The sequence below is a fragment of the Mus caroli genome, unplaced genomic scaffold, assembly GCF_978045245.1.
Source record: "Mus caroli unplaced genomic scaffold, Mus_caroli_1 scaffold_2, whole genome shotgun sequence".
Taxonomy (NCBI): Eukaryota; Metazoa; Chordata; class Mammalia; order Rodentia; family Muridae; genus Mus; species Mus caroli.
Window position 1 is genome coordinate 25,796,694 of NW_028227257.1, and position 114,950 is coordinate 25,911,643.

The following is a 114,950-nucleotide window of genomic DNA, read 5'->3' on the forward strand; positions in this document are numbered from 1 at the left end:
CCTTGCGGCAGCTCAGACTGACAAAGTGAGTCACTGTGTCATGGGAAGGACACCAGAGTCAGGGAAAAGCTGGTGGGCCTCAAACAGATGAAGCTCTGAAATAGCTAATGAGGAAGGTGATAATGCCCTTGGCAAGCCTTGGCTGCATGGGTTCTATGAAGGAAAAGATTGTACAGGGTTTGAAGCAAATAAGAGGTCCCTGGGTCCGCATGTGATGCTTTCTGCTACTAGGCCTCAATTACTGGTGCCTGTGCTTAGGAAGATGGTACAGTCCTGCTCTCTAACCTTCAGATCCTACCACAGCTTGTCTAGGAAGCCATACAGATACTTCCCAATGTCCTCAAACAGTAGCACAGGTCAGTGTGAGCACAGTGAGGAACACTGGGATGGATCTGTGACTGTTGGAGTTTGTGGATAAACACTCGGCTCTTTGCACACCAAGGCATTTCCATCCAGTTTCAAAAAGTATCCCAGTGAGAGACTGGCCCGGCTTTCACACAGTTCAGCTCATCAGTAGCAACAACAGCTTCTCCTTCTCCTTCTCCTTCTTCTTCTTTCCTCTTCCTCTTCTTCTTTCTCCTCCTCCTCCTTCTTCTCCTTCATCCTTCCTTCTTTCTTCTCCTTCTCCTTCTTCTTCTTTCCTCTTCCTCTTCCTCTTCTTCTTTCTCCTCCTCCTCCTTCTTCTCCTTCATCCTTCCTTCTTTCTCCTCCTTTTCCTTGTTCTTCCTCTTTCTTTTCCCTTCCTCCTCCCCATCTCCTTCTTTCATTGTCAAGGCTCAGAACTCAGAACTAACAATCATACAGTCCCCACGGGGATGGGCACGTATGTGTCTTTTTAAAGAGATCTGTAGACCAAGCATCCAAGTATCCAAGTAAAAGGCATACATCCTCATACCTACACCCCACATCGTGATAGCCAAGGCAAGCCTTAGGCCCAAAACTCCAGTACACACCAGAGAGAGGCGGGGGGGGGGGGGAAACACAGAGAGAGAGAACAGAGAGAGAGAGAGAGAGAGAGAGAGAACACACAGAGAGAGAGAGAGAGAGAGGCTTGTCACCTCACCAGCCATTCTGCAATGGTGCAGGAAGGTTCCCCCCCCCAACTCTGAGGACCTGTCCCCAAAAACACTGAGGCTCTGACAGTGGAAACGGCTCTAGATCCTGATAGTCAACGGGGCTTAGTTTCTCCAACAGTAACGCTCATTGATTAGCTGTTTGGTTTTATTTTATTTTTGGCACTTGGTAGATTCTAGAATCACAGAGTTGGTTCTGGCATGTGGAGGTTGCCAAATTCTGTGAACAGCCATGTGTTTTTGGAGAGTCCTTACCATGGGCCTCCTTTCTCTTAGATTAATTGAAAAGAGAGCACTACTTAGAATCAGAAGCCAGCAATGAAGACAACACCATCTCCAGGCACAGGGAGGCATCTTTGAAGGTTCTTAGGGCCCAATGGCCCAACCCCTTCCCTGGGCTCCAGGTCTTACCGATTAAAGTGCCCAAGTGAACATTGAGATCCTGGACCAGGCCATAGACATGCAAGCACAGCTGTGGCAAAAGAAAAGAAGCTGTGGTGAGGGTCATTTAGAGGTGTGGGTGAGGAACAGCAGGGCTGCAGGTCCTTGTCATCGCCCCTCAGAGGCCTCCCAGGCTGCAGGACCAAGCCTGGGGTCCCTTCCTTTTCCTCCTTGAAGTGACTGGCTTTCCACCCCTCTTAGGGTGCTGAGGAAGTGAGAGAAGCTGCCGACAGCTGGAGAGGAGCAGGCCAGGGTGCTCATAGCCTGTGAATACTGCCATTACCTCTGGGGTGGAAATGGCACACACTAGGTAGATATGACTTCTGCTGCTGCCCCTTATGGTTGGGCTGAGGGAGGCTAGGGAAGAAGAGTCTACTCTGGCAGTGGGGCTCAGGGCTCAGGAATCGTCTCTCACCAAGTTAGCTGCATGCGATGATCAGACCTACAATTTCAACCATGGCAACAGACTAGGCTCTGCAGTTCCCACTTCTAAATTCCTCTCACACATCAGTACTCTCACCCAGGGCTGGCCTGTCCATTACACATCCTGAGGGGAGGGAGCTGAGGTCACCGTCACATACTTGGATACATGCATGTACGAGCATGCACACGTGTACACTTACATGCATTGGAGCACATGCACACAGATGCACATCAAGATACAATGCCCACCGGGCAGTGGTGGTGCACGCCTTTAATCCCAGCACTTGGGAGGCAGAGGCAGGTGGATTTCTGAGTTCAAGGCCAGCCTGGTCTACAAAGTGAGTTCCAGGACAGCCAGGGCTATACAGAGAAACCCTGTCACAAAACAACAACAACAACAAAACAAAAAAAAACAAAAAAAAAAATACAATGCCCCTCCCCCAGGGCCTGAAGCCCCACCGCTCATGCCTTAGGCCTTCCAAGCTAAGCCATGTACCAGAAGCCCCTTACCTTGTTGTTTAGATCAGCTTTGATGTGCTCCTGCACCCGGTCGAGCAGTTCCTGGGAAGTACTGTGGAAGTGACACAGAAAGTGTCTGAGTTCCCTGGGCATGTATCTTGGCTGAACCATACAGACAACTGGGGCAGAAGTCTCTGTCCTCAGTCAGCAGTCCAGAGATGCCCATCTGAGATCATGCCATGCTCCAGGCAGTGTTAGAACAGTGGTTCCCTCTCCCACAGCAAAGGAGCATGAGTCTCAGAGAATGGAATCCTTCCTCTCAAGGGTTGGAAGCAGCCAAAACAGTGATAACTGAGGCCAGGCTCGGGGGAGACAGAAGACAGAGATTGGACCCTGAAAAAGCTCTTTGTGGCCATGTCCTCAGCCAGCTGGCTCCCGGGCTGCTCAGGTGGGTAGGAGTAGAGAACAGAGCTGGGGTCCCAGGTCTCCTTGTCGCTTTGGCTTCAGTGCCTGGGATGCTTTGAAGAGCACCTGCTTAGCATTGGACCTCAGTTTCCCCTCTAAACAAAGCACAGGTATATGCTGGTGTTTCTCAACAATGGCCCAGAGGAACCCGTGGCTCTTTTGGTTTGCTCTCAACCACAGCCTCTTCACTCTTAGAGGAAAAGCTATCTCTGTGTGTTTATATGACCTGGTTCCCTTCTGCAGCCAGGAGGGACTCAGCATGGGTGGGATTCTGTGCATTCGCTGCTCTCTGGGGAAAAGGTCAAGCTTTGTGGGACTGATGCAGCTCTTTCAGGGCTTCCCAGTGCTTGAACACCATAGAGTGGGAGACGCTAAGGAAAGAGCAGGAATGGTGGTGGGTGGGAAGAGGGATCCAAGCAATGGGATGGTGAGTCCATCTGCCTTGAATCACCTGTACTTTGAACCTCCACTTACTTCCTGTTGCATGGGACCCTAGCACACCCCTGGTCAGACAATGTGGAGCTCATGGAGATGACTTCTGTGAAGGTCCGAGAGTGGCATCCACAAAACAGCTGGAGGTGGGAGCTGCTGTTAGCCTAAGATGCTGACTTGATCAGCCACCTGCCACAGAGAGCTTGGCTGGTCCTACCCCACCTCCCAAGCCTGTACTTTCCACCTCTGCAGGGAGGTGTGGCCTGTAAGGGCCCCAACAGCCAGGCCGAGTGGTTTCATATCATCCCAAAGACAAGTGGAGACTGCCTAGTGTGCACTGGTAGCTGATACAGGGAAGTGACCAAGATGTAGGCATCAGGCAAGCCCCTGGTCCTCTCTGAGTTTCACTGGGCTAAATCATGAAACAGGTATGATGACAGAATCTCCTTGGTCCTTTGTTGTCATTGGATAAAGGGTTGAGTAAGAAACACAAGTAACAGCCGGGCGTGGTGGCGCACGCCTTTAATCCCAGCACTCGGGAGACAGAGGCAGGCGGATTTCTGAGTTCGAGGCCAGCCTGGTCTACAAAGTGAGTTCCAGGACAGCCAAGGCTACACAGAGAAACCCTGTCTCGAAAAAACCAAAAAAAAAAAAAAAAAAAAAAAAGAAAGAAAGAAAGAAAGAAAGAAACACAAGTAACAGTGCCACAGGCTTGGTACCAGGAATGCCTGAGACCCTGTGCTCCCACAAACCTACCTGTTACTGCTATCCAGCATGCCGGCTGGACTGAAGATGGAAGAGCAGGCAGGGACGCTGAGCACAAGGGTCCCAATAGAGTCCCGGGCCACATGTACATCAGCCAGCAAGTCTACAGGCAGCACCAGCTCCATGGGCTCTGGGACACTGCAGGAAGACAGACCTGAGCCCATCCCAGTGTATAGAGACTGCAGAGATCCTCCAGCCTGGGTCACCCCTCCAGAGCCCCCCACTCAGAGTCACAGCACAGACATGGGTATGACTCGGGCTTCCTGTGACTCCTGTGACAGGACTCTGGGCCAGACACTGACCAGGGTGAGCCTCAGCTCTTCCTTCTGTGAAATGGACAGGAAACTGGTGGTACCTGCTTCATAGCACTGTGCTAAACTCTCCAAAATCTCATTTTGTGAGAACACCAGCTCTGTGCCCAGCCACAGAGAGCACCCCTAACATATCTAAGCACTGGGAGGTACATGTTACAGTATCACGGGGTACTCATACCATCACAATGACACGGGGCACTCATACCATTACAGGGCCAGGGAGCATTCGTTACATCACAGCACTGAGGAGCACTCATCGTCAAAGCACTGAGGAGCAGCTTAACCTCACAGTGCTTGGGCAAAACAATAAAGACAAAGGATTCCTTGAAATGTCAATGCATGACATCGCATTAAATGCAGTTACACAGAAGCTGCCTGAAACAGAGAAATGATGCCACCCCTAACATAATTTGTGGAGCACCTCTTCTGTACTTGGCACTGTGGAAGAGGCCGAACACCATAATTAAAGCACCAAATCAATTCGGTGAAACCCTCACAGTCGCCTACAAGATTCATCTCAAGTCAGATAAAGAAACAGGAGACATCTCCACCAGCTGCACAGGACTAAGGCAGGACCAAGGTCTCCAGGGTTCTCTCCTGTCTCACTCCCCCAGAGGGTGACAAGGGCCATGAAGATACCGTTAGCCCCCTCCCCTTGCTCTTCCCTGGGAGAGACCCTGAAACTCCTGCCCCTTCCCCACCTCCCCGAAAAAGAGATTCACTCACCGAAAGACTTTGATGGTGAAATTGGCTGCGGCTGATAAACGTACCCCAAAACCAGCAATGAACTTCAAGTAGAAGAAGGGCACGTGGACATCCAGAATCTGAACCCTGTGGGGTTGGAACCCGAGGGACAAGGGAACTCCCATTAAGCACAGAACCAACTCCTGGGAGGCTCCCCTGAGCCAACCCCACATGCTGATGCTATAAAGAAGGGCTTCCTGATGAGCGGACCATTGCAAGAGGAAGGTGAAAAGCTCTCAAGCACAGGAGGCATGCGAGACGCCCAGCTGATACAAAGGCAGAGGGGCCTGGCCTCAGGCAGGACACAGGGAGATGATCAGATGTACTTCTATCAATTCTGACTATATCCCTGTAAGCATGAAATCCAGGAGAGAGATGCTGAGGTCCCTGCAACTCAGAAATTCCCAGAGTATTCTAGCCTTAGATTCTAGTATCACCTTTGGCCCTCACCAACAGAAAACACCCTCCCTTCCAAGCTTCTGGGAACTCCCAGTGAGTCCCAGAGACTTCCTTTTTGTGTAAGTGAAAGTCATTTTCTCCCTGCCCAGCAGTTGGAAGGGGTAGAGTTAAGATGATTCAGATATCAGAATATGGCCCCACTTTCAAACGCCTCATTTTAGCCTGGAGTGATATGGATCCAAGACCGTTTCACTACACAGCCCAACTCTAAGCCTACTGCATCTAGCCACAGCCTTCCTGGATAGTGAGGATCCTCGGGCAACTCCTTGGTGGTTGTGTCCCTATCCAGTGCATTATTAAGGCCCTGGCCATTAACATACTAAAACGGCACTCCAGCCCTATCTGAGGAGTCTCAAACCGCTGGTTCCAAGCTCCTGGTGTGTTGACCTATGCTCTGTTCTGGTGTCTTTGACTATAGATGACAAGTTGGACACAGTATGTCAGGCCCTTGATCCCCAAGTTTCAGGGACAGGAAGATTGCAAGTTAAAGGGTAGCCTCAGCTACATAGCAAGACCCTGTCGCAAACAAAACAGGAGGAAAAAAAGAGAAAATTGTAGTTGACGGGTAGGTGAATAGATAGATTTGTTGGTAATAAGATAGACAGATTGAGCCCTTGCAATAGCCAGTTTGTATCCCCATAAGGATAGGCACAGTGGCCATTGTGTTTGAGTTTGGGATGTCTCCACCCCTTTGGGTCTTTATGCATTAAGGGGTTGAGGATAGAGCTGGGATTGTCATTGTGTTTAAATTTGGGGACAAGCATTTGGGAGAAGAGGTTGATACTCAGATCAGTGGACCCCAGGGCCACAGTCTGAGCCCCTGGGAGAAGAAACTTAGGAACTAATCCAGGGTTACCAGGTGACCCCATTTGCCAAGTCTTCTTACACCTTCACACCTGATGACAGGCCCTTCTGAGCTGGAGAGGTTTACTCACCCGTAGACCCATGGGCTCATCTGATAGTCCAGACCACTGCCAGCTGAGGCTCTCCAGTAAAGCTCATTTAAGATCCCCCTCCGGGTGAGCCAACGCACCACTCGCTTGGCCAGCCAAACATTCCAGCCAGCAGCTGGAGCACTCTCTCTCTCTCTGGAGGATGGGAGCACTCACCTGGTAGACTGAAGCACCTCCCCACTTGGATCCATGAAATCAGAGATAGTGACCTGCAGGGCCCGCTGGAGAGGGGCTTTCCCAATGTCCGACACTGTGGGGTCAGGGCAGGGTGAGGTCAAGTTCCTGGATCCACCAAGCATGAAGATCCCACTACCTATCACCTATCCTGCCCTTCTGGTGGAGCATGCAGGTACCAGATGAGACAAGCTTGGAGTGGCCCACAGGGAGAAGGGCTGCACCAGGCTAGCCCATGCAATGTGCCCGATTCATCATGCCCTCCCTCCCACCCCTCCTCCACCCGTTCCTCCAATACAGTAAAATCCTCAGCCCTCTTGCAAGGCTTAATCTGAGTGATACAGAAGGAAGCATGAGACGAAGCCACGAGGCTAGAACTTGACTCAGACTCATTAGCGTAATGAAAACTCCTTTTCCCATCTGAGCCTCCGTTTCTCCAAGCAGAGAGGAGAAGGGTCATGGCCTCCATGCTCATGATGCGCACCCCAGCCTGGCTGAGCTGAGACTCACACCTGGGCTGTGGACTCCATTCACAGTGCTCCCTGGCACAGGGCCTAAACTCTGGGGCTTGCAGGGTAATGTGGGGAGGAATCCTTGGGAAACCACCCATCCAGGCTTAGAAGCGCTGCGGGCTGCATAGGTTTCTTGCCAGGTTTCCACCCATTGAGAACAAACACGGGCGGATGAGCCAGGGAGGCTTCGGGACAAAGGAGCCCTGCACAGAACAAGCAGAGGGCAGGGCAGATACCCCAAGAGGCCATCCTCAGATCCAGGTCCCAGGCATCCATTGCTGCCATGTGTGGATCATACTGTCATGGATCACTGATCACTTTCCTTGTCTGTCCATCTGCCCGGATGCAAGGTCCCAGAGAGCTGTGCCCTAGGACAAGCTGCTGGCTCTCGGCTTTGTGCTCTGGCCATTACAGTCCCTTCTCTGGTCTGGATGGAGTCCCTCACATTCTAATCAACTCGAGTCTGATCTTTGTGCAAGCATCTCCAGATCCCACTATGATGGAGCCCCGAAAGTTTCCTGAGAGGCAGCTGGTGGGAAATAAAGATTTCTGTGATGGGATATTTGGCCTTTGTGACTTTGTCCTTTCCTGTGGGCCTCAGTTTCCTCAATGTGCCTTTTCCCATGGGAGAGGGTAGGACTTGAAAGCACCTAGAAGAAAAGCCACAGGGGAGAGACCTGTGTCCCCCAACCCCCAAGGGGGTGGGTCCCGCTGAGATCCAACTTCAGAATGTCCCTAACTTACTGCCCTTGACATGCCTCTCCTCGGTCCATGTGTGAGCACAGATACCACACAAGCTCATGCGTGCACTTGAGGTACACACCACACCTATACATGCACATTCAGGCACACACCACAGGCACATAGCCTCCCCAGCACTCAAATCACATCCCCCTGACACTCCAAACTCACAAGAACTCACAGTTATAAAGTCAGCCACTCAAGTTAGCTGATCTAGGTCCAGGGACAGGCATATTTCTATAATACTAGCAATCAGGGAGGCTGGGGCAGGAGGAATGAGAGTTCAAGGCTAGCCTAAGGGAGACTGTCTCAGTTTTGCTTTGTTTTTTTAATGTTTAAAAATAAGTCTTGATTTTTTGAGGGGGTTGTTTTGTTTTGTTTTGTTGTTTTTAAGCATATGCCCACACAAGACACAAGCTCACAACTGTGTGTTAACATTTGCACTTTCATACTACTGATCACCACAGACTCCCTAATTAGCTACCGGGCAGCAGGACACAGTGACACTTACAAACCCAGGTTCTCCCTGGTACACCTGTAATACTAGCATCACAAGGGCTAGGATTCTGCTCAGTGTTGGAGCACTTTCCCAGCATGCACCAGGCTCTGGGTCCCATGCCAAGCGGCACAACAATTAAAAACGCACATTCCTCTGAGATGCTTGTATTCGTTCAGACCTGGCTCTCACCAGCACACGGGGTGGCAAGTTGGCAGGTCTCTTACCATAATCCAATGCTGCCTTGTTGAGTCGGACCACAATGACAGGCAAGGAGACAATGACTACAGTCTGAAGCAGCAGCAACAACAGCAGAAGCAGGCCTAGACTGCATGCCCTAGCCATGGCTGCCCCAGCTGCTGCACCAGGATCTGTGGGCCAGAGTAGAGACAAGTATCAGGGAGCTGGACCAGAATGTCCATCCCACCCTTGAGCATTAATGTCTCAGCCCAGCCTGTACCCAGGTTGAGTGATGGTCAGAGCCCTGCTCCAAACCCCAAACACATACAATTTGCATTTCTGTTTTGGGAATGACCTGCTTTGTAAGAAACTATGAGAGAGTCTAAAATTAGCCAAGACCTGCACCCGCCTTGAGAGGATGTAGCCTTTCCTGAATTGGCACAGCAGACAGAGATGGGGGTGGGGCAGGGCAGGTAGGGGAGCAAGACCCAAGCAGTATCAGAAGGTGAGGTCATGATGGGGTATGGAAGGCAGTTATCTGCAAGTGCAGAAACAACTCAGCCTTAGTCCCCTTCAGTCCAGTTATATAGAGTCAAATGTCCAGCCCATTCTGCCAAACTAGCCTCGTGTTCAGCTATCTATATCTTACCAGGGAGGACCCATGACAACTCCCATCTCTGTGTCAATCTAGCCAAATGAAGAATGGCCTGAGGGTGACCTAGCTCCCCTGAGACAAAACCAGCCTAATAATAACATGTGTACCCAGTTCTGGGAGAGAGGGTTCGCACCCCCATTGCAGGAATGCAATTAGGGCTAGCTGAAACCCGTCGATATGGCACTGGTCAGTGTTCCCTGCAAAGCCAGGGGCAGGTGGAGTCAGTAGCAAGGGAGTAGCAGGAGATAGCATCCCCTGGGACCAGAGGAAGAAGTAGCTCTGCAGCTCACTCCTACCTCAGAGGTTCTGAAGGCGGCGGATGCTCAGCCTCGAGACGGTCTGCTTGGAAGGCAAGGGCACAGCTGCTTTATGAGGCTCCCCCACTGCAGCCTGCGGACCATGAAGCGGGAGCCAGGGAGCGGCCAGTTTGCTTGTGGTTGCAAGTGTTTTCCCTGCAAACATCGCCTTGTCAAGTGTCTCCACTCCCCTGTGGGATGCATCTGCCACGTATGCAAGCACGGCTGCCAACTGCTGAGAGACCCTGGAACTGGGCTGTTTCCGCTCAAGTATCTGTAGCTCTCTGGAAGGAGAACTCTCTCCGGGAGATCTCTCTCACCATACCATCCAGGCCCAGGCAAGATCCAGGAGCAAGGGGTGCCCAAGGGCAGGGTGATAGCCTTGTGTCTCCAAGCTCTTCCAGAAACATAAGTAAGGGCAGGAGGCTATCTGAACCCTGATACTGGTCACACACTGAGCCTTCACTCAAAAGGGAACAGAAGACAGTGTGGCTGACCCAGTGTTCCCTGTCACACCCAAGGCTCTCCAAGCTCACATCTGTCACAGTAGGAGTAGACTGTCCTGTGTGAGAGAAAAGATGGCAAGGATGTGAGCATGGGGTTGCAAATGCACCATTACATATGCACACACATAAGTCATAGGATGCACCATTACATATGCACACACATAAGTCATAGGATGCACCATTATATATGCACACACATAAGGTCATAGGGACTGATATAAGAGAGAAATGGATGTCTGAGGGTATGTAGGTGGCATGGCACAGTGACATCTTGGTTAATAATGTCACTTCATTGGCACAGGCGTGAAGTGTTCTGTGGACAGGTATGTTGGGCTATTGAGTGAAAGGGACTGTGAGTCTAGGATGGCGATTTGAGGTGCCTGTGTGTATGTGAATTCAATGGACTGCTTTCTGGGGTAGAGAGATCACGCACATGAACACACGTGTGTACACATATGCACAAGAGACAATGGCCTGGCTGCAGGAGCTCCCTCTCTCTCAGTGATTCACCTCGGATGCAGACACAAGGATCTGGGGGTATGTTCTCCTACTCTAGAACCCCATATGACTCCTGATGACCACACCAGCCCAAATACCAGGCTTGGAGCCCAGACTAACCTGGAACTGGTACCAGAGAAGTCTGATACCTATGAAGCTAATGGGTTGCAGACACCATCAAGTGTTCCTGGAATAGCCCTGCCTCCGAGCCAGTGCCCCTGAGCCCAGTCTCAGAGGCAGAAATAATGAGGCATCCAAGGTTGCTAAACTCCACTCTCAGCATCGGTTTGCCCACCATCACCCAAGACCAGGGCCTTTTGCACACTCATCACACACAGTGAAGAGACGTACAAATATTGACCGATGCCACTCTCTCAGTGTTTGCTTTCAACATGAATACTTCCTGTTCTTCAACACTTCCGGCACAAGGGACACTTGGGTAACATCCAGGTGAAACAAAGGAAGAGACTTCACCAGGACCTTCTCCAGAACCTGCAGCCTCCTGGCAGCAACGGCAAGCCCGATGGGCCAAGCACTTCCTATATGCAAGGTACTCTGCCGACAGCCCCAAGAGGGGAGTCTTCTGCTCAACCCTGTGCCCTGAGCTGGAACATACTGAATGCTAAATAACGTTCAGTAGATGAACTATTTATTAGAAAGCCTTGTAAGAATTAATATCGGGATTTGAGTTTCCCCTTCACTGAGCCTTCTCGGGAGCTGCAATGGCAAATCACCACACACTTAGAAATTCAAAGACTCATCAGCTTTCCTTTTTTTTAAATAGAGGGCCTCATTATAGCACAGGCTAGCCTCCAATTTGCTATGTAGACAGGGATGACCTTGAACTTCGGATCATCCTGCCTCCACATCTAACACGCTCTGGGAGTACAGGTACATGGCCCATTTGTTGAGCACCAGGAAGTAGAGCCCAGGGCTTCATGGATGCTAAGCAAGCAGCCTATTAACTGAACTATGCAGTTCTGGAGGTCAGAAGTTTAAACAAGTCTTACTAGGAGAGAGAGGTGTTGGTGTTGGCAGAGCTGTTGTCCTATGCTAAGACTTCAGGAGAGGGGCCGTTTCTTGGTCTTCTGACTCCTGGCCCCTCCTTCATCCCCAACCAGCAGGTTTCTTATTCTGACTTGTCACCTATGAGGACCCTGGGAGAGTCCTTGGCCTGCTGGGTAATCTAGGTTATTCTCCCTATCTCAAGGTTCCATCTGCTAGCTCCAGCTTCCCTACACCATGCAACTTAACAGATCCCTCTGGTCAGGTTGTATCGAGCAAGCCACCATGGGAACCTGGGATGCCATATCCCATAGTCCTTAGCCATGGCCATCAGGGAGTAAAAGTGAATTATCAGCTTTACAATTGGAAAGGTCAGGCTGTCTTCAGGTAAGGATAAGTCAGGGTTAAGTGGGGTATTAGAATCTAACCAGACATTTCCATTTATGGTGCTTTCTTTTTAACCCTAGTAAAAAGGTGGGACTTTATTAAAACAACAGCATAAAGAATGTTTTTTTTCATGTAATGTGAATACCAGCCAGTGAGTTCAAGTCCAGGAAGCCTAAGGCAGCAGAGAGTCTTAGGAGCAAGGAGGGTGGCTTGATTGTTGGCACCTCCATTCTTGCCCAGCCTCTGGCTCTCCCTGGCTTACAGCTTCAACTTTCCCATCCTCCAAATGAAGAGTAAGTCACAACGGCATCCTCTGAGGGAGGGTTGGGGTGCTTTGAATATTCTTGACCCAGGGAATGGCACTATTAGGAGGTGTGCACTTGTTAAAGTAGGTGTGGCCTTGTTGGAGGAAGTGTGTCACTGTGGGGGTGGGCTTTAAGACCCTCCTCCTAGCCACAATGGGAGTCAGTCAGTCTTCTCCTGTCTGCCTTTGGATGAAGGTGCAGAACTCTCAGCTCCTCCAGCACCATGCCTGCCTGGATGCTGCCATGCTCCTGCCTTGATGTCAATGGACTGAACTTCTGGTCCTATAAGCCAGCCTTTACTAAATGTTGTCCTTATCAGAGTTTCCCTGGTCATGGTGTTTCTTCACAGCAATGGAACTCTAACTAAGACAAAGTTTCAGGAGACTTGGGATCCATCCAAGTGCTCTATGAGGTCACAGAGCTGACAATTCCATCTGACCCAGTAAATTCCATGTCACCTTCCAGGGAATACTCAATGGTGGTGGCGGCAGTGGCAGCCACTCCCTCCTCATTGACTCCCATAGACCTCCATCCTTGGTCCTTTATAAAAGGAAATCAATGCCCCGGACAAGGAACATCGGGGCCTTGTGTACCCTACCTGAAGACACAACTCACAGTGGCAGACCTAGGAGGTGAGGCCAGCTCCTGCCTTACCCCAGCCCATACAGAGTTCCTTGGGGAAAAGCCAACCTTGTCAACTGTCTTACAGAAGTAATTGCTGAGGACAGAGGCTCAAAGTAGCTTTCTCTAGGTTTCCTGGGCAATGATAGAGCACAAAGCAGTTATCATTTTAGCATGTATTTACTGTGTGTCTACTGTGTGCTGTAGCCTGTACAGTGAGCTGAGTGCAGTATTGCATCAGTCCCTCCTGCTCACTGTCCCACTGTACCTCAGGCTAGTGTTGGGAACAAGGAAACAGATATCTGTATCCTCCTTTTCAAGAGCCATCTAGTTGCAGGCATCAGGGATTCCCATTTGAAATGACACCGTTTTCCAAAAAACAGTCCATGGGAAAAGGAGGAACTTCTTTAAAACCTGAGCATTTTAGTTCATCCTTTTATATAGTTGTCTCACCCCTAGTGTTTAAGTTGGCCTATATGATTGTTTTATCGGGTGCAGTGTGGTAACGTGGTACCACACTGAGAGACATACATGTGAGATGGTGCGGTCAGGGTAAGGAGCAGATCTTTGTGTTGGGAAGTTACAAACTCCTCTATTCTAGTTATTTTGAGGTGCACTTATTACCCTGACATGCCACATAGGCCTCAGGAGTGCATGAATCTTATATTTGGGGAAGGTCAATACTATGTTAGCACAGCTGGGCATGATTTGAGACTGTTCTATCACTATGACAAAGCACCTGTGATAATCAGCTTACCAAGAGAAAAGGTTTGGAAGTTCTAGGCCATAATCAAGGACCTAGTGTTTGTTTGTTTGGCTGGTTGGTTGGGGTTTTTGTGACAATATGACATGGCAAAAGTATGGAGAGAAGAGCAATCACGTCATGATCCAAAGCAAAGAGAGAAAGGGGGAAAGACAGGAAACTCACAACCTCTTTCCAGGATATGCACCCAATGGCCTAAGGACTTCCCACTAGGCCTCACATCTTATAGTCCTACCTCCAGAAACCACCACCACTCTGGAAAACAATTCTTTAACCCATCTGGAGACATCTAGCATTCAAAATATAACAGCTAGATGTGTTGATTTCTTAGTAAAAACACACATAGAGAGTCAAATTAAAAAATGTTTAGTGATTGTTAACTTACAAAATGAAGAATGTTTCTTTCTCCCTAACCAAGTGGGGCCGAGAGAGTTCTCCAGTGTTTCCCCAATCCCAGGCTCCCACTATGCTGTGCTCTTCCTTCTTGTCAACAGGTTAACCTTAGGTGTAGTGTCATGAAGAACCATGACTGTCTGGGGAGGAGGGGAGTAGGAATGGCCGCCTATGGGCCTCATTTCAGCAAAATAAAAAAATCTTTTGAGGGCAGCCAAACCTTGTCTGTCCCTGGTTCTCAGTCTGAAATGTGGTGGCACCACGGATCGTGTATGATGTAAAATATGACTGTGAACCTTGTCATCCTCAGGGGCGTCCAAAGAAGCTATATCAGCAGAACGGCAGAGCCAGCCCCAGCGAACATGAGTGAGCAAGGACAGAGTCCTGGGACTTCACTGGGACCTGGTGTGAGAAGCTCAGGGTAGAGCAGCAAAGACCCATACACCAAGTCCGGGGACCCCAGGTCTCTGCAGGCCCATGTCCTGAGGCTGGCAGAGACTTTGTGATCTGTGTTCTCTGCAGATGACCCCCTCCTGTTGCCTCTCCGCATGAACACCCCAGGCCTCAGCCTAGTCCAGATCCTACTGGGATATATGTGTATGTATATATGGAGTAACTTGACTACCAGGGGACAGGGGACAGGCAGCAGCTTCAAACCAGGCTCTTCTAGAACGTAGGCTGCCCTGGATGGCAGTGTATTCAAGGAGCTACAGGCTTCCCCACCAAATCCAAGTCGGGCCTCCCTAGAGGAGAAAGTAAAAGGAGAGCTTGCTGCTATAAGAGGAACAGTCCCCAGGGCCTTCTCTACTTTGAATCCATTTCCCACCCATCCATCCATCCATCCATCCATCCACCCATCATCTGTCCATTACCCACCCACCCATCTACCCATCATCCGTCCATTACCCACCCACCCACCCATCCATCCATCTATCCATCCATCTTCTGTCTATCCACTCAACCAGAGACACTCATCACTTCCCCTGTATTTTCATCTGTTCCTATAGACAATCAACCCTCTGTTCACCCATCAGTCCCCTGATCTCCACTTTACTATCTACCAATCTTCCAAACTGCACACCTACCCTCTTCTCCATTCTCCTCTCTCCCATGCACACACCTATCATCTACCCTGAACCCCCACTTTCTAACTTACCTTAACCATGCTCCACACTCCAGAGATGAGCCCTACAAGGACACAGCCCTCTCCAGGCTCCCAGTGTCCAGGGATGACATTAACACACACCATCTTTTGTTCTACCTAGTATACCAGGCTTTATCATCTTCAAAAGAGGCATGAACTCATAGGCCATAAACTTCTGGTGGTTTACATGATCTGAGCCAGGGGCTATCCTGGGTTCAACCAACAAACCCAGATAGTCAAGGTATCCCCCAGGCCCAGGACAGACAATGAGTGCTCACCATGGGACCCGAATGAGAGTACACCTCCTTGCTGCCCTCCTGTCTCCCCTTCAGCCTGGCTCACCTACCTAGCCTGCTTCCTGAGGACTCAGACCCAGCATGTTTTCCTTAACACCTGCAGGTAAACAGGGGAGAGGGAAGGGTAGGGACAGTGACAGTGCCTTCATTAGTTGCTCTCTCCCTACTAGTCAGACCAGATGAGCCATCCTCAACCTGGCTTTTGCCACATTCCCCATCCCAGACTCCCTGTAGCTCTCTATTGCTCAACTCCCCAGCATGAACCTTGCTTGGCCTGCCATTCTCTTCCTATATATCTTCCTAGATGCCTTCCTTCTGTGGACCCACAGGGCCTGCAAGTCTCGGTCCCCAAACACCCCTACCGAGGTTCCCATGTGGTTCCTTCACCAATGTTCTTCCTGTCCAGAATGACTTCACCCCATATCCACTTGTCTCCCTGAGCTTGCTTTGTCTACATAATCTCTCTTCTGAGATGTTCATCTAATTTATCTAGTTAAACTTTACATTTTAAATATCTCTTTCATGGCTCCTCTGGGAGCCTTGCCTCCCTCCACAACCACCATGGGCTTCCAGCCAGGCTAAGATTGCAGGTTGAGGTGAGTGAGTCTGGAGGCCCTAGAAGGAGGGGGCATTAGAGCTGATCCCTGAAGGACAAGTTCAATAAAGGATGGGAACTGAAAGAGACAAAGCACAAATAGACAGAACAATGGAGCAAGGTCAGGGAACCTGCCAGATGTTTCCACTGGCCCTGACCATGGCCATTCTGCTTCTCAGATGCAAGTTGTTCTGCCAGAAAGTCATGGAAAAGATGGGCCTTCTGGTTCTCTGTGTTTTTGGTGAGTCTCCAAGGTCCCTGCTTAGGTGAAGGTGTCAGGCTTGGGCCCACCGTAGAAGAGGGGGTCCAGGGCTCTAGCACAGTCATGTCTCTGTCTCTCATGCTGCCAGTTACCCCACCTGTCTTGAGAGGGCTGCCCTGCAGCTTAAGAGAAATGAACATTTAGTTGCAGAGGCCAAGAAATGCTTTGAAAACTTTTTAAATTTAAGAACAACAAATATGTTTTAAGGGCTTTAAATAATAGATTCAAGCCAGCCTAGAGCTCATACAAGTGCAGATAAGACCCACCCTGACTTCTCTTTGCCCACTAGGCAACAAGGCTGAAATACAAGGTGGAAGGGGGTGTGTGTTATTTAGCTTGTGTGACACACATCTCACAAAGGACATCATTTGAGCACGATGCAGATATTACACTATTCCTATCTTGGAGTCAAGGACACTGAGCTATGCAGAGATTAAGTAACTTCTCCCAAAATTACACAAGCCTAACCTAGATGCCTCAATTCCTGACCCCAAGCTTTAACCTTTGACTTAAGTGAGTCATTCTTACTCTTGTGACCCACAGGCTTCTGGGTATTTTCCATGCACTTACCATCAAAAGTGGAAGTCTGGCAGGTGAGTGTGAGCCCCTTCAGGACCCATGGCTGACTGATCTACCTAAACCAATCAATATCCCCACTGCAGCTTCTCTTACTCTCACCAAATCTGGATGATGCTTCATTCTTGACTCATCCCAGATCCAAATAGCTACCTTTGCCACTCTAACCACCAGGAACCCCTCTCTCAAGGACTGCACATAGTCATCTGACCACCATCAAATGGCTTCCCTATCTGTCACTCAGCCCAGCAGTGGCCCATCTCATTTCTCTAGAGCCCCACCTAAAATAAGGCTATAAGGAACCACACTTCTCTCTCTACTCTCTCTGCTTTAGTGAGTCAGAGGGCTTTGTTTTCTGGTGAAAAAAAGGAAGAAAAGAGTCAGAGCTCCTGATGGAGAGAATCACGGAGACCTACAGAGAATGAGGGTCTGAGGGACTTGTCTCTTCTCTCTCCCTCTCCCTCTCCCTCTCCCTCTCCCTCTCCCTCTCCCTCTCCCTCTCCCTCTCCCTCTCCCTCTCCCTCTCCCTCTCCCTCTCCCTCTCCCTCTCCCTCTCCCTCTCCCTCTCCCTCTCCCTCTCCCTCTCCCTCTCCCTCTCCCTCTCTCTCTCTCCAAGAGAGATCACAACCTCCAGGCACTCCGAAGCAAAGGAGGTCACATTTGCCTCTCTCCTCTGTTATCTGTTACCATGAGCATCTTCCCAACTGTACTGGTAACTCCTAAAGAGAGCAGATGGAGCTGATTCATACAAGCAACAGTCATTTCAGGGAAATGGTACAGGGAACTGCCATTATCAGTGAAGGGTGGCTGGTTACCAGATGGGAGTGTGATAGAGGAAGAATGGATAGGGGGATGGATGGATGGATGGAAGAATAATGAGGGGTAAAGCTTCAAATTTGGGTAGCTGATGAGTGGATGGATGAGAGAGTAAAAATGAAGGTGGATGAATGGATGAATTTACCGCTATGATAAACCACAGAGATGAAGCTCTCGCCAGGCTCAGGTTAGACCACTTGACAAAGATCTCTCCTTTCTTCAATACTTCATTAGGATGACAGCATAAATGGTCCATTGCAGAGCCTGAGGTAAGAGAAAAGTACTTGGAACCATTTTCCTCTAAAAAGCTCAGCTATAGTTGGAATCTGGGATGTATCCTTAGCCAACAATATGAGCACAACATCCAGAACAGTCTGGACTTAAATCCTAACTCCTGTGAATTGTAGGTGACTGAAATTAAGCAAGTCACCACTTTTTCTGGACCTTTGACTCCTCATTTTTGAGATGAAGCATAGCTTTCATGTTGTTCTGGGTAAACAGAAATGTTTTAAAATGTGAAACATCTTAAATAGTTCCTGGCTCACAATCGGTGCTCAGTAAACGGTTTCTGCAAAGAAATATTAACTAACAATCTGTTACCTGGTGACAGCGTTCTTACTTAGACCAAAATTACTCATGAATATTTTGGAAGGATTGAGCTGGACTTACAAATATTCCAAGCAAAAAGAAGAAAATGAGTAATGTTTTAGGAATAAGAAGCTGAGGTTTGTGAGTGGTAGACCCAGGAGAGGGAAGGTTTTAAAGGTTGTTCAAAAAGGTACCAACATCATAAAACAGTCAGGTCTTGTTTTACCTCCTTAATAAGGATGTACCAGGAGAAGGTACGACATCACACTGGGGAAATCCAGGACCTACGAGGTAGCATGAACCAGCTCATTGCCAAACTCCAGAAGATGGAAGCCATATCTGATGAGGTGAGTTTCTGCCATTAGGCCCTTTACCACCCAATGTCTTTGTTGATAAACTGTTTTTTTAAAACCCAAGTTATCTGCTTCCTTGGTTTCATCCCTCATTTTGATGGAGTGTACCTTCCCCCCATGAATAACTTCATGCAAAAGAGTAAAAGAAGAGAGTTACATGTGTGTGTGTGTGTGTGTGTGTGTGTGAGAGAGAGAGAGAGAGCGCTTGTGTGTGTTTTTAAATATCCTTATTCTATCCTTTTACCTAATTGATAGTTTTGCTAGATATAGAACTTTAGAAAGGAAAATTTCTCCTGAAAATTCTAAAGGAAGACCATCATTATATTCTTTTATTGTTGCTATTGAAAATTGCACCATTCTTAACCTTCACCATTTGGGTCTAATCTGGTGTTTGTTTTTTTGGCCTTATTTTTACTCTAGAAACATCTATAAAATTTTTGTGTGTTCAGTATAATCTGCCTGGGGGGGTACTTTTATCGAATATATTCATTGGTATTTTTCAATAACTTCTTAAAAATCTTAGCTTTTATCTCTTAAAATATTTTTTCTGATCCATAAATTCTTTTCTCTCTTATATTATGATTGTATCTATGCTAGACTATTAGAGTAGCTTTCAAATGCTTCCCACAGGATTCATCTGTGGTTGTTTTCATTCTTTTTCTCTATGACCTGAATTTTGACAGTTTCTTCTTAACTTTCTTGAGACACATTTGTAATAGTATTCTGTAAATAAAATCAACCATTCATCTTATATATTGAATATGAATTCAAAATATATAGTATATAGAATTTTGAATATATAATATATATCATTTTAAATATATAATGTGTATTATATATTTATAATTCATATTCAATAGATTTTCATTTCATAGATTTAATTTTACCATCGACTCATCATTTGTCTGTTTTCTACCTTTTCCTTTATTTAAGATATTAATCATAGTTATTTTTAAAATCTTTGTCAGCTAACTTCAATATATGGATCATCTATGGTATTCTGTTTCTGTTTTTCTTTTTCTCATTTGTTATCTTGCTGCTTAATGTCTAGTAATTGTAAGTGTTTTCTCAACATGATATAAAGGAACTCTATTTACCTCACATAATTGCAATTATCAGTCAGGAAATCCCCTTTGCTTTGCAGGAGAGATGAGGTAAAAGAGCCACTTCTTTCTTGATAGTAAGCTGGTTTATAAAGACCTAGATTGAAATATTTTATAAGACTTATTTAAAGGCTTTTATCTTATTTGGATTCGTATCGATTCATCTTCAAAAACTTGCCAAATATCTTAGTGGAAAATCCTAACCATGCATTTGAGGGCTCTTAAGACTTCACTTTATCTTCTAGTCCCATGTGAATATAAAATCCCTGACCTGGGTGGTACCTTCCTTACCAGGGCATCTCTGTCTTCCTAGACTCCCTGCTGCTGCTCTTCAATCTTACAGCTTCATACATCAGCCTGGAGATTCTGACCCCATCATACTTTACCTAGACTCCAAAACCCTCCTTTAAAATCAGGGTAAAAACCTCTGCGATTCTATAACTCTTGCATTCTGTGTATTTACAAATCAACATGGATGGATGGTGTCAGGGTCTGCTGCTAGCTCAGGAAGAAGCCAGGCCTCCTTGGACCATGGCTATTGTGACCTCTGAATGCTTAAGTGGCTGGACATAAAAACCAATCCTGGTAAACACTTTTTTACACAATCCTTTGTGATTAGGGTATTCCAGAGACACTTTCCTCTAAAGGATAAATCTTTAAAATAAATTCACTCTTTCACACCCTTGTACCTGTTGTGGTGAGGTATTAAGACATCATTCCTATTGTCTTGATGGAAGGTACTGGATTTTTTTAAATGATGATAATCTAAGATCTAGGGCTACCCTTTCCCACAACTTTAAGTATGCTCTTTTTCTGGCCAAGTCAAATATTTCTACTCTGCTCTCTGTTCCCAAATCTTCCTGCAAGCCTAGCTAAAAAGCAGCCAGCAATGGTTATGCAATTGCTTAAATATTGCATTTTCTTGGATCTTTCTCCAAATAGATAAACTATCCCATCACAGTTAAACTCAGCCTTCCATAAAATGGGGGCAGGGGAGGGGGAAATAGACACAATCTTTACCAGAATGCAAAATGAATGCCCTTGGTCCAAATCCTGATAAGAGTCTTTGTCCTATTTGAAAGCTCAAGACTCTGGTCAGTTTCTTGTCTTCAATATTACTAAGTTCCACCTCTGCTATAAACCTTAAAGCATTCTAGGGTTCCTCTAGCCCATATTGCCAAACTCTTCCAAATCCCTCCCACAAACCAGTTCCAAAGGCTTAAGAACCATATGGTCAGGTTTAGCCACAACAACAACCTCATTCTTCTGGTACCAATTTTCTGTGTTTATTTTATTGTCATTGTAGACTGAATACATATTGTGACAACTTAAAAGGGAGGATTATTATTTTGGACTCAGGGTTTCAGGGGACTCTGCTTGCTTGGCCCAGGGTGCTTAGACAAAGCACCATGCCAGCTGGAGTCCATGGAGAGCCATGGCTGACAGAAAGCAAAGCAAAGCAGCAGCAGGAGAAGCCAGAGTGAAATATAGTGCCCAAGGACCCACCCCAGGGACTTACTTATTCCCGCTAGACCCAACTCCTACAGTTTCTAGAACTTCCAAAAAATAATGTCACCTGCTTAGGGACCATGTTTTCATCACATGAGCCTGTGGGGGACACTTCGTGTTCAAACTATCATCACCATCACTCAGAGTACCCCCAGATGGCCTGTCACCTAACCTGACTTCCTCACATGTTAACTTTATGAGAGAGACTCCAGAGATACAAGCAACGTTGTAAGCACTTAGGACTCAGTCACAAAGCACCTTTTCTGCCCTAGTCCAATTTGATGTGTGGAGGTTCTTTTATACACACACACACACACACACACACACACACACACACACACACTCACACACACACTTACGTCTGTGAAAAGATATCAGAGTCAGATTTTAAAATTAGAGCTTTGAACAGCAGACCCTATTGTAGCTGTTATGGAACCAAAACTGGCCTCCACTGCAGCTGTCTAAAAGGAACTGCTAGCCTTGGCTGACCAAGCGCTGGCTGTGCACAGTGCTTTCTTTGCAGTCTTCCTATACCCAGCCAGGAGAGTGTTCAGGGGCCCAGAACCCACAAGCTGCTGGCTCTGCCTCTCACAGCTGGGTGGGCTCTGAAGCTTTATTCTTATGTGCCAGGACTATTCTTACTTTGAAAATGGAGTGACAATTGCCCAGTCACTCTGGGAAGCCATAGAGGATGAGAGAGAACATGATGGACTGAGAACAGTTCTGCACATAGTAGGGCCTCATACCGTTCTCTAATCCCTTAAAAGAATTCCACAGTCATGGCTGCAGACAGGATTTTTGCCCCATCTTACAGACTTAGGAAATGTAAACTCAAAGGCACCACATTGCCCAAGACCCACAGCAGTAAAGGTCTACCTTCTTCCAGTCATCCTGCCTGTAACCTTGCTAAGCCTCCGGGACCTCTACAGGACATCTTGTAACATAAACTTGAAAGCTCACAACAGTCCCAAAGGACAGAGGTAACTTTGTGTCTCAGGGCTATCTCACAGTACTGCGACTGTGTCATCCTATTTGGGGCCATCTACAACTTCTGAAGGTGGCAGAGGTGTTCAGAAACCACCTGTCATTTATCAATGATGCATGGCCTGTGTTTTCTGCCTTCTCAGCAAAAAATGGCCCAGAAAATAATGAAGATGATTCAAGGTGATTACATTGAAAAGCCAGACTTTGCCCTGAAGTCCATAGGTATGTGACCTGTCTCCCCCATTGGCCCACCACAGACCTATCTCAGAAACTCTTCCTAAGACCCACACACTGCTGCTATTGTGAAGTGCAGCTTTGGAACTGACCACTGCTCCCATCTGGCTTCCTGATGCAGTTCCTCTTCTCTGATGGGGTCTGGGTGGGTGGAGGGGCAACAGGAATCCACGGCAGTCAGAAATCAGCTTCAGGAGGAACAGAGGAGGTGGCTAGGGAGGAGGAGACCCCATTCCCTGGGAGGCATTTGGGTTGAGACCTAATGAGGAAGGAAGGACGTTCAGGCCAGGAGGACGATGTGTAAGTTGCCCATGGGGTGGGGCTAAAAGCATCTTGGGATGCTTGAGAGTGGGAATGGAGCCCAACCAGGCAAAAACAGCTGACCCAGGCACCTCAGACCTCAATGAGATGTGAGATCAGAGGGAAGGGTGCCTCTGCAGAAACACCATTTTTCAAGCCAGCCCCCACCTGTGTACCCTGCACATACATGCAGCTGTTTCCAGCATATCACTCTGGTATTTGGGGAAAAAACAATGTGTTAGTTTCCTGACACACAGCCTGGATGAGCTGCTCTGACACTACTTACTACAATGTCCATTCCATTGCCCAGAGTGGCAACTGAGCTCCAAAGACAGCAGAGAGTCAGCCCAAGCAGGAGGGTGCCCTCAGAACTTGTCTCCCTCCATCAGAGGCTGAGACATCCCCCTCCATACAGGGGCCAGCATCGACTTTGAACACACGTCAGCCACGTATAACCACGACAAGGCTCGCTCCTACTGGAACTGGATCCGACTGTGGAACTACGCGCAGCCCCCGGATGTGATCCTTGAGGCAGGGGCAGGGCAAGGGCAAGGGACAGTAGGAGGTGGCCAGGAGAGGGCTAGGAACAGGAGCTGGCAGTGGAGGTGGGGTGGGATAGAAGCTAGCAGCAAGAGAGAGGGATGGGCCAAGGTCAAGGTGGAAAGCAGTGAACAGGATGAAAACTGACAGAGAGAATGGATAAGATTGGAGAACAAGAGCCATGGGGAGGGCTCTGGCAGGAGAAGGCCATAGTAACCCCAACTGCGGCCCTTTAGGGTCTGGAAACCCTCAGACAACCTTGGGGTGGGGTTTGATATACTTCCTTTACAAAGGAGGACACCATGCCAAGAAGCCAGATCACTTGAGCATGCAATACTTGGCAGAGCCAGCATTCAAACATTCACCCCTCTGCAATCCTCCCTTACAGATGGGGAAACTGAAGCCCAGAGAGGTTAACAAGACTGTCCATGCCCCCAAAGCAGCTACAAACCATTAAGATCCCTACAGCCACAGACCATCTGTCAATGGGTCCTATCCTCAAGGAACTCCTGGGTCCGTCTAGGACAGTGGCCTCCTGGGAGTGGGAAAGCCACCTATTGGGGTGAACAAGGACAAGCAAGGTCTACTGGGCAATGGGTTGGCACTGAGGTCCTGGGACTGGAAAAAGGAATCACAGAATATAAATATCACTGGCCAGGCAATAGAGGAGTCAAATCTGACTGCAAACGACTGGCTGCAGTCAGGTCTAAGGGAAAGAAAGCCTTTGCCAGGCTTCTGTGTCTGCAAGTGTGGCCAGCTGGCTCCAGCTTCTCATGCCAACAGCCCTACCTGACTTCCCCCAGGTTAGCATGCTTTCCCCCAGCTAATAGCTTTGTCCCAGACCCTGCAGAAGGCACTGCCCCCTGCCCTCCACCCAACTGCTAGCCTAGCATCGCAGCTCCAGATCAGGACAAGGCATACTGTGTCTTCAAGGAGCCCAACATCTACTGGACAGATAGCTTCCCTGTGTGCTGTGGAGCCATCCTCTTTCCATCCTGGGCTTCTATTTCTCATTTTATGGGTCAGGTCATGGTTGTTAGCAGCAAGCCAGTTGCAGGGCCAAGTTACCAAGTTACACTTAGAGCTCGGCGCAATCCAAGGCCAGCCACTCCCCTGCTCTGTGCCTCAGTTTCCTCCTCTGTAAATGGAAGGCACATCCAAGTCTAGGACTCAGGGTGACAGTGAAAGCAGGTAAAGAATGTTGGGAGTGAGGGATGAATGGCTGAGGGAAGGAATGTTGGGTGAGGAGGTACTGAGAAGGACAATGCTGGAGGCCCCACTCGGGACTTGCCCTGCCTGAGCTGCTGGAGCTAAGCTCTGTGAGAGTGGGCACCTCTGGGTGGTCAAGGAAACGTAGGAGGCAGGGAAAGAGGGGCCCCATCCACAGAGCACAACCTCCTCAAACCTGCCTCTTCTAGCCAAACGTGACACCTGGGAACTGCTGGGCCTTTGCCAGTGACCGTGGCCAGGTGACCATCCGTTTGGCCCAGAAAGTCTACCTGTCCAACATTACACTGCAGCACATTCCTAAGACAATCTCGTTGTCAGGAAGCCTGGACACCGCACCAAAGGACTTTGTCATCTATGTGAGCACACAATGGCAGGGAGGCTGGGATGAAAGGATCACCCTGGAAGGTGCTGGTCCAAACCTTGAGAGTACCTATCCATATAGCTGGGGTGATGCGGTTCAGTTAGGTTGGGAACGGCGAGATTGTGGCGCGTTCCAGCCTTCCGGGGACAACGTAGACAGCTATCTAGTTCAACTAAGGCTTTTCTGAGAAAGGAGAGACCACTGAGCTTCATTATGCTTCATTGTCCCAAAAAGTTATCAATAGCATGGGGTCCAGAGAAGGACTGAGAATCAGCCTGATCCTTACTGGCGATGTTAGATGTAGACCCCAGCTTCTGACTCCCAGGGCCATGTTCCTTCCTGTCCCAGACACTAGGCTGGCTGAGGAGCCCCTCCCCCATTCCAGGAGTTTGGATGTCTTAGCCTGCTGCATTTCACGGCTCCTGTTGTCTGATTCCACAGGGCTTGGAGAGCCTACCCAGGGAGGAAGTGTTCCTAGGGGCATTCCAGTTTCAGCCAGAAAACATCATCCAGACGTTTCAGCTCCAGGTACCTGGGGAAGCCATGGGGGAGCATCTGCTGAGTGTACCCCATGTGCAACTCCCCCAGTCCCCTACGACCCCAAGAGGCACACAGTCATCATAGGCCTACTTGAAAACTAAAGAGACATGGAGCAGCACCCAGTGCCCAGAGTAGCACCCAGGGAAAGCCCTCTGAGCCAAGCTAGTCTTCCCTGACATCCTGTCTCTCAAGGAGTCCTCTTTCTTCCCCCTCCCCCTCCCCCTCCCCCTCCCCCTCCCCCTCCCCCTCCCCCTCCTCCTCCTCCTCCTCCTCCTCCTCCTCCTCCTCCTCCTCCTCCTTCTTCTTCTTCTTCTTCTTCGTCTTGGATAGCAAGTGTGAACACTTAAGTACCCATCTGGTGGGGCTCCTGGCTCCAAACTTAAAAGCCTTTATCCTAGAAGCCCTGAGTCACACCTGATCTGGCTACAAGAAGGGAAACTGAAGCCTAGAGAGGAGGGAACTGGGGACAGACAGAAGCAGAACTGGATGAGCTGTCAACGGGACTTGTCCAAGTTTGGGGTCTAGCTAATGCTGGCCTGATCTCAACCTTGCCACAGATCTGAGCTCCAGGCCTTCTGTAATTTCCTAGGGGGTTAAAATATGCACTGGATTTTGGTTTGGGTTTTATAGAAGAATTGAGGAGTGAACCTAGGATCTCACATTGTTTGGCAAGTGCTCTGCCACTGAGCGATATCCTTAGCCCTCCTTTTTTCATTTTGAGACATAATTTTACGGTGTAGCTCAGGCTGGCCCCACCAGTAGCTGGGATTATGGGCCTGAGCCACCAGCCCGGCCATGCCTTTTTGCACTGGGCAGGGAGCTTGAGAATCACCATCTCCACCCACTCTGGGCACAGGAAATGGAAGGGACTAAGTTTCCAGAGAAGCCATGATTGCCAGGGGCTGAGGATCCATCCAGCCCCAAGAGCTTCTTTCATGTCCGCAGTAATCCTGGTGAACATCTATTAGCATCCCATCTTACAGAGGGGAAACTGAGGCCCAGAGGGGCACAGTGGCTTGCTGAGGGGCCCACAGGCAAGAAACTGCCACCGTCCCAAGGCTGAGGCATCTTCCCTACAACACTGTGTCTGTGCTTTCTGGCCTCAGCACCTTCCATCCCCACCCCAAATACTGAGTGGCTGTGTGGCCTTGGGGTGGTCTGTTCCCCTCTCTAGGACTCCATTCTCACACCTGTGAAATGGGAAAGTTCCCTCCCCCCCCCCCAAGGCCCCTCTGATGAGCAGAGCAGAGGCCTGTGGGGGAACTGCTACACTCTGGCTCTGTTCCAGAACCTGCCACCCAGGAGCTTTGCTGCAGTCAAGGTGAAGATCTCCAGCAACTGGGGGAACCCTCGCTTCACCTGCATGTACCGTGTGCGTGTGCACGGCTCTGTAACTCCTCCCAAAGACTCACACCTAGAGCCCCTATCCTAGAGTAAAGTGTATTATTCAGTCCGAGCCAAGTCTGAGTGTGCACGTACATGACTCCATGACCCTCCCAAAGACTCACACCTAGAACCCTTGTCCTAGAGTGTAGAGTGCACTCTTTGGTTCCAGTCAAGTCTGGGTGTCTTTGAGCCATGATGAAGTAGGGAAGTCTGGCTTGGGATCACCACCACGGGTCATTGATTGCCAGCCAGGCACACGGGCATCCTTCTAACAGCAGCCCTAACTGTCCCCTTTCTACATAGGAGGACAGTGACCGCTCAGAGTAATCAGGTGACTTATGGGAATTCAGTCAGCAAATGGTAGTCCCAGGAACAAACCCCCAAGCAATCTAGCTCCTGCCAGATGACATCTCTCTGGATTCAAACAGACCTCTGTCCCTACCTTACCTTCAGCAAGACCCCACCCTCCTAGGGCCTCAGTCTCCAGATCTGTACAATAGGGACAGGATGACAGCTATTTCAGCATATAAAGTGGCAAATGAGAGGTCCCAACCCTGCCCATCCTGTGATGTTTCAAGATCTTACAAACTGTCTGCCATGTGCTGCTGGGTAAGAGACATACCCACTCTGGACTTCATTTTTTCCAAGTCCAGATATACCTACCTGGTCCTCAAACTCCCTCTTTCACCTGTGTGTCCTCACCATAGCTGTTTAGTCTGCTCCTGTGCTAGCATTTACTTAAGAGCATACAGAAGCACTAGGAACAATACCCCACCGTTACTGTCTATTGTGACTCTGGCCATACAACCCCAGCCCACGTCATAACACAAGTGGATGCTGGGTGGTCGCTGAGGTGACCATCAACTTCTAGCTGCAGGCAGGCAGTAAAGACAAGCTCAGAGGGAAAGACTCAGAACAGGGTCCCAGGAAAATAGGAGTAGTGGCAACTGGAGCCTGCAGACAGACAAGGGCAGGGAGGTAAAGGCTGGCATGGGCCGAGCTGGACATTAGCATGGTAGAGAACTTGGAAGTGGGCTTGTATCAAGGGAAGGCACCTTGGGCAGCCCTGCCCTGCTGGAGATTCTGCTCCTGGGCCATGTGCCAAACCTCCAGACAACTTGGTTTCTCCAGCACCAGCCTCAGGGCTCTTGGGGTCTCCACAGTGGAAGGGACTTCTGGAAACAACTCTGACATCCCCCTGCCTTGCCCAGCAGTCAGCCCAGCAGCCAAAATTTGCAAAGCATTTTTCTGGCTCTTTTGCATTTCCCTGAAATAAGCTCCCATGTCTCCTGGGCTGGCCTTGAACTTGCTACACAGCCAACAATGACCTTAGACTTCTGATGCCGCTGGCTCTGTGTCTTGAGTGCTAAGATTACAGGCACTCCTGGTTTGTGTGGTGCTGGAGAAGGAACCCCGAACTTGGTGTGTGCTGGGCAGGCACTCTACGGGCTGAGCTACATCCTCAGCTTGGGTGCAGTGTCTGTGTATGACAAACACCTGGCTCTGTGTTAGTGTCACCTAATAATAGTGAGGCGCTCCAGCACCTTCTTGGTGGTCCCTCTGTGTCCTTCCCAGACAGACCAGGAACAGCTGGCCACACAGCTCATTGGATTTTCAACATCTTTTAACATGTCTTGTTTCATCTAAATTCTGCATTTTTCTTGGCAGGTTGAGTCCTGGCTGTCTTAGATGTTCAGGACTGTTGTCAGCAGGTCTTTACCCTCGGTGACACTTTCCAAAGAGTAATTCCTACTGATGGTCACCCCATTCACTTGTCCCCACCTTGGTTTCCACCCTCCTGGGGTTCAAGTTCAATCCCTGAGACGCTCTAAGTGGACACTCACATGACCCACAAACAAGCATCATCCACCATGTATGTGTTCATAACCCACCGATGAGGCACTTTCCAAGGTCAGTCAGCAAGCTGTGCTGTAGGTGACAGTCACCTGGGACCTGCCAGGGCCTGAGTTGCTTGAGGACACCTCCACAACTCCTCACAGTTACAGAAGATTCCAGGGAGTGGGGGAGCTGGCATTATGGAGCTGTGCAAAGAGAAGACAATAGCTTTGCCTGTTCCACCCTGGGGGGCAGCACATTGACTCCTCCCCAGATAGGAGGACACAGGCCACAGCCAGCAGACACTGCACTCAGCCCTGCCCAGGTGGCCAAGCTTGCTGACCCTTCCCTCCAGCACATTCCCTATCATCTGCCAAAGCCAATGGTCCAGGAGTGGAAGGTACAGGCCACGGTGCAGCTGGTGGGCCCAGCAAGGCACACGGGGTAGGCCTTTTGGGGGAAGCCTCTATCGGAGAAACAAGTGACCCCTAAGCCTCCCCCTGCCATCATTAGATCCTCACCTCTCAACCCACAAGCCTGATTCAGACATGTGTGGGCCATGAGCCAGGGCAGCAGTCAGGTGTCCCAAGACACTGAGACAGACCCGGAGGTATAGGACGCCAAGTCACCCCCAAGGCCCCCAGAGTGGCGCCTCTGATAAACCCAGATCAAGTCTCAGGGATTAAACTAATCCCCTTAATCTCTGGGGCCAAGCCAGTGTGAATGGAGCAGACTGAGACACACAGACTCCCAGACAGACAGGAGGTCCCTGGCTCCACCCTCCCCCCCCCCCCCCCCCGTACTCCCTCACTGAGTCACCTTGAAGGTCACCCTCTAACTTTCAGTTTCCCTGTCTGGACCAGGAGATGATAGCTTTCTCCCCTTCCTGGTGCTGAGAACGGAGGCCCTGGGTGTGGTGTGAAAGAACTCTGGTGGCTGAGGTGGTGAATGGGCAGCTTAGTAGGACTTGGGAGGTGGAGGCAGGAGGATTGAGAAGTTTAAGGTCATCCTCAGCTACACAGTCAGCTCAAGGTCAGCCTGGGCTGTATGAGACCCTGTCCAAATTTGGTGAGTGAGCTGCCTTGAGCACAGTCAAGAGATGCCATGTCTTTGCTCTTCCAAATGAAGTCTGCATCTGAGCCTGCACACACCGATGATAGCAGGAAGTCCCCTCCCCACCACTTCTCCAGTCTCTGTCCCCTCCATGTCAGCTTTGGACAGAGACCCTGAGACTACCGGTTACCTGTCCATCATTCTAAGACCAACAGTGGATGGTCCCCACCATTTTCTTTCTCAACATTAGGTCCCAGGGCTTGCAGAAAACTCAAAACCCCAAGCTCTTCCAGCGACTGTGGTCACATGAAACAGCTTCTGCTCCCAGCAACCTGTCTAATCTGCTGTCCCAGGCCTGGACAGTGTGGGTCTAGGGTTTCAGGGTCTCTGGTTCTAAGGGGGAATGACTATGACCAAGAGAGATGAGCCTTCTGACCCTGGGGCTTTCCCTAGGTAAGGCCAAAGGAACCCCTAGCCCAAGTGTCCTAGGATAGCTGGCCTAGACAGGGAGGCAGGCAGGAATGGTACCACCTAAGAAAGGACACTGTGATGGTGCCACTGTGGAGGGCCAGGGTCCCTATCCCGTGAATGTGTGTGCCTAGGTGGACAGGCTGCTTGGGAGGATAGGGGTCTGTGGATTTTCTTTCCTGGTTCTGAGGTAGCCACCTCTCCTTTGGAGGGGTTCTGAGCTGAAGACTGGAGAGGAGTACCAGCCATTCCTTATTTAATCATCTGAATTACCAGGAGGGGCTCTCTCATTTTCTAGATGAAACTCAGAGAAGTCAAAACACCAGCCCAGTGTTAGCCAGTCTGTATGGAGAGCTGGGAGGACACTTAGTGAGTTTAACAGCAGAGATGAGATGGGTTCAGGGAGCTGCCTGGCCTGGGAGGTCAAGCCTGCTCCCAGGTTCTGTGTGTGAACCCTTAGCTAGGTCCCTTTTCCTCTGTAAGCCTCTGCTCTCCCCTGTAGAATAAAGGAGAGTCAAGCCACCCTCAGATGTCCACAACAGGGCAACCATATCCCCACTAGATACCATAGGCTAACAAATAAAAAAGCCTATGGTAAAGACTGGCCTGACAAGACACGCCCACTGTTGCAACCGTGGCGTCAATGTCACGAGAGTAACCAACCACCTTCTGGTTGAATTTAAGGTCCACTCCTCATATAGGTTGAAACCCATATGAGGTCAAGAATCTGTGGCTGGATAAGACACAAGCCCAGGGGAGAATGGACTGATAAGATTCTGCTAAATGGACCTCACATTAAACCAATGACTTTTTATATACATCTCTCGGCTCTCATTAGAGAAACTTCTTTTTGTGGTGGATGGTGATTAACACAGACTCTCAACTAATAATCAGCACTCAGGAACAAACACACCATAGAGTGCTTGGGCCTCAGTGGGACGTCTGCGACACACTACCGCTTCCACAATGAGACAGTTGCTTTGTTGGTTTGTTTTTCTTTTTTCTTTTCTTTGCAGGGGAGGTTGAAAGTCAATATAAAGTATTTAAAATATATATATATATATATATATATATATATATATATATATATATATGAAGGAGGCCGGGCATGGTGGCTGGCGCATGCCTTCAGTCCCAGCACTCAGGAGGCAGAGGCAGGAATATTTCTGAGTTGAGGCCAGCCTGGTCTACAGGGTGAGTTCCAGGACAGCCAGGGCTACGCAGAGAAACCCTGTCGTGAAAAAAACAAAACAAAACAAAACAAAAAACAAAAACAAAAAACTATGAAGGAGCCAACTGACACTGGAAGAACTGGCAGCTAAGACAGATGTGGCACCATGCCCCCAACCCCAGCAACTCAGGAGTTGAAGCCAGAAAACAGCAGGTTTAGTGCTCTGCTAGGTTATTTAGGGAGAGCCTGTCTTATTAACAAAATGTAAACATGGCAAAACAGAGACTAGTTTATTAAAATAAATTTCAAGGCCAGACTTGTTTTCACATATAGAAGCAATGGAAGCCTCCTTGACTCTTTTCCCCATAATTTCACTAAAGACTAAGTGTCGCACACCTCAGTACCAGTGGACCACCCCAGAGGGCCTGTTTGACTTCTCAGCACCCTAGCCTCTCAATCCACATTGTGTTGTGGGGTGAAATACAGATGTCCTCTGAGCTTGTCTCCTAATTCGTAAAAATGATGTTGGGGATGTAGCTCAGTGTGGAAAGCTCAGACAAGTCCCTGATGAGAACAGCTGCCACCAGGTGGCACTAGAGGCCAGAAACTCAAGGCTGACAAACTCCTCCAGGGTGACCACAAGCTTACAACCACAAATTAAGAATAAAAGAATAAGAATAAGAACAAAAGAAAGAATAAGAAATAATAAGAATAAGAATAAGAATAAGAATAAGAAAGAATAAGAATAAGAATAGAATAAGAATAAGAATAAGAATAAGAATAAGAATAAGAATAAGAATAAGAATAAGAATAGAGAGAATAAAAGAAACTCCTGGAATGCCCCTAAGGGTGCGGGGAGGGCAATGTAGCTGCCTATTCTTGCTTGGCAGAAAGCATCCTAACAACAAAAAGGTCCAGATGATTTGGCTGAGCCAGGAGGTGTAGAGCCATCGATAGACGCCAGAGAGCTATTGGCAGGCAACCCTGAGAGCCGTGCACCCCCAGATCAGTTGTCCTCATGAGCCCAGCTCTGGTGCCTGCCTCATCTCTGGTCTGATGATTTTACTGACATGTTTTCCAGGAAGGATGTGGCTCCCTCATCTGGCCATGTGGAGGAACTGTAACGTTCTTGGCTGGTTGAGCACACAGTGCTATCTGAGTTTTGGTCTGATGTGACTGTGTCCTGAAGTCATGTGCTTGTTATCTGTTAGAGTGTCATCACAACAGCCCATAACTGTTGGGTATTTGCCTCTCCACAGCCCTAGCCCCACCGAGAGTCAAGATAGGACATAGACTTTAAGTTTTGCTTTTAAGGTTCAGGGGTTCCGTGGTTAACAGCTCTGCTTCTCCAGAGGATCCCAGAGTCCAAGCACCCACATAGCTACTAACTCCTGTTCCAGAGGACCCAGTGCCCTCTTGTGGCCTCTTCAGGCACTGCAGACACACATGGTTTGGAGACATACATGCAAGCAAACTGTCCATACAGATAAAATTTTGAAGAAAAAATTTTTCCAGACAAGGTTTCTCTGTGGTGTGGTCCTGGATGTCTTGGAACTCTGTTGACTAGGCTGGCCTCAGAGATCTGTCTCTGCCTCCTGTGTTCTGTAACTAAAGACAGGCACTAAAGACTGGCAAAGAATTTTTTTTAATAGGTTCTGCAGTCAGTCTTCTTCCTGAGTTCAAATCCCAGCCTTACCTCGAACCACCTTGGGCAAAAGACTCGGCCTCTCTGTGCCTTGGTCTCGTCATCTGGTAGACTGAGATAATATCAGACCCCATGTCTAAGAATTGTTGCACAAGAAGCACTCGGTGCCTGTCATTATTGTCACCACAGCTAAGACCATTGCTTATTCCTACCTGTGTGAGGGTAGGGTGGGAAGAGGCTCAGCGTTCCCTGGGCCTATGGCTCAGAGCCACACCCTGACCTGGCCCAGGAGACGCCTACCCTGAAAAAGTGATCCTGGATTCCCAGCCAAGCCTAGGCTTGAATGAGAGTAAAGACAGAGGCTAGCATCTCCACAGAGGAGCCAGGAGCAGCCAAGACCCAGAGACTCTGGTCAGAGCCATCCACCCCTGAGTCTAGCCATGCTTACCTTTCAATATCTCTGCTGGGGACAGATGGATACTGGAGCTCAAGGAACAGTAGTCATGAGCCTCTGTGATCCTCAGGAGAGACCTGATCTGGACCCTCAAAGGAGGTCTTATTCACCTCCTGTGATGGTTCTAAAAGCCAACTTGCCACAATTTAGAATCACCTGATTAGGGAGTCTCACTTGAGGAATTTTCTACACCCTGTGGGGAATTGTTTTATCATATCCTGAATGTGGGTGGCACCTTCCCTTAGCAGCCCAGACTTAAAAAAAAAAAAAAAAAGTGTCTTACTATTCTATTGCTGTGTAGACACCATGACCAAAGCAACTCTTATATGAGAAAGCATTTAATTGGAGACTTAATTACAGCTTTAGAGTATTAGTCCATGATCATCATGGTGGTGGAGAACAGAAAGTGTGTGACGCTGGAGCAGTAGCCGAGAGCTTTACATCCTGATCTGCAGGCAGCAGGCAGAGATCAAGACACAGAATGGGCCTGGCCAGGGCCTTTGAAACCTCAAAGCCCACCCCTGGTAACACACTTTCTCCAAGAAGGCCACACCTCCAAATCCTTCCCAAACAGTTCCACTAACTAGGCACCAAGCACTCAAACAGGAGAGAATGGCCTCTAAAGGCCATTCTCATTCAAACCATCACATGAGGGAAAGGGAAGACTATTCACTTGATTTACTTGGCCTTTCCTCTGGCTAAGGAGTTAATTTACCCCACTGCTCCACTGCTGACCCCTCCGCTGATATTAGAAGCAGCTTTTCTGGTCAGCTTCCAATGTGGGCTAAGGACCAGTGGCTCTTCAAGAACACTTCCAGAGCTTTGGTGATAGAATTGGACCTACTGAGACACTTAACCTCATCGACTGAACAACCATTGGGCTCTTGGTCTTTCAGGCTTGAGACTATTGACTATTCTATTGTGTAAGCTGATTTAATAACACTGTGTGTGTGTGTGTGTGTGTGTGTGTCTGTGTGTCTGTGTGTGTCTGTGTGTGTCTGTGTGTGTCTGTGTGTGTGTACATGTGTGCATGGCTTGGTCCACACAGTCTACTTCACCTTTGCGGCTTGCTTAGTCTTAAGCCTGGTTATTGGTCTGGTGGTAATGATGGGTGGGGCCTGAAGGAGACAAGCATTCACTTGCCTGGAGTCTACTTCAGGGAAAGTCATTACCTGCTCTACAAACACATAGGATAATTCCTCAGGCAAGTGCAGAGAGCTGCAACGCTGCAGGAGGTAGGAATGGGGAGTTGGAAATGCATCCTCTGTGAAGAGTGGGGAGATTATTTCATTCAGCAAGGTGAGTACAACTCCAACCTCCTCAGAGTCCTCCCACACATCCCCCAGTCCCAAACTACAGGATCCCATTCTTTTTCAATCAGTTTAACTGCAGACATCCTTTGATGCTGGTAACTTGCATTGTAAGTCAGCCAAAATGTGCGTGTCTAATGAAGGTTCGGGTTTGGTTTTCAGAAACTTGAGATCTTTAACTGCTACACACTTAGAAGCATTTAGATTACTTATGACCATTTGGGGTTGGTCAGTTTTATCACCGAACTTACCTCTTTTTGCTTACTTTGTCCAGAGATGTGGAAGGGAGCCGGTCAGTGACCTGGTGGCAAGTTGACTACACTGGACCATTTCTGTCATGGAAGGGGCATGGAGTAGACTATTTCTGGAATAGACTCCTGTTCTGGTTTTGGGTTTGCTTTTTCTACACATGATGTTTCCACCATGAGGAACAAAAAAAAACATTCCAGTGAAGTGAAGGCTAAGACTTCCTCCTTGGACACTTTGGGCTCAGAATGCCCTCAAGTCAATGGTGTTAGGCAGTGCCATTGATCCAGACTGATGGAGTGGAATTGGACTAAGGATCTAAGAAATAAAATTAAGGTCACTGAAAAACAAGAACAACCCAATTCAGGACGGATGATAAACAGCCTAGACCCTTTAAGGGATGAAGATTTGAGTAAACTCTCCAGCTAAAAAGCCAAGACCTACTGAGGTGCTTACTGGGAGTGGAAGAAATATAGGAGGCATAAATACCAGCTAAGGTCACATGACCAGCTACAGAAATGAGGACTGTAACTGACATGAATGTTTCTGTCCTATTTGTAGAGAATACGTTTATGCATATATTAAGTAGATGATTGTGTTTTCTTCTGTTTATTATGTGATGTTGATCGAGACATCAGTGGTTGTGTTGTAAAATTATATAATCATATTTAACTTGTGGGACACTAAAAGACTGTGCACTTCTCAAGGGATTTAAAAGCCAAGTTCTCTGGCTCCTAGAACACTATATTCTAAGCTCCAGTTGCTGGCCATTGGAGCAGCAATATTTGGTCTTTTCCCTGCTGGAATTCCTTTTGCTTTGGTATGTTTCTTCATTTGCTTCGACTTTCTTTTTCTCTTCTGGAATAAAGAATGTAATTTACTTGGTAATATGATATGTTGAAAAGATGTAATTTGTCCTTTATACATCCACAGGAGCTTATAGTCAAGAGATTTGGGGACATCTGGGGACCTTTTAAAGTTAGCTGTATTTGGGGCTGGAGCGATTCCTCAGCAGGAGGAGCGCTCACCCAGGCTCAAATCCCAGCGCCCACCTGGAGGTTCACAGCCATCTCTAACTCTGGTCCTGGGGGATCTGACTTCCATGGGCACCGCCTACATGTGGCACATGGGAGAAATACATGCAGGCAAAACATCCATAGATATATAATAATAACTTGTTTAAGTTAGACCACATTTTACATTATAAGATAAACATGAGACTTTGGGGTCGAGGCGTGGAAATCTATGATTTTCAAGATGATGTGTTTCTGTGTCAAGTTAACAAGGGATGGGCTCTGAAGGTTTGTTTTAAATGTCAACTTGTCAAATGTAGAAGGGGCCCACTGTCTCCATTAGATTACCCTATGGGTACCCTCTGTGAGGAACTGTCCGGATTGCCTTAACTGATGTGGGGAGATCCACCCCAGAGGTGAGTGACACCTTTCCACAGCTTCCCAGACGAAGGAGAAGAGAGAGAAACAGTTCGCTCTACCCTCTCACACTGAGCTAAGTTCCCGTTTGTTGCTACTTGCTCCTTTGCTAATAGAACCGGCTTTTTTCCAGGCTTCCAGCTTGGGTTGAGAGCCAGTGGCTCTCCAGGAACCCTCCAGATCCTTCGAGATAGATCATGACTGGGGAGCAGTGGGGTTCTTGGGCTCTCTGATATAAGTCAGCCATTGCTGGACAACTCTGCCTGCTGAAGCGCCCATCCTCGAGGACCAAGCAACTAACAAAAGCTACCAGGTTCTCAGCTCCCTTGAGTGTGAGTGAGCTGCTGTTGGATTATTTCAACAAACTGACCTTTCCAAAGGAGTCACATGTCAGATATCCTACATAGCCAATATTTAAATTGGTTCATAACAGCATTGAAATTACAGTTATGAAGGGCCCTGAACCTTGTTTTAAGGATCTGTTAGCATAGACTTGTAAATGGCCCCTACTCTGGACTTGAAGTGTAAGCTGGTCTCCCTCAGAACACTGCCACCCCCAGGCACTGAGGCTGCTCAGAAGCCCCCAGGACCACTTGGTATGCTAGCCATGAGTGGAGTTTCAAACTTCTGTCTCAGCAACCCACTCTCACAACACCTGACCCAGGATCCAGTACATTCTACCCATAAGAGATGCACATGAAAGGCTGGACAATGGCTTGGTGGTAAAACACTTGCCATGCAAGCAAGGGGGCCAGGGTTCAGATTCCCAGCACCCACAGATCAGTGGACTCTGGGATCAGTGAGCAACCTCGTCTCTATATAAAGGAAGGAAAACACCTCACATCAACCTTGGGCCTGCATGTGCTCATGCACACATGAACAAGCACTGGCACACATATGTGTGCCTACATACATGAGAACACACACACACATATATACAACACAAACACATATAAAAAGTTAAGAAATGTACATAAAGGGACCCTCTGTGAGGAGCTTGGGGACCTAGGCCCTCCAGCCTTGTAGCTTGTGGAGACCCAGCCCAAACCCCGAGGCCTAAGAGGTTCTGGTTTCTTTGACCCTTCTTTCCTGTGCTACAGCTGAGCCTCAAGCCCACTGCCTCTCTGGTTGGCTCCAAAGAAGGCCTCAGCTCTGCTAGTCTTGATGCCTGGGGTTGCTGGGAGGTGGCCTGGTGCCACATCCCTGGCAAGGATGGCCTCTGATGACTCTGCTCTGCCCAGAGCCACATGCCATGTTCCCCAAAGAGCCCCTGTTCAAGCTGGCGGGACCTCAGGTGGGACCTTCACAGCCTTTGAATGGAATCTCCTGTGTCTAGGATTACACAGAGTGGGCCTTCTGAAAGGGACGGACCAGGCAGAGCTTGAGACCGGTGCTTCTGGCCAAAAAGGATGCTTCAAGTCCAGAGTAGGAGCCATCTGCTTACATGCTCAGATATCCTTGATATGCGGCACAGAGCAGCTTCCAAACTAGAGCTGGAGCTGATGGCCAAGGAAGACAGACATCAGGGACAAAGGACAAGCAGACACTCAGCACAGAATGGCTTCTGTGAAGCTGAATCAGGCTGCTGAACTATTGGGCATTCAACCATATGATCTACCTGTCATGCCACACAGAACCCTAGAAGGGTGGGCATGCTGCATGGTGGTCAAAGCACCCAGGAATCCGGAGGTACAGGCCCCTCTCTGTCTGCTTAAGGTCTTTCCAGGCATTGTGACCTGTCCTACGGCATAGCAGAGACCTATGAGGGTGAGAGACAGAGCCCAGCCAGGTCGCCTGTAGGACTCTAACGCAGGAGAATATTTATTTCCTTTCCTTCTCCAGAACTGTGCAGAGCCACAAGACAGCTGGAGTTATCCAGAGAGAAGCAGTATCGGGGGGGAAGGGACTGCATCCTCCCAGCCTGCCAGAGAGCAAGCCAGGGACGTGCAAGACCCTATAGGTCCCCTGCTACAGAACAGAGAGAATAATGAACACCTCAACACATGAGGTGGGAGCTCCACCTCACAGGGGACATGAGGGTGGCTCCCCCGGGTTTCGGGTGCTGCAAGAAGGAGATAACATCTGGCCTTGGGGTCTCTGACCTCTTCGGGGCAGGCCCAGGATATGCGGTGGCGTAGAAGAACCAGAATGGGCTGGAGAGGCTGAGGAAGGCCTTAGGAAGGAGGTGGAGGAAAGGGGCTTCAGGGAGGTAGACCAGTTGGAGGGTGATTGTCCCACGGAAACCATGGAGAGGGAGGAGTGTGAGCCAGCCACCATGTCTGTGGGGATCTGACCCCGGAAAGCCTCCATGTCACTCCGCATATCACTGGCCACCCAGCGGATGTGCCGGCCTTCTTGGTCCAGGATCTTGTGCATCATGAAGTCGGGCTGTTGGATCGGCTTAAGGTCAGTGAAGGACAGGCATTGGTAGACCTGAGGAGAGATCTGGGAGCAGAACGGGAGGTGAGCGCTTGTAGGAGCTGGCAGGACTGGAGACCAAGAATTGGCTTGCAGCAAGGGTCTTCTCATACAGAGTGACTCCAGTGCTATGGCTGCACTAAAGACCCCAGCTGTGGGCCCCCGCACAGCCCGCAGCAGGTCCACCTCCCCACTCTCTCCTCCTTACACTTTTCTGTGAGATGGTTCTGGCACCAGAACTTGTCTGAACTTTCATGAAAGGCTATGAGTTAGACTTCAAGTGGGGCCTGATGCAGAGCTCCCTGAACCTGCCTTAGGTCTCTCATTAGCACTCCCCAAGCTGGGCTTTAAGGAACCTCCAGAACCCTCTCATACAAACCTATACAATAGGCACGTAGTCTTTGGCATCATGAGACCTCCCATGATGCCCCAAGTCACATAGGTAGAAGAGGCCAGGCAGGGTCTTTGCAGGCAAGTGGTGGAGTTTGACTGGCTTTTTAAGGTCTCCGATTTCCCCTTCTCCACCTAAGAGAGCCACTCCTGTGTATCCCCACCTGTGCACGTGGTATATCCATACACCTCACATCTACACTTTATCCTCTACACTCATGGGTATGGGGGCAGTTAATCTGTTAGTGAGTAGCCAAAGACTATAATGGTGACTAGGGGCTACAGACAGAAAAGGCCAGAGGAGAACCACCTCTCCATAAGTCCAGTGGCCTGTGTCCTCAAAGACAAGATCTCTGCTGACAGAAAACATCCCAGCCTGACCAGTTTATACCAGAAACAGAAGACAAAGACAGAATGGGGTCTGCTGGTCTCCGATGGCCCAGACATCTCAGAAGCAAAACCTCGCTTCCTCACCTGCTGTCTCATCCAGTTAAACTGAGCTCTGGAGGTAAGGAGTTTGGGGCTCCGAACACGCACCTTGGGCTTGTATGCTGCCCCCACAATTTTGCTTGCCTGCAGGAGTCACAAGGTAAGAAGAATGGCCTGAAGCCAGGTCCTCCTCCCTCCCCAGACTGTCCCCACCTGCTTGTCCTTGATCCATCGAGTCCAGCTCTCCTCGATGTCTTCAACAGAAGGCGCTTTGGTCCATGGGGATGTGAGGGACATCTGCTGCAGCTTGGACCATGCCTCAGTTTCTTTCTCAGCTCTCCCACGCAAAAAGGCCAACAGCACTGCCTGCTCTCGCCGCTGGTACACCAGGGCTTCAGCCAATTCCTTGCTGTGAAAAGCTTCCTTTACAACATACGCCTCCCTTTTCACTACCTTCTGCCCGCCCCACCCCCACCCCCACCCCCACCCCCCACTCCTGCAGAGGGCCTTCCCTTTCTGGGTCTGGCCCTCTCCAACCTTTCCTGCCCCGCCCCACAACCCCCCCCCCAAGCCCCAGGACTGAGCAAGTGCTGTGTAACATGAGCAAGGCCCAGATGGACTGGCCCAAGATTTTCTGTGTTTTCTACCATTTGAGTTCAACTAGAGACCTGGCAGGATATTTAAACACCCTCAACGCAGAGAAGCTCTGCCTCACCTTGTTCTCTAATCTCCTACAACATGTCTGCCCCTCCCAAGAGAAGCACACCTTGATGAAACCACAGGAGCCATAAAGATGCCATGGGTACCTGGAAAACCCCTACTCACATATCAAAATCAACTCCGCAATATCACCTAGGAAGGCTTCCTCATTTAATCCAGTCAGGTGGACAACCTCTAGACAACCGCTTTTCCCAAATCTCAGACGAACCTCAGCTATGAATTTACATACCCATCTCCCCTTGTGGCTTCTCTAAGGCTAGGCCTATGTGTGATGGTATCAGATGTAACCAAAGGCCTTGTCATGAGAGGCACTGAGCCACAACTCCACCCATAAATAAATGAAAGACAGAGGGAAAACATAACTGAGGCAGGGTCCCTCTGTTGTAGCTCTGGCTGTCTTGGAACTCTGTAGACCAAGCTGGCCCTGAACTCACAGAGATCAGCCTGCCTCTGCCTCCTGACTGCTGGAATTAAAGTCGTGCAAAACGATGGCCAGGAATTAAAAAAAAAAAAAAAAAAAAAGTGGATGCCCTGAAATCATCTGAAATTTGAATAAGAATGTAGTGGGTGGTGGGAAGGAGACCAGAGGAGAAGCAATATCTGGAGGAACACTCTCTCCCCTGTACATCACACAGATGTGTGCTCAGGACCTTGGTAGGCCTGGGTGGCCCCCTGCCATGTGGTAATGACCTCTGCTGGTGCCATTCTGCAGGGCTCCCCTCTGGGCTGCTCTTCCTTGTTGGCTCCGCCCCACAGTTACCTGGCAACAGCCAAGTGTGCCTGACTCACTATAAAAGGGGCTGCTTGCCCCTTCTCACTCTCTTGCTCTCTTTTCTCTCTTCTCTTCTCTTCTCTTCTCTTCTCTTCTCTTCTCTTCTCTTCTCTCCCCTCCCCTCCCCTCCCCTCCCCTCCCCTCCCCTCCCCTCCCCTCCCCTCCCCTCCTCTTCTTCTCTTCTCTTCTCTTCTCTTCTCTTCTCTACTCCTCTCTCTTCTCTTCTCCTCTCTCTTCTCTTCTCCCCTCCCCTCCCCTCCCCTCCCCTCCCCTCTCCTCCCCTCCCCTCCCCTCCCCTCCCCTCCCCTCCCCCCCTCCCCTCCCCTCCCCTCCTCTCTCCTCCCCTCCCCTCCCCTCCTCTCTCCTCCCCTCCCCTCCCCTCCCCTCCTCTCCTCTCCTCTCCTCTCCTCTCCTCTCCTCTCCTCTCCTCTCTTCTCTTGCTCTTGCTCCCTTATCCTCTTCCCCCTCTCCCCATTCCCCTCCCCACTCTCTCTCCACAGGGTCATTGCTGCCCCACCCCCACCCCTCCTTTCTCTGTCTCTACTCCCTCGACTCCTCTCCCCATGCCCTAAATAAGTTCTATTCTATACTATACTGTGTGGCTGGTACCTCAGGGGGAAGGGATGCCTCAGCATGGGCCTGCAGAGGCACACCCCCTTTCCCCACACCATACCTCACCACCACCAAACATATTCCTGGCCTTTCCTTTCTGTTATAAAACACAACATTCCTGACTGCTTGGTTTGGGCACTGAGATGGCTGAATGGGGCCACACGTTGCCTTCGGATCCTAAGCTTCTCATGCCATGCCAGGCCGGGACCAGGGAGCCCCAGGCTGGCTCCAGGAACTCACTCCATCTCTAGGAAGGAGTGCTTCAGGGTGGCACCGGTTGTAGCAGGCTTCTTCTCCAAACTTGCCCCCAGCTCCAGTTCATCCGTCATCCCAGCCTCTTGCAGTCTCTTCCAAAGATTCAGGCCAAATGTTCCTGTCATGAGACCAGACCCTGTTCAGAACCAGAGCTCTGAACCCCACTGCCCTGCCCCTCCACCCCACCCACTCAGCTGAACGCTGAGTGCCTACCTCATGCCTGGTATCATACTGGCAACACCAAATCTCTAGACTCGCCAGGCTCCAGTCCTAGGAAATACCTGGAGCTCAGGCCTAGAGAGTCCCGGGCCACGTGTAGGCTGACATGGGAAGAACCCCAGTGACCCTCACTCGGTCAGATTCCCAACAGCTTATGTGAGAAATGACAAGGGCATAAAATGGCTGGGACCTGTCTAGGTGAGATCTGGGGTAGAGCAGGAGAGAGAGAAGTCAGACATTTTCCTGACATGGATGACCTGAACTCAGTCCCCAAACTGATGTGATAAAGAAAGAACTAACTTATGTGAGTTCTGATCACCACGTGTGTGCAGTGGCACGGGCGTGTTATGCCGTGTGTGTGTGTGTGTGAATCCACCCCTCCCTAACACACACACACAATAAATAAATAAATAAATAAATAAATAAATAAATAAATAAAGCAGGCCATTCTCCTGCTATGGAATTGTGAAGTTAAGAAACAGAAAAGATACAGGTTGTAAAATCCCATTTTGGAGATATTACCAAAGAACTATACAGCAAATATTGTTAGCATTTTGTCTAGGCTCTACCCCACAGTTACCTGGCAGCAGCCAAGTGTGCCTGACTCACCATAAAAGGGGCTGCTCGCCCCCTCTGCTCTCTCTTGCCTTCTTGCTCCCACTCTGTCCTCTCACCCCTTCCCCCCTCTCTCCATTCCCCTTTCCCTTTCTCTCTCTACATGCTCATGGCCGGACTCTACTTTTCTTTTCTCTCTCTCTCTCTCTCTCTCTCTCTCTCTCTCTCTCTCTCTCTCTCTCTCTTTCCCCGCCCCCCCACCTTTCTCTTTCTACTACCCTCTCAACTCTCCTCCCCATGCCCTGAATAAACTCTATTCTATACTATACTATCCTGTGGCTGTTCCCTCAGGGGGAAGGGATGCCTCAGCACGGGCCAGCGGGGCACCCCCTTACCCCACATCTGACTACACCTCCACCAAACATATTCCTTCTCTTTTTATAAAACACAACAAATATAAAAGCAACTAGAAATGACAGAGAAGTCTGCAGGAAACACTGGTCTGGGCATCACTCTCTTCTCCGGGAGTTCCTGGTCTGTGCCTAAGCTTCCATAGCCAAGCTTGGCCTGGATGCCAGGATGCAGCTGTGGGACCAGCTGAGCTCTTGCCAGCCCCACAGCTCTCCATCCAATATGTGCAAAACCCTGTGAGGAGAGCAGTGAGCACTCAGGGTTGTAGACCTGGGCTGGACTGAGATCAAGAGAGAGAGAGAGAGAGTCTCCTACGAAGCAGCCCAGCCAAGTCTGCTTTGAGATACCCAAAGATAAGGTAAAGATAAGGTAAGCCAGATCTGCCTAAGTCCACTCTCCAGCCCCTCCAGCTCAGACGCAGCCAGAGGAGGTGAGAAGGGAACAATGCCACCTTCCGGCTTCACAGATCAATTACAGGACATCCAGGAAAACCTCATCACAACATCCAGGAAAACCTTGTCGTTGTCATGTTGCATTTTTTAAATGTTTATTGGTAAACTGTCGTTTGTTTTGAGCTCACTGCGAAGCCAGCTCTGGAAGCAGGGTGACCCACTTCCAGTTGTGTAACAGTTCCCCCCAGTTGTAACTCAGACGTATTTATCTCAAAAGATCCTCCAAGCCCCTCTGTCCTGAGTCACACTGGTCCCCTAACTCTGCAGGGAGAACAGGAAAACAGCAAAACAGTCCAAGAAAGCCACATAGCCAGCATTGCTCCGACACCAGAGCCAGAGACGGTGGTGCTACATAAAGAAAACTTCTGGCTGGGATTCCTGGGGAACAGAAACGCCAAACTCCTCCACCTGCTCAGCGATGCCGTCATCAACCAGGGCAGTGCTCGCTGCTTACACAGGAGGACCAATTCCTGGTTCAATTCCCAGAACCAGGATTGAAAGCTGTGTGACTAAATCCTCCCCGCATGGGGGTAGGTGTGGGGCTGAAGCAGGCAGATCCCGAGGATCTGCCAGCCAGCCGCTCTACCCAAGTTGATAAGCACCAGACCAATGAGAGGGTCTGGTTCAAAAGATCTCTGTCCTCATGTGCACGGGCTCACATGAACACACTCATGAACACAAGCAATGCACAGGAACACATCTTAGCAAGCCATGAAAACAACAGGGAGAATCTTCAAACATTGGTCTTAGTAATGACTCCTTGGCCAGAACTCCAAAAGCACCAACAACAAAGTCAAAAGCAGATTAGCAGAGCTCTGTAAAAGCAGGATTACGTGGAACTAAAAGCTTCTCTTGGCAACTATGAAGTGGGAAAAGACGCCCTACGTCTAACACGGGATCACCCCTAAAATATGTAATTCCTGCAGCCTAATAGCAGAAAAAACTGACTGTAAGCTAGGTGAAGGACTTGAATGGACATTTATCCAAATGAGATATGCAAATGGACAGCAGGCTGCAGAAAGATGCTCAGCACCTCTACGTAGGGAGCCGGAATACACCTCACACTCATCAGCATGGCTGTTATCAGAAAGACAGGAACCAGGCAGCAGAGACCAGGCAGAGAGCCCAGAGCCCTTATAAGAATGTAAACCAGGGTAACTACTCTAAAACCACTGTGACATTCCTCAACATTCTTTTCCTACCCAAAAACAAAAACAAACAAAAAAACAAAAAACAAAAACAAAAAAACCTGAAAGCATGTAGTTGACCCATTTGGAAGGCAGAGGCAAGAGAATTGCAAATTTGGGGCCAATGTGGCCTACTATTGCCAGTGGCCAAAACATGTAAACAACCAAAAGATGAATTCAGGCAATACACCTGTAATGGAATATTCTTCAGTCTTAGAAGAGAAGAGAATTCTGTGACTATGACAACAGGGATGAACTCTGAAAACACAAGTCTCAGCGAAATGAGCAAGACACAGGGCAAACTTCAGAATCTCATGTCTAAAATAAACTCATAGAAACTGACCAGGCATTGAGGAGAAGAGAGACACTACAAGATGGCAGAGTCAGGGCTGAGCAAGTGTAGCTAACGTAGTAGATTGTTGGGATGAATTTCACAGCTTGAACGTTTAGAGAAAGAAAACAGGGAAAAGTTTATCACATGATCCTGAATGTACAAAGCCCAGAAACAATCTGTGAATTTAGAAGACAGGCCAGGAATAGTGGTGTCCACCTGGGACCCAGTATGGAAAGAACAAAAGGACTGACATAGTTCAAGGTCAGCCTGGGCTATCATAGTGAAATGCTATCATTAAAAACAACAACAACAACAACAACACAAGTCAGGGTCCAGAAAGATGGCTCAGCTGGTAAAGTACTTGCTACAGAAGCCTGAAGACTGGAGTCAGATCCCCACCATGAAAACTAAAAGTCAATACCGCAGGGCACACTGTGCCCCATGCTGGGGTGTGCAAACAGGCAAATCCCTGACACTCACTGTCCAGCCCCTCCTAGTCAATCAGTGAGCTCCAGGGTCAGTGAGAGAGACCCTGTCTCAAGAATAAGGTGGACGGCAAGTGGAGACCCCAACCTTGATCTTGGGCCCATACCCAGGCACATGTACCCACACATGTGCACACACCTATATACACCTGCACATACGCTGCCACACATACACATGTACAGAAAAAGAAAAAGAGTGCCAGGGCATGGCAAGGTGGCCCAGTGAGTGAAGATACTTGCCACCAAACCTGCCAATTTGAGCTTCACTCCAGGGACACACACAGTGGAGGGAGAGAACCACCTCCCACAGTTGTCCTCTGACCTCTGCATGCATTCCACAGCATGTGCGTCCCCTAATAAATAAATAAGTGTAAAAAAAACACATTTTAATTGGGTTGGTAGTATTTCCTACAGAAAAGCTGGTGGCAGCCAAGATAGTGGTGGCTGTACAGATAGATATAGGTATGCTCTGGAAATTCAAACGGGGATGCTTTCAGCTTGTAAGTGTATATATATACATACACACACACACTCACAATATATATATGTAATATATATGGTGATATATATATATTATCATAACTGTGCTTATTTTCTTTGTTTTGGGGATTGGTTTTGAGGGGTTGTTTGTATGGTTGGTTGGTTGGTTGAGTCAGGGTCTCTCTGTCTAGCCCCAGATGTCCTAAAACTGACTCTGTAGACCAGGTCAGCCTCCGAGTCAGAGACCAGCCTGCATCTGCCTCCCAAGTGCTGGGATTAAAGGTGTGCTCCACCACCTGGCTTATGGCTTATTTCTTAAGAGAAAAGAGCAGACTCTACCAGATATACAATTTCCTAAAGCTCACCAGCACAAGCCAAGCCGGGTGGATGCATAAATGTATGCGAAGATGATTGGTGGCTACTTGGATACAACCGGACAGATTGGCATCTTGCAAGATTCTCTGAGCAGCTGGGAGACCCTTCTCCCCACAGGGCATCAGGGTAATAATGTTAGGTGTGTTCTGTCAGGGACAGAGACAGAAAAGGCCATGCTTCAGCAGCACCCATACCTATGGCATCACCAGAGAGTCTCCAAGCCTTGACATCCCGGTCCTGGCCCGCACTGACAACCAGCTGGAAGGAGTTCACATACAGGATGTCTGTCACGCTGTCCAGGTGGCTGTTCCAGGTAATCAGAAGTGGTGGGGGAACCAGAGAAAAGGTCTGTCCTTCCACAACCTGTAGGGGGCAGTAAGGAGTGACTTACATCACTCTCCCTCGCAAACTCCTCAGCATGGAGGTTCTCAGCCTGTGGGTCGAGGCGCCTTTGGAGGTCACCTATCAGATATCCTGTATATCAGATACTTGCATTGTGGTTCAGAACAGTAGTAAAATCACATTCATGAAGTAGCAATGAAATGATGTTGTGGTTGGGGATCACCGCAACATGAAGAACTGTATCAAAGGGTTGCAGCATTGGGAAGCTTGAGAACCAGTACCTTAGCAGGTACCTAGGACCCAGAGCAGCAGAGTCCAAAGAAGGGCAACCGGACACCAACCAATGAAGCAGCTCTGGACACTTCACATTAGCCTGCCAGCGCTGATGTGTGAGCTGAGAGCCTGTGCATTTATTGACCATCTCGCTGGAACCTCACAACCTTATAGGCCATAGAGCATGTCCACCACTTTACTGAGAAGGAAGAATCAGAGATATTCAGAAATCAACCTGAAGTCACAGAGCTAAAAAGTAATGGACCAGGATGTGAGCCCGCATGTCTTCTAATTCTCTTCACCCAAGCATTGAAAGAACAGACTGCATGGGGTGTCTGGGGACACAGCTGACATCACACTGGGAAAGGTGTTACACTGTGAGAGAAAAGGACTCTATGTAACTGAGAAGTGATCAGGACCGTGTGAGAGAGAGAGAGAGAGAGTGTGTGTGTGTGTGTGTGTGTGTGCAGGTATGCATGTATGTGGTGTACATATGTACTGGCATGTTTGCCTGTGTTTGGCCCATATGTATGCAAGTGCACATGTGTGTAGATGGCACAGGTGGAGGCCTGAAGTGGACCTCTGGTGTCCTTGATCTCTCACGATCTCTTGCTGAACCCGGAGTTTGCCAATCTCAGCTGGTCTAGCTAACAAGCTCACCCCAGGGACCCCCAGTCTCTGGCCCATGCAGTGCCTGTCCATCTGTCAGATGGGTTCAAGGGGTTCAAAATCCAGTCCTCAAATTTGTGCAGTAAGTATTGTATCCATTGAGCCATCTCCACAACCCCAACCGTTTCAAGATAAAACAAGACCAAGGAATGGACATTTCTTCAGCTATAAACAGGAATGGTAAGCCAGACTAATGCAAACTATGACCCAACAACAGAAGACGGCAGAGAACTCAGAAACCATCCTAAGCATATGCAAAACCCTGGAATATAAGCGTGGTTCAAAAACAGGGCCCGGACAAAGAAGGGCTGTCGAGAGAAAACTGACCACTGTCCCATCTAAAACTAAAATCAATTGGTTTTTCGGTTTTTAGTTCTCATGAAGCCTCCACTGGCATCAAACCTGTCTCATGGGAGACTCTCGGGAGAGTTTGCCGAACTGTTGTTTGTATTGTTGCTACCCAGGAAAATTCACCTGCAAAGACACTTGTGCCTAGCGTTCCCTCAGTGAAGCGTTCGTTCCTATCTCCACCCCTTACCTGCTTTATTCACATAGCCCGAGTCTCCAGATTTTCTATCTCTTATTGAGTTGGCATACCTTGAGGGGTTCGTGTCTTCCTTAGATTTTATTCATTTTCTTTTTTTACAGTAAAAAAAAAAAAAATTATACCCAGTTGGTGTTGGCACACACCTTTCATCCCACCACTCAGGAGGCAGAGGTGGGCAGATCTCTGAGTTTGAGGCCAGCCTGGACTAAAGAGTGAGCTTCAGGATTGCCAGGGCTACACAGAGAAACCCTGTCTCAAAAAAAGACAAAAACAAAAACAAACAAAAAAATATAAACTGTTTTTAATGTCAATAATAAGCAACAACTCAAATAAACATATGTGATTCCATGTGGTGGCACTAGAAAGTAAACTGTCATCTGACTAGAAAATCTGACTGTGATTTGCTGTCCCTGAGATGGGAGCATGGTATGCCACACATAGTCTATAGCTCACTAACAAAATAAAGGCTAAAGCCATCCGAGACTATAGTACACCTAGGAAAATCTCTTGAGAAAGCCCAGTGCCCTTCCAATGATAAGAACTCTCACCAGCTTAGGCGTGAGGAAGGCTCACTCAGCAGGGCAGCACCAGCAAACCCTCAGCTAATGTGAGACTCAGCACCATAAAAGCTCTTCCTCTCAGATCAGGCGTAAGGCAGGGATGCCGCTCCCATTCCTACTCCACAGGGTCCTAACCTGAGCAAGCAGGAAAGGGGGAGAAAGACAAGGTACTCGAATAAAAAGAAAAGGTAAGCCAGGCAGTGGTGACACACACCTTTAATCCCAGCACTTGGGAGGCAGAGGCAGGTAGATTTCTGAGTTTGAGGCCAGCCTTGTCTACAGAGTGAGTTCCAGGACAGCCAGGGCTACACAGAGAAACCCTGTCTCAAAATAAAATAAAATAAAATAAAATAAAATAAAATAAAATAAAATAAAATAAAATAAAATAAAATAAATGGGTAAATGCACTGTCAGCTGATTCGATGGTCTGATCCACAGAAACCCTAAAAACACCACTCAAAAATGGAGATGGTAAAGAAATTTGGTAAAGATACAGAACACAAAAACCAAAGCCAGTCTAAGCACTCTGTCGCAGCAAACAGAGCAGAGCCAGATGTGGTGGTGGCAGCCTCCTATCCCAGCCCTCACAAACGGAAGCAGGAGGACCAGGAGTTCAAAGGCCAGCTTTGACTGCATTGCAAGTTCAAGAACGCCCTGGGTTATGTGAGACCCTGTCTCAAAAACAGTAAAGAAGGAAAGAAGGAAGACAGAGGGGAGGAGGGAGGAGAAAATCAACATGCAAAAGTCAGTAATATGATATGGGTACATACAGCTCAGTATTGCAATACTTGCCTAGCATATAAAAAGCCCTGCATTCAACTCAGACAGACAGACACTCAGACACAGGAAGAGCAAGTGTTGGTGAAATGCAGAGAAAAGTGAATGTTCACAGTCTGCGTAGACATTAAATCTGCACACCCACTATGAGCATAATACAAAGATTTCTCAATGAGACTGCCACACCATCCAGCGGCCGTATTCCTGCAACACAGCCAGTGGAACTGAAATCAGACTGCAGAACGTCTCTTCTTCCCTGCTGACCATAATGTTACAATAGCAAGATATGGAGCCAGACAAACTACACACTAACAGACTGATGGATAAGGAATGAAAGTGTGTATATACATGGATATATATGTGTATATACTCCTACTCATTCTTCCAAAAAGAAGAAAAGAGAAGAGGGGAGGGGAGGGGAGGGGAGGGGAGGGGAGGGGAGGGGAGGGGAGGGGAGGGGAGGGGAGGGGAGGGGAGGGGAGGGGAGGGGAGGGGAGGGGAGGACAGGGGAGGACAGGGGAGGACAGGAGAGGACAGGAGAGGACAGGAGAGGACAGGAGAGGACAGGAGAGGACAGGAGAGGACAGGAGAGGACAGGAGAGGACAGGAGAGGACAGGAGAGGACAGGAGAGGACAGGAGAGGACAGGAGAGGACAGGAGAGGAGCTGTCATTTGTCATAAAAGGTAAATTCCATATAACCTCATGTATCTATTAGAATGGCAGGGGTATTAGTAAAAGGATTCTATGTGTGTGGACTCTTTAAGAATGTATATATGTATGCATGTATATGTATACTGCCACCTATACACATAAATACACTAATGCATGCCATGAAGACAGAAGGAGGATTTGGGGGTAAAAGGAGGAGACCAGCAATTGGGGTGGGGGAGAGGAAGGGAGAGTCGTGGGAGCAGTATGACCACAGTACAATAGGAATGGGGGACATGTAATAAAATCTATTATTTCATATGTTAACTAAAGATTAATTTAAAATATCAATAGGAAAAGAAGATAACAAAGTTTCAGTTGGACAGGAAAACTAAGTTTTAAGATTTACTGTACTGGCTAGTTTTGTGTCAACTTGACACAGCTGGAGTTATCACAGAGAAAGGAGTTTCAGTTGAGGAAATGCCTCCATGAGATCCAACTGTAAGGCATTTTCTCAATTAGTGATCAAGGGGGAAAGACCCCTTGTGGGTGGGACCATCTCTGGGCTGATAGTCTTGGGTTCTGTAAGAGAGCAGGCTGAGCAAGCCAGGAGAAGCAAGTCAGTAAAGAACATCCCTCCATGGCTTCTGCATCAGCTCCTGCTTTCTGACCTGCTTGAGTTCCAGTCCTGACTTCCTTTGGTGATGAACAGCAACATGGAAGTGTAAGCCAAATAAACCCTTTCCTCCCCCACTTGCTTCTTGGTCATGATGTTTGTGCAGGAATAGAAACCCTAAGACAAATTGGTACCAGCATAGTGGGGTATTCCTGTGACAACCTGACCATGTTTTGGGGAGGGCTGTAGAAGGACTTTGGAACTTTGGGCTTGAAGATCCATTCATTGTTAAGAGCTCTGTCAGATGTTGTGTAGGAGCTTGGAAGATGATGTTGAGAACAGTGCAGAAGATGGAGGTCTGGCTTGTGAAATTTCAGAGGGAAAATTAAAAACTCTTTTCAGGGCCATTGCTGTTTTGATTGTGAAGATTCTGTAGTTCTGGTTAGCTGGGGCTGAAGAATCAGCTGTGATTAACAAGATACCAGAACTACTAAAGCAAAACCTTTGCATTACTGGGACTATTGATGCTGGTTAGCTGGAGCTAAGAAATTAGCGGTGATTAAGAAGAGACCAGCATCGTTGAGGTGACATCTTCTGGGAAGTGTTTTCTGAAAGCACAAAGAGGCTGTGTTCCAGAGATAGCCAAGGTTGTACTCCTGCTGCAGTGGGACTTGATAATTTGTAAGGGTCACCCAGGTGGTACTGGTTTTGAAGGCATGAAGGGGTCACACAGAGCAGCTGAGGTGCGGCACTGTGAGAGGCCATGGAAGGCCATTGGTGAAGGTTCAGCCTCAGTTACAATTGACGGTCCAGGAATGAAGGGGTCATGCAGTGTTTTGGAGATGTCAGTACCATGAGATGACCACCAAGAGCAGCAGCAGTGGAGTATAGGCATCTGGAGCCTAGAGGACAACGCGTGTGCTACAAAGAGCATGGCTGGAGAAGTGACCCAAGCCCTTGGAGGAGCCCAGAAGATCGTGAGTTGGATCCCAGACATTGGATGGTTGGAGATTGATTTTTGCTTTTGATTGTGACTGTGCCCTGATATTTTCCCTCTTGAAGGAAGGAACTATTTTAGTGGAGCCCACAGTTAAGAGACTTTTAATTGTAAAAAGACTTTGGATTTTAAAAGAATGGATATTTTAAAGAGATTGAAAATTTAAGAATATGTAAAGACTGTGGGACGTTTAAAGTTATTTAGACCTTGGGGATGAATAAGAATGTAAGGGGTTGAGGCTTACTAGTGATGTGTTTGTGTGTCAAGTTGACAAGGGGTCAATTGTACTGGCTAGTTTTGTGTCAACTTGACACAGCTGGAGTTATCACAGAGAAAGGAGTTTCAGTTGAGGAAATGCCTCCATGAGATCCAACTGTAAGGCATTTTCTCAATTAGTGATCAAGGGGGAAAGACCCCTTGTGGGTGGTGCCATCTCGGGGCTGGTAGTCTTGGTTCTATAAGAGAGCAGGCTGAGCAAGCCAGGGGAGGCAAGCCAGTAAAGAACATCCCACCATGGCCTCTGCTCAGCTCCTGCTTCCTGACCTGCTTGAGTTCCAGTCCTGACTTCCTTTGGTGATGAACAGCAACATGGAAGTGTAAGCCAAATAAGCCCTTTCCTCCCCACTTGCTTCTTGGTCATGATGTTTGTGCAGGAATAGAAACCCTGACTAAGACAAAGACCAATAATAAAATGTATGCTTAAAATAGCCAGAATATAATAAAAAATATGTTTATTTCCCAAGAGTAAATTTCAAGTGTCTTATCACAAAATTAAGCAAGCATAGGATGACTATGTTAATCAACATGATTGACATTCTCCTTTGTAAACACACATTACACTGTACCATATAAATGTGCATTATTTTGATTTTTCAGATAAAATAATATATTAATAAATGTTTAAGGGAAAAGACTATTTGATGATGATCAAGTTGTACAGAACACGATCTCTTAAATGTCTCGCCATAAAGCCAAGGCCACATGGGTGTGAGCATGCTGACATTCACAGACTTGGTTCTATTCTCAAACCCGGTGCCAGCAGCTCCACAGGCTTAGACATGAGCACTGGCACCTCCACTCCATGCACTCTGCAAAGTAACTCCACTCCTCAGAGCCTCTGAAGACAGCGAGGGTGCGCAGCACTCGCTGCGGCCAGTAAGCAAGCAGGCAGGCAATAAATATCACTATGGCGTGGTTATGTTAGCATCGGATATTCCTCGTGTACTGCACCTATGCGTGGCCAATTCCCAGCATACATGGGGATGTTGCAATTTCTTCATGATAAAACTAGTCTGAGTGTAACACAAAGAGTCAAAAGGCACATAGGTAGCTAGTGTGCAGTGCAAACCTGCAATCCCAGAACTCGGAGGCTGAGGCAGGAGGATGGTGACTTTGAGGCCAGCCTGGGCTACATAGCTAAACCTGTCTCAGAATATGTATGGTTGCAAGATGATTAACAAAACTGCAAACATATGGGACCTTTGGACCTTGTGCCCCACCTGCAGGAATGTATCCCTCAGACATACTAACACACGTGAGAAATAGTGCTCACTTCTAAGATTCACTTCTAAAATTAAAACAATTTTCCCCTTGAAAGGGACTTTGTTAACAGCCTGTGACGTACTATACAGATCTGGAAAGATTTCTAAAATGCATAATGGAATGAGAAAAGCAAGGGGGGGATTGGTGTGTGTGCTGCCACACCTTTTAGTAAAAATAAGAGGGAAATAACTGTCTACATGCACACTCTTGTAACTCAATATCAGAATAACCAGAAATCAGCAACAGTGACTGCTTCAGGGACAAATTATTTCACAAGCGAACATGACTCTCTATACTGCCTGGGCACCTTCAAAATTTCCACTTATGTATAATGCACCCATAAAAAGTTACCTATATAACACATACAATGTGCACGCTTTGGGGTCAGACTTGACTTAATTGTCTGAGGAGTCCATGATTCTGTACGGAGTGGATGTGACCAGGTGCCTACTGCTCTGTGTATGAAACCCACGGATGATTCCAGCCCGGGTTGCTGTGTGTGTGAATTGTTTCCAGTGTGGAGCCGTTGTAAATGGGAATTCTCTCAGCGTTCTTCCTATGTCTTACATGAACTTCTAGGTGTCAGCCTACAGTGGGACTACCAGGTTGAAGGGCATGCATGATCAGGTAGGTAGCTATTGTCAAATAATCCCCCAAAGTGACTGGACGAATGTCAAGGCCTGCCTGCAATAGCTAGTTCACTTGGGCTTGTGTCCCTGCAGACTCTGGCTTGTGTCGTCTTGGTTTTAGTCATCCTAGTGAGGACGTAGTGACATCACTGTGCGGGGGTGGGGGTGGGAATGTGGAGGGCAACCTTGTCACTACATCACTGTGGGGGGGAATGTGGAGGGCAACCTTGTCACTACATCACTGGGGGGGGGGGGGGTGTGGAGGGCAATCCTATGAAGGATAAAGTAGGATGGAGAGCAAGGCGCCACAGGCTCCTACAAGTTCTCAGAGACCTGATCTGCCATACAGGACATTAGATCTAAGATGGCGCTTGGAACACTGGTGAGACAGTGAAAAGGAACCTCGGCCTGGGCGGTGGCTGATTCCCCACCACCACCACCACCCCCCCCATCTTCACAGAAGTCCTAACAGGTGACATGCTCCCTCCAGCTCCTTCTGAGTTACCTCATCAGACAGGGCTTTCATTGGAGCACGGTGATAGTGTGGCAAAGATATGGTTGGTCAAGGATTTGGGGGCTTAGGGTTGGCTCAAACACTGTGCATACGCTTATGTGCTTAAGCAATAAACTCGATAGACCTGCACCCTGATGCTGGTCTCCAGAGGCGAGTTTCCTGGGATTCATCTTGTGACACTGTGGCCTCTCGCCGTGGCCTGTCCTCAGTCCTGTTCCCACAACTCAGTGGCTTCCATGGAAGTTCTTGTTAGTTCTTGGTAACTAAAGAAAAGAGGCTTGATTTCACGAGGCCCCCAAGCAAACAATAAGTCCTTTGGACCGTGTAAAAGTAGTGACTCCTCAAAAGAGTGTAAACTATTTCATTCTTAAGTTCATGACTCTAGGGCTCCTCCACGCGAAGATCACCATGCATGAAAGGGGACATCTGTGTGTGCGTGTGCAATGCACATCTGTGGGCAGGCCCTTGTCTCCTGTGGTAATAATGACATCTGACCAACAGATCTTTCCACATAGACCAGACATCACAAAGGGAGCACGGAGATCAATAATGCCCGTGGGAAGGCACAGTCCTGGTTCCTCTGTGTGCTCCAGAAGCACTTTCCCATGCCACCCTCCTGCCATCTTCCTACCTCCTTCTCCTCCTGTGGCAAGTGGTGCTCGGAGCGGACCTGGAGTTGCTTAGGAATTAAGAGCCGGAACTTATTCTCTGTGTCAACGGAGAGCGAGTTCCCACTGGATTGGGGCGGTTGCTGGCCAATAAAGTAGCAGTAATCCTTGATGTCCCAGATCTAGGTACAAAGTGTGAGTTAGTGGCCTAGCAGCCTCCTGGCCTCAACCCCAGAGCATGCTGGGAGTTCCTCCCACACTGTTCCTCTGAGCTTTGGGTGTGATTCCTTCTTACGCCTCTAAGGCAAGTAACTGCTCACTACAGACGGGCCGTAGGGGCTCCCAAGCCGGTAGCCTTGGCTAGCAGGTAGACTTAGATTGATGAGGCATCTCAGCTTCCATGTCTCACCACAGAGCACAAAACTGTCTATGAGACAGCTGTTCACAGATGACGAGACATGGCTGGCCGGCCGGCGTGAGAGTTGCACAGTAACAGAGATGGATAACAGCATCCATTTGGGGGAGGGGGTCTTAGAGGGACCATTTCAACAAGCCCCGGTTCGGGAGACTGGTAAGTAACTCCCTTGTCCCCACCACCTTCTCGAGTGAAATCGGTACCCAGGAGAGTAGGAGGCAGACAAGGACCACGTGCCTAACAGAGACGACCAAAAGCCTGGCTGGTGCCCATCCTTTCTCACCTTGATATTTCCTTTACTGTCCCCCGTGAGGAGGATCCAGTCCTTCTCATCAGTGGCCATGGCACCCACAACACTCTCACCAACTTCACTGTCCACAGAGAACTTTCCCAGCAGCCCTCCGTTCCCATGGATGGACCAGGCGTAGATGAAACCGTCAATAGAGCTGCTCAGCAAGGCAGCCGTGTGTGGCAGGCGGGGCCTGGTCTGCAGAAAAAGGATCTGCAGGAGAAAGGTCGGCCTGACTCAGCAGGGGGTTCCACTGTTCCATGTCGCTAACAGACCCAGAAGACGCATCACATCCAGTGGATGCCCCAGTCTCCTTCCTTCCTGGGAGGAACTGAAGGACTGAAGGACCGAAGGACGGCGTGCTGGCCTGGGAGCTATCTGAAGGCAGGGGATGTGTCTTTTTGTACCCTCAGGAACTACAGTGGCTCCTGATACCACAGTTTATGACCAGCAGATGTTTGTTGGGAAAGAGACACACATAAGTTTGCCTCATTCATCTCAAGTTTCCCAAGTCCTGTTACTCTCTCAGTGTGGCGTGGAGAGTACCTCATTCTCTCTTAAACGTATTTATGGCAGAATGTCCATGTGCATATTGGAGGATAACATGATGGAGTCGGGTGTCTCCTTCCACCTTTACTTGGGATCCTGGGAATGAATTCAAGTTGTCAGGCTAGCATGGGGCAAGCACATTTACCCACTGAGCCATCTCACCAGCCTGGGACATTGAGCTTTTTGTCTTACCTCAGAAACTAGCAATATTTTCTTATTATAGTGGAAACTTATATCAAGTCATCTAGGGAGAAATGTAATTAAGAATTAGTTTCTAACCAGGAGTGGGGGTGTACTCCTTTAATCCCAGCACTCAGGAAGCAGAATTTTACAGATTTCTGTGAATTTGAGGCCAGCCTGGTCTACAGCGTGAGTTCTAGGACATCCAGAACTACATACTAAGACCCTGTCTCAAAAACCAACAACAACGAAAAAAATTTCTAAAAGAAGGCAATTACTATGTTCCAATCTGGCCTTTTTATCAAAAGTATTTTATTTATCTTTTTGACAATATCATACATGTGTACAATGTATTTTGGTCATAGTCACACACACCCCAATTTGCCTTTCTTATGCTCCTCCCACTCCTCCTCCTCTTCTACTTCCCAACACACCTGCCTCCTCCCACTTTTACATCTTTCTTATTTAAGATAAGAAGCCACTGAAGTCAGATGTGATAGCACATGCTCTCAGGAGGCAGAGGCAGGCAGATCTCTGTGAGTTCAAGGCCAGCATGATCTACCGTAGTGAATTCCAGTCCATTCAGGGCTATATAGAGAAAAGAGGAGGAGGGAGAAGAAAGAGAGGATGAGGAGAAGGAGGAGGAAAGAAGGAGAAATAGGGGGTTGGAAGAAAGAACTAACCCATTGAGTTGGACTGGGGTTGCTTGCACGTTATTTGAGGCCAGTTCCCAAACTCTTGAGTATCATGATTATCATGGAAGTCCTAAACAAGATGACCCTCCTTCCATTGACGCAGGTGCCAGGATCAAAACAAACAGAAATCCATTGGACGCTGAATCTGAGGCTGAATTCTATCCAACATTTAAGGAAGTGGCAATACCAGTCCTTCTGAAACTTGACAGCAGAGGGAGGAGGAAGAAGAGCAGGAAGAGGAAGAGGAGCGGGAGGAAGAGGAGGGAGAAGAAGAGGCAGGAATGTTTCCAAGTGCACTCAATGGAACCAGTATTACACGAGACAAAAACTTCAAGAGGAAACCACACCCAGATAGCCTTGGTGAACACTGACCTCTGCTTCAGGTTCCTGCAATGGCATCCCTTGGAGTATGACCTGAGAGTTGTAAGTCGGGATAAACCGTCCCTCCCCCTCCCTCCCTCTCCTCCCCAGGTTGCTTTTGGTCCTGATGTTTTATCACAGCAATAGAGAAGTAACTAAGACCGTTGGGCACCACTGGGCTATCTCTGGCAGGATTCTTTCTGCTTAGGATAGCCTCGGCTGTCCGTGATCTTTTGTGTTTACACGTGAATCTTAGGATTATTTTTCTAGTTCTGCGATGAATGCACTGGAATTATTATGTCGATTGTATTGGATCTGTAGGTTCCATGTAGTAAGTAGCACAACCACTTTCACACAATATTAATTCTGCAAACCCAAGAGCATAGATGGTCTTCCCGTCGTCATTTAATGTCTTGTTCATTTCTTCTTCTCAGTGTCTTAAGGTTTTCATTGTCCAAGTCTCTCACCTCCTTGGTTAAATATATACCTAGGTCATTTTTGAAGCTAGTGTAAATGAGGTATTTTTTTTCTTACTTTCTTTCTCAGGAAAGTTGTTATTGGAAAGAGAGAGGGACAGGGAGAGACAGAGAGAGTTACTGGAAATAGTTTTCAGTTTTACTTATGTATGTGAGTCTGGGCGCACGCTTGCCACAGCGCACACGTGGAGGTCAGAGGACTGCTTTCTAAAGTTGGTTCTCCTTCCATGCTAGACCTGGGTGCTACCTTGGGTTGTCAGGTTTGCGTGGCGAGTGCTTTTATCCAGTAAGTCGTCTCGTCAATTGACTACTGAGTTTTCAGTGTTGATTTTTTTTTTCCTCCTGAAACTTTATTCAAATTATCAGATCTATACGTTGTCTGTAACTGCTCTTAACAATCAAGGTAACTGGCTGAATGTTTCCAGATGAAAGAAAAAAGAAAAAATTTAAAGTTTACACAAGTTCAGGGTTGGAGTGCTGACTCAGCAGGCGAGAGCACTGGCTGCTCTTCCAGAGGATCCGGGTTCAATTCCCAGAACTCACATGGCAGCACAAATTCGGCAGCAACTCCAGTTCCGAGGGATCTGACACCCTCACCCAGACATAACAACAACACACAGAAAAATAAAAATAAATAAATAATTTTAAAAAACAAAATTTATGCAAGTTCTAAAGGTCTAAGGAAGGGATTTGAGGTATGTGAAAAATGAGATTTAAAGACTATATATGATATTAAGACTTCAAAGTTTTAACATCGATCAGCAGATTTCTGCTAAAGTATTGATCTAACCTTGGAAAAGCACTTGCTACTATTATCATAGTCACAGGCACTAACATTTTTAATTTCCTTTGGTTGTTTTCTAAATATAAGCTTAAAGTACTTCTCATTGTGCTGAAAATACGTCTGTCCAATCAATCTATATATCTAAATATATAGATATATCTCTTTTGGTAAACTTGAGAAAAAGTCATGCCAACTAACTTGAAGGGAGTCGAGACTTGGATCCATCTGTCATAGGTCACACAGACTCGAAAATCCATTGCCTGATAAATGTTCCTTTAAGTCGACAGCTTAAGCTTTCCCACCTACTGCCTACTCCTGGTGGTAGGCTCTTCCTTCCTTCCATTGGTCTTGGTACCTACCCCCCCCCCCACGCCATCCCTCACCGGCTACCAGAATCATAGGACTGGAAGTTTCAAGTGTACACCCAAGATAAAGATTCCTCCCACCAAGCCGGGCGTGGTGGCACATGCCTTTAATCCCAGCACTCGGGAGGCAGAGGCAGGAGGATTTCTGCGTTCGAGGCCAGCCTGGTCTACAAAGTGAGTTCCAGGACAGCCAGGGCTACACAGAGAAACCCTGTCTCGGAAAAAAAAAAAAAAAAAGCAAAAAAAAAAAAAAAAAAAAGATTTCCCCCTAAGCTCCTTAACTTTACCTTTGTCCCTTGTCTATATCTGTCCCAGCAGATTTCCACTCAGCTGACAGACACCATCCAGGAGTCAGCTGTGGCCCTGCAAACAGCTCCACCATGACCTGTACCTCACCATCCCCAAGTGGTCCTGGAGAACTGGCAAAGCCCTGGACTTGCTGAAAGCCAGCAGTGTGTGAAAGAGGACTGGTTTTCAAACCACGGCCTGCAGGGGCGGCTCCGACGCTCTTCTTTGGTCTCCCGTGGGCCCCTAGCTTTCACGCCCTTCCAGACACTGACCCACATTCCAACCTTCCTTCACACTGATCACCACATCGACTTCCCCAGCTGAAAAGCGGCTTTGGAAGAGACTGCATCGTTCCTTATCCTCAACAAGAGGCCAGAATGGTGGGTCTCACAGGCTGTCCAAACATCCGGAAACGAGCTTACCCTGGACTACAGAATTTCCAGTGTGCAGATAAAAGCCTCCTCAGCAGCTTGTGAAACAAGTTCCCATCTGCCCAAAAGGAGTCCTTTCCTTTCCCTCTGGCCAAAGGGACATATGGCTACCTGTGGCTCCTTCCAGCATATCCAAGGCCATGCCGGCCTCCAGGCTCCCTCGGGCATCACAGAGCTAGTGATACATTTCTAAGTACACACAGCATCCCAGCATCCTCACATCCTCCTCTGCCCTATAATCCCTGCAGCACACAGGGGTCCCGCCCACAGCCGCTCATCCTTCTTACATAGGCTGTTCTCACTCTGTGGAGGTCTGAGTGCTTGGCCACAGGGAGTGGCACTATTAGGAGGTGTGGCCTTATCAGAGGGGGTTGTGGCCTTGTTGGAGGAAGTGTGTCATTGCATAGGTAGGCTTTGAGGTCCTCTGCTCAGGCTTGGCCAGGTGTTGAAGAGACCTTCCTCCTGGCTGCCTGCAAAAGACAGTCTCTTGTTGCTGCTTTTGGATCAAGATGTAGAACTCTCAGCTCTTCCAGCACCACATCTGCCTGGATGCTGCCATGCTTCCCGCCATGATGATAATGGACCAAACCTCTGCAAACTGTAAGCCAGCCCTAATTAAATGTTTTCTTTACCGTAGTTATCTTGGTCATGGAGTTTCTTTACAGCAATAAAACGTTAAGACATTATGCTCTCTACCTATCTGTCTGTCCTATATCTATATCTATTTCTATATCTATATCTATATCATCTCCTACCTACTCTCTTATTCTCTTACTCTTTGTGGCATGTTCTATTCTCTATCTCTTGCTATGTTGCTCTCTCCACTACTCTCTCCTAGCCTCTTGTTTCCCTAGCCCTGGCCACGTCCAGTCTGTTCTGAACTCTCCCTCTGGTTGTTCTTTCTCTCATATCTACAACCTCAGTCATATCACAGGGGGCAGAGATTTTATAACACTGAACTATCAGACCTGGTGTGCAACTCTCTTAAAATATGACTCTCAAAGTATATTACGCCTTAGATAGAAACAAAACAAAAACCTCGGTCAGTCCCCACACAAAACTAGTAAAAGTAGCCAGGCATGGTGGCACACGCCTTTAATCCCAGCACTGGGGAGGCAGAGGCAGGCGGATTTCTGAGTTCGAGGCCAGCCTGGTCTACAAAGTGAGTTCCAGGACAGCTATACAGAGAAACCCTGTTTCAAAACATAAAAAAATAAAAAAACTAGTAAAAGGAATGAAGACAATAAAAATGTGAGTTCTGACGGGCGTGGTGGCGCGTGCCTTTAATCCCGGGATTAAAGCACTCGGAAGGCAGAGGCAGGAGGATTTCTGAGTTCGAGGCCAGCCTGGTCTACAAAGTGAGTTCCAGGACAGCCAGAGCTACAGAGAAACCCTGTTTCAAAGAAAAAAGAAAAAGAAAAAAAAACTAAAAGAAAAAAAAGTGAGTTCTGACAGAAAAGGCTGTCCACTGAATACTGCTATTTTTTTAAATTAACACTGGGTCACAATTTCAAATGCGTAGCTTGGTTTTGAAACCAAGACCATGCCTTTGTGTATATGCAGCACACAAACATAGAAAAGAATTTCAAAGAAAGGAAGCCCGGCATGCCTGTGTTATTTTTTTGACAACACGGGATTTTTTTTTTTAGGTTTACTTTTTATTTATGTATGTACATGACATGCATATGAATGTGGGTACGATAAGAGGATGTCGGAAAGGACTCAGTATCATCCACACCACAAAGGTGTCTCGCTTCTGAATTGGGGAAAAACTGAGGCCTCCTTCCCATCCCTCACTGCCAGCACCGTGAGGGCAGAACCGCCAGAGGGGAGAGTGCGCAGGCCTGTGGCAATGTGCCAAGAATTGTGGGCCAAGCTAGGGCCCAGCACCAGATGTGCACAGCTGGCAGTGAGGGTGTGTGCAGCCAGAAGGCTGGCTTTGGGCAGGACCAGGCAGGATGCATATGATTAAGAGGCATGGATAATCAACACTATTCCTGTTGTACTCTGGCTCTGATCCCTCAAGCCCCTCAAACCCCAACACAGTCCTCCCCGTTGTAGGAGGAGATGCTCTGTCGGCATTGAGCTCCCAGGCTCCCTCAGTCCGATGCACTCTTCTGGCCTTCATGCTTGTGCACATATAAACATGCAGACAAGCTATACACAGTAATAAAAAAATTAAATTATATTCAGCTTTTTTAAGTCTCATGAATCAGAGCTGGGAGTGTGGTTCAGTGGGCAAAGTGTCTATTAGCATGCATGAAACACTGGTGCGATCCTCAGCGCTGCATGCCAAGCGTGGTGGCAAACACCTTTAACCCCAACACTTTGAGAGACAGGAGCAGGAGGAGCTGAAGTTCAGGATCATCCCCAGCTATCGAGAGTTCAATGCCAGCCTGGTATGTGGGTATCTCCATTAGGGTTTCTGCTGCTGTGATAAACCACTGTGACTTTGGGCTAATTTCAGCTTACATCATAGCTAGGATGCGAGTCTTCAGAAACGGGAAGAGCACCATAGTGAGGGGTCCAGGCCAGAGAGGACAGGAACAGGAGGAAGAAATGAACCAACCCAACGTGCACCCCACTATAAAATACCATCCCACACAAAGAGGCCTTTCCAACAGTGGGTTCTCAAAGAGATACTTCTCTCCCAGCCCCACCCCTAGCCAGGCCCTAGCAAACTTCTCCAGAATTCCAAAACTTCACCAGGCCCCTGGCGCACCCCACCCTGCCCAGCCTGGCTGCCCATTCCCCAGCCGAGCACAGCTCACCTTCTCCACTGACACACTGGACTGCAACAGCAACTTCCTCCAGAGGTCTCCCTTTTTCTTTTGAGTGTCTTTATCAAATGCCAGTTTATTACCCGACTTACTGGCAAGCATTTTAGACAATCCAGGTTTGTGACTCCTGAAACGTTTCTAAAAATAAAAATAATTTTAAAAAAAATTAAAAAGGCCTCCCTGTAACCACATGGCCCTCCCTCCTACACACTACAGAGATCAGAGGTAGGGGACAAAGAGCAGTTAAAGAGATCCAGGGGCCAGTGAGGTATCTGGTTTGGCCTTATCCCACTCTGAGACTAGGAGATTTCCATTTTAAATGACCAGCAATTTTGAGCAATAGGGTAGAGACTTGAGTTACCTTTACGCTAGACCCTTCCTTTGTCCTGGAAATGAGGCTAGAGGCTAGAGGCTGGAGGCTAACAGCTGTTCCTCTCAAGACAGGAGTGCAGAGGCCTAAACTAATCCATCAAAGATGACCCAGTATCTAACAATAAAGTATATTCAACTCACAGCACCCAGAGGTGCCTGAATCTCACAGCGCCGTGACTGGTAAGCACAGCCCAGCGCATCTCAGAGGTATGCATCTCACAGCACAGCTTCATCTCAGCAGACCCTGCTAGAGCTGGCCAACACTGCCCCACACCTGGGACTGGGGAAGCTGGCGTCTTTCATTCAAGTCTCAGGCCTCAGGAATGAGAGTCAGACCTCGGCTGCAGAAGCAAGGGACTGCTTCCTCCATCCTTCTACCCCTGCGCTCTGAGTGTCTCCTGTCTCAGGATTGGGATAATGCCCTCCCTCCTACAAGCCCAAGGTCAGTCACCCTCCTTCAGCCCTTGCTCCCTTTCCACATCCTATAGAAAGCAAAGCTGACCAATCACGGGCCTGCAGGGCTCCGTGGTGAAGACCATCTTCCTGCGCTTGCCCTTCTGCGCTGTGGCTTAGCCTCTGCAAAGGTGCCAGCTGGTTCTCCTACAGCTCACTCCGGGGCCAAGGCCAGGGCCAGGAGGCTTAAGAACTGAAACCATAGTCCATGACCTAACATCCGATTTAGGCATCTAGAATTCTGCTCCCTGTAGATTCCATTCATAAGCTTTTAAGTCTCAGACCTGGGCGGGAGATGGTCTAGGAAGGGACTATCCCTAAGTTTGAATGAGCAGAGTGGGATAAGCTACAGTAGGGTCAAAACAGAGAGCCACACTGACTCCTAACCCTTAACCCCTGCCACCCTGACCCCTGACCCCTGACTCCTGACCCCTGACTCCCTCCATGAAACATGCTCAGAACAAGTGAGCTGAACTATAGGCACAGGTGGGCTGGGCTCACTCCCTACCTCCTGAGCCATATTCCTCTGTTGCTCTGTGTCCTTCCAATGTTTCATCACGGGGGGAGCTGACATCAGTCTCCGCTTCCCAGTGGAGATAGCTGACTTCCAGGGCCTGTGTGCCCACTTTTGATCTTCATAGTCTAGATGGATTGAAGTCTTGGGTATGCATATCTCTTTATCTCTCACCTGTGCAGAGAGAGGGGACAGCTCCAGACCACAAGTGGGATGCTCAGAGCCTCCTCAAGTCCAGTGTTGCTATCACCAGCCTTACAGGGAACTCAGCATTGCTTCCCAGAAACATTATACCTTGAGAGGTCTCAGACCAAAGCTTATCAATACAGCCCTGGACCTCCCACTAATGCCCGCCGCAAGACAAAGCTCCTGAGAGAAACTGGGTCTTTCCATCTGAAACATACACAGTGGTTTCCAAATATTTGCTTAGTCACTTTTCATCTTGGGCAAGTCCACAATATAAAACAGATAAGACACCAAGCTGTTTGGGGGAGGGGGAGTGTAGTACCTATTAGGACCCCTGAGCTCTGCAGGAGCTACCACCCACCAGTGTACTGCAAAAAGGTGACCTCTACCCACTGGAGTAGGTGACCTCTAGTGCCACTCCAGCTATAGGCTGCTACAATGTATTAATATAAAGACTGGGCTACAATGTTGCCATTTAGAGACCTGCCAGTTTTCTACATCCCTATCAAGAGCCTGAGAGACTTGTGTGGCATTAGTGCTCAAGTGGGCAAGCTGTGGGTGGCACCTACTGCCAATCTGATGGGATTGGCAAGTGCCTAGAAGAAAAGTAAAGGCATCTCTGGGTGTCTGTGAAGGCTCTCAAGGAGGGCACAAAGGAGGAAAGACCAACCCTGAATGTGGGCCCAGCTGGAACAAAAGAAGAAGCCCATTTCTCTGGCACCCCTTTCTCTGCTTCTGGGTTGCCCTGATGTGAGCTACTCTGGCTGACCTGGTTCTCCTGTCATGGCAGACTGGGATGTCCAAAACCGTGAGCCAAGTTAAATCTTTTCTCCTTTTTAAGTTGCTCCTGTCAGATATTTTGTTACAACAATGAAAAGCTAACAGTGGGCCATCTTCAAGTAGGAAGTAATCTATTGAGAAGTACATTACCACTACCAGTCCCTGGAGTAGGAGTGCCATGGTCTAGATCTGCCCCTTCTTGGTTGTATGCCCTGAGAAAGATGTTTATCCTATTCGTGCCTCTGTTTCTCTTCTGACACATAAAGACACTCATAGTTTTGTGCACTGTGTATTCAGATGCTGATGCTCACATGCTCAGAGACCTGGTTGCAGTCTGGATGTTGCCATTGTCAAGTTTCTCCTGTCTCAATGCTGTGTATAAACTGTTCTCTATCACCTCTATTGGTTAATAAAGATCTGATCGGCCAACAGCTGGGCAGGAGAGAATAAGGTGGGACTTCTGATCCCAGGGAGAGGGTCTCTAAGGGAGACCAGAGAAAGAGCAATTTGCCATGAGGATTAACCATGAGGTTGCAATGAGAGAGTCACCATGAGAGGACAGGTGAAGCAGGGGCAGCCAGAGCAAGACTAAGATGGCAGGTAACACCACGTGGCTGGGAAGTAGACCAGGCTAGCATAACTCATAACTTGGGTTAGAATAACTCAGCATCTGCCCAGCTATAGTGCAAGAGGCTCATTAATAAATATACCAGGTCTCCAGAAATTTCTACCCATCAGTGTACCTTCAAAGAGGTGACCTCTACTCACTGGAGTAGATGACCTCTAGTGCCATTCCAACTATAGACTGTGACAATGTAGCAATTTAAAAAGACTGTGCTACAGTGTAGCCATGTAGAGACCGTACAAGTTTCCTACATCCCTATCATGAGCTTGGGAAACCTTGTGTAACATTAATGCTCAAGTGGGGAAGCTGTGGGTGAGACCTACAGCTTATTCCTACCATCATTTCAGAGCAAGAGCAGGTATAGAAAAACTATTTTTACGTTTGGCACCCAACCTGTGGCATATAATCCCGGCTCTGCCATCCACTCTCCTTGCTACCAACCCCCACCCCACCAGAGTACAAACTCCCCATCTCTCCCTCCATTCCCAGTGTGTTCTCTCTGCCCTCCTTGATTCTGACCTGCAGCCCAGACCAAAGCATGGAAGGAGACTCTTTAGAGTGAAAGGCACGTAGGTAACTAGTAAAAACCATGGTACCATGACTGTACCTTCTTTGGCTGTAAAGGCAAGGGGCTCTTGGAGGCATTGAAACTCAAGATAGGCTTTGTCGTGCTGATGCTCCAGAAAACAATGTCCCCATTGTAGGAAGAGGTCCCGAGGAACTGATTCTGATACTTGTCCATGCTCAGGATGTCATCTGTGTGGAAACTCTGCCAGTGGTAGCAGGAGAGCGCCTGTGTGATCTTTTGGAACCTGTGCACACGGCCAGAGGTAGAAGGGCCAAGAGCTCACAGGCTGCAATGCTCTTTGGAGGAAACCACAGCCTTTAGGATTCAGAAACTAACTCAGAGCAGTGCTATCTCGGGAGGTGCAGGGGTCGGGGGGAAGCTTGTTTAAAGGCCACCCCCACTGACATCCTAAGCATCCACTATGAGCCACATAAAGGCTCTGCTCTTGAGTTTTACAAATAATGAGTCTTAATTCAGCCCCTGACTTAAAGGTTCAGTTTTAAACAAGGGAAAGAGACAGATGTGACCAGGCCTCCTGTATATGTTGGTCCCTCTTCCTGGAATGTGGGTTCCACCCCAAGTGCTTCCCTGACACCCCTCCTGCTCATCCTCAGCTCATATCTCCCCCTGGGCCTCCCTGACTAAGCTGACCATACCCAAATCCTAACTAAGGTTTCTGTTCCTCACAGGAACCCCTGCTCTTTCCCCATAGCCATCAATATAATCTACTCGAATATATAATTAATATAATATAATATAATCAAGTCGTCCTACTATTTAATAGAATCTGAGTGTTTGTATACAGCCAAAATTCCTATGTCAGAACCTAATCCTCAGGTGAGGAATGGAGCCTTGGAGGTGGGGGTGGGAACATCTGGTCACGAGGACAGAATTCTCATGAACTGTATGATAAAGAGGCCAAAATAGATCCTTCACCCCTCCTCCGACACAGAGACTGCAGCACGATGATGATTCTTTTTGTTTGTTTGTTTGTTTGTTTGGTTTGGTTTTTCGAGACAGGGTTTCTCTGTATAGCCCTGGCTGTCCTGGAACTCTCTCTGTAGACCAGGTTGGCCTCGAACTCAGAAATCCGCCTGCCTCTGCCTCCTGAGTGCTGGGATTAAAGACGTGCACGACCACACCCAGCTGGTGATTCTTTATAAATGAGGAAAAGGCCCTCACAAGACTCCACGATGCCATAGCAGCCTAAGTGACTAAGATAGAAACTACACTGAGGAATGAAGTGCTCTTGTAACAGATATCTAAAACTGCGCAGGTGACTTTGAGGGAACAGGTAGACAGAAGCTGGAAGAATGCTGAGACACGTGCCAGGAAAGAGGAGAGCTATAGGGAAAACCCTAGTGGAGATATAGCTCAGTTGATAGAGTACTTGCCTAGCCCTGGGTTTGATCCCATGCACTGGGCATGGTGGTAAGGGCTGTAATCCCATCACCAGAGTGGTGAAAGCAAGATCAAACTCCAAAGTCATCATCACAGGGAGTTCAAGGCTAGCTTGGCTACAGAAGAGACAGAGAGGGGGAAAGGGGAAGAGAGAGAGACAGAGACAGAGACAGAGAGACAGAGACAGACAGAGAGAGACAGAGACAGAGAGAGACAGAGAGAATGAATTCCTCCAGTGCTGGAGAGGGAACCCAGGCAAAACATGCACTCTACCACTGTGTTATACTTCTAGCCCCATCTTTCTATTACCTACGTGATCCTTAGTTTCTGGTAACTATATGGATGGCAATGACCATTCTGATATCTCAAGTAGAAATGAGGAGCCTGCTGCTGGAAACTAGAGGCAGGCAGAGCTATCCTTGGTACAAAGTGACAAAGAACTTGTCTGGGTTATGTTTACATTCTAGTGCTTTGTGGCTAGCAGAGCCTGCAAGCCATGAGACCAGGTATTTGTTTGGCTGAGGGAAATAATTTTAAAACACAACTGTTGAGCAAAGGGCAAGAAAGTCCGGGATTGCTACACCGTGGCAGAGCATTAGCCTAGCACATACAGCGGTGCTTCATCCAGTAGCACCACAAAAGGATGGAGGGCAGAACGTAAGGTTTGAGACCTTTTCCTCTCAGCCTTTATGTATGGGAAGGAAAGATGAGCCTGTCAGGGTATGGTCCAGAAGGTTAGATGAGAATACTGTGGGTCAGCCACTTGACAGAAGCTGGGTCCAGTGTCCTGAGACCTGTGGTTCTCAACCTGTGGGTCACAACCCCTTTGGCAAACCTCTATCTCCAGCAATATTTTTTTTTTCAGTTTCCATCTGCCCTTTTAATGCTGGCAGATCCACCCCACAGCTGTTTATCTCCAGAAACATTTACACTATAATTCATAACTAGCAAAATTACACTTATGAAGTAGCAACAAACATAAGTTTATGGTTGGGGGTCACCACAACCTGAGGAACGTGTTAAAGGATCACAGCATTAGGAAGGTTGAGAATTGTTGCCTAAGACAATGCAAGCATGACTCTAAGATCAATTCAGACATTTGAACCAACTTTCCTGCTGCTAAAGAAAGGGTTTCAGAGAAACCAGGGTCACCGTATGTTAGACCTCAGCACCCCCTGCCCTCACCACCACACTTCCTCTCATCCCACACTGTGGTAGCATGCTCTTTGGCCATGCCATTCATAGCTCCTGAGGGCAACACACCAGCTATACCAACAGAGATAGGAAAGCTTGGCTGCTCCCATCATCTAGATTCCAGTGGGCAGAGTCATGGGGTCAGAACTACAGACCCAGGGAGCCACAGGACCCATGCAGGGAAGAGAACTATCCAACGGTGTCACCTGGACCTAGGACCACCACAAGGGCACAGCTTCCCAAAGCCAGGAAGCAGGTCGTCTGGAAGCTTACATGTCCAGCTCCTGCAAAACAGAGCCTCTACCTCAGGAGCCTTGTAGGCAGAGCTTCAAGAAAGAGGGTTGTTTTGGAGTTGTAAAATGACTCAGTGGATAAAGGTGCTTGCTGCCAATTGTGACATCCTGAGTTCAATCCCTGGTATCCACATGGTAGAAATAACAAACGGACTCCCACCATTATCCTCTGACCTCTTCATGTGTGCCATGGCATACATACTAGATAGATAGATAGATAGATAGATAGATAGATAGATAGATAGATAGATAGGGTGGGATTGGAGGATGGGTGCACGGATGCATGGATGCATGCATGGATGCATGGGTGGGTAGGTAGGTGGGTGGGTGTTTGATGTATCTAAACTTCCTTTTGATGAGTTTTAGACTCATTTGGGATCTGCCGTTCCTTTCTTCCCTCCTATCTCCATTCATCTGCCCTGTACCCAGCTCACTGTTGGACTCTGGAACTACATAGCCAGTCCATGTCACATGTTTATAGCCAAGAGAGAATTTGCCTCAGGATGAATGGTCCACTGGGTCTCATCCACATCTAACTTAAATATTTAGATGAGACTTTGGACTTAAATATTTCAGTCGATACTAACCAAATGTTACCCTCAGTACCACCCTGCTCCCCCACCACTAGTTGCTGGCCCATCCCTCCCCCTCCCTCCTGTTTCTGTTTCTTGGGGGAAGCATCAGCTCAGAGATGATCACGTAGCTCAGTCATTCGGGTGGGGGGGGGGGATAGGGGTGGTGATGGTGAAAAGAGCCTGACTTGCATGTGAGGACATTAACTTTGGAGAGCTGGAGGTAGAACATTATAGACTGAATTTTTTTATCCTCTCCAATTCATGTATTAAAACCTAACTCCCAGTGTGAGTGCATTAGGTCAAGCCTTTGGAAGGTGGTGAGGCCACGTGGGCGGAGCCCTCTTCAGTGGAATTATAGCCCTCAATTCTTCTATCAGGTAAATATATAGGAAAGGAAGAGCTCTAGGAAACAGGAAGCGGTCTTCACCAGAAGCCAAACTTGCTTCTTAGACTCGTGTTTAGACTGCCCAGCATTCAGGACAGTAGGAAATAGATCCCCGTGCCTCGTAAGCTACCCGTCGATGGCATCTGTTATAAGAGACTGCAGTAATTCCTCCGCAGATCGATAAGCTGCCTGTGGATGGGGGCTGTCGTTCTTGCCATGGCTGTTAGCAGCAGAAAGCACCTCACCACGTGCTAAGTGAGCAGATGGGTAAAGCGGTGGTTGGCAGCTCCAGGGTAGCGGGTCCCCTGGCAGCTACTGCAGCTGCTCAGAGTAAGAGGTGACACCCAGCAGCCGGACCAGAGCCTCCCCATTCTCCCTTGCTGCTCACGTGAAATTGGTGATTCTCTTACTCCACCCAGTCGTGTAGAACACTTTGTTCATGTGGACAATCCCACTAATCTGTTGGAGAAAAACAGAAAGAAAACAGAGCTCTCGACTCCTGGAGTGCATGGCCTTTGTGCCCAGGTGCTTTCCTAAACGTACCCGTCGGAAAATCAAAACTCAACGAGGCTGAGAATTCCCAGAGTCCAGGCCACTGGCCAGCTTTCAGGGTTTCTGCTAAGTATCTAACCGAAAAAAAGCTAGAGACCATCAAACCTGATATATCTGAAAGAGGCGGATAATGTGGGTGCCTGTGTCCATCTTACAGAAGAGATTTTTACAGAAGAGATATGCACTCACATACAAATGGAAGCCAGTGTAGATTTTCAGTTACCTTCCACTTTGTTTGGGGCAAAGGGCTCTAGCTGGGAACTGGAGCTCACCAATTAGGATAGCCTGGGGGTGGGGAGGGGAGACAGCAAACCTCAGGAATCTATCTGTCCCCACCTCCCCAGTCTTGGGATTAGAAGCCTATGGCTCCACCCTCAGCTTTTTATATGGAAGCTGGGGATCAAACTCTTCCACCAGCTGAGCTTCTCCCTGGCACCCTCACCTCTGGCTTCCTGACCAAATCCTCTTTCTGCACAGGTTAAAGGAAGGGGGCTCAAGTCCCTAAGTGACACTTAACTGCTGGCTTCACTCTAGGCTATATCCATTAACTTTTCCTAGAACCCTAACACGTATGTTCTGCCTCAGGCTGTCCAAATGTTCAGAAATTAGACCAACCTGGACGATAGAAGGATTTCTGGTGATGAGATACAAGCCAGAATGCCTAGGGAGCTTGGGAAACCATTTCCCTTACCTCTGGCAGAAGGGACATATGGCTACCTGTGTCACCTACCAGCATATCAGTGCCCATGCTGACCTCCAGGCTCCCTCCGTCGCACAAGTGCATGTTACACATTTCTAAGTCCATCCTAGCCCTTCTCACTTCCCGGGCTTTCCTCCTCACATACATATTTGTTCTCTTTATAATGGCAAGTTCCATCCCCTTTGGCCTACTCCCTCCCCTCCCCTCCTCTTTCTTCTTCTTCTTCTTCTTCTTCTTCTTCTTCTTCTTCTTCTTCTTCTTCTTCTTCTTCTTCTTCTTCTTCTTCTTCTTCTTCTTCTTCTTCTTCTTTCTCTCTCTCTCTCTCTCTCTCTCTCTCTCTCTCTCTCTCTCTCTCTCTCTCTCTCTCTCTCTCTCTCTCCCCCCACCGTCTCTCTTCTCCTCTTGCCCCATCTCCTCACTAAGCTCTGTGCTCTCATCTCCTGCCACCTGGTATCTCCACTATTCTCTCCCCCTTCCCTAGCCCTGGCCATGTCCAGTCTGCTGGCCATGTTCAGTCTACTTCTTTCTCTCTCTCTGCTCTGGACCCTTCCAGATGCCTCTGGCTGTTCTCATAGTAAAAACCTTAACCACACCATGAAGCAGTGGTGTTGGCATTTTCTTTACTGTGCCCCTCATATCATACACTTTCAGATAGAAGTGCACACGGGAACCTCCAAATCCAATACCCCCACTGTTAAAAACACAACCCAGAGCTCTGAGGTGCAGAAGAACAATATGCCCTTGCACATTTGAAATACAAGAGCAATTTGCATCTGTGGAACCCTCACTGGAGATGGGTGGACCCAAGGGCTCAGGCAGGATTGAAAGCAGGTAGCCTGGCCATGCCAAGCAGCCTCTCAGACACATAGAACACTGTGCAGCCCAGGGTCCCCAGGAGCCACTCCAGCTAACAGGCCCTCCTGACCTCCACTTTGTCCGGGTTGGGAAAGGTCATCAGGCACTCCCCGGTGTTGTAATTCCACATCTGCATCGTGCCATCACGCAAGCCCGTGAGCAGACACCTCTCCGACTGGTCCAGAGCCATGGCTGTCAGCTCACTTTCCTGGATGCCAGACACGGTTATCTCCATCCTCTTCTTGCCCGTGCTGATGTCCCACACACTCACTAGCCCCTGGAGGCAGCCACTCACCACCTGTAGGCATAGCACATACAGGTGCCCTCACTCACTGAATGGCAGTAAGTACATAGTGGGGCCTCTCCCCTCCATTTCCCCAGCCTCACCCCTGCAACCTGTGCCTGAAAACAGACCTTCCCAGGCTCTATATCACAAAACCGCAGCTACTGCTCTTTTTTTAATGGAATCAATTTCATAAAGCCCCCATTAACTCAAAACTGGCACTTGAGAACTCAGGTTCCCAGGACAGACAGGAGAGCCACACCTACGTTAAAGAGTACACTACGCTAATCAGCTGCTTAGAACTTCATGATTGTGGAATGCCACACACCCAAATGGTCCTGGGCTACCTTGAGTTCCCTTGACAGCCATTCACTGCCCACCTCCATGTCTGAGGAAGCATCTTTCGCCTGCGCTAGCTTAGCAGACCAGCAGCGTTCATTGACCCTAAGTCTGAGGAGGACATCAGATAGCATCTGAGACCAACAGCAGCGCTTCCTACTTTCCTACCCCGCTCCCCTCCCCGATGCTCCAGCCAATATATTTGGGGAAATGCCTTGGCTTAAGGCTTGCTTTCATCCTGTGACTATAAACACTCATGCAAACACTTCAACATCAGAACATGTAATTAGGGGCAACCTAAATCCATGTTCCCAGACCGCAGTAATTCATATTTGGTTTCATACTCATATTCATCTTCTTCCCAGTGGGTGAGCATAGTTAACATCGACACACTCATCACTCTCTCCAGAGGAAAAGAACAGTGTGGTATAGAGAAGATGCATGCCAGAGCACCTTTAGTCAGGACCACAGTGGGAGAGAGAAAGCCAAGCAGAGGACAGGCTCCTGGGAAGAACAGAGGAGACAAGACAGCTGTGGTTCACTGCCTTCATCCTGCTCCAAGGCCTGTGAAGCTGAGAAGAGCTGGGTGTGCTTACAAAAAAAAAAAAAGTTTTGTATCCCTGGAGAGTCCTAAGGCAGCTGAACACAGAGACAGTGATGCTAGGAGCCAGACAAGACATGCCACTGGGAGTGGACAGAGCCTACAGCCTTTCCATCCACGCTCTTCAGAACATTCTATATGCCCAGCTTCCTGCCCACACTGACCCATCTCCTCAGCCTAGGGCATAGGCTGCTGTGCCCTTCCCATAAGAAACGGACTACAGCTTCCTTAAGGTGGTACTCTAGGGTGGTGGTGGCTTACAGGGTGGCAACCTTGAGGGACAGCCCACACCAGTGTCTGTTTCCATGCTAAGAGACCTGCCTGCCCAGAGCTCATCTAAGTGGCAGCTCCCAGTAGGGGTGCTCAGAGGGGTCAGCAATCCAGTGACCAGATCAGAGCTCAGTCAGATTCCATGCCAACCAGTCTGCCAGACTTCCTCATGTCAAGAGCGCTAACCACTTCCAGAGTGCATGTGAGCTAACTGCTACTTGAATGCCCACTCGGGCACATGGAGAGATCTGGGTCCTGATGCTGTCTGTCCCTGGTACTCTTCCCAGCTGAGGCTAGCCCTGCCCGCTCACCTGCTTAAAGATCTTGCTGTAGAGGACTGCACACAGGGGTGTGTTGTGAGTCGTCATCCTCCCTGTTTTCAGGGGGCCCTGGGATTCCAAGTATCCTCTGAGGATCCCAATCTGTGGTGTGAGGGAGAAATTGACAGCTGAGCAGTCAGATAGACTAAGGCCTTGAGGAGAAACCTACAGAGTTTATGACGTCAAGACATCCCGTACCCCAGGAGGTTTCTCAGCAACTCAGAATTCTGTTGAGTCTCCTATCTCACTCCAAGGTCTCTATTTCCAGGCCTGGGATTCCCTTGTGTTCCAATACCCCTGAGGCCCAAGTCCATGGTCCCCTCACCTTCTGAGGGGCTAAATCTTTACTCTGGTGTTTCCTTTGTAACCAGCTTGGCAGACATGAAGATACTCTGAAGAGACCCTTGTGTCTTTCCATCTGGCTATGGGACTGTTGAAACTATAGACTCTTGAAAAAGGAGAATTTCCCCAGGATCTCATGCATGGAGAAGGAAGGATGCCAGCGAGCAGGGGGACTTGCCTCCTGGGAAAGAGCTTCCGTGGAGTTTTAACAACTCCTTAGATCACCTTACAGGATGAACCTGGAGTCCAGACAGTAAGGGGTCAATGGTGGGTGCGACCACACCTTCAGGGACTGTTTAGATACGCACACCCTTGGCCCTCTATTGAAACTTGGATCTCTGCAGGACCTCAAAAATGGAGCTGAGGGGTTTTCTGGACCTTTTTGTCCCTCTTCCCAACATGGCCACACCAAATAAATCTTCTTTTTCTTTTTTCCACTATTCAATTGGCTCTTTTTAACTAGCTTGTTGAGGACCTGACTCAGCACAGATTGTGACCCACAAGTCCAGTAACACTCAGGAAAGCCTCTGTGACCAGTCCAGCCCCAGCTCAGAGGATACTTCCCGTGCCTGTGACTCCAACACATGGCCTTGCCTTTCTACTGAATTAACTTTACCTGAGTGATACACTCTCACATCCCCACAAAGCTGAGGGTTAAATGATGTCATAGCCCCACCCAGACCAGGATGATTGGAAATGAACTTCAAAAAAATGCTAACAGCAAGCCCAGCACTCAGCAGAAATGTTAATACCCACCCTTCTTTTAATACATGCACTGCAAAGGGGGAGAGCCAGCCATGTGCACAGAAAGACATCTGTGACCCTTGACAGAGTGGGCCAGCTAGCATGGGTACGTGGCCTCGGTGAATCTCCTGACGCTTATCCTCCACTGGGCTCCCACGTGGCACCAGGCCCCACCGTGGCTCTAGAGCCAATACTCCCCTCTTGCCATCGTCAGGGTCAAGGCAGACCCTCAGGTACCAGAAAGGTCATAGCTCACAGACACTCTTCCTGACAGTTTTCTCCCAGGCGCTCCCTGCCTTCCTGGGGTTCATGATCACAACTGATGGAGCCAAAGGAGTGTGGAGGGATGACGGGAGAGTTGGAAGGACACATGAGTGGGGATGGAACAGGGGCGGTAGGGGTAGAGAAGAGAATGGGCTGGGGCCCAGCTCTCAAGGAGGCTCCAGAGTCAGAGCCTCACAGGCTCCAGGGCCAGCTCAGCACAGAGCAGACCCTGCCAGCTCTGCCCGACTCCTGGGATGCCACTCACATTGTAGGTGCTACAGATGAGGGTGCTGCTTCTGAAGAAGTAGGCGCTGGTTATGGGGCAGTTGCCCAGGGGAAAGAGCTTTCCGCAGAAGGACTGGAGGCACACATAGTCCTGCAGATCCCACACTCGAATGTTCTGTAGGGGATAGGTAAGAGGCAGGAGGGTCTGCAGGTGCAGCCAGCACCCTAGACCCCGGGGATGCCCCTGTGAGCAAGGCCAACCATGTATAAAGTGCCTGCTGCTGCCACAGCCCTGCCCAAAGAGGCTAAACTAATGCCCCGGAACTCCAGGTCCTAGTGAGAGTCAGAACAACACTCTTGCCTCCACTTTCCTAAGCACCTGTGTCCTGCCTGGACCCCTAAGCTCAGCAAGCTAAAGGCAAAGAGAGCAGGCAGCCCACATCCTACCTCAGGCCTTCCCTTGCTCCCCAACTCCAGGACAGTTCTAGACTACTCAGAGCTGGGCTCTGCCCCTCCCCCCCCCCCGCCCCAAGGCAGCTGGAGACTCGTGGCCACCACTGTGACTCTTCTAGGGCACCTCCCTGTGGGCTTATAGCATAGTGTGAGCCCAGGGACAGGACTCAATACTGGCCAAACTACATTATCCCTGCATAGTGAGTGTCTCTTCCCAGGGAACAGAGATAGAGGTAGTGGGGACAGAGGGTGACACCTTGTCCCTAGAAATGCTGATCAGGATGCTGGCATTCTTGCTGTTCACAAGGAGGTGTGTCACCGATGTCTGGTGTCCCTTCATCAGCCACACAGGCTTTTTTGAGACCAGGGGGTTCCACAGGCGGATGTGGGGGTCATAGCCACCAGTTGCTGGAGTCAAGAAATGAGTATCAGTCATCAGGTCCTACACTGGAACCTTCTTCCAGGGCCAGGTCCCGGACTCCAGCCAGAGTTGGCAGCTGGGGAATGTCACTGTGATCTGTCACTGTCCCTTTCACCCCTTCCTGTCTCCATCTCTGACAGGGCCTGAGTCACCCCACCTCCCAGTGATGTAGATCAGAAGCAGAGGAAGCCAGACAGAGGCCAGGTGCTACAGAGCCTTGTCGTTGGCTCTGAAAATCCCCAGGCTGCTGCCACCTGCACCTCAACTCTGCTTCCGGGGAAACACAAAGATTACCTACCCAGAAAGTTCCTGTCTGGACAGTAGTCAAAGCAAAGAATTCCTTTTCTTAAATTCAGTGATGATAACCTAGGATAGAAAAATCAAGAAGGGAGGCCCCTGGGCTGAGGGAAGCCACAGGGCAGAGAGCAGCAGCCTGGGCCTGGGGCGGGAAGGAGCTCGATGCTCGGTGGGGAGGTAGTCACTATCTCTCCACCCCAAAGAGAGACCCCAGACCAGCCCAGTTGCTCACCCACCGCTGCTAGTAGAGTAGCAGGTACCCAAATCAGTAGCTCATGGGAAGGGAGGCATCCACCCTTTAGGAAGAAAAAGCCCCAAACACAAGCAAGTCTTTCCACCTGTAAAAGCATTTTGCAATGCTGGGCGTGGTGGCACACGCCTTTAATCCCAGCACTCGGGAGGCAGAGGCAGGTGGATTTCTGAGTTCGAGGCCAGCCTGGTCTACAAAGTAAGTTCCACGACAGCCAAGGCTATACAGAGAAACGCTGTCTCGAAAAACAAAACAAAATTTAAAAAGCATTTTGCATTGTTCCAAAAAACAAAGTTAACATGATTACACCTAGCACCCTCAGGCAAATATCTTCCAAGCAGTGTGACACATACAATAACAACAATAATAATAATAATAATAATAATAAAGCAGCCCTGGCCCACTGGCTCTGTGCCCTCGCTCTGTGTTGGGTGTCATCTCACAGGCCACCTGGACTCGCACATGCAATCTTCAAGAGCGCCATTGCCCTGCTGAGCTAAAGACACTAAGAACAAGAACCTAACCTGAGGGCACACAGAGGGAAGGGGACTCTGCCCTGGTAGATAAAACAGGAAATAGCTCAAGATATCCAGGAATGGAGAAGAGGAAGGGCTGAGCAGGGCTCAGAGGTCAGAGACACCCTGACAAGATCCCAAGGCTGTGGGGCCCCACACACAGGCCACCAAACTGTCTAAAGTTGGCTGGCTCTCCTTCACACCACGCCATGTTTGCTCTAGGGCCCCTTAGCCTCTGCAGCAGCTCTCTTTCTTTTCTCTCTTTCTCTTTCTTTCTTTCTCTCTTTCTTTCTTTCTTCCTTTCCTTTTTTGTTGTTTGTTTGTTTGTTTGTTTGTTCAGAACAGGGCTTCTCTGTGTTACAGCTCTGAACTTGCTTTGTAAACCAAGCTGGCCTCGAACTCCCGAGTACTGGGATCAAAGGCATGTACCACCACGCCAGGCTCCCCAAACTGTTTTTTAACCTCTATCCTTGCTTCAAAATTTCAAGAGCACATCAAAGCATGTATTTTCCACTCACTGGGAAGCCAGAGATCTGGGTCAATGAGATGGTTTAGTAAGTAAAGCCTGATGACCTAGGTTCGACCCTGGTAGGAAAGAACCGACTCCCCCAAGCTGTCCTCAAAAAAGGAAAGAAAGAAAGAAAGAAAGAAAAAGAAAGAAAGAAAGAAAGAAAGAAAGAAAGAAAGAAAGAAAGAAAGAAAGAAAGAAAGAAAGAGGGGGAGAGAGAGAGAGAGGGAGAGAGAGAGAGAGAGAGAGAGAGAAGAAAGAGAGCTGCTGCAGAGGCTAAGGTGCCCTAGAGCAGACATGGCGTGGTGTCCTCTGACCTCCACACTAGTACAGTGGTATATGCCAGCCTCCCTGTAATAAATCACAAAGGAGATGTCTCCCTCTGTGCACTTATGTGCCGAGAAGTGTTCTGGAGCAACAGTGACCAGGATAGAAGGACAGAAGGAATTATTTCAGAGTGACTCACTCCGCCAGCCCCTGCTCCTTGCCAGAGCTCAGGGTCACTGGGCTTCCTACAGACCTGGTCTCCAGGAGCAACGCACAGGAGCAAAGAGATGGATAGAGAAGGGAAAGACAGAGACCAACTATGAGGAAGGCTACAGGGGAAGCAACGGACGGCCAGGCAGAGAGGGGGAAACTGAACGAGCCTTGTGGACAGCTTCTCTGAGGAGGACGGTGAGAGGCAGAAGCCTGCAGGGTCATTAGAAACACCTAAGGGGAGCGCCCAGGGAGAGGCGAGGCTTCAGAGCCAGGGAAGCGCTAAGGGCTAGCAGGAGTGGTCCCAGGCAAGGTAGGTGGGGCCTGGACTATGAAGGGTTCATTCAGGGCCCCAGCAGGAGGAGATCTGCAGATGGCTGTGTATAGGGACAGGAGCCAGAGGGGACCTAGTGAGCAGTGACAGTGACTTCAGAAAGGTAGCAGTGGAGGTAATAAGCAGAGAGAAAGGAGAGGAAGCAGGGTGGGGCCCTTCACACACTCCACACCAGTTCCTAGAGCCCCAATCCCTGATCCTCTACCAGCCACTCCTGGCTTCAACCATGTCAAGAGCTCAGGTAAGACCAGCTACAATAAGTTGGTCCCTCAAGGCCCTCTGGGAAGCTAAAGTGGACTTCCTTCATAGGGCTCAGGTTTGGCAACTTCAAGTCTTACCTACAGTGGTTATTCTGCAAGTACAGGAGACAAGCCGGAAGCCAATAGTGCCACCTGCTGAGCAGAGGTGGTATTGCACAGTGTGTGTGTGTGTGTGTGTGTGTGTGTGAGAGAGAGAGAGAGAGAGAGAGAGAGAGAATGAATATGTGTAATACATCCTCTAACCTATCCCAAAATTAAATATTCCAACCAATTAGTATGAAAATGCAATTTAAAAATAGATTATTTTAGCCGGGTGTGGTGGTACACGCCTTCAATCTCAGCACTTGGGAGGCAGAGACAGGTGGATTTCTGAGTTTGAGGCCAGCCTGGTCTACAGAGTGAGTTCCAGGACAGCCAGGGCTACACAGAGAAGCCGTGTTTTTGGAAAGAAGAAAGGTGCTAGGAGTGGTGACACATGCCTTTGATCCCAGAGCTCAGAAGGTAAATTAGAGGCCAGCCTGGTCTACTTAATGAGCTCCAGACCAGCCAGAGCCACACAGTGAAACCCTGTCTCAAAAAATACAACATGTTTTAAAAAGAAAGAAAGGAAAGCAAGCAAGAGAAAGCGTGGGCTTTAGCTCACTGATGAAGTACTTGCCTAGCAAGCACAAGCCCTGTGGTTTGGTCCCCTGGCAACAAGGGAAAGACAGACTAAGAAAGCCAAACATAATGGCTCGTGCCTATGATCTCAGTGCTCAGGTGACAGGAGCAGGGATCCCAAGTTCAAGGCCAGCCTGAGCGACACAGCAAGACTCTGCCTCAAAAACCAAAACAGGAGACAGGGAGAGGCAAAGAAAGAAAAGCAAGAACACAGCCGGCAGAGAGCAGCAGAGGACCTGGGGCAGGAAGGGGCCTAAACTCTGGACCTGCGTATCTAGAGAGGGAAGATGAGACAGGTAAGAAGGAAAAGAGATCAGAATCAGCCTCCAGAGACCACGGTGAGGTGACCCTCTGGCTTCCTCCTGCCATTAAATGCAATAAAATTAAAATTTTTAGCTAGGCAGTGATAGCTCATGCCTTTAATCCCATCATGCCGAAGGCAGAAGCAGGCAAATCTCTTCGTTCGATGCCAACCAGGGCTACACAGAGAAACCCTGCCCCCTCCCCCCCAGAAAAGGAATCTAGAATGAAAAAATTATGTTGGAACTGTCTCAAAGAATAAATGTGCATTCGCATGAGGTTTTCTGCATCATGGCTTGCTTTGGAAGAGAAGACGGGCCTCTTGCTAACCTAATTAACTTATTCTGAGGTTGATGGTTTCTGTCGCTTGTTTTTACTATGTGGTTCAATATGTGCCACACAGAACATTATCCACTCAAGGCATCCCTGAGGTAAATGAGGTAGGCCCTGGCTTCACCCTTTCACGGGTGAGAAAACCGAGGGCCCCAGAGTGAAGTCACTCGCTCTCGCTACTCCAATCAGAAATGTTGAGCCCAGCCAGTGGCACAGGCCTGAAATTCTAGACTTTGCATGGTAGAGGCAGGTGGATTAGAAGTTCAAGACCAGCTCAGGTTACATGAGATCCTGTCTCGATGTCCCCTTCAAAAGAGAGGGGTAGGGAGAGAGGGGGAAGGAGGAAGAGAGAGAAAAGACAAGCCATGCCTTTAGTCTGCCTACTTAACAAATGCTGGGGTTGATTTGGTCTTTGTTGTTCATTTTTTATTAAATGGGTGGATAAAACAGACCTACTGGAGCCTGGCAGGTGGCTCAGTGGGTAGAGTCCTTGCCACACAAGCCTGAGGGTCTGGGTTTGAATTCCTAGAAGCCATGGACAGTTGGGCGTTGTAGTGCATATCTGTAATCCAGTCTTTCCACAGCAAGCTCTGATGCCGAAACAGGGGAACCTTCAGGAGCTCACAGACCAGCCAGTCTCAGAGATACAGTGGTCAACAACAAAGAGGCCTTTTCTCAAACAGTGGGAGGTGAAGACCAATAGCCAGGGTTGTCCTCTGATCTCCATATGTGAACTAAGGCATGCATTCCCCCCAAGACACACACGGGGAGGAGAGAAAGAGAGAGAGAGAGAGAGAGAGAGAGAGAGAGATGAAAGAGGCCCTGTTACCCTTTTGCCACTGGTAGAAATTCCAGAATCATTATTAAACAGAGAGCAGAGCTAGGTCCCACATCCACTGTCAGCCTAAGGAGACACAGGCTGCTTCCTGGGACCTAGCATGAATGAGCCTCAGGACATTGCCGTGCCGAAGAGACACTAACCCAGAGGCAAGTCTTCTCTCAGCAGGGTTAGCTGTGTGTAGCAGGGGGAAGCAGATCTGTTTAAGGCTTGCCTGCCATCTACCTCCCTCAGCCAGGTGCTCCTTACCTGGGTTTCTCAGGTTCTTTGCCTGGCAGTATTATCAGCACCAGAGAGGACTTCTCGACGGCTGAACACGAGGCCACGATATTCAGCTGTGGGATGTACTTGACCTGCTGGCACCAGTTGGGGTGGAGACCCTGGCAGAGAAAAATGGCTGTAGCAGGAGACCTCCTGGGGACAGTCAAGCTCCATATCCTGCCCCTGGAACATGGTCAGGGCCGGTGCCAGATAGGACTGGAGGTCACAAAGTCTATGGCCCTTGCCTTAGTGACCACAGCTTGGGCAAAGTGATGTGGCCCAAAGTCCTGGCCAGGTCTCATGGCCAAAGTGTCTGGCCCATCCCTGTCTCAGAAACTACTTAAAAAACACCAAGCCTGCTGTCATGTGGACTCCTGATTTTGGTTTTTTTAAGAGTCTCTTAGATTTAGAAGCTGAAGAGACTGGGTCATGATAATATCATTCTCCCAAGCAGGGAGAAAGCGTGAAGCTGAAATCAAGGGTGCCTGGGTCCCAGTCTGTCGTCTACTGACTACCTCCACTACAGAAGCCTGCATGTCTGGGTCCATTCCCACTCGGTATTTGTCAGAAGGGGGCAGAATACACACTCTGTCAGGACTATAGTAACAGAGATGGCACTCGGAGAGCAGAGAGGGCCGGCTGGCCCAGGCTCCCACTGCCCTCTGTGCAGACAAGAGTTTTTCAACTTGACACAAACCCTAGGAAGAGGGAGCCTCGGTTGAAGAATTGCCTCCATCAGACTGGCCTGGGGGACCATTTTCTTGATTAATGATTGATGTGAGAGGGCCCAGTTCACTGTGGGTGATGCCAGCCCTGGATAGTGGTCCTAGACTGTATAAGAAAGCAGGCTGAGCAAGTCATGGAGAGCAAGCCAGTAAGTAGCACCCTCCGTGGTTCCTGCCTCAGCTCCTGCTTGAGTTCTTACCCTGACTTCCCTCAATGATGACAGTGATGGAGTCCTGTAGGCCAAAGAAACCCTTCCATCCCCAAATCGATTTTGCTCAGTGTTTTATCTCAGCAGCAGAGAACAAACTAACAGGTCCACATTCTAGCCCTGGCTAGCACCTGTGCTTAGCCTTCCCATCTGGATAGACTGGAAACGAGACTCTAGACTGGGACGAGAACCGTGGACGGTGAACAACAGGGATGGGACAGAAAAATGAGATTATCAAATACTCAGTCATGCAAGCCACTGGGTTGGGTCTTATGCCACTCTTTCCTCCAACATCTGTCACAATAATAGAACCTAAGCCCGGGCACTGGATGAGGCCTGGGATGCTTAGTAACACCAAGGGTAAAGGACTTCCAGATGAAATGACCACGGATGAAAAGAGGAGGAAGGAGGCAAGCGTGGGGGTGCACGCAGCAACCCCGGCGCTTGAGAGATGGGGGTAGAGGGATCAGGTGTTCACAGACAGCCTGAAAACATGAACCCCAGTCTCAAAAAAAAAAAGGAAAAAGAAAAAAATGGGGGAGGGGGACTAGTGTGAGTAACGCTTCCTGTGAGGCTCCGGTTCCGTGCCCATTCCTCAAGTGTGTCCCGCTCAGCTCTGCCCTGACAGCCCCATTCCCTCATTCGTTCCTCAAATGTACCAGGAGTCACTGGGCCCTGGGCGCTGTTCAGGAGCTGGAGACAGGACAGAGAGCACAAGCCACCAAGCCCCTGTCCTGGAGGATCTGTCGCTGTGGAGAGGGTGACAGGACAAAGACAATGGGTAGAGACTTCAAAGCTGGGACTTAACCTCTTCTGGGGACAGGGCTAACAGCACAGGCAGCAGCAAAACATTAGGGCCTGAGGTAAAGGGATGAAAGAAAAGCCAAGCAGAAGACCTCTGCAACCCAAAGCAGCAGTATGTGCTAAGGCCCTGTGTAAGCAAGGGAGACTGTCTCAGCCACAAACGAAAAGAAAGAAAGCAGAGAACAAAAGAAGATGAGGATGTGGCTCAGTCAGTAGAGTGCTTGCCTAGCGTGCACAAAACCCCAGCCGGGTTCAATCCCTGGCACAAATGGGAGGGCACATGCCTGTAATAGCAGCGCTTGGAAGATGGGGGCAAGAAGATCAGAAACTCAAAGCCATCCTTGGACGCATAGCAAGTTCAAGGACAGCCTTGAATACGTGAGACTGGACTCCAGGGAGGTGGGAGGAGAATGAACAATGGAGCAAGTCAGGGGCTTGACCAGCTCGTGTCTGACTCTCAAGTTAAAGACTCGAGATGACTTCAAATATGACAAGAAGCCTCTGGGGTGACATAACTATACTCTAAGGCAGATTTCCTCTGCGTGCTGAATTAGCTAGCACTGCATGGAGAGAAGAGAGTGGGGAAGCCAATCAGCAAACCAGCAGCTGTCCAGATAAAGGTTACATTCTCTGCCTGGAGGAAGCCAACAAGGCAATGAGATTCAGAGCTAGCCCTGGGGCATATACACATATCCTGGGCCACCCTAGAGATATGTGGATAGGAAGCAATAGCTTCCTGCACTCTGTCCTTGGAGACCAAGACCCCAAGGGCTAAGGCTGGGCCTAGAGGGCAGATCCATCTGGGGCATTTATTTTTGAGTAAGTATGTGGATGATTACAGGCTAAGGGAAGACACAACTTACCTTCATTCGGAAGCTTCTATACAGAGGAGCCTTCTCATTTAAGAGCTTCTTCAGGGAAACAGTGATCCAGTGATCTGACAGGAAAACGGCCAGAGTGCTCATTAGCAACCTCTCCTCTGCCAGTTTAGATGACATCTTCACTGATGGGCATCTCCCGTTCCCGGAATGCCCGCCAACCAGGCCCTCCTGGGAGCCCCATGTAACATCATGAGCTCTCTGATGCATGTACCTGTTCCCCTGCTACCCAGCCTTCCCCTGCAAGCCCACAGTGCAACAGTGACCAGGGTCCATGCACTCTCGGGTGCTGCCATCTGAACAGGCTGGCTCGCCAAAAGTGAGTTCCAGAGAATGAACAGAGACTTCAGGCTGTCTTCACTCTGAAAGTGACCCGCTGGGGGCTTGCCATTGTGCCTCGGAATACATGGCCTCCTTGGCCAGAAAGCAAAAGTCCCAAGGAGTACAGCGTGCACACATGTATCATGAGCAAGTCAAACATGCCGTGCACCCCACCCACCCACCGACTGCCCTGCCCTTGTGAAAACACCCAGTCAGCAGCTGATGAGCCCCCAGGAAGAGCAAATGATAGAGATGGATGAGTCCAGGGGACATTTGTTGGGTCAGCAGCTGTTCAAGGAAGTAGGTTAGAAATGCTGGTCAGTTTGGCTTTGGGTCTGAAAGAAATTCCCAGGGACCATGGAGGAAAGACACTGGAGGGGATGGGTGTGGGGTACAGGGGAATCTCTACAGGCGTAAGAGGAAGCTTGGGGAAAAAAAAAGTCCTCAAGCTGGGGAGATCACTCAGTCTATAAAGTGCTTGCTACACAAGAAGGAAGATCCGACCTTAATCCCCAGAGCCCGCAAAAAGCACACTTGTTCCCAGAGCTGGGGGGTGTAGAGGGGCGGGCTCCTGGAACTTGGTGAGCCCAGGATCCTACTAAGAGGTCCTGTCTTAAAACACAAGATGGACAGTCCCTGGGGAACAATACCTGTGGATGGCCTCTGCTCTCCACACACATTTGCACACACACACATATGCATAAGCATCCAGAAAACACATGCACATATATATGTGAACGTGAATACACACAAAAGAAGCCCTGAACCAGATGAGATGCTGCTTGTGGCTGCTAACATGGGAAGCTGCAGCCTGACAACGTATACGGCCATCTCTCCCACTAAGCTATGAGGCCCTGGGATGCACTTTTTTGTACCCAACACTTATGTTATACACCCTACTGCAGAGCCAAAAGTTAGGTGTAGTTGTCCCTGCACGCATTTAAGTAAGGAGACTAAGGAGCAGAAAGGTTAAACAACTGGCTTCAGGTCACACAGAGGTAGCTCCATACTTCTTAGCTGTCTGTTCATTCCCTCTCACATTTCACCAAGTCTTCATGTTTGTTCCCAGCTGTCAATTAGTAGGTGGCTGGGAAGGGGTCTCACCCAACATTCTAGCCTAATCTTGTGTCTTCACCACTCATCAAAGAGATCACCACAACCCCTAAGCTAGTTTGTGCAGGGTGGCACAAACATGATGGGGACATGGCAGCCACCAGGGACTGACGGGACAAGGACAAAATGCTAGCTGGAAGTGTAGCTCAGTGCTACAAAGCTTGTCTTGCAGATCTTAGTTGCCACTCCCCAGCCTCAGGGTGTGTGCAAGTAGCTTCAGCTCACTAAACCTCTTAATGGGCAGTAACAAGTCACCAGTCCCCATGGGTGGAGATGACATACCAAGAGCTCAGCAGGCAACTGCTTATTCACCATGCTGCCAAGCCGGGTGGTCCCCGGGCTCCACCGCACCCACCTGTGGTCTTCCCAGCCTACTTTCACCCATTCAAAGATAGCTCAAAACCAGGCAGAGCAGAATCCCTCTCACCGCCATCAGCTAGGGCTCAGAGGACAGGAGGCATGTCCCAGGGTCCCAGCCTAGCACTGCATTTTCACAGGATGAGAAGGCTCCACAGCCTTCAGACCTCAACTGCAAAAGCTCCCACCTCACAAGACGATCCTCCAGCTCAGACCCTCTGGCCTTCTCCCCTAACCCCAGTGGGCAGGACCCCCTCTGAACTCCAAGGAACCTCCTTCCAGAGATTCAAAGCAGGGACAGGGAGGACAGAAATGCTCAGAGACCATGGGCCAACTTAGTACCCACATCTACCCACTCCCTGGACCTCTGCCCACACCTTTTACCCATGCCTACCCACTCCCTGGACCTCTGCCCACGCCTTTTAGCTAACCCCATTTGGAGGTCCGGGGAAGGATTTGTGGGTTGAACAGCCCACCAGCCACATTGTCAGAGATGAAGATGGTGGCATTGCCCTTGGTGTCCCCATAGCAGAACACAGCTTTTTGAAGGTCGGTCCTGGGGAGACATAAGGATAAAGCATGCATGTTAAAGGCAAGAGAAGACTAATCTCGGTAGAAGAAGGTTGTCCTTTCATCAGAACAAGAAACAGCAGCCTCCCCAAGTGAGTGGAGACTGTGCCAGGTCACTGAGTACTTGGGGTTTTATAGGGAAGAAAAGGGAGCTTTGGGGGTAGGAAGACTTTTGTCTGCAGACCTATTCTCTGCTTGCCTGAGCTCATGAAGAAGGTCCTCACCATGCTGGCATCCTTGCCAGGAGCTCTCCTGGGAGGTCCTGATGACACATTGACCCTTACCATTCTGCTCCTAACTGCCCACTGACAGGCCTGACAACATCAGTGTATCAGATATTCCTGCATGGAGTTTTTCAGGCTGCTTGAGGCATTTAGGCTATTAACTCTTCTGCCTGGCTCTTGTGCCAAGGCCCTGTCATCTTAGGGACAAGGACAGTTCTAACAGACTTCCAGCTTTGGTCTGGATCTCAACCCCAGTGCCAACCATACCCTAGTCATCACTGAACCAAACTTCAGGTTCTGTTTCAACCATTTTTACTTCCCAGAGACCTCAATGCAGCAGAGTGAGCCTCTGCTAACACTGGGTCGATAACAGGATAAGAAAGGGGCGGGGGAGGGGGGTGAGCAAGCATAATTCAAGAGTAGAGTGACTGCAAGACCCAGGGAGAGAATCAGGGAGGGACAATATAGGAACAGCATGGCAATGAGCTCAGAACCAGCTCTCCTAGTGCCTCCCTGGGGCCCCAGCCCCCTTCCCAGTGATGTGGTGGCTGCCAAGATCCTGTACCCATCTCCTGTGAGACTCACCAATAGTCCATGACCATGACACAGCTATCCAGATCAATAATGGTGAAGGCCCGGATACATTTGTAGCCACCAATGTCAAAGAACTCTGGGAAAGAGAGAAGAGAGGGACATACAGAGCCAAGAGTAGTGTTCCAGGCTCGGGAGGTACCTGGAGGTGGCAAGCAACCTCCCAGGACTCCCTGCCATCTCTCCGGCTCTGTAGCATACCCCACCCCAGCCCCCACAGCAATAAAGGCAGCAGACCCAAGCACAACTGCTAACCAAGCCAGACCCCACTGCAAACTACCCTCTCATCCCTACTGCATCCAGAACAAAACTCCAGTGCAAATCTCAGCCTGTAAAGTCCTACAGTCTCAGACCCTCCACAGCCCATGCTTGGTCTGAAGCCCCTGTCCAGTCACCAGGCTCTCAGCATGCCAGATTCTTACTACTGTATACGCATCAATGTCTTCCACTTCCGGGTCCTGCTCTGCCCACCTTGAATACCTCCCAGAACCCTTCCAGACCACCTCCATGACCCCTTCTTAGAACGGCCTCTCTCCCTCTTCAGCTAGGCCTGCTGACATTCTCCCACCTGGCTGGCTGCCTGTCAATCTCCCTCACCACCTCAAGTTTATTTCTCATTTATTTGAATATGGGAGCTACCTGGCCTGGCCTGACAGCTATGTGAGGGCAGGGAGCATGTTTGTGTAGCAACTGTGGAATCCTCAGCACCTAACACAGCACCCAGGACTCTCCTCTGCTGAGTGATCGTGGCTGTGATACACAAATAAAGGAACAAGGGCCGAGCCCTGCTTATGTGGATAGCAGGAAACTTCTGGTCCCTAAGACCTCCACTAGTCCGTGTGCGTGTGCGTGTGCGTGTGTGTCCTTTTAGGTGTTCAGAGAAGATAGAAACAAATACATCTCCTCCATGTCACTCAACACACCTTATCAGGGCTAGAGATAGGAACCCCCTTCCCTCAAGCAGATCAGAGACCAAGTAAGTTCATGACATTCAGGTGTATAGGAAGAACAGACTATAGAGTGGCTTTGTGCAGGCTCACACCATCTCTCACTGTCTGGTACCAGCCTGCCAGACTTTGATCTTCTGAAAACATTATTTTCATCTGAAGAGGTCAGCTCAGGGCATTTGGAAAATTCCACCAAACCCCAGAGCATAAAGACCCCTCCCTTCCTGGGAGGGAGAAGAGGTCAATGGAGCTCCCCTTCCTTCCTGGATTACATTCCTCAGGAAAACCGCAGGGCAGACCAACCATTGGCCACCTACAGACAAGGGAAGTCCTTGCCACCTCATCCCCTAAGGATCAATCAGTTTAAAAGTCATACTTTTCTGCCAATTACATTGTGCCTAGTGGCTATTGCTCTATTCTACCCCTGACAACTGTATAAAAACTGACCAAATGGGCTGCCCGAGGTCACCACCTCTCCTTTGGGTGCAGGATGACCCCAGCACACTGGAACAATAAATTCTTGCTTTTGCATCGATCCCTGGCCTGTGTTGTTCACTCGGGGTGGTAAGGGGGTGGTGATGGGGGTCCTGGTAGCTAAGGCTCGTCAGAGTCTTACACATCCTTTCCAAAACCTTCCATGGGGCCCTGACACATAGATGCTCCTGGTAAAAGCCCCTTACCTTGGAAGTCTTGCTCCTCCTGGCAGCCCTGGCCTCAGGTCAGTCAGTCTAGTGAGGCGTGAGGCTGAGGAGCAGCCTCCCATGTTTGAATGACAGGCCCTCAAATGTCTGCTTCCTAAAGGGCCTAACCACCCAAGAAGGGATGTGGAACACAGAGCAGGGCTGGCTGGGCTGAGCTGCATAAGTCAAGACCCATGCTGGTATCCTTCCACACTTGCCTCTGGCCTTGACCAAATGCCCTGAGCAAACCACATTTGTTCGGTTCACAGAATTTGATGGCATGAAGTGATGGAGCCAGGCCCTCAGGGGTGAGAGTAAAGGGAGAGGCCACCAGGAATCATGGGTAGCAGTAAGCTCTAACTGTTTAAGCCTTTGCCTATGACTGGATGTATCTGGATGTGTCACAGTCTGTCCTCTCAATTAAAGAAGCTACTGTGTGCCAAACAACTTCACACATCCAATCACTGACCCACACTCACCCTCGAGATACAGAGCATTGGGCCTTGTTTTCCCTCTGGATAGACTAAGGCCCTCGAAGGTAAATAGCTGCTCAAAGTCACAGCCCTACTGAGTGGCAGGACCAGGGTTAAAACCTGGGCACTGGCTGTTTCAGCCACCCTCCATCCTTCTGTTTAGCTCTGCACCATGGGCTGTGGGTACACACATGAATGTCCTCTCCACGATGACCTGGAACATGTGATCAATTGGACCCTGTATCCGCCTACCCACTTACCCACTGCTGCTAAGCCTCTAGGTGGCACCAGGCACGCAGGTATGGATGTGAGTGAGACAGTTGCAGTCCCCACTGGCCAAGCTCCAGTATGGAGGAGACGGCAGGCATCAAGCGCTCATCCTGACAAAGACCACACTCTGAAGGGGCGTGGCAGGGAGAGGGCCTTAGCTTGTGCAGATTTTTTTATTTAAGAGGCGCCTGACTTGGCAGTCAAGGAAAGCTCTCTGGAGGAAGTAACACTTGTGTTGGTTCAAAAGAAAAGCAGAAGCTGGGGGGGGGGGGGGTGCGGGAGGTAAGGCAGAGCATACACACTGACCCATCAGAGGAGGCAAGACAAGGTCACAGCAACCTCAGCATGACAGGAGGAAGGGTCTGGTCCAGGTAAAACAACAGACAGCAGGGGCCAGACCTTCCTCGCCCTCCTGGGCCACACTGAGGATCCTCCCCCGTCCTGTGCTTTGTTGGCGTGAGGGCAGGGAGACATTTCAAAAGTCCATTTGTAGCTAGAGGGACCTTCAGAGAAAGTGTGCTAAGCAACAGGAGGCTTCGGTGTTATTCCAGTGACAGCTGAAGGTGACCTGGGCTAGAGGCAGCAGGAAGCAAGGCGTAGAATCAATCAGTCTAGAGAGACTTGCATGCGCTGTGGCTTAAAATTTGAACTCTTCAAAACTTGTAGACATTCAGCACTCACTGAGAATACCTGCCTACAAAAGCGGTCACCACCACAAGCGACTGGCACCCAGTGCCTCCTTTTTAAGGCCTCTCTAGCCAACAAGTCCCAGAGGACTCCCATGCATACTCACGGTTGCTCAGCCAACAGGTCTGCACCGCTCGCTAGAAGCCAAGGGCAGGCCTGAAGAGCACCGGGGACTCACTCACCTATCTTCAGCTCAGTGGAGGCAACTGCAATGAGGCTCATGTTGTGCAGATATGCCACGTCGATAACCCACATCTGCTGGTGGCCGTACTGCTTGGACTGGGAAAGCTGGTAGAAGAACAGAGGAGGCTCAGGCCATGGAAGTTTGCTAGCAGAGTGTACAGGGGGCAGGGATCTTTCCTGCCCCGTAAGACCCTGGAGCAAGCACAGTCCTGACATGAAACCTTATCTCAGCACTAAAAACACGGTCTTGGCCATACTCCTCCAAGCTGTTCCCTCATCTGTAAAATGGGCCTAACTTTCATGATCCCAGTGTCTTAAGGCCAGGCCCGCCTCCAAAGTCTTCCATTTGCCTGACAGTGAGCATTCCCCAGTGGGTATTCACCAATGGACCTGGGAGCCCTACCCTTGCCAATATCTAACCCCAAACCAGCTCCTCCAGGAAGAATCTCCAGGACTCTCAAGACTTCCCAGGAAGGCTTCCTCGGTCTCTCCAGCCTCCTTAGGGGCACAGAGGTAAACCATGTAGCAGCCACTGCCAAGAGTCTGGGCTAGCAACACCTCCTTCCATCCATACACATGAAGAGAGAGAGAGAGAGAGAGAGAGAGAGAGAGAGAGAGAGAGAGAGAGAGAGAGAGCATCCAGGTCTCTCCTCCCACAAGGACCAGCCCTGCTGCCAAGTGTAAAGCACTGTATGGCTACTCAGGTGTGAAACCCTTCACAGTACTGACAGTGCCCTGCATAAGCCTTGCTGGGGGCCCTGGAAGACAGGCCTTTCCTTATTTGCTGCAGGATACTCCACTAGCCTGGCAGCATCAAATGCATAGCAGATTTGCCTGAATGGGTCATCCCTTACTACACTAGGTCATGAGCTGACAGCAGAAAGTCCACAGTGTGTTGGCCTGTATTCCTTTGTACTAACTGAAGGCCTCGACCTGCTCAAGCATAACCCATGTCCTATACCATCAAGTGTCCCCACTGCCCCGAGAGAGGCTACTACTCCAAGACTCCCTGGGCAGATGAGGTATTAGAGACATCTTGGCCAGCATCCCACAGCTGGTGGGTGGTACAGCTGGGATTCGAACGCTGGGAATTGGACCCCAGAGCCCAAATACCATGAGCATGACTTCCTGCCTGATCCAGACAAAGGTTTCAATCAGCAGGACTTAGGGACAGTAAGTATGAGTGAGGCTGGGATAATGCTCACGGATATAGGGACCCCAGGGACACACTCCTTGGATGAACAGTTTTGGGGGTGCCTAGTGGGCATCCAGGCTAGACTCTGCTTAGCAGATGACAAGTGTGAGCTCCCCAACCCCCGGGGTTAAGTCACAATTTTGACCCAAGCCCTGTGACTCCAGGGTCTGGCTGCTCAGGACAAATCCACTCAGGGTGCCACAGTAGAGGCACTCCACCATCCCCATGAGTGTCCTACTCACGTGGAAGGATTCCAACATTGAGAAGGTCTCAGACCAGAACTGCAGGATCCCATCTTTGGTGACAGTCAGGAAACACCCCATCTTTTTGAACCGTTTGGTTAAACATGCCACTTTTACAACCTCGCTCCCATGGTGCCTGCAGATGGTGAGAAACACGCAGATACGATTCAAAAAGGAAGTATGTGCATGAACTGAGAGCCACGGAAGAGGTAGGTCAGAGGCCAGTGGGGGCAGCTACACATGTGCACGTGTACACGCACACACACGTGTGCACACACACACCAAGAAACTGTAGGTGGCTCCAGGGGACATGGAACTCTGTCCCTTCTCCAGATGGACTTCCACTGGCCACAAAAAAATATACCCCAAATGGAGACTAAGATGTGACTCGGTGGTAGTTTGCCTTGCTATGTGAAACCTTGGGTTCCATCAAAAACAAACCAACCAACTATGATATGGGACGAGACGGAATCCAGAGCAGATCCTGAGAAGTGAGCAGACAGGTTCCCAAAGTTTCTGTCACAGGAGAAACAGCCCACAGATGGCCACCAGGGTAAGCTGTGACAGTCACCTGAGACATGACACTTTCTAGTCATCGCTCTCCTGCTCTGGGGTGAAGAGGAGTAGGATCAAGGCAGGAGTAACCCAAGGGGCCACGAGATGTTAGGCCTTATGCACCCAGATCTTCATGGCCAGGATACTGAGCGCAGTGAACAGTTCCAGGGCAGGCCTGGCCTTGCAGGCTGTTTCCCTACAGCAAGCCCCAGTGCTACCTGCCAGAGGTTGCTTTTCTGCCCCCAGTGTTGGCAAAGCAAGCTGGCTCCCAATTAAGGCTCCCACTCTCTATTTTCATCTGCCCATCTTAGATCAGGGCCGGGCAGGGCAGGTTACCATCTCACTTCCAGGGAATTGCATCTCACCCAGGCCCAGCAGAGCTAGAACTAAATACCAGTGCTTTCAGCCCACCCCCAGGGCATTTTCCAAGGCTTGAAAATTTCCTAAGTTGACCTGAGGCTTAGGGGGAACCTGAGTCACTGTGAAACGCAACTCCAGCTCATTGCTCCCTGCAGGTCCACTGAGGGAAGGCAGGGCCCGGTCCCCTGCCGTCGGCTTCTTTTTCTGTACTGAAGGAGACCGACATTCTCAGCTAGTTCTCTTTCCCCATCACTTCGACTCTGACCCTTCTTTTGGGACCAAAGGCTGAGGATTAGAGAAGTAAGCCGTGAACCTTCCATGGGCCTGGGAACGGCATTTTAGGGAAGTCTGTCTCCCCATCGTGTGGTGACTATGCCTCTTCCTTACTGGACAGTGAAGGGATCAAAGGGGGTGGTGTGCCGGGGTGTGCTCAGCTCAGATCCAGTAATGGAGAGCTGGATTTTAAGAGATACCCTCTCATAAAATTAATAAAAAATTGTTTTGCTATTCTGGCTACTTTCTCTATCAGGTCCGAGAGGCTTCTGGGTTTGTAAGTTATAGAAATGAATCAGAGAAAATAAGGAAGAAATGCCCTGAGATTTTTTTTTTTTTTAGTTGTTGTTGTTGTTGTTGCAGATTTTAAACACTCTTGAGATCTGAAGAAACAGAAAGACCAGTGAAGGAGAAGGTACATCAAGCCAAGTATTTATTCATGTCAAAATTACAGTTATGAAAACTCTCATTATTCATATTTAATTGGCTACTCCTCAGTTAACTGCCAGCCATGATTCATTTACAAGCTACCCTTCTATGATCTCCACGAAACCTCCTTCTCCACTAAAGCTCCAGCCTACCTGCCCAAGGCAAAGACAGCCTCTAGATCTAGCTCTTCTGTAGCCTGCCCTGTCCCGAGGACAGCCACCTACAGCTTTCTTTGACGGACCACAAACATGGCTCACCAAACTGCACTACACAGGAGTCGACACCCCAGCCACACACCCCAGGCTGCTAGTGTTCCAACCCGGGGTGGTTCCAGAAAAGGAGAAAGAGTCCACCAGGCATCCTGGCTAAAGAGCCCTGCCTTGCAGTGGGACAAACTCTAAGCTAGTGGTTCTCAACCTGTGGTTCTTGACCCACTTAGGGGTCGCATATCAGATATTTACATTATGACGGAGAACAGTAGCAAAATTACACTTCTGAAGTAGCAACAAAAGTAATGTTATGGTTGGAGTCACCCCAACATGAAGAGCCGTGTATCAAAGGGCTGCCGTTAGAAAGGTTAAACCACTGCAAGCCAGCAAACCAGTCCTTGTCCTTAGGGTATCAGAGGGAGAAATGCCCACAGGGGAGACAGGGCCACGGCATAGAAAGGAAGAGATTGATGAAAGCTGAGACACGCCATTCCAAAGCGTGGTGCTTTGGACTGTTGAGTATTTCCGACTGAGGGCATTTGAGAAGCAGTTGGTTTGGGCTGTAAGATCCCAGGTAAGGGCAATCTTTTTCTTTTTCTTTTCCTAAACATGGTGCCGTGTATACCAGGCTGGTCTCCAACTCATCCTGTAGTGGCGGGGACCCTGAACTTTGGGTCCTCCTGCCTCTGTCACTAGGATGCTGGGATTGCAGGTGTACACCATGACTCTCAGCAACAACCTTACTTCTGAAAGGCCAAGGATGCAGAGGGGAACAGGGATGGATGGGCTGGCTAAGTCAACTCCAGTTCCTGTGCCTAACCCCTCCCTCCGTTGCCCTGATTGCCCCCAAGGCACTGGGGATTTATCTCAGTTGGAGGAGTGCTTGGCTAGTACACATGATACACACCTATAATCCAAGCACTCAAAAAACCAGAGGTAGGACGATCAAAAGTTCAACCTACCTGTGGAGTTGGAGACCAGCCTGGGCTACATGTCTTCTCAAAGAGTAAGTAAGCCATTTTCCCATAACTTTCCACTCTTCCTCAAGCCTAGTACACAAACACTTGGGGTTTACAGTTTCTAGTACTTTCAGTTCCCTGGGAAGGTTCCCAAAACTGTAAAACTCATATTAAATAACATATTAAATGCCCAGTCTTCTCTTGTGGGTCATCAGCTATAGAAGCCGTCCAAGGCCCCAGCTCCAGGGGACACCATGGGTAAAGGGGCCATAAGTGGAGTGAGTAGCAGCTCAGGCAGAGCCAAGATAGACAGGGCCATTAAAATTCCCACCACCAGAGGGTATAGGGGACTTTTGGGATAGCATTTGAAATGTAAATGAAATAAATACCTAATAAAAAATTGGAGGAAAAAAAATTCCCACCACCACCTCTCCTAAGGATCAACAAGGCCCTCGCTGCCAGGCCAGGGAGTCCACCAGTAGCTTCCTCGAAGGAGAATCCCAGCTACACATATGTGAGCCATCTGTGCCTCTGGGGATGAAACTGCCAGATTCGCTCAGCACTGGCCAAAGAAAGAAGCAAGAGAGACGGGACAGTGTGCAGAAGAGGTGGAGAAAAGCATAAACAGCCCTGCTTCTTTCTGCCTGTCAGCCTGGGCAAGCCATCAGGCTGACTCTCTGAGCCTTGGCTCCCTCATCCGTGAAGCCACCTACCTTTGTCATCATGACCACCTACAGATTGTGAAGGGCAAGCTGAAGGGACAAGAGGCCATCCAGGACCTTGGTTGGGCCAGCAGGGTGGCTCGTGCCCTGAGGAGGGGGCACCCTGCAGGCTTAGTGCCAGCACTTTTCCATCACACCCCAGCTCCAGGGAAGAGGCTCTTACAGGGGGATGACAGTCATGGGAAGGTGGAAGCGCAGGCGATACTGGCTCTTCCTCATCTCCTCCTTGCCCTGGAACTCACGCATCATATAATCCACATACTTCTGCTGTCTCAGAAAGACAAAGCAAAGGGAAGAAAGGGTTGGTCGTAGTCTTAACATTTGCCTTTAGGGTCCCAAGCCCGGCATACACTGTCTCCCCTCGTCCCTCTACAGCCCCCTCTAAGTGGCTCTGAAGGCTGGCCTCTGAGCACTCACTGGGGAACTAGCCAGGCAACCAGCCTGTGCTTGGATCTCAAATGTGGCAAGCACGGTGTGTAACACTAAGCACCCCTCGTTCCTGGTCACCTCTGCTTCACACAGAGAATAATCCCACTGAGGCACCAGATCCTATTTGTCCAAGCCCATGACCAAGTTAAGGGTCCACATCTACCCTACAAATATCTGCAACTCTAGCCTCCAGTGACCAGCCTCACTAAAATGTAGCCAAGGTGCAAATATATGAAGAAGACAAGAAACAGGACTAGAGACAGGAACCGGGGATAGTGACACATCTTAGTCCCAGCTACTCAGAAGACAAAGACAGAAGGATCACCTGAGTCCAAGAGTTCGAGACCACCCTGGAGAACATCTCATCACAATGAGAAAGGAAGGGACGGAGGAAAAGGAGGGACAGAGGGAGGGAAGGCAAGTGTAACCCAGTGACAGAACGCTTGCCTAGGATGTAGCTCAGTGGTAGAACATTTCTCTATCATTCCTAAAGCCCTCAGTGCAACAAAAAGTGGCAAGAATCGTTGTGTAAATGGACAAAGATTATACCCAAACCACGAGGAGGTGTTCACTGGCAGTTATCCCGCAAACCTTTGAGGCACACTCCCTGCGTCTGAACACAGGCTCAGCTGGTAGCCAGCTCTGTAACACTAAAACAACATTCCCAGTGGCTCTGCACCTCAGTTTCCCAGCTGCTACCCATTCTGGACCCTGTGAATCTTCAATGGAGAAGACACACAGATGCCTCAGCGTCATCCTACATCAGTCTCTCCAACAAGGCACAGCACATTTCTACAGACTTAACGCCATGTGCTCTGTTTAAGGTTGTGAGTTCTTGAAGGTTAGCATTATTACTATGCTATGAAGACCTGACAGTCCTGGTTTCAACAGCCATGAGCTTGCCTGTCCCAGGTTTCAACAGCCATGACCTTGCCTGTCCCTGAGTGACAAGAAAGGGTCATGATCTGTCCTGGCACTGACAAAGATCCCCTACACTGAATGGGAGACTCTGAAGTACAGGAGAGCTAGCTGTACCTCAGTGGGAACGCTTGAGGAGAAGGTCTCCATGTGGGGGGCGGTGAGCTCACCTCACAGAAGTCTCAAGGGAGACCATTCAGAGATACCAAGCTTCCCTCCCAGCAAGCACCCCAGCTGGTCCCAGAGTGCACACGGACATGCTGCCTCCCATCTTCAAGCCTCTGCTTGCCCCCACTGAGAACCAGGCCAGACTTTCTAACCTCTCCCAGCTTCCTGTGGCTGCAGGGCACCCTCCTTACCCAAGTGACAAAGCCATTGCAGTCTGAGTCCACCTTCAAGAACAGCAACTCGAGCATCTCCTCCGACATGCTGCTCAGCACCCCCTTCATGATCCTGATGAAGCCTTCCTTTTTCAGGGCTTCGAGAGAGAAGAGCATCAGTGCTTAGGTACAAGTTGCAGGGCCCTCACAGGCCACAGGCTGCAGGCACCGCATTTCAGACACTCACTGCTACCTGCTAGTGGTTGTCAGTTTGACCCCTCAAAGGAGGCAGATGGGAGAACTCCCCCAGAGGTGTGATACCTTAGGAGGCAGCCCCTCCCCCAACCCTTTCATTCAAGACTCCAGCATCCACCCTAGCACAGGCCCACTGATTCCTGATGCTTCTGCCATCACACCCCATCATCTTTCCAGCCTCACTTGCCTGCACTCAGTCATTTCTCATGAATACCTGCCTCTGTGTTTACCCCAGAGTAGGAGGCAAGGTAGACAGAGGTTCTCAATAAACCAGGTCCCACTTCTGATCAAGGGATACAGACTAAAGCAACGTCTCTCCACAGAACAGAGGCCTCTGGTGCAAATCAGGAGCACAGGGAGAGAGATAGAGAACAGTTTGGTAACATGGATCTGAGCCTAGGGTCTCAAACATGCTGGCAGGTGCTTTACCACCGAGCTGTTCCGCAGTCATACATCTTTTAAAAGCAATTTATGAAAACAAAAACTTTTAGTCAGGTATGATGGTGTATACCTGTAATGCCAGCATGTGGGGGCAGAGGCAGAAAGTTTGGAATTTAAGGCCAACCTGGGCTACACAACGAGTTCAAGGCCAGCCTGAGCTACATGAGACTCTGTTTCAAAAAGATTAACAATAATAATAATAATAATAATAACAACAACGACGACGACCTTTGCCTAGAGGAAGAGATGAGGAAAAAAAGGAAGAAGGTAAGACAAGCATAAAATGCTTTCTCCCTGAGCCAACCTCTATAGCTGTGGGGAAATCTATTTGCAAAGGTGTCAATTGGCGCCATCTATTTTTTTATATAATTATTGTCTTCAAAAATCACTTCTAAAACCCTTTCAAATACTGGAACCCTTGCCATGGCTGGAAGGCCATGCAGTATCTGGCTCCTCTCAGCAAGCACCATCTTCTATCACATCCTTCATACTGCTCCAGCCATAAGGACCTCGCTGCACCCACCACAGGGCCTTTGCACAGCATGGATGGCCCTCCCTGCAGTTCAAGTCACTCTTTCTACCAGGATGCTTTTCTTCCTACAGAGCATCTGAGAGGCTGCCCTCTCCAATATTTGACTTTCCTATGTCGCCCACTCCACCATGACCTCAGGAACTACACGAGGTCCCCTCCATCACTCAACAAACCCTGATCCAAGTGTTTCTCTGGGCATCAGGAAGTGACAGCTCTGTCCTCTGCACCCTTTGAATGCTGGCAATGTAAGGCGGGCTCTGAGGAAACCAAGACCGCCTGCCCACAGTCACACAGCCAGTAGGTTGGTAGTGACAGATAGGAATGTCAGCATCTGTCCCCACAGCTTGTGGGCCTCACACCACCATATCATTGTCCCTGTCACACTAGACTGAGGCTCAAAAAAAAAAAAAAATGCGGAACATCATGGGCTTGCTGGGAGAAACGCCCTTCTCAAGGATGTAAGGCTAGGACCAAGAGGTTGAGAGTGACGCGCCACTGTCCTTCCATGCCTGGATGGGGACAAGGGCAGTTTATGAGCACCGCAGGCCTTTCTGAAGAGACAGGTGAAGCAGGATAGCCTCTGCACTTGCAAAGCCTCAGGAGAGGGGAAGGAGGACCTCCCACACTGCAAGAACTCCCTGGCTTGGAGGACACATAGTGAACAGGAAGGCACTGACATGGCCTCACTCTCTGCCACCAGTACTGGTATCCAGGTGCCTGGGAAATGATGTGCCACAACGTTCTCGATAGCCTTGCTGAAGGTTTCTGAACAGAAAAGCCAGCCTGGTTTTCTGATTTTCTAACTTTCCATCAATGCAGAGGGAATTGTCCTTCCCCAAACTAACACCATGGCCAGATGTGTTTTTGTTTTTTTGTGGGTTTTTTTTTTTTCTTTTTTCTTTTGGCTTTTCAAGACAGGGTTTCTCTGTGTAGCCCTGGTTGTCCTGGAACTCACTCTGTAGACCAGGCTGGCCTCAAACTCAGAAATCTGCCTGCCTCTGCCTCCCAAGTGCTGGGACTAAAGGTGTGCGCCACCAATACCCGGCAATATTTTTTTCTTAAAAAAAGAAAAAAGCCCAGGCTGGGAAGTCAGCTCAGGGGTAAAGCACTTGCCCTGCAAGGAAGAGGATGAGGACAAGAGTGCAATCCCAGGAACCTACGTTCAAAGCCAGATACCCAGTCCTGGGCAGGACAAAGACTGCCAGATCCTAGGGCCCACCAGCCTTGCCAAAACAACAAACCTCATATCTGGTGAAGAGACCCTGTCTCAAACAAATAAGGTGAAAAGCAACAGAAGACATCCTGATGTCAACTTCCAGCCCTGCCATGTGCACATACACTTCCCGTCTCTCTGTGTCTCTCTGTCTCCTCTCTCTGGGTCTCTCCCTGCTTGCTCTTCTCCCCCACCCCCCAAACACTATAGTGTAGCTGCGAAAGTCAAATGAACAGGAGAGGGGATAGACTCTAACATCCACAACCTAGCAACTCAACTCTGAAGATGCCTTTACTCCTATTTGACTTTCAGGATTATCATTCCACGGGGCAGAAATCAAGCTGCCAGGAGGGAGAAGGTCTGGGGTGCAGAGGGTATCCTCAAAACATCATTTATAGCTCATGCAATGTAAATAAGCAAAACAGAGGGATGGCTGCGTTAGACTTGGACCCACTAGTAAGGCTTGTCCAGGAGGCTCTGGGGCACCATGCCAAATCCTTCAGATATAAAAAAGGAAGTGAAAAAGAAAGGCCTGTAATAACATGCAATCCCCAGCTTAGGGCTTTTCCACTTTACAGTGGTGTGCATGGAAACCCATTTCATTGCTATTTCTTGCTTTCATGAGATAACTCACACTTTTTATTTTAGCTGGTTTCACCCAACCGGACGCTACGGACGTGTTCTGAGCACATCTGGGTAAGGGAGGCTAAGCTAGTATTTGCTCCAGTTGAGTGTAAAATGCTTCCTCAGATCAGATGTTCTACTCCAAATTAGTATCCGAAGAGTAAGATTAAAGATACTTACAGAGACCCCCAGGATGGGCAGGTCCTGCTGCTCGCACCCTCTGTGGTCCCCTTCTCCTTAGGATGAGACCTCTGACTTGCTCTTAGACCACAGGGTATCACACCGTTGCCTACAGTCCCATGGCCATAAGATTGTGACTCGTGTGAGTGTTTCTCCACTCTTGGCTAAAGCCTTGCCAGCTGCCATGTTGGCCAATCCCACATGGTCGGCCACTGTGGGATGGCTTCTAGGAGCTGAGGGCAACCTCCCTGCAATAGCCAGACAGAAATGAAAGGCCACCATACCACAGTGTCAAGGATCTGAATGCTGGGACAGTGTATGTAAGCTTAGAAGGAAGTCCTTCCCCAGTCAAGCCCCAGATGACACCATAGCCCCAGCTGACTATGGAACTGCAGCTTTTTGAGGTCCTGACCAGGAAGGCAGCTCAGCCCTGACCTTGATCAAGACTCAAGGAAACTAGGAGGTCATAAGCACATGTTGAATTAAGCCACTAAGACCATGGGGCTACTGTTACACAGAAATTGATAACAGACTGCAGAATGGCAAGGCTTAGAGGAGACACACCAAAATGCTGCATGGTGGACTTGGGTATCTGGACTAGCAGGATCTTAAAAAAAAAAAAAAATCCCCAAATAGCCTTCAATATACTTGCACCACTTACCCAGACATATGTTTTAAACAAGACACCAGACGTAAAAATGCACCAGGTCTGAGCCCTCCACGCTTCCCTGGTACCCAGGCAGGAGTCACAGAAACCAGCCTTTGGCATGGTTGTACCTCCATTCTCGTCTGCCTCCTTTTCAAACACCTTCTGTAGGTCAGCCAGGTGCATATCGGAAAACTGCTGAGCTCTTTGATTGATTTCACTGTTGTGGATGGTGGGATCTGTGACTGGAACAGATCTGGAAGTCTCCGTCTTCTGGGATCCACCTGGTTGGGCCATCTGGGACAAATATGACCACAAGAACTAGATGCTAGGAAACAGTTCTCCAAGTCAAATGTGTGTTGTGTCAGCACATCTGATACAAGGGGAATCTGTTAAGCAGCTAAGTGCACAATATTGCTCACTGCTCAAAGTGATAAGATTTCTTTACTATTGCTTACATACTTTCATTCTATGAAGATGAAGAAAGGTCTAAGGTCCTTCTTGTCGTGATGGGGAGGTAACCACTGTCCTCTTATGGATGCTGTTTGGGTCAGCAATGTCAGAGGACGTGGGCTCATTTTTTGTTTTGTTTTTTAATTTTTTTGTTTGTTTAGTTTATTGAGGCAACCCAAGCTGGCCTTGAGACCCTCCTGCCTCGACCTGCCAATGCTGGGGTTTCAGGGGTATACCATCCCACCTAGCTTAGAACTCTCTAATGGACTTCAGCCCTACCTAAGGGGCAAACATTTTGGGGCTCTTATGAGTGTCCACTAACTCCCTCATGATATACACGTTTATTGAGCACCAGGCACTTTGAGTCCAACAAGGAACAAAGCAAAAAATCAATCCTGCCTCACAGAGCCAGAAGACTCGACACTTAGCATCCACCTAAGGCCAGCTAGGAACGGCAGCACTGCCTCAGCCCTTCCCTCTGTTCCCTGCCCCTTCTTATGCTCCTCTTGTTCATTCTTCCTGATAGCCATCTCCCACCCTAAACTCTGGCCTATGGCAGGCTCTAGCACAATGAGTCCTCCACAAGACCGGAGTCTGCCTTTCCTTTCCAGTCAGACTCTCAACACTTATATCAGTCAATCTTCCTAGGAGGCAAATGTGGTCCTGACTTTGCCTCCCTCTGATACACTTCATGGCTACTCATTCCTAAGCTTAGCATCCAGAACCCTTCACACCCTAGCTTTAACAGGCTTCCTCCTTCCAAGGCACATGTAATTTGCATTATCTCTGCATTACCTGGTCCCAGGCACTGAACAGATAATGCTGGCTTGATAACTTATAAAACCCACCTCACCATTATTGCTGCTCTGCTACAAAAAATTAAGTATGACCATGAACAGACTGTGAATTGATGTGCTCATGTGTGTGACATTTGGCCCATTCTATACTCTTTTTTGTTTGGTTGGTTTTGTTTTAGTTTTTGAGACAGGGTTTCTCTGTGTCGCCCTGGCTGTCCTGGAGCTCACTCTGTAGACCAGGCTGGCCTCGAACTCAGAAATCCGCCTGCCTCTGCCTCCCGAGTGCTGGGGTTAAAGGCGTGCACCACCACACCCGGCTCCATTCTGTACTCTTAAAGAAGCCAAGCAAATGTGTGACTCTGAAAACCACACCTAAAATCCCAGCCAGAACCAGGGAGGCTGAGCCAGGGCTGCCAGATAGAAGGCCAGACTGGGCTTCTAATGAAACCCTAGCTCTGTGTGCCTTTAATCCCAGCACTCTGAAGGCAGAGGCAGGCAGATCTGTGTGAGTTGGAGGCCAGCCTGCTCTACATAGTGAGTTCTAGACCAGCTAGAGATATACAGTGAGACAATACATTAAAACAAAAAACAAAACAGTAGGGCTGGAGTTGATTATCCGTCAACTTGCCTAGCTTACTCAAGGACTGGGCTCCATCCTTAATATGGGGGGTGGGGGTTGAGGAGGAGAGGAGGGGTGGGAAGAGGAACCTGCTTGTTAGGCTCGTCTAAGTTATCACTTGACTAACTTAGATATCCTACACATATCTAAGTTTGCAAGCCTGGTGCAGAGGCTAGCAGACCTATGCTGGTGACATTTTGGAAGGCAGTGGACTGGTAAATGACATTTGTGTGGCTCCCATTGTGATCTCCCCTCACTCACTGTTATGTTCTTACCTTTTGGGGCTTGGGACTCTCTCCTGGCTTCTCAGAAGACATTAGTCTTGGCCTAAAATGGATAATCACAGTTGCTTTAACACAAGTCCACAGACCTGACCTAGCCAAGCCACAGAAAGTTGGAAATGGTCAAAGGAGATGATGGTTGCCCCTTGTCCACAACTACTCCTAGTATTTCATGAGTGTCCCCTTTCCCACAGACATTTTCCATAAGTTTACAGTGGAGCCTTCCTGAACTGATGGAAAGAAACTGGCCCACTGAAGCCATGAAGATTACTAGCTTAAATCCAGAATTTGTAGAATCCAGGGACTTCTCAAGCCATGTGGAGGTCCCAAAAGCCATTCACTACTGCGAGAGGCAGATCCAGAGGTAGAAACACATCTAAAAGTGGAGGCACAACCCTCCAATGCATACACCCTCCCAACCCCCTCCAGGGCCCTTGGGGGCAGGACCTTCTCCAGTGAGATGAGATAAGAACTCGTGGAGAGAGCTCTTTCACGTCAAGGCCATGTTTCTAATGAGAAGTCAAGATATTGGGGCACCAGACCCGTAGGGTCCCCACATCTGATGAGAGTTGGGAGGCATTCTCAGAGAGCAGAACAGACAGCAGGGAAGGAGAAGAGAATGTCATACCCACGGGACTGACACGTAATCCATGTGGACCCTGGACCACAGGGTTCCTAGGAGGCATCAGGGAGAGAGGGAACGTGAAGAGAAAAGAGTGAGAAGAAAAACATATCACAAGATCCTTACGATCTGGCTCCGAATGGGAAGAAGAGCAGTAGGCACATGAGAAAGGGCAATGGGGAGGGGGACCGGCCCAGGTCCCCGGTGCTGTCTTGACAACTTGAAAGTAAGGACAGCTAAGAGAAAAGGCAGAAACTTCTCCAGAAAGAGGAGCACGGAGGGACGAGGGCATGAAGCAAGCTGTGACGACCGACCACTCATCTAGCAATAAAACGCAAATCTCTAGAAATCTGAGGACTCATAAGCTTAGGGCATAGATACATTTAAAGAATAGAAAAAGGAAACACAAGAGACAGGATGTGGTACTGGAAAAAGAGCCACGGAAAACAGCAGAAACCTAATGCAAAAGTGTATCTAAAGTACATTTCTGTTAACTATACGAATTGTATTGGCCTTGAAAGGGACCTGGTAGTGCTGGAGAGATGGCTCAGCAGTTAAAAACTCCCGCAGAGGAGCTGTACTCAATTCCTACCACCCAAGATGGCATCCTACAATCGACTGTAACTACTGTTCTAGAGGATCTCATGTTCTCCTCTGACCTCCTTGGGCACTACACCCACAATACATAGACATACATGCCGATAAAACACTCACACATAGCTGGGTGGTGGTGGCGCACGCCTTTGATCCCAGTACTTGGGAGGCAGAGGCAGGTGGATTTCTGAGTTCGAGGCCAGCTTGGTCTACAAAGTGAGTTCCAGGACAGCCAGGGCTACACAGAGAAACCCTGTCTCGAAAAAACAAACAACAACAACAACAAAAACACTCACACATGTCAAATAAATTTCAAAAAATAAAAAGACCTGGGAAAATATGCCTTAAGGTTAATGGCAGTTATCTGGGCAGATGTAGAAGTGGGGGCACCTGTCAAATATGCATTCCTCTAACACACAGAAGGGGGAGAAGGAAAGAAAAAAGAAAGGATTTTTTTTTTTCAGGCTGGGACAACCAACTACCTCTTCATAACAGAGCAAAGGAAGAAGGTAGCCCTTGCACCCTTGTTCATCAACATCTACCCTCCAGCTCACTCTATGGCAGTGAAAAGGGGGGAGGGTCCCACCTTCCCTTAAACCAAGGTGGCCCGTAATGCAACCCATTGAACTGGGGTCCCCCTTTCCCACAGAGTACCTTGAGGAAGGGAATGCAGACAGAGCCAGACGGTTGTGAACTCTGAAGGAAAAAAAAAAAAAAACACAAGTGTCCGGAAGTAGTTTGTAAGAGAATGAAAAAAAAAAAAAAAGGAATACAAATCTGGGGAGGTGGGGAAGAGAAGGAGATGGGATAGGGCTAGCTCCTAGCTATGAGAATCCCACAGGATGAAGGGGAAACAACCCAGCAGCATGGACATGGGGGGCGGGAGGGAGTACCCCAGCATGCCTTAGGCAGCTGTCGCAGGAAACCGGACCTAAACTGGATGGTGGGTAATATTTGCCAACATCTGTCACTGCACTAGGTTCCAAATCCCGAGATAGGTAGGCCCTAATCCGTCCTTCTTCCTGTACCCCCAAAGGACTTGCCCGTCCTAGTTTAAGGCACTAGGTAAGGTAGGGCGGAAGTGGCTGATAGCTCCAGCTGGTGACAGTTTGGCCCGGGACATCCTGAGGTCTAAGCACTATCTGCCCTTTCCAGCCTGCTGCAGATGCCAGTTCAGACCTTGAAAGAACGGAAATACGGTTTGGAGTCCTTTTAGGGACAGGGAGCGCACTCCCAAGCTCCTCTAGGAGAATCAAGGAAGAATAACAGAGCAGAAGCAAAGGGGGGCACAGAGAACAATGTCTCCAGGGGAGGGGCTCAGAGGCACAGCTGTGCGAGACGAGACGTTAACCTCGTCTGGGAAAGACAAATGTGCGCGTGGGTAGGACAGGCGCTGGGATTGAGGCTGGAGGAAAACTACTCGCCAAGTGGCCGAAGCGGCAACTGGTTGGCGAGAGTAGGCGGGAGGGGCGAGGTCATGGTAGGCGGGGCCAGAGGCAGGCGGCTAGCAGGGGTAGCACCAGGGAAAGGGGAGCGAGGGAAGGCGGGGTTTCTCCTGCTCCTTCGCCTAGGACTACAGCGATTTGGTTTCTACTAACGCCTCTAGTTTTGGAATTTTTCCCTTCGTCTTCTCTCTGGAGCTGAAGTGGATTTCCAGGTCTTGGCCAGGCCCTAGTTTTTGACCCCCTTTTGGTTGGACAGAGATCTCTTTAGTGTTGGCACTTTGCTGGGCTTCATCTCACTCCTAAGCAGCGCGATTGCCAGGCTCACCCAAGGCCTGTTTCTCAGTTCCAACCTTTTCCTGTTTGGAGGTCCAAAGCTGGCTGGGCTTTGATTTCTACTTCCACTCGCTCATCTTCCTGCTCTGTGGAGCCACACAGTGCACACTGGTGATCCCTTGAGTTGGTGATCAAGGATAAGGAGTGTCCTGATTCTGCCTACCAAAGGCTAGAAGCAAATGCAGGGCCTTTCTAGGAGCTGCCAGTAACAGGAGTGGACCCATTAGATCTAGGCTTTAGTTTTGTTTTTTAAATTTTATTTATTGTATGTATGAGTACACTGTCGCTCTCTTCAGACACACCAGAAGAAGGCATCGGATCCCATTATATAGATGGCTGTGAGCACCAATGTGGTTGCTGGGAATTGAACTCAGGATCTCTAGAAGAGCAGTCGGTGCTCTTAACTCTCCAGCTGTGGTTTTGTTTTTTAAGACAAGGTCTCAGGTAGCCCAGGTGATTTGAACTCCCTATATAAATAGCCAAGGATGGCCATATATGACTTGATACTCTTCCCTTCCACCTCCCAAGTGTTGGAACTACGTATGTGTGCCACCACACCCACAATCTAATTTTTAATTGAAAAAAAAAAGGTCATAGCAATCACTAAGATTTAAAAATGCCCCTTTGCCATGGGCAGTAGTACTGAGTCTTAATGCTCAGAGAACGGAATAGGGGGTTGACTCTGGGTGGCCATGTCTCCTTAGCCTCTGGAATCTTCCATTAGTTAAGCAGGAAACAGCCAGAGAAGACAAGGTAGGAAGGATTCCCCTAAAGTTCTGGGCCCAGGGCAGGCCCTTTTTGCCTAAATGTAACAGAATATTATACAGATTCTGAGTAGAGTAGAGTTTTCTCCCCAGACAAGTGGACCTTGTTGAAATGGAGATTCTGAAGTTTGGGGACAGGGGCATACTCCCATGTTAGGAAGTCAATCTGGATTCCCAGGTGTCAAAGGTTAACAGAGATTGGAGACTGCTGCCAAGAAACAAAAGTTCTACAAAAAAAAAAAAAAGTCCACATGTGACTTGAATGAAGTCAGAATATATATGTATGCTTATTCTTCAAATTTCAAATGACTTCAGTGCCTTCACATTTTTCGTTTTGTTTTGTTTTGAATTGTTGGGCATGGTTTTGCATGCCTTTAATTCTAGCAGTCAAGAAGCAGAGGTAGGCTGATCTCTATAAGTTCAAGGCTAGCCTGGTCTACAGAGTCCCAGGACAGCCAGGGCTACAACAGAGGGACCCAGCCTCAATTTTTTTTTCTCTCTCTTTCATTTATTGATGGCTGGAGTTATGGCTCAGTGCCTCTCATGGCAAGACCTTTGGTTACATCTGATACCATCACACATACATGAGATAATGTCTCAAAAATAAATAGCATCAATAATGACAGAAGTAGATGGCATGTCATGATGCAATGATAGAGCCATGTATAAATCACGCCATGAGGAAAAAAAACAAACCCACACTGCAGGATACAACTGTCTATACTCACGCCGATGGCCTGCTGAACGCTAGCAACACATACCTGTAACTCTAGCACTTACGAGGCTGAAACAGAGGCTTTGTGATTGTAAAGCAAGCATGAGCAACACAGCCAGCTCCAGGACAGCCTGATCTATGCAGGAAACCTACAAAAAGCAAAACACAGGAGGGAAATGGCTCACTGGGTCAAGTCATGCTGTCCAAGATTGAGAACTTACCCAACACCCATGTAAATGACTGACATTGAAACACACCAAGTTAACTCCAGAGCCAGGCAGGGAGGGGTCAGTAGAGACAAGAGGATCCCGGGGCTCACTAGCCAGTTAGGCTAGCTGAAACAGAGACCTCAGGTTTAGTGAGAGACTATGATGGTTTGATTATGCTTGGCCCAGGGAGTGGCACTATTAGGAGGTGTGGCCTTCTTGGAGTACGTGCATCACTGTGGGCATGGGCCTTAAGACCCTCATCCTAGCTGCCTGGAAGCCAGTCTTTTAGCTGCCTTCAGGACAAGAGGTGGAACTCTCAGCTGCTCCAGCCTCATCCCTGCCTGGATGCTGCCATGTTCCCACCTTGATGGTAATGGTCTGAACCTCTGAACCTGTAAGCCAGCCCCAATTAAATGTTCTTTGTAAGAGCTCCTTGGTCATGGTGTCTGTTCACAGCAGTAAAACCCTAGCCAAGACAGATGCCCTGTCTCAAAACCTCAAGTGGAGATAGAAGATAGCTAACATGAACCTTCAGCCTCCACAGGTGTGCACATCCACACTCACACATAACAAGCATACATATGCATGCATAACACACACACACACACACAGCGAGCACACAAGGTCTATCATGTAAAACAAAGCAGCTGAGGAAGTGGTGTAGCCTGAAGATGGTTCAAGGAACTTTCAACTGGAAGCAATATATGATTTTGCATTGGATGACAGACTGGAAAAGTAGAAATATTCTAGGGCCCAACAGTAGGCGAAACTGGAATATATGGGCTCTACATAACTATAGACTGCATTTGTTTTCTGGTCTTAAGAATCAAGTACTGCGTAAGAAACGTACATACCTTAGGACTTTCAAGGATAAAGAGACCTGAGGTCTATGATTTGTTCTCAAATGGCTCAGTAAACACAAAGCACATCAGGGCAATAGTCACACTGGGTGAAGGGATGCCGTCATACTATTCTTCCAGTTAGTGTGTGGGTGCGTGCTGACGGTGTGGGTATGTGCTTAGTACATGGCTATGTACTGGCTGCGAGGTTCCATGGTACGCATGCATGCCTATGGAGGCCAGAGGACAACTTTAGGTGTCATTCCTCAGATCCCATCCTCTTCTGTTGTTGAAACAGATTTTCTCACTGACCTGGACACCACCAAGTAGGCTGACTGGGCGGCAAGCCCAAGAACCTGTTTCCACTTCCCCAACACTGGGATTTTAAGTGTATGGCAGTCATCATGCTTGCCTTTTTTTTTTTTTTTTTTAAGAAGAATGTGGGTTCTCAGGGTCAAACTTAGGTCCTCGGTATGCAAAACTTAACAGCTATGTCACTCCCCAACCCTTCAAAACTAAGTTATATAAGAGATATATATTAAATAACAGTTAATGCTGGTGAGAATGTGGCGCATGGGGAACACTCCTCCATAGCTGGTGGGAGTGCACACGTTTACAGCCCCTGTGGAAATCAGTATGGCAGCTCCTCACAAAAATGGGAATTGATATACCTCAAGATCCAGCTCTACCATTCTTGGGAAACACCCAAAGGAAGCTTTATCCTGCCACAGAGACCTTTCTCAGCTATGTTCATTGCTGCTCCATGCGTAATCGTCAGAAATTAGAAATGACCTAGGTATCCCTCAATGGAAGAATAAACTGTGGCACATTTGCACAATGGAACATTACTTGGTTGTTTAATAAAAATGGTATCATCAAATATACAGGCAAATGAATGGAACTAGAAGCTCTTGGGGCTCTTTTTGGTTTGTCTTGTCCAACTTCCATATGATGGTTTTTGTTTTATTTTGTTAGGAAAAAAGGAGAGAGATGTATTTAACTAGAACAGAGAACATGAGCCTGTGATCATGAACCCAGGCAAAGAACCAAGGGCGATTACAGACATTGTTCAATAGCAAGAGAGACAACTCAAGAAATGCAGGAAGGCTTTGAGGCACAGCTCAGTGGCGAGCACTAGCCCATCGTGCAGGAACCTTTGCATTTCAACCCAGAACCAAAGAGGAAAGAGGAACAAAGGGAAAAAGAAGATGGAGGGAAGGAGGAAACAGGCAATTCAATTTATATTGAGAATCAGAGAGCAAGTAAGATCTCAAGTCATACCCGCTGCTTTAACAGACCAGACCCAAGAGTTCTGCTCAGAACAGAGGAGGGAGAGAACAAGGGAGGTACAGACCCAGAAGTGGGAAATGGGGACATGGTACACAGGAAGGGAACAACTGACTTGTTACATTGTAATTGGTTGGCACTCAGCTATCAGGGCAGATGGCTCAAGGCTAAGGACATAAGTCCCAGAAATGAAGAGATACTTCTGGTTCCCACTCAGTCCCAGAGTCAGGCCAATGACTGAAGGCCAAGGTGTCCACTTTCCAGAGGACATTCACCCTGACCCAATTTGATCTCCACAGCTAAGCTCGACCCAACTGCTGCCAGTTTTTAACAACTCACTTCATTTGTAACTCTTGGCTGAGATCCCTGAGTCAGAGGCAGAGGGTCTCTGACCGCAGAGTCAACCAGTCAAATTTAGAATCGGGGAACTGAGGAAATTCCACACAAAGTAACCACAAAGGTAATGTCAGAATCTAACCCATAAACCAAACACAGCCATTTTTCTTTCACCCAGTTTGAGACCTTTTATTAAAGAAATTGAGCTCACAGAGGGCAGTAACAGCCGAGTCAGGACAAATGTGAATACAAAGCAACCCACAGGACAAGCACTGACTGAGCCTCCCTCTCAAGGGAACCAGGGAGCCCTATGGGAATGCAGCTTCACCAAACCAAAGAGGCCAACTGGTTCTCCCAGTTCAGAGAGCAAATACCACAAGAGCTCTCTGACACAAACACACCCCACTTTCTGCACCAGTCCATTATTTGAGCAGAGAAGGTCAGTAAGAGCATCCGAGATGAGGGATGACCTGGACGTGGTCGTCTCATCACCCTTCACCACGGCCAGTCAGCTGCTAACAGGTCTTTTGAGGGAGACTTCTGCTAGGGCCATGGATTCCAGGTCTTTGCACCGGACTGTAAGGAACTGAACATGACCCAAGTGTCAAGACACCACCACCAAAGCTTCCTTCTTGGGCCTAAACAGAAAACACGAACGCATCTAAATCAACGCACCCAACATACTGCTGGATAGGAAAGGTCAAGGGAAGAAAGCCATCAAAACAAGGGGGTAGGCACAAAAATCCTTTCAGATAGATTTTTTCTTTAGGTATGAAGCTAGAATTTTTTATTTTTATTTACCTTGCAGGGGGTGGGGCAGAAAAGTGGAGAACTGACTCAGAGGTTAAGAGCAGATTGTTATTCCAGAGGACCCAGGTTTGATGCACCTACATAATAGCTCATAAAAGTCTCTCAATTCCAATCACAGGAAATCCGCTTAATGGCCTATTCTACTCTACCTCCTTGGGTACTCCATGCACATGGTGCAGACATATAAGTAGGCAAAACACGCATACACACTAAATAAGGACTGTGTGGCCTGTGTGTGTACAGGAGCGCTCAGGTGGGCTCACGTGGAGGTTAAAGGGGAACTTTCAGGAGCTGGCTCTTCCCTCCACCACAGGTCCTGGGGCTTGAGGTCTGGTTGTCAAGAGTTGTACAGCACACACCTTTCTTTACCTGCTGAGACATCTAATCAGCCTGAAACTAGAGATTTTTTTATAGTGAAAAACCCCACAAAATTAATGTTTCTTTTTTTTTTTTTTTTGGTTTTACTCCTACAGAAAGTTGATTTTTATGACTGTTTCTAATTTTCCCATGACACACACTAACTTAATGGTAGGGTTTTTAAAAATTATATCCTATTTTCACTGACTAAACTATCGGTATTTAACATAGCTAAAATGTGCTAGGACATAATTTCCTCCTTCTCTGGAAGAAACTGGGTGGGAGGAGAAATGGACTTGGTTACAGTGTAATCATTTTAGGAAAAAGTTCAGAAGAGTCAAAATATAATCAATAACAAGCTTTTTTGTTTTTTGTTTTTTTTTTGGTTTTTTTTATGTGGGAAAGCATATAGAAGGAAAATCTAGATAAGTCTCAGCACAGTGATTCAGAAAAAGTTCAAAGCCAACCTGAAAAGGATTCAGATATTACAACCTAGAGAATACTTTTGAAAATATGATCTCATCCAAGGGCATGCTGATCACCAAAAGGGCCCTCAGGCAGGCAGGAGCCACAGCAGACCCAGACCCTCACAGACACGTCTTCATTCACATTCGGCAACACCAATGCCAAAATCTTTAACATGCAAGCCAGGAATGATGGTGCACACCTGTAATCCCAGTACTTGTGAGCTCCAGACCAGCCTAATCTGCATGCCAAGTTCCAGGTCAGCCAGAGCCACATAGTGAAACCCTCTCAAAAATGAAATAAATTACTGAGGTGTGAGGTGACACAAACTTGGCATCTATACCTGTCTGTATAAAAATAAAATAAAATAAATAAACCACATAGCTTATCATCCTCAAAAGCAGTTACAATTTTTCAAAATAAAACAACACTTGTGGGGCTAACTAAATATGTGGCTTGGCTGATATTTGCTCAGCAGATATGAAGGCCTAGGTTTGATGTTGGGCATGGTATATACCTAGAATATACATAGTGGGTTCAAGGCCAGTCTGGAATAGATGAGACTCTGCCTCAAAACAACAAGATTTAAGGCTCTGGATTAAGGAGATTAGAAATATGTCTCTAAGGTTAGACCCACTCACCTAGACAATCAAGTTAATGAAGCTACCTGGCAACAATGTGACCAGAAAGCCCCTAAGCTACAAGAACATTAAATCAAAGAGGAGAGAAAAACATTGACCTTCACAAGTTACAACCAGGCAGCACTAAAGCCATCTAGGTCAAGGGTCAATCAGTTCAGTAAAAGCACAGAACCCTCCTGGTCTTTGAGAAAATCCTACCTACCTAGTTAGAGCACAACTCAAACACTATCTAGAGGCAGTGAACATAATGAAGATACATAAATATCATGGTGTTCAGTTTTGAAATTTTATGACCTATGAAGAGTTCAAAGGTATGATGACATCATCACTCACAGAAAGTAACAGAACAGAAAAATAACAATGATCACAAGCTATCGTTTAGCTTGGCTGAGAGCACTTCCTTTTGCTCTCCCTGCTGACAACAGTGAGATTTGGGTCACACACACACTAGCAAGCTAATCTGGCCAGGCTTGGCAGGCTTAAAGCCCACGGCCTGATTTGTGAGCTAAGCAAACCATGAATTAGGGGGAAATCACCCAAAAGGCTCGTCACACTGACACTGCTGTAAACTTTAAAGGAAAGCTCCCCTGAGGAGACCCATGGTCACAGCAAAAGAAAATTGCTTCTGTCCTCACTTTACATCCTAGAGGACAACTCTTGAATCATGGATGGTCTTTTTAAAGCCAGTGAACTGGGAGTCAACAATTCCTCATTTGCACGAAACCCAGAATGTGTTTAGCCCTTCACCTGGGAACAGCAGGATGAAAGTTGCCTGAACACAGAGGAGCTAGATGCCACCAACCACCAAGCTGAGAGAGAGCCAATGAAGAACTCAGCACTTCACTTCCAAAATACCCAAAGTCGTGCCCTGAATTTTTAGGGCATAAAAAACATGTTCTATGTTTTTTTCTAATCTATAACAACTTCTGGCCATGAAATAATGTCTCCTGTTTCCAGACAACAGTTTCTGCACTTGGCCTTTTAGTTTCCTCTGATTCTAAAAAACATGCAGAGTGGGAGGCCCTTCAGCCAATATCAGAGCCCTTGATTTGCAAACAAGAAAAAAACAAATAAAACAAAGTAAGAGGTGGATTAGAACCCTCACATCTGATGTCTCACTGACACACTAAGACTTAAAGTTTCATCTAGGCAGGGCCCAGGTCTAGGCCACCTAAGGGGCATATTAAAATGCAGATTCATAATCTCCCAACTCAAGAACTTCCAGGGCTGGGCAGTGGTGGCGCACGCCTTTAATCCCAGCACTTGGGAGGCAGAGGCAGGTGGATTTCTGAGTTCGAGGCCAGCCTGGTCTACAGAGTGAGTTCCAGGACAGCCAGGGCTACACAGAGAAACCCTGTCTCAAAAAACAAAAACAAAAAACAAACAAACAAACAAAAAGAACTTCTGGGAATGAACTTCTAAACATTCTACACCAAACAATCTCCCAAGAAATTGGGAAGCAATCCCATCAATTTGGCCTGAAGAACCTATCCTGAATCCAAACCTATCTGCAGTAGCCTGTTCCTCTACATACCACAGACCTCGCCAAACAGCACATTCAGGGTGCACCATCCCCCTAACCTGAATTAGTCACATTAAGGCTTTATACAGCTAAGCCAGGTCAATGGATACAGTCTCCACTTCACCTCTTACCTAATAACTTCTCAGCTAACAGCACACAACATACATCCCTTCAGGGTTTCTTCTTAAAGATGATGAATGCAGATGGTGCCAAATTATTCCCCAAACTGGTAATGATTCTGGATTGAATCATGCCATCAACCTCCAGGGGCAGCAGAATATAAACTTCACAAAAATCACTAAGTTCCACTTCCACAACAGCCAGAGTACTGTACATGGTACTCTCAAGACTTGCACAACAGCCAGAGTACTGTACATGGTACTCTCAAGGTCAGATAAATTACCTTTCTGTCTGTCTAACATTTCAAGACACAACAACAGGAGAGGATCATATTTTCAACTCATTTTCAAAGGTGTAGGACTTTATAGAACAGTTTTAAGAAGCAACAACTTTACTCTCCAGTTTAAGAATGTACTAACTGACTTTGTAAATGCATTTTCAGGACAATGAAACAATTACCTCCAATTAAATCATCTGCCAAACACCGGCCAGCTACATTCCTAAGAGCCTTAAGCAACTAGGTCAGGCTTTCTGTTTCTG

The 114,950-nt window shown here is 48.6% G+C and overlaps 3 protein-coding genes across 4 annotated transcripts in view; 1 reads left to right on the top strand and 2 right to left on the bottom strand.

Annotated features, from left to right (window-relative positions):
* Nucleotides 1-8,796, bottom strand: part of Bpifb2 (BPI fold containing family B member 2) — a 17,590-nt gene extending 8,794 nt beyond the window's left edge. Inside the window, exons 1-6 of the mRNA XM_021154912.2 lie at nt 8,679-8,796; nt 6,685-6,778; nt 5,099-5,203; nt 4,050-4,196; nt 2,448-2,508; nt 1,485-1,545 (exon numbers count right to left, since the gene is read on the bottom strand). Of these exons, the coding sequence (XP_021010571.1) occupies nt 1,485-1,545; nt 2,448-2,508; nt 4,050-4,196; nt 5,099-5,203; nt 6,685-6,778; nt 8,679-8,796 (586 nt within the window). The remainder of the gene's footprint in view (nt 1-1,484; nt 1,546-2,447; nt 2,509-4,049; nt 4,197-5,098; nt 5,204-6,684; nt 6,779-8,678) is intronic.
* A 3,958-nt stretch (nt 8,797-12,754) lies between these two features.
* On the top strand, nt 12,755-26,947 carry Sun5 (Sad1 and UNC84 domain containing 5). 2 transcript variants are annotated; one of them, XM_021155553.2, is made up of 13 exons: nt 12,755-12,915; nt 14,371-14,426; nt 14,583-14,657; nt 15,537-15,603; nt 16,275-16,336; nt 16,901-16,950; nt 17,984-18,018; nt 18,576-18,684; nt 22,430-22,508; nt 23,236-23,351; nt 24,779-24,946; nt 25,393-25,479; nt 26,780-26,947. In XM_021155553.2, exons 1-13 carry the CDS (start codon nt 12,842-12,844, stop codon nt 26,921-26,923), a joined length of 1,122 nt encoding a protein of 373 aa, XP_021011212.1. In that variant the 5' UTR covers nt 12,755-12,841; the 3' UTR covers nt 26,924-26,947. The 2 variants fall into 2 exon arrangements, with proteins under 2 accessions (XP_021011212.1, XP_021011213.1); XM_021155554.2 differs by lacking the exon at nt 14,583-14,657.
* An 11,379-nt stretch (nt 26,948-38,326) lies between these two features.
* Nucleotides 38,327-105,901, bottom strand: Efcab8 (EF-hand calcium binding domain 8). Its single transcript, XM_021154642.1, has 28 exons — nt 105,747-105,901; nt 105,222-105,263; nt 103,346-103,397; nt 101,333-101,498; nt 97,350-97,468; nt 95,807-95,910; nt 92,137-92,272; nt 90,699-90,804; nt 87,454-87,538; nt 86,506-86,630; nt 84,269-84,342; nt 81,656-81,786; nt 76,933-77,000; nt 76,470-76,621; nt 75,801-75,935; nt 74,177-74,287; nt 72,443-72,670; nt 70,654-70,724; nt 66,457-66,661; nt 64,253-64,432; nt 62,911-63,057; nt 56,006-56,224; nt 55,331-55,489; nt 46,779-46,947; nt 42,072-42,204; nt 39,941-40,136; nt 39,773-39,871; nt 38,327-38,935 (listed from the first exon to the last, which is right to left on the bottom strand). Exons 3-28 carry the CDS (start codon nt 103,385-103,387, stop codon nt 38,513-38,515), a joined length of 3,783 nt encoding a protein of 1,260 aa, XP_021010301.1. The 5' UTR covers nt 103,388-103,397; nt 105,222-105,263; nt 105,747-105,901; the 3' UTR covers nt 38,327-38,512.
* Between the last annotated feature and the right edge of the window lie 9,049 nt (nt 105,902-114,950).

Excerpts from the sequence above, each read along its gene's own strand:
- Efcab8 (XM_021154642.1), bottom strand. The coding sequence starts at position 103,387 with ATGTCTTCTGAGAAGCCAGGAGAGAGTCCCAAGCCCCAAAAG. Across the intron at positions 87,539-90,698 it reads CTCCACTGAGCTGAAGATAG|AGTTCTTTGACATTGGTGGC; the intron begins GTGAGTGAGTCC and ends TCTCTTTCCCAG. Across the intron at positions 74,288-75,800 it reads TCATCTGTAGCACCTACAAT|ATTGGGATCCTCAGAGGATA; the intron begins GTGAGTGGCATC and ends CTCACACCACAG.
- Sun5 (XM_021155553.2), top strand. The coding sequence starts at position 12,842 with ATGCCCCGGACAAGGAACATCGGGGCCTTGTGTACCCTACCTGAAGAC. Across the intron at positions 18,685-22,429 it reads TGGAAGCCATATCTGATGAG|CAAAAAATGGCCCAGAAAAT; the intron begins GTGAGTTTCTGC and ends CTGCCTTCTCAG. Across the intron at positions 24,947-25,392 it reads CAAAGGACTTTGTCATCTAT|GGCTTGGAGAGCCTACCCAG; the intron begins GTGAGCACACAA and ends CTGATTCCACAG.